Source organism: Schistocerca gregaria, chromosome 5, assembly GCF_023897955.1.
Source record: "Schistocerca gregaria isolate iqSchGreg1 chromosome 5, iqSchGreg1.2, whole genome shotgun sequence".
NCBI lineage: Eukaryota > Metazoa > Arthropoda > Insecta > Orthoptera > Acrididae > Schistocerca > Schistocerca gregaria.
This window is the reverse complement of record NC_064924.1, coordinates 114,445,245-114,589,423: the sequence shown is the minus strand read 5'-3', so window position 1 is coordinate 114,589,423 and position 144,179 is coordinate 114,445,245. Positions and strand designations below refer to the sequence as shown.

The 144,179-nt window shown below is 41.8% G+C and overlaps 1 protein-coding gene across 1 annotated transcript; it reads left to right on the top strand.

Annotated features, from left to right (window-relative positions):
• The first annotated feature begins 55,079 nt into the window (after positions 1–55,079).
• On the top strand, positions 55,080–122,553 carry LOC126272932 (shematrin-like protein 2). The gene is made up of 3 exons (XM_049976229.1): positions 55,080–55,168; positions 96,620–97,223; positions 122,443–122,553. Exons 1-3 carry the CDS (start codon positions 55,127–55,129, stop codon positions 122,526–122,528), a joined length of 732 nt encoding a protein of 243 aa, XP_049832186.1. The 5' UTR covers positions 55,080–55,126; the 3' UTR covers positions 122,529–122,553.
• The last annotated feature ends 21,626 nt before the right edge of the window (positions 122,554–144,179 follow it).

The window sequence follows — 144,179 nt, the reverse complement described above, 5'->3', positions numbered from 1 at the left end:
TTGTTGAATTTATGTAAAATGTGGCTGCAGGCCCGTTTTAGCCCATTCTAGTCTTCTTCTAGAACCAGTGTAATTTCAGTGCAGAGCCATGTACATAGAGTTCAAGCTGCAAAATAGTTTCTTTCCAAATATACAGTAACGCAGATATATTTATATTTGATGCTAACGTTAATTCTACTAAAAGTTATCAAACGTTTATATCCAGTGCTGTCATTGAGAAACAAGAGAACAGTACACACTACGCTCTTGCACAAAATACGCAATAGTTAAAGGGAAAGCTGAAATCTGCCAAGCAGCACACTGGCGAAACATGTAAGGTCCTTGCCTGTTACATAGCAATCATTCAACAGATCTCCTTGTTGACGATCTGCCACCGGACTGGCCATCGACAATAACTTTCCCGAGTCTTGTTTGTCAAAACTCTTCTTTGATATAAAGCTTAAAACTGGTTCGTGACCGTGCCATATCTATGAGGACTATCGTCTTGGCAAGGAATATGTAACAACGATATTGTGGCTGCATCACAATTTTGGATTAAATTATATATTTCACTGCAGTTAATCACTACTGAGTTTGCAGGTAAAAGATAAATGTATTCCTTTGAGGCACAAAAATGAAAGTTACTCCTACATATTAGAAATTACCCCCAGTTAAACGTGTGACAGACTAAAGAGTTTGAAGTTATGGCCGTCACACGCCCCTTTTATGATACACAAATTGTCCAACACAGTGGTACAATCAATTCTGCAGTCCGATCGGGGCCTGTGCAGTTGCTGTGAACTTTGCCATAACATTTCTCTTTCGTATTAACTTCTAGTAAGAAGTACACTTTCCCACCAGTTACCTTGATTATGACCCTATGGTGACGATATGCCCGTGCTGAGCCGCCACACACTCAGCTGCTACTCCCACCACCACCACGGACTTCCACAACAAGATTTCGACGACAGCGCTACAACATTAATGGCGCAGTTCTCTCAGCGCTCCGGCCTATATTATTGATACTTTCTGGCACTCATTTATACGCAATCACAAAATTAGTAACGGTGACTAAGGGATCACCTCTGTATATACTTTCATCGCAATATCGTCCCTTTGTCTTTGATTAGAAGATGTAATCCACTTTCAGCCGCCACTCCCACATTGAGTCCTATACAAATCCCTGGCATCGTTGCATACAAGCTCCAAATATGTCGTTTCATTTTTCAAGTAATGCTATGTAAGGGAATGTCAATGCACATTATGCTTGTTTCATGTACATGAAACACAGAACTTAAAATCTTTCTATCATCCACCAATTGAATATTGCAAAAAGGTTAGAAGCTGACGAATGAAAAATTATAATTCCTTTGACTTACTGCACCACAAATAGAGCTATGAATAACCAGTAGTTTCTAAAAAATTTGGTTTTTCGCTCTGCGGTGTCCAATGAAATATACTTTAATATTTACAAATTTTTTGTAAGATAAGATTAATTCAAAATACATGTGCTCCGTGACTTCCCATAATTTCTTGTTAAAATAATGAGATCCGATTCGGTTCTATGTACATTTGTACACTCCTGGAAATTGAAATAAGAACACCGTGAATTCATTTTCCCCGGAAGGGGAAACTTTATAGACACATTCCTGGGGTCAGATACATCACATGATCACACTGACAGAACCACAGGCACATAGACAAAGGCAACAGATCATGCACAATGCCGGCACTAGTACAGTGTATATCCACCTTTCGCAGCAATGCAGGCTGCTATTCTCCCATGGAGACGATCGTAGAGATGCTGGACGTAGTCGTGTGGAACGGCTTGCCATGCCATTTCCACCTGGCGCCTCAGTTGGACCAGCGTTCGTGCTGGACGTGCAGACCGCGTGAGACGACGCTTCATCCAGTCCCAAACATGCTCAATGGGGGACAGATCCGGAGATATTGCTGGCCAGGGTAGTTGACTTACACCTTCTAGAGCACGTTGGGTGGCACGGGATACATGCGGACGTGCATTGTCCTGTTGGGACAGCAAGTTCCCTTGCCGGTCTAGGAATGGTAGAACGATGGGTTCGATGACGGTTTGGATGTACTGTGCACTATTCAGTGTCCCCTCGACGATCACCAGAGGTGTAGGGCCAGTGTAGGAGATCGCTCCCCACACCATGATGCCGGGTGTTGGCCCTGTGTGCCTCGGTCGTATGCAGTCCTGATTGTGGCGCTCACCTGCACGGCGCCAAACACGCATACGACCATCATTGGCACCAAGACAGAAGCGACTCTCATCGCTGAAGACGACACGTCTCCATTCGTCCCTCCATTCACGCCTGTCGCTACACCACTGGAGGCGGGCTGCACTATGTTGGGACGTGAGCGGAAGACGGCTTAACAGTGTGCGGGACCGTAGCCCAGGTTCATGGAGACGGTTGCGAATGGTCCTCGCTGATACCCCAGGAGCAACAGTGTCCCTAATTTGCTGGGAAGTGGTGGTGCGGTCCCCTACGGCACTGCGTAGGATCCTACGGTCTTGGTATGCATCCGTGCGTCGCTGCTGTCCGGTCCCAGGTCGACGGGCACGTGCACCTTCCGCCGACCACTGGCGACAACATCGATGTACTGTGGACACCTCACGCCCCACGTGATGAGCAATTCGGCGGTACGTCCACCCGGCTTCCCACATGCTCACTATACGCCCTCGCTCAAAGTTCTTCTACTGCACATACGGTTCACGTCCACGCTGTCGCGGCATGCTACCAGTGTTAAACACTGCGATGGAGCTCCGTATGCCACGGCAAATTGGCTGACACTGACGGTGGCGGTGCACAAATGCTGCGCAGCTAGCGCCATTCGACGGCCAACACCGCGGTTCCTGGTGTGTCAGCTGTGCCGTGCGTGTGATCATTGCTTGTACAACCCTCTCGCAGTGTCCGGAGCAATATAGTGGGCTGTACAAACAATGATCATACGCACGGCACAGCGGACACACCAGGAACCGCGGTGTTGGCCGTCGAATGGCGCTAGCTGCGCAGCATTTGTGAACCGCCGCCGTCAGTGTCAGCCAGTTTGCCGTGGCATACGGGGTTCCATCGCAGTCTTTAACACTAGTAGCATGCCGCGACAGCGTGGACGTGAACCGTATGTGCAGTTGACGGACTGAGCGAGGGCGTATAGTGGGCATGCGGGAGGCCGGGTGGACGTACTGCCGAATTGCTCAACACGTGGGGCGTGAGGTGTCCACAGTACATCGATGTTGTCGCCAGTGGTCGGCGGAAGGTGCACGTGCCCGTCGACCTGGGACCGGACCGCAGCGACGCACGGATGCACGCCAAGACCGTAGGATTCTACGCAGTGTCGTAGGGGACCGCACCGCCACTTCCCAGCAAATTAGGGACACTGTTGCTCCTGGGGTATCGGCGAGGACCATTCGCAACCGTCTCCATGAAGCTGGCCTACGGTCCCGCACACCGTTAGGCCGTCTTCCGCTCACGCCCCAACATCGTGCAGCCCGCCTCCAGTGGTTTCGCGACAGGCGTGAATGGAGGGACGAATGGAGACGTGTCGTCTTCAGCGATGAGAGTCGCTTCTGCCTTGGTGCCAATGATGGTCGTATGCGTGTTTGGCGCTGTGCAGGTGAGCGCCACAATGAGGACTGCGTACGACCGAGGCACACAGGGCCAACACCCGGCATCATGGTGTGGGGAGCGATCTCCTACACTGGCCCTACACCTCTGGTGATCGTCGAGGGGACACTGAATAGTGCACGGTACATCCAAACCGTCATCGAACCCATCGTTCTACCATTCCTAGACCGGCAAGGGAACTTGCTGTTCCAACATGACAATGCACGTCCGCATGTATCCCGTGCCACCCAACGTGCTCTAGAAGGTGTAAGTCAACTACCCTGGCCAGCAAGATCTCCGGATCTGTCCCCCATTGTGCATGTTTGGGACTGGATGAAGCGTTGTCTCACGCGGTCTGCACATCCAGCACGAACGCTGGTCCAACTGAGGCGCCAGGTGGAAATGGCATGGCAAGCCGTTCCACAGGACTACATCCAGCATCTCTACGATCGTCTCCATGGGAGAATAGCAGCCTGCATTGCTGCGAAAGGTGGATATACACTGTACTAGTGGCGACATTGTGCATGCTCTGTTGCCTGTGTCTATGTGCATGTGGTTCTGTCAGTGTGATCATGCGATGTATCTGACCCCAAGAAAGTGTCAATAAAGTCTCTCCTTCCTGGGACAATGAATTCACGGTGTTCTTATTTCAATTTCCAGGAGTTGATTTTGAAGAATTAAGCCATTGTCAGACCTACCAGTACACGGAAGACTATAATACAAAAGTTTAATGAGGAAAAATACTTAAGAAAACAAGCGCGAAGCGGTCGTCCAGCATTTCTACTTGAGACTGAAATACGCAGCTTATTAGAGACGTTAAGAAAATTCGTAAACTAAGTTCTCCAAACATGCTATTGCATTTCAGATGCATACAGGAAAGTGTGTTTGAGACTAGGCTGTACGAAATGTGCTTTATGAAGCTCATATGGAGACCGAACAACTTGTAGATAACCATACATAACTGAAATGAACAGAAGAAAAAGAAATTCATTTGCTGGAGAGCATAAATCCGATAAGTTTGATTTATGGAAGAAGGCTGTATTTGCGGTTGCAGCTGTTTAAATCAAATGGACGAATAACGGTGAGGAGGAAATATAACTGTGAACTTGAAAAGAGACGGAGGTTCAGTACTTGTCCAGGGCTGTGGAATTAAGGACCACTGTGTCCTAAAATCCTAAAAATACAATATCCAGATGTGTTAACAATACTGGTCTCTCCATGGATATGTTTTCTCACAAGATAATGTAATAGAATATGGTTTAGGATTACTTTTGACAAAAAAAATTAAACTGATATCTAATGGTAAACTTTAAATAAGTAAACTACACTACCTTCAGTGGTCACAGGTTCCTTTTGCTGTCGTAACACATCACATGTATACTGCCACATTTGTAAACAAATATGACGTCAGAAATCAGCTGGGTGTAAGGATCGTGTAGCAGAAGAGAAGACATAATCGCAAAGTGCAAAGAGTATACATCGTAACAACATTATTACAGAATAATTGCTTTAAGCATTTGGCGGTGTTTGTTTTGAGGTGTCAAATATATGTGTGTGTACTTCAGGTAGTATATAAATCCAATTCTGACAAGTTAAAACCGCTAAACATTCATACTCGTTTATTCAATCAGGTGAAATGTTAAAATAGCTTAAACTTCATACTTGTTGATAACAATTAGGTGAAATGTTACAGACTTAAAGTACATTGATCATATTGGTTACAACAGTAAAGTCATATATACATTAGACTCTCCCTCCCTCTCTCCCACACACTCGCATACTTTTTTTCTCTCTCTCTACCTCTCCTTCTGCCTCCTGCCCCTCACTTCACATCTGTTTATTAATCCCAATCAAAGAGACTAATGTATGTATGACTTTACTGTTGTAACCAATATGATCAATGTAATTTAAGTCTATAACATTTCACCTAATTGTTATCAACAAGTATGAAGTTTAAGCCATTTTAACATTTCACCTGATTGTATAAACGAGTATGAATGTTTAGCGGTTTTAACTTGTCAGAATTGGATTTATATACTACACAATCAAAGAGTCTAATGTATGTATGACTTTACTGTTGTAACCAATATGATCAATGTAACTTAAGTCTCTAACATTTCACCTAACTGTTATCAACAAGTATGAAGTTTAAGCCATTTTAACATTTCACCTGACTGTATAAATGAGTATGAATGTTTAGCGGTTTTAACTTGTCAGAATTGGATTTATATACCATCCGAAGTACACACACATATATTTGACACCTCAAAACAAACACCGCCAAATGCTTAAAGCAATTATTATGTAATAAAGTTGTTGCGATGTATACTCTTTGCACTTTGCGGTTATGTCTTCTCTTCTGCTATACGATCCTTACACCCAGCTGATTTCTGACGCCATATTTGTTTACAAATGTGGCAGTATACATGTGATGTGTTACGACAGCAAAAGAAACTGTAGTTTACTTATTTAATGTTTACCATTAGATATCAGTTTAATTTTTTTTGTCAAAAGTAATCCTAAACCATATTCTGAAATAGTGTCTTGTTTCTCCACTAAGCAGTGTCACAAGTTCCTCCAAAAATCGTAACACAACACACACACAAATGTAATACTCACTAATGTAAATCCACCCGAAGATGGAGGTTTAAACCTTCGAAACGCGTCGTGGAAATAAATAAAATGGTGATTGGTAACAACGAACTTGTTGTTTCATTTAATGTCACTAACAGTCACGGTAAAGCCTACCCGAAAAATGTTCGCATTTAAAGATAGTAATATGTCGTTATACAGTACCCTTAGACTGAGGCAAGGAAATGTTTAAATTTACTTGACGAAATCAAACTCAAAAGTCTTTCACTAATTCAAAATGTCTAAAAATTAATATACATGGTGAGTCACCTAACGTTACCGCTGAATATATTTCGTAAACCACATCAAATACTGACGAACCGATTCCACAAACAGAACGTGAGGTGAGGGGCTAGTGTAATTGTTTAATACAAACCATACAAAAATGCACGGAAGTATGTTTTTTGACATAAACCTACGTTTTTTTTTTAAATGGAACCCCGTTAGTTTTGTTAGCACATCTGAACATATAAACAAATACGTAATCAGTGCCGTTTGTTGTATTGTAAAATGTTAATTATATCCGGAAATATTGTAACCTAAAGTTGACTCTTGAGTACCACCCCTCCTCTGTTCGATCGTGTGTTTAGTAGGGCACTGCAACATACATCGCGTTTCTAAAGAATGATCTGCCAACGTTGCTCGAGTATGTCACACTGGAAACGAGTCGACGTATGTGGTATCAGCATGATGGTGCACCTGCACACTCCGCAAATAACACTAGGCTGACCCTTGACAGGATGTTCGACGGGCGTTTCATAGGACGTGGAGGACGCATAGATTGGCCAGCCCGTTCTCCTGATCTTACAGTTCTTCTTTATTTCTGTGGGGTACGTTAAAGGAGAATGTGTACCGTGATGTGCCTACAACCCCAGAGGATATGAAACAACGTATTGTGGCAGCCTGCGGCGACATTACACCAAATGTACTGCGGCGTGTACGACATTCATTACGCCAGAGATTGCAATTGTGTGCAACAAATGATGGCCACCACATTGGACATCTATTGGCCTGACATGTCGGGACACACTCTATTCCACTCCGTAATTGAAAACGGAAACCACGTGTGTACGTGAACCTCACCCCTCATGGTAATGTAGATGTTCGTCAGTGAAAAAGACCAATAAAAAGGTGTTAGCATGTGGACGTAATGTGCTGTTCCAGTCTCTTCTGTACATAATATCCATCACCGTTCCCTTTGGATCCCTACGTAATTCGGTGCTCTCCGATACACATGATCGAACAGCGGAGGAGTGGTACTCAAGAGTCAACTTTAGGTTACAATATCTCCGGATGTAATTAACATTTTACAATGCAACAAACGGCACTGAGTACGTATTTGTTTATATGTTCAGATGCGCTAACAAAACTAAAGAGATAACATTTAAAAAACTTAGGTTTGTGTTAAAGAACATACTTCTGTGCATTTTTGTATGGTATTAAACCATTACACTAGCCCCTCTCCTCACGTTCGGTCTGTGGAAGCGATTCGTCAGTATTTGATTTGGTTTACAAAATATATCCAGCGGCAATGTTAGGTGATTCACCCTGTATATTATAAAATAAGTGTACAATTTACCTGCCTTTAAAACTCAGAAACGAGTCCCTACACGATTAAGTAGGTTCTCGTTTTTACATGAAGGGCGTTCTCTTGAAGATATAAGGACTGGTGACATTCACCCTCTAAAAATTTCTAGAACATCCAGAACATTCTAGAGTATTCGAGAGCATTCTACAACACCCGAGAACGTTCCGGGATGTTGTGGAATATTCTGGAAAGTTTTTCGGAAAGTTTTCAGAATGTTAGGGAACATTCTAGATCATTATGGAACACTGCTTAACGCCTCCAAAGTTGTGAAATGGTCTGGAAGATTATGAGCCTTTTTGGTATGTTGTGGAATTCATCACTGATGGGGCTACCTATTGGTAGTGAAATATTAAGACCCGCCGAGGGATCGAAATTCAGTTTATCACTGACGAAGAGAGGAACCGAAAAATTAGTGCAATGAGAAGCAGAGAAACTTAAGAATAAGGAAATGAACTAATTTAAGAATCAAGAATTGTGAACTGAATCTAGCCTTGGAAATATCACCCTATCACACTACGAGAATCTAGGACGAGGGCAAATAAAAAGAACAGCCTAACAAATGAAGCATTTCACAACGACTTGACGAAAAAATTTTGCAACGCGAAAGAATTCAGCAGAGTAACACCAGCCTTTCTGTAGCATCAATGGAAAAATTCGATTACCACCACTGGAAGCGTGTAATCTAATATAATCCAATCTAAGCAGGAAATTTCACATTACACGATCGGGGAAACTCGAGGATCAAAAATTTTCATCAAAATATAAAACTGTACGATACCTCCCTCCAAATGGCTCTTTCAGTGTCACTTCCATTAAAACTAAAGAAGAAAGCAATTATGATGTTTCCATCCAATGACAAACCTATCGCAACATGGGACCATTGTTACTACTACCACCTAAAGAGACCATAAATTTCTGCAGCTCTACATAATCGGAAACGAAGACACAGAAACTGATCAACGACGCAGAAATATCAAAGGTTTGAGACGAGAGGTAGTTCAACATATACACAAACGCTATCAACTGATTCACATATTCGAAATAGTATTAGACCGAATGAGTTCTGATAACTATAAAGCCGCGTGGGATTAGCCGAGTAGTCTAAGGCGCTGCAGTCATGGACTATGCGGCTGGTCCCGGTGGAGGTTCGAGTCCTACCTTGGGTAGGCCAAGAGATGAACACACTAAGCAGATTCAGAAGGATGTAGGTTGCACTAGGTACTGCGAGAAGACTAGGCTTGCACAGAATAGGGTGGCATTGATGCTACATCAAACCAGTCTCTGGAATGTAGACCACAACAACACAACACTCATGTTGAGAAAAAACGGAACACCTTGAACGACAACAGGTAGGACGTTCATTTTCATAGGACACGTACATCAGGATGTTCTAATGAAATGATTAGCATTTGAAGCATATTGGCCCCCGGGTTCAATGTCAGCATGGATATCACGGTGCAGGGTCACCTTATGGTGAAATGTTCCTGCAACATACGTTGTCCCTGCAAAAGGAAGGCGTTGGATCATTGTAACTTGAGCAGACGTGCAGGATGCCTCGCAGACGTATGAGCGAACCGTGCCGTCATATCAGTGAGTTTTAAAGGGAGCGCATTATTGGCTTGAGAGAATGTGATCGATATATCCGGGAAACTGCTGCTCCTGTGGGACGGAGTATTTCGGCAGCGCAACGGGCGCGTGCAGAATGGTTCACGGAAGGCTGTAGATCACGACGAGATGGGTCAGGTAGCAACACCCAGACCACCTCCCTGTGAAGATCGACACCTCATCCGATTGGTACCGCAGGACAGTTCTGCGTCCTCCACGGTTCTGGTACGAGAGTGGAACTATCAGGGGTGACAGTCTGTCGCCGTTTATTAAGGTACAGATCCACTTTTTCGCCTATCTTTGACGAATGTGCAGAAACACTACATCGGAATGCTGAATGGAACGACGTCACTGGGGATAGTAATGGCATCAAATAGTGCTTTCGGACGAATCCAAGTTCTGTTTGTTTGAAAATGATATCTGCATTTTGAGTCGCCGTAGGGAGGGGGCATTTCACCACAGTGACTGCATTCGCACAAGACATACAGCGTCAACTAAAGCCCTTATGGTGGGTAGTGCTTTTTGGGTGTAAGAAAGAATCACAGCTGGTTCGTGTCCAGTGCACTGTTACCAATGTGACCCACGTGAATGACATCCTGCGATCCGTAGCCATACCCTTTCTGCACCACACCCCAGACGCCATTCTTCAGCAACATTATGCACGACCACTTGTTGCTGCACGAAACTTGCCTTCTTGCTGTCACCGGAAGTCAGCCTGTTGCTCAGGCCCACCATATCACCAGACTTGTCGCCAATCGGAAATGGACATCGTAAAACGAGGGCTGCAGCGTTGAGACCCAATGCCAACCACTAAAGATGAATTTTGGACAAGGTGAATGCAGCATGCCTGGCTATACCAAAGGACGTCATTTGCGCTTTATACAAGTTGACCCTATGACGCATGGAACAAATTATGGCTGACCCTGTGCCTACTAGGCAACAGGACATGTGCTGAACCAAGATACCTGAAATTCTAATCACTTCTGCGGAACGTACTCGTAATAAGGTACATGTCATGTGAACACGAACGCGCCATTTGAACTCGTTCAAGATGTTCCGTTTCTTTCTGAACATGAGTGTACAATCACATCCTTAGCACTCGCCGTTTATTGAAACAATTGCTGGCATGCAAAAATAGATGCAGAGCAGGTGCTTTACGTAAGACATGCAAAAATAGATCCAGAGCAGGTGCTTTACGTAAGACTGAATCAGAAGAAATTACACTTGGAAAAATACATCTAGTCTTCGAGGCACAAACATGAATGATGGAAACATTGACAACATTGGAACCATGTTAATTTTGTCCCCATCGTACATAGGAAGTCCGAGACACATGCACGAATACGCTGAAGATGCTATGACCTACATATGAAAATATGAATGACCTGACCTCTTAGTGCCGTCCGGGGTGGCCGAGCGGTTCTAGGCGCTACGGTCGCAGGCTCGAATCCTGCTTCGGGCATGGATGTGTGTGATGTCCTTAGGTTAGTTAGGTTTAAGTAGTTCTAAGTTATAGAGGACTGATGACCTGAGATGTTGTCCCATAGTACTCAGAGCCATTTTTTTACTTCTTCGAAACATTCACATGCAAATAGTCGTGGCCAGAATTCAAAGAACAACTAATCTACTGAGAAGACCCTGTGAATCTACAAGACATTAGAGGAAAGTTTTCCGATAAAACCAAATCAGATTTATTGAAGTCTTCACAAAATACCACATCTTTGGAAGCGTTACATGTAGGATGTACACATACGAATTACAAAAGCGAGGACTGCCTCATTCACACAATTTCATACAGCTACGCAGTTCATCCTTCGATATCAACAAAATCATCCATGCGGAATATCCCAGTCCACAAGAAGATCCGGAACTGTATCACATACCAGTGAAAAACGTGATTAACGGACCGCGTGGGCCATTAAACCCAATTCACCATATTTGTCTGATGGAAAGAGAACAGAAAAATACCCGAAATCATACTTGGACGACAGAAAAAGTTGAGTTGTTGGCTGTCCCAAACACAGAAGATGATAAGCAAAAAACTGTGGTTTCACAACAAAATTACGAATACGAGGCATCAACGAAATGTAAATAGATAATCAGTGGGTAGTACCGTATAACACGCTACTTTCCGAAATGTTCCAAACACAAATAAACGTGGAATACTGCAATTGAATAAAATCGGTAAAATATGCCTGTAAGTACGTGAAAAAAGGCAGTGAGTGACATAGTATTATTTAAAATAGCCGAAGGCAGTGAACAACAAATCAGTACCAAATGGGAATACATACCAACAGTAACGTGGCAGCGCAGCGGATTTTCGATTTTCGTGTACGAGAACGAAACATCTAGCAGGACACATAAAAGTTTTCTGGGTATGGTACCGCAACAGATTGTATAAAACCACTGCAAGAGAAAACCACAATTTCGGCCACTGTTGCAGCGGCCTTCTTCTGGACCTACTGGTGCGTTCTGAATACGCAGTGTCCCTGATATTTTGGTATTATTGTTCACTGCGCATGCCATTACGTAATAATTTTAAAAAGACAGTTCATTTCATGTGTCACTTGGTTTTCTCTAGCAGTAGGTTTATATAATATGACGCGGTACCATACCAAGAAGCCTTTTGTCTGTCGACTGACTCTGGCCGTGGAAACCTACCCATTTATGTCTAGCACTACATTTGGAAAATGGACAGAGAGTTCAGTTCACAAAAGACATAGCCAGAACACGACATCAACAGCTTATTATCAATTGTGCCAAAGGGCTTCGTTCGCGAAAACGTTACTATATGTCAAAGTCCTTACCTATTATACTTGGAACACAACAATAAAAATCTTTCAACAACGAAAACAAGGAACTCAAGTAGAAGATCGTCCAGATATAATTGAAACTGGCGCATCAGGTCGAGTATACACTCGAACAATTCAGAATGTTTCTATCTCAGGATGTTGCTACACGGAACAGAAGTTTCACAGATCTCAAGATTGTTGACAGTTATTTATGCCAGACGTACAGAGAAACATGTCAAAGTTTTGATCTGTTGGAAAACAGCTACGATAGTAGGAAATACGTAGAAAGGGTTCTAAGGGTCTTATCATATCCTCCATACACCGAAATAAGTTGGTGAAACAGGTATTTGCGGCTAAGAAGCGCGTTCTGAGAACCCGGAGTAGTTGGTGACTAGAGTACACTCAGAATTACTGTAGGTTTGACATCTGTTACTGAACGGGTGGGGTGAAGTCCAGCTGGTCGGCACGACAAGCGTTCCTTCAATCAGTCAATACTATGAGATCTGTTGACGCAGCAAGCACTCACAATTGCCAAACCATCACCCCCCCCCCCCACCCCCACGACACACACACACACACACACACACACACATCCCTCCTCGACATTTCACCAAAACACTTCCGCTTGCACTATACTTCAGTTTCTACCGACTTTGAGACCAGCCAGCTTTTCTCTGTAATCGTTACACCCTGTGATTATTCTTTGCTGTTTTTACGTTTGCATGAGTTAAGATTTTATTTGACGTTACTGTAATTTGTTGTGTGACAGCCGCGCCATCTCAGGCGCCTTGTCACGGTCCGTGTGGCTTCCCCCGTCGGACGTTCGAGTCCTCCAAAGAGCGTGTGTGCGTGTGTGTGTGTGTGTGTGTGTGTGTGTGTGTGTGTGTGTGTGTGTGTGTGTTGTCCACATCGTAAGTTAATTTAAGTCAGATTAAGCAGTGTGTAGTCAGTTTGGTCCCATAAGACATTACCACAAATTTCCAAAATGTATTTGCTAGAAACAGTTTATCCGTAGTATCGACCAAATGCTGTAGCTTTTGTGGTCAGTTATTCTAGCGATACAACGAAAGAAACGGCAGCCGCCAAGGTGTGCTAGATTAATTTTTCTGTATGCAGGCACCTCTCAAGCTTTTCATCAAGATGCCCTCTTGGTTTTTAAATCGTAAAGACAGGAGATTATCGCGAAGACATGCGGTTTGTAGACTCACGAATTCCCAAACTGTTAAAATCGTCAGCGGTTCCAGGTTGTTCTCATTACCATTCAGTTCTTGTTGATAAGACACCTACTATGGCAAAGCGAAATGGAGGAAAGTATTGCCTAGTGTCATAGCCGCAATGTGGATGTAGGTGATAATCTTAGGAAGGTAGAAGTAATGCAATTAATTTAGTTCCATAAACCACAGTTTCCCCATATAGTAAATCAAAGAGCCAACAAAAAATAAGGATGGGCAATGATTATTCATTAAAGTTACACCCTATCACTGTCTTTTCCATCACTGTCTTTTCCACGCTATAGACTTCATATGGGCTATAATTAAAGATTACGTTCCAGGAATAAGAGTGACTGCGGCTTGCACGCAATCGAAGCTCATGTTACCAATGAAGACTGAAACAAGCCGGCATCATGAAAACAGCAGCACAGAATAAAGATACTTCATTTCCCTGGATCATAAGACTGTTTTATTAAATAACAGTACAGTGACATTTGAAAGATCTATCATAGCGACAAGAGTAATGTCAGTAGGGTTTTTCTTTTGCACGTTAGAACTATAACATAGGGGAATTCATTTGTATGTCTGGAGTGCTCAAGTATGCAATGAAAAGTAGCTACGTAATAAAATTCGAAATCTTACATTTTGGCGTTTTAATAAGAAAGTCCTTAGGAGCAACTAAGTCCTAATTATCTCAAGCTCTCAGCCTATATTACACAAAACATATATCACCCTTTACAAAACAACTGTCGCAATACAAAGGCACTGTTTTTCGTACGCTTTTGTTCTTCCTCCTAATACCGGTAGCCCTATTTAATAAGGTTTCGCAGCTCGACAAACACGTGTAAATCTTGTTTTATTAAGTTAAAAAAATTAGGTGGATCAAAAGAATTTAATTAAAAAAGTAGGTTGACGAAAAAAATTTACCTCCGGTTCCCTTCAAGAATAAACATAGCGATCTGTTTCTCGTAATGACACCGCAATTGTGATCGAGTCTTCCTGAGACACGAGCTGACCATCGTGCATGACATTTAACTGAAATTGTCACATCGAGGAAGTTCTGTAATACATATTTCCGAAAATGCTAGGCAAACAATCGCAGCTTTTCTTGGGGGGGGGGGGGGGGAGGGGGGGGGGACGAAGAGAGAGGGGTATTGGGGTTCGGTTCCTATTTGAGCTAAGAATATGTAGTAAAAAAGTTTTTGGTTTAGCCTGGAGCAGCGGCTATTTGCAACATATGCCTTACGTTAGTAATGCTTTAGTATATTAATAAAGCTTGAACGATGAACCCCGGAAAACTCTTCAAATTTCTTAATTTCTTTTGTAAAATATTTTAATAGGAATGGAATTAATGCTCAGGTAGTAGCACTATTTTTATGCGTACCGTTCGGCCTTTAGGTGCAAAAACAGCGACTATCGTTCGGATTTACCAGGGTATCGGACCTTAGTCTAAAACAAGTTCTAATCTTTCCGAAAAGAATGGTGTTTCCTTTGGATTTTATCTGACAAAACAGGTTTTTCTGAGAGGTTCTCGAAACGCGCCGGTTCTGTAATTTAAAGTCGTAAGAACCAGTTCAGGTTTTGCACGAAAAACGAATTCGAAACTATTTTTTCTCAATAATCTTAACACATTGTTGAGATCCCATGGTTGAAAGTCAAGCTAAATAAATAAAAAGTGCTTGCTTACGATAAAAATGAAAACGCGATTTGAAAAATCAAGCTTCATTTGAATTTTACGTGCAATAAAAAAAACGTTTTTCGTGAGTTTTTCACGCGGCTACTTCTGCATGTCAGACTTGTGCGAATCGTTTCAAATTTTGTGAGAAGGTAGACATATACATGTAACTAATGGTCATTGTGTTGTTTTGCGGAAGTTTTATCCGTTGTCACTATATACGCAGCATGGTTCGAAAGGCAATAACAGAACTTTTAGCGTGTCAGTTGCTGCCCAGTTGTAGCCCACATCGGTTGCCAAGCCATGATGGTATGATGTCAAAATTACGGTAGACTAAAAAGTGAGGAACCAGAATGAAAAATGTTCCCATCGTAGCACATAAAGGCGACTATGTCCTGCGCAGAGTTAGGGATGTATAGAAGGAAGCTAGCTTTTTGAAATATCTGGCAGCTTCAGACATTGAAATCAAAACATCTTGGCGTATTCGCGATTTTTTACGAGTTAAAATTACTTCTCCAGCGCAGGGAGCTCTCTTTGACGTTCCACGGGTTGCATGTGTGCTGAGAGGTGTGATGACAAACCGACAGAAATTTACGAGCTTCTATAGAATGGGATGCATCTATAGTAGGAATTATGCGAGAGTTGGGGTTGTATCTACAATAGGAGGTACTCCCAGAGTGGGGATTCGTGCATCCTAAGCTTTAATTAGACGTTGTGTTGCCTTCACGACATAATAAATGCAATTTAGGACGACAATACGTCATATGTCGTGTTATATGACATGATGTTGTGTATAACGTTACTTTACTTGTCACGATCCGTTAAGTTGCATGGTATAGGTACTAACATTAACAATTAAAAAACGTCAAGATGTTTTGATCTGAATACCAAATGCCTTGAAAGTGCCAGAAAAGACGAAACGCTAGTTGTCTTCTTCCCTAACCCCGCCAAAGTTATATTCTTGTTTTTTGTGCAATGGTAGGAGCATTTTACATTCTGGTTATCTCATGTTAGGGAAGTCTTACAGAATCCTGTTTCAGGGTGGGTGGAAATGTGAGGTATTTTTAAGATTTCTTTTGCGTGAACTGTTCCTCTGACTCCAATAAACAAGAAAGTCCACACTTGTCAAAAACTCGGTAGGATCGACAGGACATGTATTTTATTTAAGTATCCTTACATCATCTCAATAATTTGTAGCCACAAATGAAACAAAGTGAAATCAGCCACGCTCTACCACAAAACAATGAAGGCGAGTCGACCAACATGTCAGCTGTGTTGCGTGCCTCCGCTTGCTATTGCCGAAACTCCTAAAGTAGTTTTGACTGACTGCAGCAGAGACCACAAGAGGCCAAAGTGAAGCGGAAACAGTGGTTCCAGAATGATGTGCGGTCGCTTAGCCAGGGACGGCTGACCACAGCCGTGCACGCAAAGCGCGGCAGGTGGTCACAGCAGCAGAGAGAGCACAACAAAGGGTTGTGCAGGCGCGCAGCAGAGAATTAAGGAGAATTAGGAGCAATCGGAAATGATGATCATGAAGTAGAAGGAATTCTTCAACACAGAAAGCAAGGTGACCCATGACGGACGGACCAAGGAGGACATAAAAAGCATACTCCAACGGGAAAAGAGGGCATTCCCCGCCCAGAGAAGTCTACTAGTATCAACTATATGCCTTAATATGAGGAAGGAATTTCTGGGAAAGTGCATTTGGTACGCAGAGCTGTACGGCAGTGTATCAAGGACAGTGTGAAAACCGGAATATGAGAGTAGAAGGTGCTATAGAGGTGTCATAGATGAAAGTTGAAAAATTGGTGCATTGATAAGATGGGAAGCATCTCCACAGAATCGGTGAAGAAACGATCATAGGGAAAAGGCTGACACGGAGAAGGGACAGGATGGTAGGACATCTGGAAAGACATCAGGCGATGACCTCCTTGGTACCAGAAAGGAGTATACAGGGTAAAAACTTGTATGATGGAAGACAGAGATTGAAATACATCCACCGTATAACTGAGGAAGCAGGGTACAAGTGTTTCTCTGAAAAGAAGAGGTTTTCGCAGGAGAGGAATTCGTGGTGGGTGACACCAAACCAATCAGAAGCCTCTGTCTAAAGAAATAAATAAAAGATATAAGAAAAAGTGGCAGAACCATGAGCGGGAGTGATCCAGTAAGCAGTTAAAATATTGTATTTTCTGACTTGTGCTATTTGAACTTCTTCTTGAGCCGTGTCGGCTCAAGTTAATGCCGTTTTTCCTTTTGGGCACTGTGTCACCATCGAGTAGCGTCTTATTCCTCCCTCAGTTACTATCTCAACGAGTTGCACACTTGCCTGCGTCAGCGGCAGCAGCAGCTTTTATCTATACTGGTACTGCAGTAACGTCTTTGGTGTGACAGTTATATTTCCGTGTCATGGTGTGTGTGGCGATTGATGGGGCACGGAGCAGGAATCGGGGACGGAGCAGCGGTTGGGGTCGAGAGCCCCAGTGAGGTGCGGACAGCCAGTACTTGCCGACCGCTGGCGACACACATGGACTGTCCGACGGAAGGAGACTCTAACTGGAACGAGCGTTGGTTGGTCGTTCTACGATCGGCTCATCGACCGACGTGTATCTGATCTTTTACCGTTTCCGGGTGCGGGGAGTGGTGGGTTACGGCGGAGCAGCGAGGACGTCTCTGCGGCGTGTGATCAGACCGAGGCCGCTGGCGGCATGTACGCGGAGTCAGAGTTGTGTGGCACTAGCTGCGAGAACTGCTTAACACGTCGCCCACCGCACCTGCATATTGGAGATGAGTAATCAGAAAACCTCTCATGAAAGCTCAACCGTTGCGAGGTCTCTTCGTTTTTTTGCTGGTTGTTGCCTCCTGGGCTGTCCCCACAAGCAGCAACGTGACGGTGTGTTTAACCTTTGAAATTATTATAATTTATTAGTGAAGTGCACCAGCGCTATCTTCTGCCTTGTGGCCGTTAACGTTCCGGTTACCTGCCCTGGTCGTTAGCTTAGTTTTGCGGCAGTGTGTTTTCCTCGGCGTGTTGACGCTGTCCGGCACGGCGTGTAGTTCGACAGGTTGATGTTGTTCTCTTTTTCTCTTTTAGTGTTTATTCTGCCTTGACTGTGTTTATACGCCAATCTGTTGTGCACAGCGACGGTATTCTACAAGCGAGGAGAGGCGCGCAGCAGACAGTAGTAATCCCATTAGTTTTTTATTGCATTCACGTATCTAGATATCGATTATCAAAAGCCGTTACTTCAATGCTTATCAGTTACAACGAAACAAACTTGCGGCAATTTCACCATCGTTGTTATGGTGTTTGCCTAAATGCCAGTAAAAGCGTATGGAAAGGTGTACTGCTTTGAGGTTGTTGGATTGTAACTCAAATGCACTGAAGATGGCTTTTTTTTATATACTAGATTGGTTCAAATGACTCTAAGCACTATGGGACTCAACATCTGAGGTCATCAGTCCCCTAGACTTAGAACTAATTAAACCTAACTAACCTTAGATCACACTCTTCCATGCCCGAGGTAGGGTTCGAACCTGCGACCGTAGCAGCAGTGCGGTTCAGGACTGGGACGTCTAGCACCGCTCGGCCACAGCGGCCGGCAGATATGCTAGAGTAATAAAAGCTAAATCTTTTCCCTTGAGCGTTACCTTGTTTAATTTGAATGCATTCCATTACCCTTGTTTTCTTTTTCCCTATATTAGGTTATACGCTGTTTGTGAGACTAATTATTCCGTTGAAATGTCCTTGCAAGTCCTATTTAGTATGTGACAGAATTACGTCATGAGAAAATCTTATAATTTGTGACGAACTTCCTACTGGCTTCTGCCTCCGGTTCTTCGGCCGACGTTCATCTGGTGAACCCGAGACAGAAGCCAATAGGCAGTTCGTCCACAAAAGCCTTAAAAATCGTATAATTTGTGTTCCTTTTTCCTCAACCTTAATCGCATTTGAAAATTTAATTTTGATATCGTTTACTGTTCGCTCATTGATCAAATTGAATAACACCGTGTCAGTGCGGAACAACGCGTCTGCTACGATCGCAGGTTCGAATCCTGCGTCGGGCATGGATGTGTGTGACACCCTTACGTTCGTTAGGTTTAAGTAGCTCTCCGTTTAGAAGATTGATGACCTCAGATGTTAAGTCCCATAGTTCTTAGAGCCATTTGAAACATTTTTGAATAACATCTGCGATAGGCTGCCACTTTATCGTAATCCCTACCCAGTCACTGACTCTCTTGGAAGCCTTTCGACACTTATAGCTTTATTGAAGTCTAGTTTCTGTACAAATTGCAGATAATATTTGGCTCCCTGTATTTTAACCCCTCTATCTTCAGAGTAAAAGGTATGGAACCTATTTTCTGTATATTTTTGGCCTGCAATGTTTGGGACGCACTGTACGTGCCACAATGCTGTGTATGTTTTTATTCGCTCTCGCAGTATATAAGGAGCACTAACACTGATGTTATTATAGCTTATTACCTTTGAGTCCTTTCCTTGCATGCAGCAGCTTACGCAAAAAACGGAAGCGATGCGAGCTATGTGGAAGGAAACATACCTCACTGCTGCAGCGTGACGCATACCACAAATGATTCCGGCCGCGAATACCAGACCCCAATACTATGTTACCATGCAATACTGCAGGATCCTGTCATTACAAAGTCATACCTAAAATAGCAAATGCAGTTCTGTCACACTACAGTTCATTCCACCTGGGCATTTTCTGTGTTCAGTATCTGCCAAAAGTAAATGTGAATACAGTTAGTAAACGAGTATATAACAGTACTTCGCCTATGATAAGTATCTATATGTTATTTCTATTAATGTTTCAGCACCGCAGACATCTGCTTTACCACCTATCCGTGTCGTCATAGTCCGTGTATGGATGTATGCCTATATAACGTTGTCGCGGAAACATGTAAACAATGCCTATGTACAGGCGGGTCACCTCCTCGAAGCGAGGTCATCGAACTTGTAGTGAGACACAAATGTGAGGTATTAACGAGAGCTTCGCCGTCATTGTACAGGATGTAATTAATTTAATGATTTCTTGCAGTAATATCATAGTCTGTGACTAATAGTGGCGAAGCTTTATAAGGTAAAAAACAACCATTTGACAGTTGCAGCAAGGGGTTGGCCTTTAGTAAAAGAAGACTGGTAGGATATAAACTGAGAAATAGCTATTATTGTTTCTATGTTTCCCACTTACCTAATGGAGCGATGATATTTATAATACGAATAGGAAAATATCCCACTTCCTGCCACTGTTAACATACAATAATAAAATCTGAGTGCAACGCAATTTATAAGCCCAGTTGTTTTCATTGTTGTTGTGGTCTTCAGTCCAGAGACTGGTTTGATGCAGCTCTCCATGCTACTCTATCCTGTGCAAGCTTCTTCATCTACCAGTACCTACTGCAACCTACATCCTTTTGAATCTGCTTAGTGTATTCATCTCTTGGTTTCCCTCTACGATTTTTGCCCTCCACACTGCCCTCCAATACTAAATTGGTGATCCCTTGATGCCTTAGAACATGTCCTACCAATCGATCCCTTCTTCTGGTCAAGTTGTGCAACATACTTCTCTTCTTCCCAACCCTGTTCAACACTTCCTCATTAGTTATGTGATCTACCCATCTAATCTTCAGAATTCTTCTGTAGCACCACATTTCGAAAGCTTCTATTCTCGTCCTGTCCAAACTATTTATCATTCACGTTTCACTTCCATACATGGCTACACACCATACAAATACTTTCAGAAATGACTTCTTGACACTTAAGTCTATATTCGATGTTAACAAATTCCTTTCTTCAGAAACGCTTTCCTTGCCATTGAAAGTCTACATTTTATATCCTCTCTACTTCGACCATCATCAGTTATTTTGCTCCCCAAAGAGCAAAACTCCTTTACTACTTTAAGTGTCTCATTTCCTAATGTAATTCCCTCAGCATCACCCGACTTAATTCGACTACATTCCATTATCCTCGTTTTGCTTTTGTTGATGTTCATGTTATATCCTCCTTTCAAGACACTGTCCATTCCATTCAACTGCTCTTTTAAGTCCTTTGCTGTCTCTGACAGAATTACAATGTCATCGGCGAACCTCAAAGTTTTTATTTCTTCTCCATGGATTTTAATACCTATTCCGAATTTTTCTTTTGTTTCCTTTACCGCTTGCTCAATATACAGATTGAATAACATCGGGGAGAGGCTACAACCCTGTCTCACTCCCTTCCCAACCACGGCTTCCCTTTCATGTCCCTCGACTCTTATAACTGCCATCTGGTTTCTGTACAAATTGTAAATAGCCTTTCGCTCCCTGTATTTTACCCCTGCCACCTTTACAATTTGAAAGAGAGTATTCCAGTCAACATTGTCAAAAGCTTTCTCTGAGTCTACAAATGCTAGAAACGTAGGTTTGCCCTTCCTTAATCTAGCTTCTAAGATAAGTCGTAGGGTCAGTATTGCCTCACGTGTTCCAACCTTTCTACGGAATCCAAACTGATGTTCCCTGAGGTCGGCTTCTACTAGTTTTTCCATTCGTCTGTAAAGAATTCGTGTTAGTATTTTGCAGATGCAACTTATTAAACTGAGAGTCCGGTAATTTTCACATCTGTCAACACCTGGTATCTTTGGGATTGGAATTATTATATTCTTCTTGAAGTCTGAGGGTATTTCGCCTGTCTCATACATCTTGCTCACCAGATGGTAGAGTTTTGTTAGGACTGGCAATCCCAAGGCTGTCAGTAGCTCTAATGGAATGTTGTCTACTCCAGGGGCCTTGTTTCGACTTAGGTCTTTCAGTGCTCTGTCAAACTCTTCACCCAATATCGTATCTCCAATTTCATCTTCATCTACATCCTCTTCCATTTCCATAATATTGTCCTCATGTACATCATTCTGTTGTTTTCATATCATCGAGATCATAACATCGAGAATTTTTTAGAACGAGAAATGAATGGTGATCCAATCCCCAATCCGGATGTGAACTTCGACGTGATATCTACCCTTCCTTCCAACTGTAACCTGGCCTTGTTCACCCCTCCTCCCCTCCCTCCATCAATGCCCACAATTTCCCTCTCCCTTCCTTCCCCCCTGAGTCCCTGCTCCCCTTTCTCAGCTCTTTTGCTCTCCCGTCCTTTCCTTCCCCAGCCCCTTCAGCGCGCCTACACTTCATCCCCCTTTATCTCCCCTCCTTCTCGCCTCATTTTCCCTTGTCCCTTGTCCCCTCCCACTGGCAGATCCTCCCAGATTTTTATTCATTATCAAGGGTGCTGAGTTAGTGTTGTGCTTCCGTGGCGTTATACAGTGACATCTAGTGATGTGGTTTTGTGTGCTCTACCTGTTGATCGTCCATGTTTTTTACACGCTATGCCGTCTGTCACGTGGCTGTTTTAATCATTCTGCCACATTTTATGCTCCGGCCATACTTTTACTGGTGCCTTTTAATCCAGTGTGCGTTTCTTTGTGTAAATTCCTTTTTAGATTTTTACTTCCGTTTTACAGTCACCACTTTGTATGATTACTTTTATAATTTTCTGCCTTTTTTATTTCTATATTACACCACGTTTCCTTCTTTATATTCTTTTAAGTGTCTTTCTCTCTACTTGTTATGTCTCTCGGCTGAGGAGCAGCGCTTATGCTGCTGCCAGCCCTCCTCTGATGGGGAATGGAATATACAGTAAAGGAAAAAAGGAAAAAGGTGACCCGACATGTTTAAGTACAAAAGGAACTGATGATGAGTATATCCACGTAATTTCCATGTACGTTCGCATCCTTAGCGTGGATTGTAGTCCGTTAGCTACGTTCAGTACGGATTTGGGACTCATTTAACATATTTCGAACTAAACTGGTATTTACATTCTTGGACATTAGCCATTACTTTTTCTCATTAAAAACCTTTTTATCTTATCTTTGTTTCGATGCCAATTTTTCTTCAAGATCAACATTCACTAGTTCAGCTTGTCGGCCTGTGATGCTTTCTTCTACTCTATGTGCATGTGTTAATCTACAGCAAGCAACTGTTCCATTAAATTTATTACAAACGCAGTCCTCCCTCGGGTATGGTTGTGTGTGTTGTCCTTGGTTAGTTTAACTTAGATTAAGTAGTGTGCAAGCTTAGGGACCGATGACCTCAGTAGTTTGTTCCCATAGTAACTCAACACAAATTTCAAATTTTCAGTTTTCCCTACCATAGCTGCACTATCAGTGCGTCATAGTGTCTGTACTTGACAAAAAACAGCAGTCGTTTAATTCCCACATACCCTTAGCAGTGGAGAAATAAACATCGATGATGAGAATGAACTTACCGCACTACTTTTCAGACTTCGGCATCTTACAAAACTCTGCCTGTACAGACAATTTTAATTCGCAATGAAGAAAGTTATCGACACCACACAGCCTAAAATAGAACATTTTACCTCATCTCACATTATGAAACGAATATTCATGCCTACAGTGCCACAATAAGCTCCTAAAAGCCACGTCATTTGCATTTAGAATGCCGTTTTCAACTATCAGTTCACAAAACCCAGTCGTTTCGCTGTGTTTTTATACATCCCAGCAACGTAGTGGCGAAGGAATACTGATTTTGCTGAAAAATTGTAGGAGTGTGGTGACTTAGTATCTTGCACTGTGTTTAATGTAAAATCACAAAGTGTTTTTTTTTTCTCCTGTTAAACGCACATCAGACGCGGAGAACGCAGCACGGCCTTGCCACGTCGTTTGATTGAATACTAAACAGAACAACACCGCCCACCTCAACACTCCACAGAAAGCATGAAGCTCCACCAAATCTTCTGCGGCGATTGTGACTAAATAGTCAAACAAATTGATCATAATGGACGGAACAAATGTCATTATTACTGTATGAAGTGTCTCTTTGGCCGTGACAGAGTCAAGTAACATCTTTACTGTACGAGTTGGGACTTTTAACATGTGTCATGCTGTTCTAATTGGTATACAAATCAGTCCAGTTGGAGCGAAAGTGAAAATAATGTTTAATCGTAGAGGTTTTGGTCTTAATTGATGTCACAAAGAGGTGTACTTTCAAATGTAATTACTGTGGGAGTTTCAATCAATTGAATCTCTGTGTTGTAAATTTTTTTAAAGAAATGATAGCTTTGAGATTAAAATATTTGGCAAGATGCAGTTGCAAAGCTACATTGTGTCGTTTTGGAGGAAAGAAAGAGCTATTAATTGGATGCCACAGAAGGATGCTTATCATCATTACCTGAGTTGCACCATAAAGTATTTTTATTTAACATATAATTGATAATGCAATAACTGGCGATTCACAGAGTTCAGCTGAATATTTTCGTCGGTTGTCTAAGAAATGAAAAGGCACTTTCAATAAGGATGTTATGGCACTTCTGTTTTAATTATCGAAATGTATTGTCTCTTTCTCACCTTACTCTTCCTCCATTGAGATAAATCTCCGAACATTCACTGAATGAACTACACACAGTTAGATTGAAACAAATATCAGAAGCTGGCATGAGGACAAGATAGGATGGAAACTAGCCACGACTTTGTTATCCTGAGAACCTTAACTTACAAGCAAGTTAAGGGGAGAATGAAAATGTTATGTAAATCATACCCAAGCGGGTTTATGGTTCAAATGGCTCTGAGCACTATGGGACTCAACATCTGTCGTCATCAGTCCCCTAGAACTTAGAACTACTTAAACCTAACTAACCTAAGGACATCACACACATCCATGCCCGAGGCAGGATTCGAACCTGCGACCGTAACAGTTCCGGACTGAGCGACTTAACCGCGAGACCACCGCGGCCGGCCATGTGGGTTTATATTTAATCTGAAGAAGGCCCAGATATAAATCCTACATGGGATGACGAGACTTTCATATAATTTATTCATTTTATTAACTGATCAAAGGTCCTCTCTTAAAATGATGTTCTGAAAGAATCCTGGTAAGTGCGACTGTTATCCAGATAAATACTGTACTAAAAATTTTCAGTTACATTTGGGACACAAAATCGGTTACGAATTTGTACAAAGAAAAATCATGTACATTAACATACATGTAATTTGTCCTCACTTGACAGAGGTGTTGGCAAGTACCTAGTGCAAACGACCCTGCATGAAGTCTAGGCTCCTTCTCTGCTACAAGAAGGGGCAGCAAGAAGAACAGGTGAAACATACCATATCCATAAACAGGATAAATCGATAAGTCGGATGCAATACCTCAGTTGGAATTCTGGGACGCTGAAAAACCAATCGATACCCTGCAGGACGGACATGTGTATATTGCGGACAGTGCTGTCCTAGGCGGGGTGTTGATGATAGCTGCTACTCCGTTGCATGGAGATGGGCTCCGCCTTCGAAAAGATAAACTCTTAGTATTGGCGGATTAGCAGGAGCCCGAAAAAATGTAACTGTGAATGAAATTATTGGGCAGAAAAAGCACCAAAGTGCATGATCGATTCCTGCAACGGGCAGGAACTGTACGCAGGATACTTTCTAGATAAAGACTCGCGCCAACGGAATATGTTGTTTGGGGTATGAAATGTGGCGCCTTTGCCTTTCTGTCAAGCATCCTGTGTAACCGACAATTCTCCCAAAACCTCCCAGAAAAATTTGCAGCCGTGGCGCCAAGCTGGCACATACTTGTTGAGACATGAGGCTTTTATAAGAAAACTGTCCCCAGCCATTGTAAAAATAGCGAGCGTCCACCACTCTGGCCCCTGAGATCCACCAAGGAAGAGAAAGCCGCCAACCAGGGGCCGCGACTCCGTCTACAATCCTATCACTGGATGTCCCCATCTCCTGCTATTGTGAACAGAACGATCCTCGCTGCGTAGAAGTTCCGACTGGTCTGGCATGTGAAATGAATATATAACGATATTTGTTTATGGTTCATTGAAATTTTTTATAATATATTTGGTTTAAACATATTAGAAGAACGATATTAAATTTTCTGCATATGTAAAGTGTGCTATACTGGTGACCGAAGTTCTTTGCATTTTTTGTGTGTAATTTGTGAAAAATACTATGTTAATTGTGTATTACATTAAATAATTTTCTGATTACATTTTGTATTTAAAAAATGTTTTGTGTGCATAAATTGTTCATGTTGATGAAAATTGGCCAATTTAGGAAAGGGTCAGGTTCAGCAACAGTATAAAACGGCACAGCCATTTCGGATGGGAAAAATCAGTTTTGGTGCAACATTTCTGAGCGCGCAAGTTACAGCCAGGTGTGGGCCTGTTTACAGTGAATTACGCTCACCAGCAGATGCACAGTAAAATAGAGGCCACAGGGGCGTAGAACCACAGAAAAAGTACACGCAGCGGTTTGTACGGCGCAAGTCACAGGCAGGAAGTGCCCTTGGAACAGCACGTTAGGAAACCAGAGGCGCACAGCCACATATTAATAAGTGCTGGTTCACAAACAAAGCACTCAAGTGTGGCATCTTTCCTGGATGGCGTGGCGTGCCACACTACCGGCTACACACAGCACCAGATGGGGCGCCAGCTTTCCAGTCCGCAACGGGTCACTGGTTCGACCCTCTGAGGCCGATGTGGGGTCCGTAGCCAGCCAGCGGCGAGCAACTCCACAGCTCCACTTGCAACCACGGACAGTCGTTTCCCTCCCAACACGCACTGGAGACATCCAAGGCAAGGCCCGCAGGTTCAGCAGCCGCATCGTAGGCACTTGTTATCGCCATGAGCCAAGCCATGCCAGTGGGGACGCAAGGCATGGGCCACTGTGGGTGGCACTGAGGCAGTGCAGGGTGATGTCTGTTGAGTCAACTGCTGGCGCAGCCCTAACATCTTCATACCACCGCAGCCGTACGAGGCCAACACATTAGCAGAGCACTTCATCGGTCACTCTGGGGACATCCTCAGCATTGCGGCACCCGGTGATGCACACTGAGGGGAATGTGGCACTGTAGTTGGAAACATTAAATCATTTCAAAGTTCAGACGTGTCTTAATATGGTGCCTGTTAACTCTTCCTGCGACATTTGGTGTTGCTGTTAAATTCGATCTCAGAAGCTGTTACTGCATTTAGTGTCAGAATAGCGGATGTCGTCTGTACAGTGCGACATCTGGGCCAATTGCCTGCATTACAGTCACGAGGTGTGGTGAGGTTTGACCAGTTTCCTTTTGGCTGTTAGTTTTCTTTCATATTTGCGTTTTTGAGTATTGCTCACGGCAGACCATTGTACATATTTTGCGGGGGCACAGTATTTGGGGCTGAAAGATTTATTATACTGTTTAATGGCATTAGATTACTTATGTATTGTTTTGAGTATTATGTTACTACGTATGATGGTACTGAGGGGTAGGGAGTCAGGTTATTTTTGTAGTTAATTGTTTTGTTTCACGATTAACGGGGCACAAAAGCAACACAATTGCAGAGTCAGGAACGCGAGGTGTGTCAGAACCAGATGCTGTACGGATTTTGTTGGATAAGGTAGTACAGTTGACAGCGGACAATGCGCAGTTAAGGAATGAATGAACATCTAGAAGTGAGTGCGAAACCACATCAGATCAGATAATCTTGCCTACTATGCCACAGCAGGAGATTAATCGAGCTGCCGCGAGTTTGATTATTCCGTTTTCTGGCAAGGCATCCGAATATGTGTGTTCGTTTGTAGAGGACTTGGAAACTTCAGCTGTGATGAATGGTTGGTCGGATGAACAGGTGTTACATGCAGACAAGACTAGATAAGCGGGTGAAGGGAAAACATATGTAAAGTGTTCTGAGGCCTTAAGGAGGGCAGGACAGTTTAAGCAGTTGAAGGAGAGGCTTTTACAAAGTTATAAGAGTTTGATAGTTTAGAGAGAGGTTGAGTACAATGAGGAAGAGACATGGGGAAACGGTAGAGAAATTTAAGGACGGAATAAGAGAAATAAATGAGTGTATTTACGAGTTGGGTCAGAGCGATGAGTCGAATGGTGTTCTGTTGCAGGAGGCCGAGCAGAGGGCACTTGAAGTATTTTTGAGGGGGTTGCCGGCGCATATAACGCGCAACGCGCGTGAAGGGACTCCAGAAAATGTGTATTCGGCTTTTAAGTTGGCAATCCACTGTGAGGAAATGGACGTGGCAACAGGGGTACATGGTAGATAAACAGTGTGTGCAGAGGGTATAAAATGTTGTAAGTGTGGTCGTATGGGACAAGTGCAGAGGCAATATATGCAGTCACCAAGGGATATAGGAAGGGGTGGCAAACAGCAGTGGGGCCTCAAGACCCACCTAAGGGAGCTCCCGTTTAACTTCAATGCTACAGATACGTATGCAGAGGTGGAATGTTCAGTAGTAGGATCCATAGGAACTAAAACGTTTAAGATTTTGTTAGACACAGGGGTGCAAGTGTCAGTAGAGTGTAATGGGACCAAGGAAAGGACCATGTTATAGGTTGCATGGATTGGGGGATAAGGAGGTCACGCATTTGGAGTCAGTGAAAGTTGACTTTCGCATAGGGAAAGTTAGATTTGATGCATGCATGGAGGAAGTACCATGGGTAAGCGAGGGCTGCGACATGATCCTAAGAGTAGGTATCTTGCATCAACATTAAGCAAAAATTGAGCTTGGACAATGAGCTGTGGAACTTGGTGAAATGTTATTTCAGCTAGGGGAAACTGTTGTCGATGCAGAGCTGTAGAGAGGTTCGTTCAACGTAATGAACAAACCAATTGACCCGCGCACATTAGCATCAAGGCTTTATAAGCATGAGTGTGTGTCTGGTGGCATCGGAAAGCCGCTTTGGGTAAGTGTGGAGCCGAATCTACCTGTGGGCACAGTATGTGTTATTGAACCATTGGAGGATAGTGAAGTTTCGGGTCCATTACGTAGTCTTGCGAAACGTAGTATTGTACGCGCACAGGAGGGGTACGACGGGCGAGTAGTTCCTGTGAACGCGGATAATTTTAGCGCTGTAGACGTGAATTGGAGAAAAGGTGTTTTAGTAGGTAATTTGGATGTGCCAGATGACGAAGACTGGTGTTCGAGAGGAAGGCGAAGCAATCAACCACTAACTGCCGATAGAACTGCATTGCATGACAAAACAAAGCATTTGAAAGGAGGAGAAAGAGACTGAATGGAAGGATTGTTGTGTGAATTTAAGGATTAGTTTTTTTCCGCAAGGGCCATTGCCAGAAACTCAATTACTTCAACATAGGATACCAAAAGGGAATGAATCACCTGTTTACCATACACCATACAGAATACCGAGGTATTTGAAGCCGATTGTGAAGGATTTCATTGATCAACAGCTTGCGGACGGTATTATAGAGCATAGTAATAATTGCTGGGGAGCGGGCATTGCCGTTGTGCCTAAAACGTCTATGGATGGCACTAAGAAATACAGGTAGTGTTGTGAATACCGGTACCTCAATTATAAGACAGTCCGTCCTACACCATTCGACACATATTGGAGACTTTGGATCACAAGGCAGTGCCAGTACTTGTCTACGATAGATTTCACATGTGGTTATCATCAGTTAGAGGTGGCTCCAGAGGATTGTCCAAAAACTGCGTTCTCTACTCCTGGAGGCCACTACAGTACATTAGAACGGCATTCGGTTTGAAAAACGTTCCGGTAACGTTTCAAAGGTTGCTAGATAGTGTCTTGAGGGGTTTGAAACCACAGGAGTGTCCGTTCTAGTTTGATGACATTATAGTCTTTCGAAGTAGTATGGAGCAACATAGAAAGCAGTTAATGGAAGTCTTTATTAGTTTAAGAGCAGCTAGTTTGACATTGAGCCTGGATAAGTGTTATTTAGCATTATAATAAGTAAAATATTTGGGTCATATTATCAGCAAGGACGGAGTGTGAACAGATCCGAGCTTCAGACCGGCTGTAGGGGATTTTCGGGAATCGAAAACAGTTAAGGAAGTTCCGTCATTCATCGGATTTTGCAATTTCTATCGAAAGTTCGAGAAGGGTTTTTCAGACTTAGCACAGCCTCTGACGCGATTGTTACTGAAGGGTGTGAATTCTGAGGGGGCAGAAGACGGTCAGAAACCGTTTGACAAACTAAAAGAAGTGTTAACATCATGTCCGGTTCTTGTGTTTCCAGATTTAGAAAAGGACTTTGTACTAGGATGCGATGCATCGAATCAAGCATTAGGATGTGTTCTTAGTCAGGACAGTGATGGGAAAGACCATCCTGTAGCCTATGCATCTAGGCGATTGAATGCAGCAGAGCGGACTTACTCAACAACAGAGTGGGAGATGCTTAGCATAATCTATGGAATCACATATTTTAAATGTTACTTATATGGAAGAAGATTTTGGGTAGTGACAGATCATGCTGCGTTGAAATGGTTGTTGGGGTTGAAGGATCCGCCCACTAGACCTACTACATAGGCTCTGAGGCTGCGTAAATTCGACTACGATGTCGTGTACAAGCCTGGGAAGAAGCACGGTATTGCGGATGCACAAAGTAGGCAGGTGGCAAAAGTAGAAGACATAGGTTATGTCGTAGCGGCACGTCAGGAATTAGAGGATGCGGTAAAAGATTGTAAATTGTACCGGAAACAGCCGCAATTTACAGTGTACAATGGTCTTATGCCCAGAGAAACGACGTTAGGACCAAGGGTAGTAGTGCCACCGAATCTGAGGGGTGAGATTTAGAAGGAAGCTCCTCATCACCTGTTATCTGGTCATGGAGGGTGTAGAGCGACGAATAGGAGAGTGGCGGAGAGGTATTGGTGGAGAGATAGGAAAGGAGATATGGATCAGTATGTCAAGAATTGTATACCATGTGAGCAGAGAGAAGATTTGAGTCGGAAACAGATACAGCTACAACGATTGCCGAGAGCAACATGCCCATTGTCTGTGTTCGGGATTGATGTCAGGGCCTTTCAGGCAAACGTCATTGGGGAACAAATTCGTTCTGATAATAATACACAATTTTTGTAGGTATATGGAGATGGTGGCTATGCCAAATTAACATGAAGCAATGGTCGCGCAGGCGTTAGTAAACAACTGGATTTTGAAGTTTGGTGTACCGGAGACAATAATTACTTACCAAGGAACCAACTTCATGCCGGATTTAACTAAGGAACTGTGTACATTGTTAAATGTAAAGAAGTTGAGGACCAGCATGTTGCGTGCATAGGCCAACGGAAGGACAGAACAGGTACACAGAAAAATCGAGAAGATGCTGAGTTTTTGTGTGGATTCTCAGTTGGACGAGTATTTGAAACATATTATATGCGCATATAATGCAAAAATCCATACTAATACCGGTTTGTCTCATATGAGGTAGTGTGCGGGCGAAAAATTCTGTCTCCATTTGATTTGGTGAGGCTACAGAAAGGAAGGACCGGTGAATCTGTGCGTCAATTCACGAGAAAAATTTGGGATGTTTGGAAACGGGTACAAAAAGCGTATACGTAGGCTTTGAAAAGGCAGGGAGACGGAATAAAGCGGAACGGAAGTTTAGCGCAATATAGAGTGGGGAAATGGATAATGCTGTCCAGTCCCTATACGCAAACAGGGAAAACAAATAAATTCGTCACGAGGTATCAAGGGCCATACCAAGTGGTTGAAACCACATCCTCCGTTAATGTTAAGCTTCAGCTGCCAAGTACAACAAAGATATTACACATTGAGCGGTTGAGGTCATTTAATGGTTGTCCCGATTTGATTCCAGGCATGTCACAGGAAGGGAAGAGGAAGAAAGAGAGAGTGGAAAGAGGTGTTAAGCACAGGGAAAACCAGGAAGATAGCGTACAGTATGATGTACCATATGCTTTGAGATCCAGTAAGTAGTGGAGTATTTCTAGTTTCTTGTTATATGTCATTGGGTTTGCGTAGATTAATTAGGCATTGTATTTTCATATGTTGTATGTGTTTTCGAGTTTTGTGAACCTACTGGGGACAACAGTCCTTTTGAAGAGGGAGGGTGTTCCTCAGGACACTGAGATAGGGAGCGTTGAGCAAGTTTGAAGAAGTAAAACTTGAGGAACTATTGCTGATCTCAGTAGTTAACAGCCGCTACGTCGAGAAGACAGGGGAGGACTAACAGAGCTGCCATAATGGTATGACCAGCCAGGGCGATAAGCACCATTCGGACATGTGCACGGTGCACTCATTTTTAGCTAAGACGAAAGAGATCGTGGAGCCAAAATTAAGCTAGCAACGAGCCAGGATGCGTCGGATCTTCTCCACCTACGAGAATTTGGTAGTAGTAGCAAGTTGTTTTGAGCGGAGAGTATTTTCAGAAGGGAAAACGTATAGAATTCGAGGGGAGCGGGATTTTAGTCAATGGAACTGCGTGTAACGTAGTAGGACCAACCTTCCATCTGCCAGCCTCAGTTTCAGGAGTCACGCAATTGAATGCTATGCAGCCACAGCTGTACTGGCCAGAAGCCACTTTAAAGATTTTGCCAAGGCAGAATCTGACCTTGTTAAATCAAATTCTGGAGCCAGGTCTGTTGAGATCCATAAACCAGTACATTTTAGAGCAAGAGGGGCTCATATCAGCCGAACAGCTTATGTAATATGTCGCTCAGTATAGGGAAAGGCAACGGCAAATAACGATCATTTTGAGCACCTCTGTGCCAAGTGTCTTCGCAGCCTTAACGTTGTTATGCCGTGTTTTCATTCTGTACAGGCACAGAGCCTGTAGTCGAAATCCCAGTGGATTTGATACCGAGGGCGTGAGATGAGCAAGTAACGGTTTGATCGAGCAGTGGTCGTGCTGTAAGGAATTATTACGTTTTTTTTTCATGTCACCTTTTTTAAGGGGCACTAGGCTACAATTAAATTTTCTAGAAGTAAGGAAATATGTCGTAGGTGCCGTCCCAGACAAGTTTTGTGTTAGTTAAAGGTCGACCCAGGGACCAGGTCTTTCTGAAGGGGGGAATAATGAAGCAGCATTACCGTAACGAATAGGAAAAGTCAGTTTTGGTGCAATGTCTCTGAACGCGCATGTTACAGTCAGGTGCAGGCCTGTTTACGTTGAGTTATGCTCACCAGCAGTTGCGAAGTAAAGTAGAGGCCACAGGAGCCTAGAACCGCTGGAAAAAGTACACGTGGAGGTTTGTATGGTGCAAGGCAGAAGGGGCCCACAGGCCAACCTCTGCTATGAGTAGGGCCCGGATTTTAATGACGTCATATTTTTTCTGATCTATAGAGTGAATTTTAGCACAATTTATACACAAATCTAGGCATTTTACTGTCGAAAAATGTATTTTGATTGTGCATATAAAATTATATTTCAACAGATTTTAGTAATATCTCATATTCCGGCAAACTCTTAATATAATGGGTCGTATTTCCGTCAACTTTACCGAGCGAGGTGGCGCAGTGGTTAGCACACTGGACTCGCATTCTGTAGGACGACGGTTCAATCCCGTCTCCGGCCATCCTGATTTAGGTTTTCCGTGATTTCCCTAAGACGTTCCAGGCAAATGCCGGGATGGTTCCTTTGAAAGGGCACGTCCGATTTCCTTCCCAATCCTCCCCTAACCCGAGTTTGCGCTCCGTCTCTAATGACCTCGTTGTCGACGGGACGTTTAACACTAACCACCACCACCTCCGTTAACTTTTGCCAAAAATGCATATACCGTTTTTCTCGTATCTTACGGGACACAAGGATTAGAAAATGAATATGTTTCTCACGAGACAATAGTTAACGTACTATTATGAAAGATAAAAACATAAATTAGTGCACAGCTTTATATCTCAGGACAGTAGCAGAAAATCGGTGTACCACAACAGTCGTTTCGCGAACATTAAACCTTGTTGCGCAGAGTCGACAATACGCTCTCAGAACCAACAAAGGCAGCTTCTGCCGTAATAATCATCGCAGTCGCACAGGTGTTCCCAGTAACCAGTTTGAATACAGCCTTTTCCTTGTTCAACATGCCTAAAGCAAAGTGCTCTGACAGCGGGATGTTGCGAGGATATGTTCAAGAATTTGGAGAGAAGTTCTTTAGTGCTTATGGCAAAATATTATTTTGTAAACTGTGTGAAGTTAAAGTTAGTGCAGAAAAGCACTTTAATGTGCAACAACACTGCAATACCGCTAAACACAGCAATTGCGTGAAACGAAGTGCTGAAAATGACAGCAGGCAAAAGCTGTTATTTGAACAGACAGGTCAATCGTCAACCGTGCAACATTGTGGAAGGATTTGTGTGATATCATGGTGTCCTGCAACATCCCATTGGAAAAGCTGAAGAATCCATGCTGCAGACGATTCTTGGAGACGTACAAAAATGGTTCTAATGGCTTTGAGCACTATGGGACTTAACGTCTGAGGTCATCAGTACCCTAGAACATAGAACTACTTAAACCTAACTAACCTAAGGACGTCACACACATCCATGCACGGTACCAGACTGTAGTGCCTAGAACCGCTCGGCCACTTCGGCCGGCAGAGAAGAACACAACACATCCAGTTCCAGATGAACCTCTACTGAGAATGAACTATTTATCCGTATGCTACAATGATGTGCTCAACAATACTATTGCTGAGCAAAAGGTCTGTCGATAGATGAAACTATTGATATTATTTTCTGATATATTCCAAATGTTGTTGGTGGTGTTCTAAAAGTTGATGACCCTGGCCCTGGAGATAGCAGGAACATATCTCCAGGGCCATCAAGGTGTGAAGCTCTCGATAGAGTACACAATTCGACGATTGTTGTTTTGTTTGATAACTCTCTGAAGCTACAGTGGTGGCGTGAAAAGAGGCAACGTTTTGCTGATTTTAACACATGGTGCTTCATATGTGGGTAATGCAGCCAAATGGCTTCAGATTGTCTGCCCCAGTATGGTGTACGCCACTTTGCCTTGCACATGCGTTGCACAGAGTTGCCGAACAGGTGGTGGCAAGAAAATCTATGTGAACGCTCCGCTACAGGTGCAGAGATTCAAGGAACAAGCACTTTCAACGCCTCTCCCATCTAAACCTGTTCTTCCACGATGAGGTTTTTGGCTTAATGCTGCTGAATATTACTGCACCAACTACACCGAAATAAGGAGAATCTTCTGTCAGCTTGACAGCTATGTATCAGGTGCTATGAAAATTGTGAAAGACGTTTTTACAGATACATTGTCTCTAAACTTGGCATACATCAACGCCAATTTTTCAGTGATATCAAAAGCCATCAAACGAATGGAAGCTGTTGGCACTCAGCTATGTGAGGCCCTGAGTATGGTGCAACATGTGCAGAGTGAGTTGGCTCGAGCTAGTGGTCATGTGGCTAACAAAGTGAAAGCAAAACTGCAAAGTGTTATCCAACGGAATCCCGGATATTCTAAGCTATGCTAAATTAGCGACAATCTTTCAGGGAATGCCGCAGCATTTGAAGATACTGAAACAAAGCTGAACTCCAGTGACCTGTCTGCCTTCAGGTACGCTCCAGTGACGTTTTTTGAAGTATAGAGGAGCTTTTCCAGGTACAAAAGTATCCTCAGCGACAACCGTAGATCTTTGACAATGGAAAACCTGAAAATGCACCTTGTGATCCAGTGCAGCTTTGCAGATACTGAAGACTGACATACGGTATTAAATAAAGTGAAATTCTTTAAATACTATGTATAAATATAAAACATTGTTTTACTGATTCGATACATGATCGCTTCACTGTACTTTGTGTTTACAAAATAAAACATTCAGACATTCAAAAAATGGGTACAAATTAGCCACAAACAGTACATAAAGAAAAACCTATGCTTCGAATATTTTGAGAAGTGAATTTTGTAAAATAATAAACAAACAAAAATGCTTTAAATAAACTTCTACACTCCTGGAAATGGAAAAAAGAACACATTGACACCGCTGTGTCCGACCCACCATACTTGCTCCGGACACTGCGAGAGGGCTGTACAAGCAATGATCACACGCACGGCACAGCGGACACACCAGGAACCGCGGTGTTGGCCGTCGAATGGCGCTAGCTGTGCAGCATTTGTGCACCGCCGCCGTCAGTGTCAGCAAGTTTGCCGTGGCATACGGAGATCCATCGCAGTCTTTAACACTGGTAGCATACCGCGACAGCGTGTACGTGAACCGTATGTGCAGTTGACGGACTTTGAGCGAGGGCGTATAGTGGGCATGCGGGAGGCCGGGTGGACGTACCGCCGAATTGCTCAACACGTGGGGCGTGAGGTCTCCACAGTACATCGATGTTGTCGCCAGTGGTCGGCGGAAGGTGCACGTGCCCGTCGACCTGGGACCGGACCGCAGCGACGCACGGATTCACGCCAAGACCGTAGGATCCTACGCAGTGCCGTAGGGGACCGCACCGCCACTTCCCAGCAAATTAGGGACACTGTTGCTCCAGGGGTATCGGCGAGGACCATTCGCAACCGTCTCCATGAAGCTGGCCTACGGTCCCGCACGCCGTTAGGCCGTCTTCCGCTCACGCCCCAACATCGTGCAGCCCGCCTCCAGTGGTGTCGCGACAGGCGTGAATGGAGGGACGAATGGAGACGTGTCGTCTTCAGCGATGAGAGTCGCTTCTGCCTTGGTGCCTATGATGGTCGTATGCGTGTTTGGCGCCGTGCAGATGAGCGCCACAATGAGGACTGCATACGACCGAGGCACACAGGGCCAACACCCGGCATCATGGTGTGGGGAGCGATCTCGTACACTGGCCGTACACCTCTGGTGATCGTCGAGGGGACACTGAATAGTGCACGGTACACCCAAACCGTCATCGAACCCGTCGTTCTACCATTCCTAGACCGGCAAGGGAACATGCTGTTCCAACAGGACAATGCACGTCCGCATGTATTCCGTGCCACCCAACGTGCTCTAGAAGGTGTAAGTCAACTACCCTGGCCAGCAAGATCTCCGGATCTGTCCCCCATTGAGCATGTTTGGGACTGGATGAAGCGTCGTCTCACGCGGTCTGCACGTCCAGCACGAACGATGGTCCAACTGAGGTGCCAGGTGGAAATGGCATGGCAAGCCGTTCCACAGGACTACATCCAGCATCTCTACGATCGTCTCCATGGGAGAATAGCAGCCTGCATTGCTGCGAAAGGTGGATATACACTGTACTAGTGCCGACATTGTGCATGCTCTGTTGCCTGTATCTATGTGCCTGTGGTTCTGTCAGTGTGATCATGTGATGTATCTGACCCCAGGAATGTGTCAATAAAGTTTCCCTTTCCTGGGACAATGAATTCACGGTGTTCTTATTTCAATTTCCAGGAGTGTATTAACTCGTATTTTATTTTTAAGGTCATATTTATGTAAGATTTTGGTCATAAATGCTTGCATAATCACTATTTTTTTGGTAATTAAAATCCGGGCCCTAGTTATGAGTAAGAGACGCGGAGCGGTGCATTTAGCAAAACAGGGGTGCACAGCTGCACGTGCTGGTTCACTAACAAAGCATTCCAGTGTGGCAGCTCTCCTGGAAGGCGAGGCGTATCACACCACCGACTACATACAGCTGCACAGCCAGTGTTGCAGTCCATGGTGGGTCGCTGTGAGGCCGACGTGGGGTCCGTAGCCAGCCAGCTGCAGGCTACTCCACAGCTCGCTACCATGGGCAGACTAGTTGCCTCCCAACACGCACCAGAGACATCCAAGGAGAGGGCCGTAGATTCAGCTGCCAGATCGCTGGTGCTTGTTTTCACCGCGACCCAAGCCATGCCGGCAGGGACAAACGGCGCGGGCCACCTTGCAGTTGTCAGTGGGTGGCGCTGAGGCAGGGCAGGACGAAGGCTGCTGAGTGAGTTGCTGGTGGAGCCTGTGGTGTCACCGCCAGACACCACACTTGCTAGGTGGTAGCCTTTAAATCGGCCGCGGTCCGGTAGTATACGTCGGACCCGCTTGTCGCCACTATCAGTGATTGCAGACCGAGCGCTGCCACACGGCAGGTCTAGAGAGACTTCCTAGCACTCGCCCCAGTTGTACAGCCGACTTTTCTAGCGACGGTTCACTGACTACTTACGCTCTCATTTGCCGAGACGATAGTTAGCATAGCCTTCAGCTCCGTTATTTGCTACGACCTAGCAAGGCGCCAGTATCCGTACTATTGATATTGTGAATCATGTACCATAAAGAGCGATGTTCTCCATTAATTGATTAAAGTTAAGTATTCCACCAGCCACGTCCGTTTTTCTCAATTCTAATTCCCTTGTCATGTTCCAGACCTCACGCCAGCCTGCGTGAGCTGAGACGCGTGCATTTCGGCCACCTTTACTACACGGCTGGCTCTCCTGCCAACTACAACAGAGCCCTGACATCTTCATATCACCGCAACTGTACAAGGCTGGCACATTAGCAGAGTGCTTGACGACTCGCTGCAGTTGGAAATAATAAATCACTTGGGAACCTCGTACAAGTCTTAATACGGTGCCTCCTACCTCTTCTCGCTACATTGGGCGTTGCTGTTACATTCGGTGTCAGACGTCGCTACTACAAATGTAAGAGATATGTGTTATGTAAAAGCCAGTGTGCTTTTTTATAAAACACAAGTGGCTTTGGGGAGTGGAAACAGCCTCAAGGCCGAATTGGCACGCTACCTAGAGCAAACATGGGAGGTGTCACACAGTCTGAAGGCAGCAGTGATTGAGGCAACACCCTCGTGGAGCAGAAGAATTTTTGCACGCAAATTCATGCAAGCAGCCTCGGATGGAAACTGCAGAAGGCATAGCTGCGAAGTGTTGGGCTACTGTATGTAGAATTGAACGACGCCACACGGCAAGAGACGTGAAGGCCATATTGTGGATAGTGTAGCCGCCATACCTGTTCACCAAACCGAAACCTACAGCTACCAGATAAGACTTTTATAGTAAATTTACTAATAATCATTCTTGAACTTTAAAGAAAATGGTTCACCCTGTTATTTCATCTTAATCACACACTTATATAGCATTCCTTCCTGGTGTTTGATGAATCGAAGTGTCCTGTTTTACAAATATATGAAGAGCAAAGTTAATATAAAGAGGCACCATTTATATTGTTTTTGTGTTTTCTTAAGAGCTGCAAAGTGTTACAGTAAAAGTTTGGTTACGTAAAATTCTATGACAGTGTATCCAAGTTACTAAAATCTGGTAAATGACTATAAACAGTTAGTTCCATGAATAATAGTTCTTAAAGTAAGTTCCAATAAGAAAGATGTTATCTTGAAGTGAAATGATTAGTATAAAAAGTGTGTGCTTTAGTATATAAGTATTGTAGTATTCAAGTTGTTTATTACAGAAAACGCCTCTCTGTATGTCCCCCCCTGGACAAATTTTTTTCTTAGCTTCCCTGAAGTTATCTACTGGGCATTTTATCTTTTAAAAACGTAATATACAAGGTTGTAGTAATTAAATTCCAATGTCTACATCAACATTGTTTATGTGGAATAATATCAATTTGAAGAACCAAATTAAACAGTAGGAAGAAAGGAGGCAAATTTCATCCATTCGCTTTTCCAATACTTCACTATTTAATTGCCTGGACAGGCCGGCGACCTTTATTACATGTTTTGATCACCAAATAAACATTTAACTGAGTTGTCCAAGCTTCAGTATAATACACTACTGCCCATTAAAATTGCTACACCAAGAACAAATGCAGATGATAAACGGGTATTCATTGGACAAATATCTTATAGTAGAACTGACATGTGATTACATTTTCACGCAATCTGGGTGCATACATCCTGAGAAATCAGTACCAGAACAACCACCTCTGGCCGTAATAACGGCCTTGGTACGCCTGGGCTATGAGTCAAACCGAGTTTGGATAGCGTGTACAGGTACAGCTGCCCATGCAGCTTCAACACTATACCACAGTTCATCAAGGGTAGTGACTGGCGTATTGTGACGAGCCAGTTGCTCGGCCACCATTGACCACACGTTTTCAATTTGTGAGAGATCTGGAGAATGTGCTGGCCAGGGCAGCGGTCGAAGGTTTTCTGTATCCAGAAAGATCCGTACAAGACCTGCAACAAGCGGTCGTGCATTATCCTGCTGAAATGTAGGGATTCGCAGAGATCGAATGAAGGGTAGAGCCACGGGTCGTAACACATCTGAAATGTAACGTCCACTGTCCAAAGTGCCGTCAATGCAAACAAGAGATGACCGAGGCGTGTAACCAATGGCACCCCATACCATCACGCCGGGTGATGCGCCAGTATGGCGATAACGAATACACGCTTCTAATGTGTGTTCACCGCGATGTCGCCAAACACGGAAGCGACCATCATGATTCTGTAAACAGAACCTGGATTCACCCGAAACAATTACGGTTTGCTATTCGTGCACCCAGGTTCGTCGTTGAGTACACCATCGCAGGCGCTCCTGTCTGTGATGCAGCGTCAAGGGTAACCGCAGCCATGGTCTCCGAGCTGATAGTCCAAGCTGCTGCAAACGTCGTCGAACTGTTCGTGCAGATGGTTCTTGTTTTGCAAACTTCCCCATCTGTTGACTCAGGGATCGAGACGTGGCTGCACGATCCGTAACAGCCATGTGGATAAGACGCCTGTCATCTCGACTGCTAGTGATACGGGGCCGTTGGGATCCAGCACGGCGTTCCGTATTCCCCTCCTGAACCCAAAGATTCCGTATTCTGCTAACAGTCATTGGATCTCGACCAACGAAAGCAGCAATGTCGCGATACGATAAACCGCAATCGCGATAGGTCACAATCCGACCTCCATCAAAGTCGGAAACGTGATGGTACGCATTTCTGCTCCTTACACGAGGCATCACAACAACGTTCCACCAGGCAACGCCGGTCAAATGCTGTTGGTGCATGAGAAATCGGTTGGAAACTTTCCTCATGTCATCACGTTGTAGGTGTCGCCACCGGCGCCCACCGTATATGAATGCTCCGAAAAGCTAATCATTTGCTTATCACAGTATCTTCTTCATGTCGGTTAAATTGCGCGTCTGTAGCAAGTCATCTACGTGGTGTAGAAATTTTAATGTCCAGTAGTGTATTATTCATACTGCTTTTATATTTAAGAACTGGGTAAAATCTTAGTAAAAGAATTGAATAATCTGATTTACTTGTCCACTATACACACCACATGATTAAATCCTGTAAAAAGGTAACTCTATTGATTATCTGTAACTATTAACGGGACTGTCATCCCATAGTATACTTTATTTGGAAAGTAAACTAAATTTTTGTAAGAGGGTTATACGTGGCTTTTCCCATAACATTGTTGTTTGTTCTTTTGGGGTATATTATACGTTACAACATACAAAAAGTGTTTTTCTGTTAAAATTACAAATAAAGTAGAAGGGCTATAAACAGAAATACGATACTCATACATCCTACTCCCTATCATGTTTATGTCCACACATAGCATCCGATTACCTACTTTTCAAGGCACTGTACAAAGGTAGTGAAATGATATTAATCTGCATGTGTCTAAATTCATAGCTTAGAAATGAAAACTAGCCTTTTTGTTGGCTATTACTAAGAGTCTGAAGACTACACAGGGACATCTGTCTTGCACTGAACCCCCCTACCCACTTCACAAAAGATTTTTTTATTCAGCTGACATGCCCCACTTCAGAAATCTATATAGTGTGGCGCAACACCAACAAAAAGTTACACCTAACTCAAACTTTCACACCCTGCATGAAGGAATCAAAGGGTTCAGTAAGGAATCAGGTTAAAAATTTCCAACCCTCGTCATAATTAAAACCACATGCAGTCGTCCTCTGGGGCATCACAATTATTCACTCATTTTATCATACAAGTTTTGGGAACTGCACACCAATCTGTTACCCTAGATATTTGAAATGAGTGTGTCAGATTGTACCAAGGTCCTTACAATTAATGTGCAGAAGTAACAGATTACAATAATCAAAATGTCTACTTTTGTCACTAAGCAGAAGCCACATCCTACCTCGGCCATGGATGTGTGTGATGTCCTTAGGTTAGTTAGGTTTAAGTATTGCTAAGATCTAGAGGACTGATGACATCAGAAGTTACGCACCATAAAGCTCAGAGCCATCATTTAGAAAACAAGTGTAGAGTAGGAATCAAACCTCATATTACTAATCATAAAAGGAGAACATTGTAATATAATAAAATGGATGATGGTGGAAAGCTCAAAGCGAATACAGAATGGTGTACATAGACATGATGATTATCAGAGAAATGAGTGTTAGGTTTGATAGCATTTATATCTATAAGATCATAAAGTAATGATAGCTAAGGCCATCATATTGACAAAAGCTTTGAATATCAGTGTATTTTATGGTGAATGTGCAGAAGGAAAAGGCATTTAAAGATTACATGAATAAAACAATGCAGAGTTTACAGTGTGAAAAAGACCAAAATCCATAACTGGTGCAACCGAGAATAACTGCTGTTATGAGATAGCTATGGATATCGGACTATGAATTGTATTTACCTATCCAAATATTGACGGTGTTTTCAGAAAAATGTAGTGAACTAAATGTATCCTTAACATGTAGACCTTATAAAAATATAAGGTACATACACTCAGAAAGAGATAAAATGCTCTTGAAGAGTGTATCATTACAATGAGAGAAATGCTGATTTGATCAGTGAAAGGCATACTACAAAATATAATACAATAAAAAAGTGCCATTGCAGTTTGTACCAATGTGAGTAAATACATATGAGTTGCAACTGTATTGTTCACATCAATCAAATGCCAACTATAATTATTGTAATGTAAAGTGAGTTCCACAGTTTACTTCAACACAAAACATTTGATACAAACAGTAGAATGTAGTGTGGTGTGCGGAGTCACGTGTCACAGAGTCTCGTCAGACGTTCACCGGGCGGCTCTTTATTGGCAAGATATTGTGGAAAATGGGGCTGGCTTGTGCACTGTTTAATGTCGTCCGTGCCCCATGTGGTGTGATACAGACTATGCACGCAAATTGGCTAGTGAGGCGTATCTTCGAGTGACTCCACTGCATGTGTGTTCACTGTTTCAGTTCAGTCCTTTTTCCGTGAACCAGACGCCAACAGGCGCATGTGTTGTGCCTCGCGCCCTGACCCAGACCCTTGTCAATGGACGGGTGAGATTTGTCAGCTGCTGCAGGTGGCTTACAACCAGGCGTGTCACGTCGATCATTCCCTTGAAACTTTCCTGTGGAGACCAGGAGTCTCATAATGCAGATGTCTGTCATCCCCGCGTCCCGCCTCTCCCCCCATGGTGGGCCATACAGTAACTGCATACGTTGCGACCTGTATTTGTGATTGGGTCTCAAACCCAAGTTCACCATGCCTTCTCACTGACAGCGATACTTGTTGTGGCCAGGGATAACGTCACCTTGGCTCCTTGAGAAATGTGCAGGCCTTGCACTGCACATTAGTCACCCACTCAGCTATTCTCTCCCTAAAGTTCACTGCTCTCCCAACTGCTCAGGTACACGGCTGCTAGAAGTTGCTTCTCGACTTGCACTGTGGACCACCGTACAACACTGACACATTCTGTGTTGTGTTCATTGCCCACAACCCTTACAAATATGTTAAAACGTAGCTGAATGACATGTTACTCCCAATTTCATGAAACAGAAGCACCACTCATTTTATGGACCCCAGTATGCATGAAAACTACATTACACAATTATACCTGGTGTCTGAACTCACAGATACTAACAGAGAACATGATATGTAGCTTAATTTATGTGTGTGCCACAAATACTGCTTCGATTTCTAATTTGTGCAAGTGAAGGACTTGAAAGTGAATGGTTGGGGGGCCTCCACTTAGGACTAACTTTAAGTAGTGCTTATTATTAACGAAATCAAAAACAGAAAGCTAAACAACACTTCCTACTTCGAAAACTACCCTTACGAATTATCATGCATAAGAAATCTACATGCAAGTAATTTAAGTACACATGCTTTTGTAACTATCGTAGTGCAGCTGATATGTAATTTAAATGAACTGTATAATTTTTGTTTATTTTGTTTATAGACATTTTTATACTTTTAGCTAACTATGAAAAATCCTATCTTTTCCTTTTTGTTTGTATGTACAAATTTTAAAACGTAAGGAAATACTATTTTCAACACAAAATTGTGTCTTTTTAAATGGAAACCCGCCCATTATTTCGTATGTAATCAATAGCAAGAAAAATTACAAAAATGATGGTGTTGTTTGCATCGCAATACGCCAATTACATCCCGAGAATTTGCGAAGCGAAGATGAGGCTTGAAATAAATGAAGTGCACAGCTAGCGCATCCGTCCTGAGACTCAAGCGTGCACCTCATGCTGCTTGTGTCATGCGCTCACACAATTGGAAGATGTGCACAATCCACAAAAATAGACAAGTAACACGTCCAACACAAAGTTACGTTTTTCGAACTGTAAACGTATCTTTATTCCAGCAAAAAGACAGCTAGATTTACAATTAGAGATAACACACTTGAAATCACTTTGCTAAACCCATTTACTAGTGCCATCCAGCATAGAAAATACGTCGACATCTTGGATAATAAACTGTGTCGCGTGAACATATGTTCGAAGTGCCCAACGTTTGCATCAATGCACTTTTGCATACGGGTAACGAAAAGGTGTTCCACAGATGGTAGAGTTTCTACACATATTGCCACACATGCCTCAGTAATATGAAGTTTCATATCCTCTACTATCGTTGGGGGTTGTTGATACACGCTGCCTCTCACTGCTCCCCAAAGAAAGAAGTCTAATGGCGTCAAGTCGGGGGACTTTGCTGGCCATTGCACGGTACCTCCCCGCCCTATCCACCTATTGGGAAATGTCACATGTAGAAAGTCTCTGGCAACTTTTGCAGTGTGTACGGGACTCCCATCATGTTGGAACCACATTGATAGACGAGTTTCCTATCGTAAATCCTCCAGGAGGAGCGCTAGTGTGTGTTGTAGAAATGATGCATATTCCTGTCTATTCAATGTTCCATGGTAAAATTAGGGACCTACAATACAGTTAGCAATGATACCTCACCAAACATTGACACTCCACTGTCGTTGATGAGCACCTTGGCAAATTCGGTGGGGATTTTGCACGGACCAGTAGTGCATGTTCCGCAGATTCACATTACCATGATTTGTAAATGAAGCCTCGTCCGCAAACAACGTACTGCTTAGGAATAACGGATTACCTTTCAACTACTGAAGTGCATAACGACAGAATACAATGCGGGATTCAAAGTTATTCCCGTATATTTCTTGGTGCAGTGAGATATAGAACGGATGAAACCGATGCTGATGCAAGATTCCGCACACACTACTGAGGCTTATTTCTACACCTAGTGGAATTTATCGTACACACACCAGAGGATTGTGCGGTGCAGCAGCCAGAACAGCAATTTCGTTGCCATTGCCAGTCGCTGGCTTTGTACATCGACGTTTTGTGGGAGCCCAGCTTCCTGTTTCCGTGAGTGTCTTGCAGATGTTGCCAATGGTTCGACGTGACGGATGCTGCCGATCTGTTAGCATTCAGCATACATTATCACAGCTGCGATTGCATTTCTGTGACATTCGCCATACAGTAAATTAATATCTAGTTTTTCTTCACTACTGAAGGCCGCCATATCGACTAGATGACGGCTAATATAACAAGCAACAAAAAACAGGTTTTAATGTGGCCATATAAGTGAATTATGTTACAGTATGAGAGCAATTCAGCAGACCAGATTAGGAGACACTTGAACACTAAAGGTAGAGCATGCCGGGGTACGTTTACAACAGGATACAAGTGCCACTGTAGGCAGCTCCTGCTTTGAGCACAAAGCTACGTGCGATGTATTTAGTCAGAAAGTGTGACGCTGTTGGTATCCCTTACAAGCTACATTTTTCAAAACGTATGAGGTTTAGTAACGCGAAACCAAGTACGTTACAACTAATTGTAGCTTTAGTTGTCATTTCAAAACAATAAACATTATGTGGAGGACATCCATCATTTTGGTACCGTATTATTTGACACATCATATGAGGAGGACTGGTTCACGTAAGGTACAGCTCAAGAAGGGCTTAAACTATCCCCCTTCAGGAGTACCGGCAATGAAATAAGGGCCCGTGAATTGTTGTCATACAATACCACACCATACATTAACACTCCACTGACGTAGTACGTCAATCCCATCACGATTACGGCAGCGTGAGCTGCACGCTTGAGTCTCACGACGTGCGCTAGCTGAGCGCTTCATTTGTTTCAAGCGTCAACTTCGCTTCGCTGTATCTCGGGATGTAATTGACGTCTTGCGATGCATCCAACGCCATTATTTTTGGGGTTTTTCATGCTATTGAATGCATACGAAATAATACGGTGTGTCCATCTAAAAACAGACAAGTTTGTGTTGAAAATAGTATTGGTCTACGTTTTAAAATTTCGATTAGTATTTGGATTCCTAAACTCCTGCCTTACGTTAGTGCTGATGAGCACCGTTTTTGAATATCAATTGTTCTTCGAGATATTTGAGTTGTCAGAGTTGTGTGTGTGTGTGTGTGTGTGTGTGTGTGTGTGTGTGTGTGTGTGTGTGTGTGTGTGTGTGTGTGTATACATCACGCTTAGGCCACTTTCTGCTTTGTTCTTCACCTACCTTTTGTGAGGATGGCACGTGTGGACATAGTGACAACATATCTCCCAAACACCGTACAGTAAGAAGGTCAAAATGGACATCGGCTGCCATATTCATCGACATGACCGAAATTATAAACGCGTATGCATATTCTGGATGTACGCAAGCTACACTGATCTTCAGAAAGGACAGAATACCTTGAATGACTAGAGATAGGACGTCAATATTCACAGGGCATATACATTAGTAAGTTCTACACAAATAGTTTTTCAGTGTACACTTGGCACACGGTCTGCCATCGGCCGTGATAACTAGTTGTATGTGTTATAGCATCAACGAGTATGACGTGCGAATGGCGTACTGTGGTACAGCCATCCATGCTCCATTCACCTGATTCCACTTTCATCTGTCGTGGTTGGCAATTTGTCACTGTGCTGCACCCGTCATTTCAATACACCTCACACATTTTTGTTTGGCGACGAGTATGGGGATCTAGCGGGCCAGGGAAAAAGGTTGACATCCTGTGTCACCAAGAAGGCACGTGTTTGTTCTGCAACATGTGGTCATGTGTTATCTTTCTGAAAAATAGCGCCAGCAGTGCTGTGCAGAAAGGTTATGGTTACAAGTGGCAGGATGTCATTCACGTAGGTTACACTAGTCACAGTGCCCTAAAATGCACCAGCTACGGTTTATGATCGCACCAACCATTAGGCCTTGAGTTGGCGCTGTATGTCTCATGCGAATGGAGTCACTATGATGTCCCCCCCCCCCCCCCCTTCTCTGCGGTGAAATCATTTTATAGGAAATAGAACCGGGATTCGTCCGAAACCACTGTCTGATTCCGTTCTTGTCCCTCAGTGACGTCGTTCCACACACCACTGCCGTCTATCATGTTTCTGCATTCGCCAGAGATAGATGTAGAAGTGGACAACGCGCGCGTAATCCATGCCGTAGCAGACGACGACGGGCAGTCCCCCCTGATAGTGTACGACGTGTTATACCGTTCTAGTGTTGTGCAAGAGCCGAGAAGGACGCAGATCTCTCCTGGAATGCCATTTGGATGACAAGTCGATCTTCTAAGGGTTGGCCAAGTGGTGTGATCTGATCCATCTCGCCGGATTCTGAGGCCTCCGTGAACCATTCTGAGCACAATCGTCGCACAGCTGAAACATTAAGTCCCACACGAGCAGCAATTTCCCCGAAGCACCCATTTTCCCGATAGATGTATCACATTCTCTCATGCCAATAATGCTCCCTCTTCCAAGGGATGCTGCGTTCTCGGATTGCTGTGCAACAATTCAACAAAATAACATTACAGTTTTATTTCAATAAAGCAGGTTGTATTGTATTGTATTAAACCGGGGACCTAGAAACGACAGAGAGGCTTCGTCCTGCCATATCCCTAAGTCGTTCACAACCCTACAACAGGCCACAGCAGTCCACCCACCGCACCCACACCACGAACCCAGGGTAGGGTCCTGTGCAGTTCAGTTCGCAACCACCCCTCCCTTCGTGAATTCTCATACCAGACTGCGCGGTAGAATAAGTATGGTGTACGTGTATTTAGAAATGGTGTTTGCGCAGCAATCGCCGACCGACATAGTGTAACTAAGGCGGAATAAGGGTCTAGGTAGATGGAAAACCGCCTTAAAATCATCCACAGGCTGGCTGGCGCACTGGACCACGACACTAACCCACCTGGTGGATTCTAGCCGGGCACTGACGCCTTCCCACTCGGGAAGTAGCGCGTTAGACTGCGCGGCTCGGCGGTCTGGCTTGAGGCAGGTTGACAGTACTTAACTTTGTATTTAGAACGAGACTCGCAAGTCATGGGCGAAATGCAAACAGCAATGTTCTTTGCTATACACGAAGTCCCAACAAGCAATAGATATGGTTCACTACTAACTGGTCCTGTAGAACTCTCTGCCGTGCTAATACTCTGCGAATACTGTCCACTTATGTCCAGCCGAGGCTGGCAGGAGTGGCGCTTATATTCGCTTCAGCTAGGTGCCGCTCCTATCGTGGTGCGGTCCTAATTTCTGAGAATATACGTTTGGAGCACAGAATTGTAACTGAAACATCGACTTTTGGGAAGCAGGAACACAAGAGAATCGAAACATTTGAGATGTGCTACAGAGGAATGTTGAAAATTAGGTTGGTTAATAAGATAAGGAACGAGGAGGTACTGCGCAGAATCGGAAACGAACTTACGGAAAACATTAACAAGAAGAAGGGTCGGGATGATCTGTTAAGAAATCTGGGGATAATTCTGTGCTGCTAGAAGGAGCTGTAGAAGATAGAAACTATAGAGGAAGATGGAGATTGGGATACATTTAGAATATAATTGTGGACATAGCTTTGCAACTGCTACTCTGAGATAAAGAGGTGGCCACAAGAGAGGAATCCGTGGCGGGCCGCACCAAACCAGCTAGATAATTGATGACTTAAAAAATAAAAATAAATAAAAAAAGTTCACGGCCCGGGCAAAAGCATCAATGCCCAATCTGGTTCACCCAGGGACTAAGAGGCGCTGTCAGACCAGTCAAACAGAACTTTATGTGACCGGGTAGGTACACAGACTGCAGAACGTTTGTAAAGCGATACGGGGCATGCCAGACGAAAAAAATCACCCTATACGTAACAGCGCCATTAGGTGTATTTCCCTCGCTAAGTCAGTCTTTTGAACATGTACATTCTGTTATCACAGGCTCACTCACAGCACCGGAAGGCTACAGCTATGGCTCGTGGTAGTAGTCGGGTTCACCAGGTAGGCAAGGCCTATGGAATATTACGTTCGAAACAGTAGTGCAAACATTTTTTTTCTTGGCTAGATTGCACGTTTCGGAGTCGCAGTGGAAATTATCGGTAATCAAGGTCGGAAATTTGAAACCTACGTCTTCAGAGCATTGGCCACGTTATTGGGTACGAATCGCGTACGCACCGCGACATACCATCTCGGATGAAATGGAATAGTTGAGCTGCTCCACGGCAGTTATATCCAGCACAGAAACACCCAACATCACAGATATACTACCTGTCGTGCTTTTAGGTCTTCGTACGTCTTTTAACAGTAATCTGAAGAGCACAGAGAAGGAACTACTATCTGGACAACCGTTAATACTACCTGAAAGGTTTTTGTGCAGCATGGCACATGACTCAGTCATCACCTCAGACTTCGCTTTCCGATGGAGAGAACATATACTCAAGCTGAGATTGACAATGCCTAGGAAGCCGTTGGAAGGACGCTCGTTACTTTTAGCCGAGACAGACTATGGCAGGGGTGCGCTTTTATGCCACGATACAGTTCGTAAGCCACTGCAGTCACCGTATGATTGATCGTATCCGGTAGTCAGTAGGAGCAGCAATACTTTCCATATAATGGCCAATGGTACACACACCTCAATCGCCCTGGACTGGATCAAGCAGCGTTTCTAGATGCAACAGACATTACAACGATCACGGATCGGGAACCAGAAAAGACAGATGAATCAGAAACAAGAGATTTTCCCGTACCCCGCGAGCGCCACCGAACACCAGGAACTGAGACGTCTATGCCGGGAGGATCACTTCCTCGCTCCCTATTAAAACCAGTGACTCACGTGTGACACCGTCCGGTTTCAAGAGAGATATAGTTACTAGGACTGGACGAAATGTGAAATTCAATCTGCTCCATCGTTAGCACTAAAGGGGAGTAATGTAGTGTCTGGTTCTCACATGCTGTGCCCGAAAACATACAGTGCCGCATACAGGTTTCGAGAGGTGGCAGTTGCAAGATTTATTAATATACATGTTTACTTTTCTGTTCGTTATTCCATGCTTTTCGTTATGCGGGAATTCACGTTTGTGCCATCGAAAATTTGTGGAAATAAACACCTTCTTTTCTTCGATACCCACAGACAGTTTGATGGGGTAGAGAATTTATAAGAGGAATTAATAGGCTGGGCTGGTGTACGGTATAGTGGAAATTATTTAAGTGAATTGAGGAATAACAATGAAAAATAATATGAGTTTGATGGCAATCTATTACCTAACAGCATAGGGAACGCGACAAAAAGACAACACCAACCAAAGTAGTATAGTTTTATACGTGTTACTCACATATGAGACTGAAGCAATGTGCTGTTCGATGAAAGAAATGTTTCGAGGGATGAAAAATTAATAGTGATGGGAAAAGGGAATTAACCAATAGGAGAATGAAGGAGGTGGTTCATGTTGTGGGTTCCTGTAGTCATGTCCTAGTTCATAAACCACGGGCAACGAATGAGTGGCAAAGTAAGTGGTCCAGACAGTCGGGATACCAGTTACTTTGGAATAAGGCTGGGCATCTCGGACATATTCTGAGTCGTGGTCACCTTTGTGCTCATACGGCAAAGACTACCAAATCCACCGGTTAGTCCCTCAACCGTTAGGGGTAATACCCAATGGGACTCAGGGCAAGTAATGCTAGCAACCTGCTTCCCTGGTACTTTAAATATGATGCTGGCAACAATCAGAGCAAAATGCCTCAGACCTTTGGAGGTGACGGAGTCCCACCTCTAACTGACAAATCAGGGACTCCCAAGACACGGCTTGGCAAACAAATAGTAATGAGATGGGGAGCTATTAATATCAATGGGGGCTACGCTGGGAAGAAGGTAGAGCTGGCAGAGGCTGCAAGTAAGATGGGGCTGGACGTTTTAGCTGTTAGTGACATTCTGGTAAGGGGTGAGAAAGAAGAGGAAGTGGGAGAATACAAGGTCTACCTGTCAGGAGTCAAAGCAGGAATAGCACAATGGGGTGTAGGGCTTTACATCTGGAAAGAAATGGAACCCAGCGTAGTTGGAATAAGGTATGTAAACGAACGACTGATGTGGATAGATTTGACAGTGTCTAGCAAGAAAATTAGGATTGTGTCAGTACATTCGCATTGTGAAGGGACAGATCAAGATAAATGGATAGTTTTTATGAGGCACTCAGTGATATACTTGTTAGAGTAAAGAACAAGGACAGTGTTCTGCTTATGGGTGATTTTAACGCCAGGATTGGAAATCGAACAGAAGGGTACGAAAAAGTTATGGGTAAATTTGGAGAGGATATGGAGGCCAACGGGAAACAACTCTTGTATTTCTGTGCCAGTATGGCCTTAGTAATCACAAACTCCTTTTTTTTAAACATAAGAACATTCACCGGTATACTTGGGAAGGCAGGGGAACCAGATCTGTCATTGACTATATAATAACAGATCAGGAATTCACGAAGGCTGTGAGGGACACACGTGTATTCAGGGGATTCTTTGATGACACTGATCATTATTTAATCTGCAGTGAAATTGGGATTGTGAGACCGAAATTGCAGGTGGTCAGGTCCATATGTAGGAGGATAAGAGAGGAGAAACTTCAGGATAAGGAAATCAGGTAAAAGTACATAACAGAGATCTCAGAAAGGTACCAGGTAGTTGAATGTAGTCAAATACAGTCACTGGAAAAGGAATGGACTAGGTACAGGGACACAATACTAGAAGCGGCTAAAGAATGTCTTGGAACAGTAGTGTGTAAAAGCAGGAAGAAGCAAACAGCTTGGTGGAATGACACAGTCAAGGCAGCTTGTGAAAGGAGAAAGAAGGCGTATCAAAAATGGCTACATACTAGAAAGTTATGTTGAAGAAAGAAACGAAGCCAAACAGATAATTGCAGCATCCAAGAAGAAATCTTGGGAAGACTTTGGAGACTATGGGTCAAGCTGCTGGAAAACCATTCTGAAGTGTAATTAGCAGTCTTGGAAAGGGAGGTAAGAAGGAAATGACAAGTATTTTGGACAGGTCAGGAAAACTGCTGGCGAATCCTGTGGATGCCTTGGGCAGATGGAGGGAATATTTTGAAGAGTTGCTCAATGTAGGTGAAAATACAATCAGTAATGTTTCAGATTTTGAGGCAGAATGGGATAGGAATGATGACGGAAATAGGATCATATTTGAGGAAGTGGAGAAAATGGTCAGTAGATTGCAGTGCTATAAAGCAGCTGGGGTGGATGAAATTATGTCGTAACTCATCAAATACAGTGGAATGTCAGGTCTTAAATGGCTTCACAGGATAATTGAAATGGCCTGGGAGTCGGGACAGGATCCGTCAGACTGGACAAAAGCAGTAATCACACCAATCTTTAAACATGGTAACAGGAAAGATTGTAACAACTACAGAGGTATCTCTTTAATGAGCGTTGTAGGTAAAATCTTCTCTGGTGTTGTTGAAAGGAAAGTGCGAGTATTAGTTGAGAATCAATTGGATGAAAATCAGTGTGGGTTTAGGCCTCTTAGAGGTTGTCAGGACCAGATCTTTAGCTTACGGCAAATAATGGAGAAGTGTTATGAGTGGAACAGGGAACTCTATCTATGATTTATAGATCTAGAAAAGGCATATTACCGGGTTCCTAGGAGGACGTTATTGTCTGTTCTACGAGATTATGGAATAGGAGGCAAACTTTTGCAAGCAATTAAAGATAGTCAGGCAGCAGTTAGAGTTGACGGTAAATTGAGTTCATGGTTCAGAGTAGTTTCAGGGGTAAGACAAGGCTGCAACCTGTCGCCGCTGTTGTTCATATTAGTTATAGATCATATGTTGAAAACAGTAGAGTGGCTGGGTGAGATTAAAATATGTGAACACAAAATAAGCAGTCTTGCATATGCGGATGACTTAGTTGTGATGGTAGATTCGATTGAAAGTTTGCAAAGTAATATTTCAGAGCTAGATCAGAAATGTAAGGACTATGGTATGAAGATTAGCATCTCCAAAACGAAAGAAATGTCTGTGGGAAAGAAATATAAACGGATTGAGTGCCAAATAGGAGGAACAAAGTTAGAACAGGTGGACGGTTTCAAGTACTTAGGATGCATATTCTCACAGGATGGCAACATAGTGAAAGAACTGGAAGCGAGGTTAGCAACGATAATGCAGTGAGCGCTCAGCTACGATCTACTCTCTTCTGCAAGAAGGAAGTCAGTACCAAGACTAAGCTATCTGTGCACCGTTCAATCTTTCGACCAACTTTGTTGTATGGGAGCGAAACCTGGGTGGATTCAGGTTACCTTATCAACAAGGTTGAGGTTACGGATATGAAAGTAGCTAGGATGATTGCAGGTACTAGTAGATGGGAACAATGGCAGGAGGGTGTCCACAATGGGGAAATCAAAGAAAAACTGAGAATGAACTCTATAGATGTAGGAGTCAGGGCGAACAGTCTTAGATGGTGGGGTCGTGTTACACGCATGGGAGAAGGAATGTTACCCAAGAGACTCATAGGTTCAGCAGTAGAGGGTAGGAGGAGTCGGGAAAGACCAAGGAGAAGGTACCTGGATACGGTTAAGAATGATTTTGAAGTAATAGGTTTAACATCAGAAGGGGCACCAATGTTATCACTGAATAGGGGATCATGGAGGAATTTTATAAGGGGGCTATGCTCCAGACTGAACGCTGAAAGGCATAATCAGTCTTAAATGATGATGATGATGATGATGATGATGATAGTGATGATGATGAGAATAAAGGAGATGAAGCATATTAGAACAGCGAATGGGGGAATGAACGAAAGCGGGAGTGACCTAGTAGAATTTCGCACTGAGCATAATTTAATCATTGATAAAGCTTTGTTTAAGAGTCATGGAAGAATGGTGTATACGTGGAATATACCTGGAGACACTACGAGTTTTTTCATAGGTAACATAATGTTAAGACGGAATTTCTAAACTGTATTTGAAACTGCAAAATGTTTTCAGGGGAACATGCAGACTCAGCATGTAATTTCGTGGTTATGTACTACAGATTAAAACCGAAGACATTGAAGAAAGATGGAAAATGAAGGAGACAGGTTTTGGGTAAACAGTAGACGAGTGAGTACATCTGAAAATGGAAACAGCAGCACAACTTTTTCTGCTTTTTTTTTCAGCACCCACAAGACTTTTACAGTGAAGCGAAGTATCCATAAAGAGTGGGCAAAATTAGGCATTGGCACCTTTCACCTTATAGTCAGTTAATAAATTTCTTAGTAGAATCCACTGATGTATCAAGTGCACAGATTCACACACACACACACACACACACACACACACATATATATATATATATATATATATATATATATATATATATATATATATATATAATTTTTGTTAACATGTTTTACTTATTTAGAGGTTTTCTGAATTTCAAGATAGTAGCTATCCACTTTGGCATCCAAGGAAGGAGTAGCGGATAGCTTGCTAGATGCTTTCATTTTAGTAATATTGAATTGAATCAGAGTGCCATTACAAGACAGTGTATAGTATATTCGTCAAAACTGCGCGCTGATAAAGAAATCATGAAATATACAATAAGGAGACATACGGAACCGTGTAAAACACGTCAGTCGGCTATAAGATAGGAATTTTATCCGTACGTTGCAAGTCGCCTCTATCGTTTATCTTTCCCGAATAGCCACTTTCTAGCTTTACTGCTGCTGTAATCGTGAAGTAAAACAAATAAAAGCATAAAACTGACTTATACGAGCTTTGATTCGGTAGTTGCGTCTATATAGGACCCCAGTCAGTGGAAGGAGCTGTGAAACGGCACCGAGATGAAACCAGCCTTCTTTCTGCTATGCGTCTTCGTTGCCATCGTAAGTGAAAACGTTATCTTTTGTCAGAGTTAACCGTCTTTCATTCCAACGTAAAGGACCATTTTCTTACAATTTACTGCACACAGCGACATCTAACATTTAGATATTGATTTTAACTTTTCTGTCAATGAATTTTAATTACTAGCCCGTGACATATTCGAATATATTTTCATTATTTACAGGATACATACCTTAGCTCCATTTCCGCATTACCTTTTGTTTATACGTATGTCCAGGAAGGATGCGATTATACTTTAAATTCATGTAAATTTAAAGGAACAGTCATTATCTCTGTAATATTTCTTTATTAACCAGTGTTGGCTTATGTATAAGCCATCTTCAAAATTTTTGCCCCCCCCCCCCCCCCTACCCACGCAAACAAGGGCTGGTCCTGCTACCATGATCGTACGAGAAAGCCGAGGAGCTGCCAGCACCAGCCATAGTGGGCCAAAATTTCTCAGTATGTCTTACATAACCCAAAACCGGTTAATGAAGAAATACGAGGGTGAGTCAAATGAAAACTTTAAATATTATTTATTGTGCAGAAGTTGTACAAAGCTGTATCACTTTTCAACATAAACTCCCCCACGCGCAATCCAAGTCCTCCAGCGATTACAAAGTGCATAAATTCTTTTAGAAAAAAATTCTTTTGGTAGTCCGCGCAACCACTCATGCACCGCGTGGCGTACCTCTTCATCAGAACGGAACTTCTTTCCCCCCATTGCGTCTTTGAATGGTGCAAAAATATGGAAATCACTTGGGGCAAGGTCTGGTGAGTATGGTGGATGAGGAAGGCGCTCAAAATGCAAGTCTGTGATTGTTGCAACTGACGTACGGGCAGTGTGGTGCCTGGCATTGCCATGTTGCAAAAGGACACCTGCTGACAGCAATCGACGTCGCTTTGATTTCATTTCAGGCCGCAGATGATTTTTAGGAGATCTGTGTACGATGACCTGATGACAGTGGTCCCTCTAGGCATGTAATCCTCCAAAATGACGCGTTTTTCGTCCCAAAAGAGAGTCAGCATAGCCTTCGCTGCTGATAGTTCTGTTCGAAACTCCTTTCATTCGGTGATTAGGTATGGTGCCTTTGCTTGCTCGCTCTCTCCGTTTCCGGTTGGTGTTAGTGAACCCAGGTTTCGTCCACTGTAACGATTCTTGCAAGGAAGCCATCACCTTCTCATTCAAAGCGTCGAAGATGTTCTTCACAAGCATCAACACTAAAATGTAGACACTAAATGGACAAGCATCAACACGTCGTTCTCTCATTTCAGGAGTCAGCTGCCGTCTCACCCATCTTGCAGACACTTTGTGAAACTGGACCACATCATGCACAATGTGATGTGCTGACCCATGAGTAATCTGTAATCAAGCTGCAATGTCATTCAGTGTCACTATACGGTTTTACTTCAGTATGGCTTCAACTGCTGCAGTGTTCTGTGGAGTCACAACTCGTTGTGCCTGACCTGGACGAGGAGCATCTTCCACTGAAGTCACACCATTTGCGAACTTCCTGCTCCATTCGTAGACTTGCTGCTATGACTGACATGCATGGCCGTACTGGACCTTCATTAGTCGATGAATTTCAGTAGGTTTCACACCTTCACTACGCAAAAACCGAATAACAGAACACTGTTCTTCCCTGGTGCAAGTCGCAAGTGGGGCGGCCGTCTATATACTGTGTAGCACGCTTACCAACTTACAGGATAATGGCACGAAATTTCGATTTGTTGTTACAAATTTAAGGTTTTAATTTGACTCACCTTCACATTATTGCGACACCGACTTCATTTTAACTTCAATATAGCATGAAGTCGCTGTTCTCCTTATACTATGATGTCTAAATTTGTATCCTACAAATTTTGGTTAATGTGTAGGGTAAAACTCATATTTGTCGGCGAGAAGCAAGGCCTATGTGAAAGATTGGCAATGACCAGCAGCTTTGTAATGCAGAAGGGTCTAGAACCTCCCTAATTAAAACCTCAACAGTTCATCTCTCCAGAATGAAATGTTCTTAGATAGTTCCCTGGTGATCACTTCCTTTGGTAAAACTATTCGGAGACAGAATAATAACCCCCTCAGGTGACCGACGTAGGAGTGTCTCGATGGGGGTCATCTGGAGAACGAAGAAAGCGGACGTTTTGGGTATAGGACCATCAAATATTTCGAATTACATTCAAATATTTGAAACTATAAAGAGAAAGCTATTAGGGTTAAAGCTGAAATTAACAGGTATTACTGTAGTGAAATGGAAAAAATGTCACATATTTGTGGTCACGTTGATTTACGATACAACGTGCCGGAGTCATTACGAAGAGGGGGTAAAAACCTGCGTTGCTGTGTCCGAACCGTGACAAACATAATGGTCTTGGGTAGCTTGGATGACTCAGTTGGTAGAGCACTTGCCCGCGAAAGGCAAAGGTCCCAAGTTTGAGTCTCGGTCCGGCGCACAGTTTTAATCTGCCAAGAAGTTTTGTGACCAACATAATTCCCACTAGCCCATCACGATCAAATTAAACAGAATATTTTCTTAATACTGTCATACATTTATTCAGCTTCCCACTTTGGTAATTTGTGCGTAAAAAGATCATTTGTTCATCTCTGATGTTTGAAGACTAACTGATCTGAGGAACAGACGTTATGTTGATGTTGTCCAAATTAAAATCGATAAATTAACGTCCCGTAACATAATCGATGTTTCATCACCCGTCTTCAGTCCGTACAATCATCTTTCACATTAGTGACAAATTTCAGACTGCGAAATTGATACTGCTTTTGCATCATATGGTAGTGTGGTCACTGTGGTTGTTTTTATTGGATTTCCGCGCTTCAAATATCCTGAAAATGATGTTGGATGTATAAATGCCGTACATGTGTGGTTAGTGTTCCGTTCCGCTGCATTATAGTCACTTTATTTTAACATATCAAGTGTTTCAAATACACAGTTTTTCAATAAAACGCTTAACTTTTTGCTAAATACAATTGAATTTATGGCTCATGTGAATGTGCTGGTCGTAATTGTTTCGCGTTATTGTTCCTTGAGGAGGTTCTGCTTCCGTAATCTTTAGGTTCGTTAACCATCAAATATCGATTCTGCAGAAATGGTGCGTTCTGCAAATAAACAGTGTTGACAGGTGGACGTAGAAAAACATCTCCATATTTTAAAGACATTTACAGTTACTCTTAGGCGTTAGAACTAAAGTACTTCCCTTACGAGGAGTGAAAACAAATAATACAAAACTAAGTGTCTTCATTTACATGCACTGGGCGCGATGTAATGCTGAAGCAGTAGAGATAATTTTATAGTGAAAGAGGAGAATTAGTGACAGATATGAAAGGAGGTGAAAATACAATACTGAAGTGACGGAATGGCGACAGCAGTGGAGAGATTAGTAGGAGGGATTCCTAGAAAATATAAATAAGGAGAAGTATGAAAACATTCTGGTCCAATTAGATGAGGCAAACATTTTGTCCCTGAATGAAAGGAGGAATTAATATAAGTGGAACAGACTGGGGAAAGAACGATAATACGGAATTCACAGCAGAATTGTAAGATATATATTAGATTATCAGATATTTGATTGCCATGTAAACGTTTGTGCTGACTCTTATCTTAATGTGTTTGGGCTAAAAACTGATAAAACTCAAAAGATTGAAAGAAAAGTAGAATTCTGACAAGCGAAGATGACGAGAGGCATAGTTGAAAGACTTTGAGGCAAATATGAATCGTGTAAGTAAGGCACATGGATACCAGAATGAGACTTTCACACTGCAGCGGAGTGTGCGCTGATATGAAACTTCGTGGCAGATTAAAACTGTGTGCCGGACCGAGACTCGGACTCGGGACCTTTGCCTTTCGCGGGCAAGTGCTCTACCAACTGAGCTAGCCAAGTACAACTGAACCCCGTCCTCACAGATTTACTTCTGCCAGTATCTCGTCTCCTACCTTCCAAACTTTACAGAAGCTCTCCTGCGAACGTTGCAGAATTAGCACTCCTGAAAGAAAGGATACTGCGGAGACGTCGCTTAGCCACAGCCTGGAGTATGTTTCCAGAATGACTTTCACTCTGCAGCGAAGTCTGCACTGATATGAAACTTCCTGGCAGATTAAAACTGTCTGCCGGACCGAGACTCGAACTGGGGACCATTGCCTTTCGCGGGCAAGTGCTCTAGTAACTGAGCTACTCAAGCACGACTCACGCCCCGTCCTCACAACTTGACTGCTGTGAGGAAGTTTCATATCAGAGCACACTCCGCTGCAGAGTGAAAGTCTCATTCTGGAAACATCCCCCAGGCTGTGGCTAAGCAATGTCTCCTCAATATTCTTTCTTTCAGGAGTGCTTGTTCTTCAAGGTACCTAGGAGAGCTTCTGTAAAGTTTGGAAAGTAGGAGGCGAGATACTGGCAGAAGTAAAGCCGTGAGGAAGGGGCGTCAGATGTGCTTGAGTAGGTTAGTTGGTAGAGCACTTGCCGGCGAAAGGCAAAGGTCTCGAGTTCGAGTCTCGGTCCGGCACACAGTTTTAATCTGCCAGGAAGTTTCACATGGGTACCAGTTGAACAGAAGAGAAATGAAATGGAGATAATTCGGGTTTTAGAAGGCTTGACAGTTACTGCGGAACCAGGGACCATAAAGAGTGGGTAATTCAAAATAAGTTTCAACCAGACAACGAAAAATAAAAAGGAGCAAAATAAAGCACAACAATGCCAGAGGTGGAAAAATGCAGCGAGTGGTTTCGGTTAGTCGAAAATTAAATTACCATGAAGTTTGTAGGGGATAAATCAACTTGAACTGGGTAGGAATTGCCACAGAGATCGGCGAACTGTTTTTCATAAAGAGCGTGCAGCCTCCAGTTGTAGGTGACAAAGTCTACTTTGTGGTTTACAGTACACAGGTGATTCATATTCTGTTGTGATTCTGTGTTGTGTTACTATGTTGGCTGACAAAGAATCACGATAGTTAAATAGGTCCTCAGATTCCAAAAACTTCTCCACTGCTAATTTTTCCTTTCGTTTCAAGAGTTTCACTTTCTCTCGTTATCCATTTAAACCCATGAAATTTCAAAATCGGCTTCATCAACCCTGTGGGTAATTTCGTGTCCTCGGCTTCAAAGTCATATATTGACAAGGGCGCTACCAGCTTGTCGTCCACAGTCCTGCATACGAAACAACGTCCCTTGTTTTGATTGTCAGGTATACGTAATACGATCCTGGCAAACCAGTTCCTGTGCTCACTCATAATAGTTTTGATCTGTCGTGCAATGCGGCTTTATCATGAGAATTAATTGTTAGTGGCCTTGAACGCACTGTAATTGAGATGAACCTTGTGTCATTGCGGCACTGACACCAATTTTTCCCAAACAAAATGACGTCCCCTCAGGTTCCACTATACATTACCCAAAGTCAGTTCTAGCGTTATGTTGATAGAGAAAAGCCGATCCTATCATTTGAAGATAATCATCGCCTGCTTGACTTCCTTATACTCCTGGAAATGTTTTGTCTCCATTTGGAAACACAATATTTTCATTCTCTCGTCCAGCAGTACAGAGATACACCAACTTATGCTTTTAATCTTGACAAACACACAAACACACACACACACACACACACACACACACACACACACAAACACACACACACACACACGCACACGCGCACGTGTTGCTTATCACACGATTCTGATGACTTTTCGTAGATACTATGAATTTTACACCAGTATCTGTGATAATGTTATGCTAAGTCCTAACAATGGTAATATCAAATTGTTGTTTAGCCACACTCCTTACTGGGATTAATGTAAACTCATGAAACTGGAAGAGGAATGGATACCCTGGATTGATCGCTGAGACGAATGAATTTAATTATTGGCTGGCACAATACAATAACTTACTAATATAACAACCACATGCAGTTGTACGATCATACTTTCTTTATTTGTAATTATGACCAATTGGTATTCACTGAGAAGAAGGTCCAACTCTGGTAGCAAATGATGGTTTAGATCAATAAATTGAATTGGGAACGTGGTAAGGGTTCGTAAAATAGTAGTGGTAAGTTGCTGATAATCTTCACTTAGGATTGTTGAAAAATATGGGAGAATTCCAGTTGTTGCGCGTGTGTAATCCTATGTTTAATCGTGGGAGAATCAATTGAATAAAGAGGATTATGCAAGCACTATAATTCGCCTGACAAAAAATCCTCAGAGGTGCTAAGAATAATTTAATTCAACACTGTCAAAACTATGCAAGAATTTACAATACATGCATATATTACGGGGACTTAGAGAATTTTCTCACAATGAAACAACATTACAGGCACGTTTGCACAGTATGATCGACATCTGCAAAGACATGAGTCTAGCACAGGTATAACAATTTGAAATTACATAATACTGGAATCTTACTGAGCTCAACGGATAATATGTGTCTGTGGTGTCGACACAATGGCACACGTTTATAAGTTTAGCAGTTCACAAAATATAATGGGTTTTGGTCTTGCATTGTGGGCGTTCACTTACCGTGGTACTATTCTACATGACAGCAGCGAATATATTTAAGAAGCAGTCATACAAAACACGTAAAAAGGGCCTGGTCAGGAAATCAAGCTTTCACGGAAAAATCACAAGATCCTAAAATCAGAGTAATACTCATTTCAAAAACTGAAATTTCCAGTCACATCCTAGCACTGAAAGAGAGAGTGATAGTATATACACGCACTTAAACAACATTGTAATAAATTCATTTTACTCATTGCAGAATAAATATCGATCATGTCCCCGTACCCTAAGTGCATGTTAAATCATTTTTTTCTTATTGTTTTATGTAACTGGTGTATCGCTGTGTTAGAACACTTCATGAGATTTGTCAGCTGGAGTAACACCTGACATATTTAACTTTTGCTTTTAATCCAGTCGCCAAAGTTGATTCTCTTGAAGTAGTCTTACTCCTAATAAGTGTCTCTGATGTCCCGAGTGTGGTTGAGGCAAGGCTTCACTACATCACTTTCTGCAGCTATTATTAGAGCAGAAGAAGATAACTTCCACTCATATCATGAAAAAGCAGGTCCACTACAGCAGTAGTAGCGCAACTTTCAAACTGATATCAAATTGATTTGCAAATTAATTACATTGATCAATTAATTACTGCCAACCCCTCACCCATATCCCCCAATTATGACACGGGGTTTCCCAGCCAGTAATGGGCCCCACGATTCAAAATGCCAGAGACCTTTCCGGGGCTTGAATCCCAGTCCGTCTGGATGGATAGGCCAAGTGCACACCCCAACACAGATAAACTGTCCACATACAGGAGAGGAAGGTTAGGTAAATGTATGTTACTTGTTTTGGTTGGAAAACTGGATTAAACATAGGTCCTAATTACATAATGAATCATAAAGATCGGTCCTAATTGCACATCTATATTTATAGCATTACACCAGGAGTGTCTAAAATCGCAACACAGCCCAAAAAAAACAGTGTCCTACAACTGGTGCTATCTTGCTGGGATAAAGTTTCACAATACCACTCCAACCCTACATAGAATCACCCCTTCACCTACAAATTGGGAGGAAAAGGCTGGAGTGGAAGGTACAATCTTGTTTAGGCAGGAAGTGTGTTCAAATGACGAGTTACAGGCATTGGACAAAGAGCAGTTCAGTCAGTGTATTACCTGTAAGCATACAGCTGAGGACTGAGTCTATCACATCAAAAAAAAAAAACCTATAAGATTCTTACAATGCATCATAGAAGTAAAAACCTTTTGCATATTAAGTTTAATCCTGTGACATATACTTGTATTGGCCTACTCGAGCAGATGGACATGATCAAAGATGTATGCACAGACCTGTTTGTAGTGTTGTCGAGCTGTCTGATGATCTTTACATTTAATCTCATCTTCCACAGTGATGGGTTAACAGATGTACAGTGTTCCACCAAGACTCTCCTAAGCTAGTATCATAAAACACAAGTGTCTAGCACTATATGATATGAACATAGAACAAAACTAGTACTGCATTCCCATTCAAGTGTCTTAAATACCATTCCATAGAAATTAGTTCACAACCAGAGCAGTAAAGCCCCTTTAAATTTCATTTCCAACTGTCTGATGAGACGAATTCGATGGATAAAGAGTGTTGCTCACATGATAGTCAATTATATGTGTAATGATCGATGTGTTTGTATAGGTCGATGGATATCTAAAAAGCATAAAAAAGTACTAAAGTTCTATTTAATAACTTTGACTGAAATGAGCACATACATTTACTATGGCAGTCTGACTCCTTCCTTAGAGCAACAAGACGCTGAACGCCTACTGAAATGCATGTAAGAGTATATTCAGTGTACGGATGGTGTCATCTCCTCAGCTGAAAGGACACCTTCATCTTCAATCTGAAAGGTGCATGAGTCTTTCGAAACAGGTTCCGACTGTTGGTATACTTTCAGCAACCTAGTTTCAGAAACATTTGCGAGGGTAATTACTATTATGGACAAAGGGATGTAAGGCGAAAAGTTAATGCCCATCAACCATGATGTGTCGTTTCCTGTTACTATCTTAATGACATAAATACCTGTGAAACAGGTCGGCTTTGGAAATCATGATTTCAGTTAATTACAACACAGATTGAGTAGGATACCAGATTTCAATAATACAGCAATAAAAACAAGTAGACCTACAAGAGTTAAAGCTAACCCAATAATGAAATGGCTCGTAATTTATTTAAAGGGAGGAGGCAGGCGCTGCGTGGGGTGGTCACGTGGTCTCAGGCGCCTTGTCACGGTCCATGTGGCTTCCCCCGTCTGCGGTTTGAGTCCTCCCTCGGGTATGGGTGTGTGTGTTGTCCTCAGAGTAAGTTGTTTTACGTTAGATCGAGTAGTGCGTAAGCTTAGAGACCGATGACCTCAGTTGTTTGATGGCATAAGACCTTACCACAAAAAAACAGGCAGGCTTTTAATAATAACAGCTTCACCTACATAAAAATACCAATTACAAAACAGTCAGACCTTCTTTAATAACAGCTTCAGCTAATTAAAATTACCAAATACAAAAACAGCAGACCATCAACATTAACAGACACAGTGATGTAAAGTCACCAATTCGAAAACAGCCAGGCTTCCAATTATAACAGCTTCAGTTAAGAGAAATTACTTCAAGAGAAACCAGGCAGGCATTTTCTAATAAAAGCTTCATTTAAGATAAATTACCAAATAGAAAACATATATTCCATCAATGAGAACAGCTTGAGTTAAGGAAAATTACCAAATGCAAAACAGGTAGACCTTCAATGGTAACATATTCAGTTCAGTGAAAGTACCAGGTAGAAAACAAGTAGGCTATCTTTCATAACAGGTTCACTTAGGTAAGACAAACAAATAAAAAAGGGATAGGCATATGTCAATAACTGCTTCGGTTAAGTAACCATAACTGAATTACCTGCTCACAAGGACTGCACCACAAGGCTTATATTAAGGGAGCAAAAGACTGCACCAAATAGGAGGCCAAGAAAGATAACAACGAGAGTACCAACCTTTCAAGGCTCTTTTCGTTGGGTACAGAACGGCAAAAGAAGATGAGGTTAATTCAGTGACAGTGCAAATAGGTAGCCAATCTGTGTACGTGTGCCCCTGCAAGGTACCTCCTCCTAGAAAACTAGGCTGCCAAACCGAGTTACATAGCCCAAGAAATTGCAAATTTTGAGACCCAGGCACTTCCTAAGCCATTATGATTAATAGACCAATGATGTCAGCAACTCCTGCAGGTAACTTGAGACCAGTGTCCAGCAGTATTACAAGAGAAAGGTACTTATCTTGTGTTCGGAGACATCTGGCAGGGAGGTCGTCTAAAACCCAACCATCTAGTTACTACATGATGATGGGGTGGTGGGAGGTCCGGCTCACATAGTTTAAGATATCCTGTTTAGAGACGACAGGGCCAGAATCGACTCAGGGAAACCAAGCAAATCACAATTTAAGGACCCAACAGATGGTGAAATTCATCGTATAAGAAAGCGCAATGATCTCAACAGACCTATAAGTATCAACAAGAAAATAACAGGTAATACGTCAAATACAAAATTTAACCGAAATTCGTGAATCAAAGCTGAAACGTGCCAGTTTCTAAGGCGGTCCAGAATTCAGCAAAGAGCAATTGGCTTCAAGTTTCTCATCAGTGTGCCACACCCCAGAGCTGGATCGCCACCTATCCAGGCTACGCATGTAGATGGCTTTCGAAGTCAGCCACCCGTTCAAATTAGCCCACAAATATGCCGAGCGACCACTCGCCAGACTTTGTGCCCAGGACGCTTTCACAAGTGCTCGCCTTACTCCCCAGGCGGACCTCTCAAACAGTCCCCCTCGCTGCGTTATCACTCCTCGACATACCACTCCCATACTCATTAAACTTCGCGAAAAGCTGTTAGTGGTCTCAAACCAGAGGGATCTCACGCGACAGAGCGGGCTAGTGGCGGCAGCAATTCGAAAGGCGACGCCAGAAACCTCACAACGGCTCAACCTCCCGCCATCCCCCCCCCCCCCCCCCCCCTTAGACTAAATATTAAGGACAAGTGGAAGATTAGATTAACAGGCTAAAGATGATTAGGTGCACCCAGAGCACCTTACCAGTGGTGATATGGCTGCCAATCAATTTCATCGGATCCAAAATTTAGATATAGAGCACGGGCCTATGAAATCAAACTACCACACAACTCGCTGACCAGAGGGACTCTTGCCCATAGGCCACATGACACCTCTGAGGGAAAGGGCGCGTCGAACACAATTTACTCAAGTACCCAAACTCGAAATACAAATTATAATTACTGCGAGTGTTCATTCTATGGATGCCAGATTCCAAGGCAGCCAACTGGATCCAAGCTAGCTCTTTGCAGACAACGGACTAAATTAATACAATGTTTGACAAACACTAAGGGATCCTTAAGAACTAAGGAAATGATCACAGAAAATTACAAATAACCCGGTTAAGGGAAGACAATTCTAGGCCCCCGAGGGCTACTACTGTGTTGGATGACCGCTGCCCGCGGATTATGGCTTGGCGGAACCCTGACAGCAACACCACCATGGTGAATCATGCTTTTCTTGTAGCCACTGGACGTCGTGTTACTACTCAAACTGCGTGCAATAAGCTGCATGATGCGTAAATTCACTCCCGATGTACAAGGCGAGGCCTATCTTTGCAAACACGACAGCATGCAGCGCGGTAAAGATGGTCCCAACAACATGCCGAGTAAGATCGCCCAGGATTGGTATCACTCTTTCTTCACCGGTGAGTGTCGCATATGCTTTCAAACAGACAATCGCCGGAGACGTGTTTGGAGGCAACCTGGTTAGGCTGAACCTCTCAGTCCAGCGACTGCAGCAAGGTGGAGGTTACCTGCTGCTTCGGGGTACCATTATGTGGGTCCGACGTACGCCGCTGGATATCATGGAAGGCGCTGTAAAAGCTGTACAATGCTTGAATGATCCTGGGACCGATAGTGCAACCATATCGCAGCATTTTGTCGAGGCATTCGTCTTCATGAACGACAATCGGTGCCCCAATCCAACACATTGTGAAGAATATCCTTGAGGATAACGGTATCGCTTGACTAGAGTGGCCAGCATCTTCTCCAGGCCTGAACCCTATCGAACATGCCTGGGATAGATTTAAAAAGGCTGTTTATGGACGACGTGACCCACAAAAAACTCTGAGGGTTCTAAGCAGAATTGCCTTTGAGGAGTGGGACAATCGGGACCGACAGTGCCTTGATGATCTTGTGGATACTATGCCACGACGAATACAGGCATGCATCAATGCAAGAGGAAGTGCTCCTGAGTACTAGAGGTACTGATGTGTACAGCAATCTGGACCACCACCTCTGAAGATCTCTCTGTATAGTGGTGCAACATGTGATGTGTGGTTTTCATGAGCAACAAAAAGGGTGGAAATTATATTTATTTTTATCTCTGTTACAGTTTTCTGTACAGGTTCCGGAACGGAGGTGATGCAAAAATTTTTTTGATGTCTGCATAAAGGGATGTAAGACGAAAGGTTAGGGGCCATGTACCATCGTGTATCATTTCCTGTTACCGCATTATTGATATAAATATCTCTGAAACATGCAGGCCTATGGGAATCACAATTGCAGTTAATTACAACCAGATTGAGTAAAGTACCAGCTATGAAACAGCCCTTCAATAATAGGAGCTTCATTTGAGTAAAATTAGCAAATAGAAAACAGGTTGGCCTGTTTTAATAGCAGCTTCAGTTAAGTAAAATCATCAAAAAGAAAACAGGCAGACCTTCAGTTATAACACATTCAGTTAAGCAAAATACCCAAATACAAAACAGGCAGATCTTCAATAATAAGAGCTTCAATCAAATAATATTAGCAACTATAAAACAGGGTAGCCTTCTTCAATAATAGCTTCAGTTAACTAATATTACGAAGTAGGTAACAAGCAGGCCCTCTTTAACAAACAGCGTCTGAATATTAAAGTTACGAAATAGAAAACAGGCGGACCTTAAATCAAACAACTCTACTTCCATTTAAGTATAATTACCAACTGCGAAATAGTCAGGTATTCAGTGATAACAGCTTCAGTTAAGTAAAATTGTTGTTGTTGTTGTTTTTGTGGTCTTCTATCCAGAGACTCGTTTGATGCAACTCTAGATGCTTCTTTTTCCTGTGCGAGCAGTCTTCATCTCAGAGTAACTACTGGAACCTACATACTTCTGAATCTGCTTAGTGTATTCATCCCTTGGTCTCCCTCTACGATTTTTAACCTCCACGCATCCCTCAAGTAGTAAATTGGTGATCCCTTGATGCCTCAGAGTATGTCCTACTAACGTAACCCTTCTTCTCTGAAGTCATGTCCCAAATTCCTCTTCTCCCCAATTCTATCCTCATTAGTTACATGATCTACCCCTCGAATCTTCAGCATTCTTCTGTAGCACCACATTTCGAAAAGTTCTATTCTCTTCTTGTCTAAACTATTTATCATCTATATTTCACTTCCATACATGGCTACACTTCTTACAAATATTTTCGGAAAAGACTTCCTAACACTTAAATCTATCCTCGATGTTAACAAATTTCTTCAGAAGTAATCGTCTTGCCATAGACAATTCTAGATTTAATACCCTCTCTACCTCGACCGTCATCAGTTATTTTTCACACTAAATAGCAAAACACATCTACAACTTTAAGTGCGTCATTTCCAAATCTAATTTCCTCAGCATCACCTTATTATATCGACGACATTCCGTTATCTTCGTTTTGCTTTTGTTGATATTCATCTCATATCCTCCTTTCATGAGACTGTCCATTCCGTTTAACTGCTCTTCCAGGTCCATTACTGTCTTTGACAGAGTTACAGTGTCTTCGGGAAACCACAACATTTTTATTTCTTTTACATGGATTTTATTTCCTACTCCAAATTTTTCTTTTGTTTACGTTACTGCTAGCTCAATATACATATTGAAAAACATCGGGATACACTACAAACTTGTCTCACTCCATTTCAAACAGCCTTTCGCTCCCTATATATTATCCATGCCACCTTGAAAATTTGAGAGGGTCAATATTACAGGCAGGATTGTCAAAAGCCTTCTCTAATATCTACAAATGATAGAAAAGCAGGTTTTCCGTTTCTTAATCTCTCTTCGCAGATAAGTCGTCGGGTCGCTATTGCCTCGCACGTCCCAGCATGTCTATGGAATCCGAATTGATCTCCCCCAAGGTCCTCTTCTACCAGTTTCTCCACAGACGTGATTTATTAAACTGATAATTCGGTACTTTTCACACCTGTTAACCCCTGCTTTCTTTACGATAGGAACTACTATAGTGTTCTTGAAGTCTGACGATATTTCACCCGTATCATACATCTTGTTCAGCATATGGTAGAGTTTTCTCATGGCCGGCTCTCCCAGGGATATCGTTAGTTCTAATACAATATTGTTTTGTCTTAGTTCTTCCATTGGTCTGTCAAATTCATCGCGCGGTGTTATATCTGTCATTTCATTTTCGTCTACGACCTTTTCCATTTCAATAATATTAGTCTGAAGTACATCGCCGTTGTATAGACCCTCTATATATTCCTACCATCCTCTGGCTTCCCGTTCTTTGCTTAGGAGTCTTTTCCCATCTGAGCTCTTGATATTTATGCAGTTGGCTCTGTTATCTCCAAAGAGCTCTTTAATTTTCTGTAGGCGGTATCCACGTTAACCCTTGTCATCCCTGGTTAGTCATTTTGCACTTCCTCTCGATCTCATTTTTGAGTCCTGTGTTCCTTCTCGCCTGCTTCATTTACTGCACTTTTATATTTTCCCCTTTCAATATCTCTACTGTTATTCAAGGATTTCTATTAGCCCTCGTTTTTTTTATGTACTAGATCCTCTGCAGCCTTCGCTGTTTCATGTCTCAAGGCTACCCGTTCTTCTTCTACTGAATTTTACTACTCTGTTCTTGTGAGTCCTTCCGTAACGGTCCCTCTGAAACTCTCTACAACTTCTGGTTCCTTCAGGTAATCCAGGTCCTCTGCCTTTTTGCGGTATCTTCAGTTTTAATCTACAGTTCATACCCAATAAATTGTGGTCAGAGTCCATATCCGACGATGGAAATGCCTTACAATTTAAAACGTGGTTCCTAAATCTCTGTCTTACTATTATATAATCTCTCCGAAACCTTCCAGCGACTCCAGGACTCCCAAATTTACAAACTTCTCTCATAATTCTTAAACCAAGTGTTAATTATAATCAATTGGTGCTTTGTGCAAAATGTAACGAGCCGGGCTCCCGTTTCATTCGCTACCCACAGTTCATATTCACCTGCTACTTTCCTTTCTCTTTCTTTTCGTACAATCGAATTCCAATTCCCCATAACTATTAACTTTTCGTCTCCCTTAACTATCTGAGTAATTTCTTTTACCACATCATACATTTCTTCAATCTCTTCATCATCTGTGGAGTTAGTCTCATATAAACTTCTGCTACTGTGGTATGCGTGGGCTTCATGTCCATCTTAGCTACAATAATGTGTTCACTATGATGTTCGTAATACCATATCCACGGGTCTATCTATTTTTTATTCATTTTTAAAAGTACTCCTGCATTACACTTGCTTGTATTCATAAACCGGTATTGGCCTGACCAGAAGCCTCGTTCCTCCTGCTACCGATGTTCACTAATCCCCAATACATCTAACTGTAAACTATCAATTTTCCTGCCTGATTAAGCGATCTAACATTCCACGCTCCAAAATATAGGATTTTTCCTCCTGATAACGACATTATTCTGAGTAGTATTGCCTGGAGATCGAAATGGGGGCTATTTTACCTCCGGGATATTTATTTAACCGTACAGTAAATCCGCATGCCCTCAGGAGAAATTATGGTTGTTATTCCCCCTTGCTTTCATGAGTTCGCAGTACCAGCACAGCAAGGCCATTTTGGTTAGTTTTACAAGGCCAGATCAGTCAGTCATCTAGACTGTTGCCCCTGCAACTTCTGAAAAGGTTGCTGCCCGTCTTCAGGAACGAAAAGTTTATCTGGCCTCTCATCAGAAACCCCTGTGTTGTGGCTCCACCAACAGTATGGCAATCTGTGTCGCTGAGGCCCTCAAGCCTCCTCACCACGACGAGGTAAATTGTTCATGCATAGAGGGAGTGTGAAATTACCAAAGAGAAAACAGGCAGGCCTTCAATGATAACACCTTCAGCTAGGCAAAATTCCCAAATGCAAAACAGGCATGCCTTAAATAGTAACAGCTACAGTTAAATGAAATAACCTAATACAATGATAACTCCTTCAGTTAAGTAAAATTATCGTATACCAACAGGCAGAACTTCGGTAATAAATGCTTCAGTTACGTAAAATTATCAAATATTAAACTGGCAGACCTTCTTTAATAACAACCTCAGTTAAGTAAAATTACCAAACGCAGAACAGACAGATCTTCAATAATAAGAGTTTCAGTTAAGTAAAATAACCTTATAGAAAACAGGTGGGCCTCCTTTATCAACAGCTTCAGTTAAGTAAAATTATGAAATATTAAACAAGCAGACCTTCTTCAATTGCAGCCTCAGTTTAGTAAAATTATCAACAAGAAACAAGCAGCCCTTCCGTAATAATAGCTTCAGATAAGTAAAAATGTACATGTCGTGTGCCTTGGGCCACCCGTTGGGTAGACAGCCAGATGCAAGTCTTCCGATTTGACTCCACTTCGGCGACTTGGGCGTCGATGGGGATGAAATTATGACGATTATGACAACACCCAGTCCCTGAGCACAGAAAATCTCAGTCACAGCCAGGAATCCAACCCGGCCCCTTTGGTTGACATGCTGTCGCGCCGACCACTCAGCTATCGGGGGCGGACTTCATATAAGTAAAATTACCAAATAGAAAACAAGCAGGCCTTCAACGACAACAGCTTCAGTTAGGTAAAATTACCAGATATCAACAAGCAGGACTTGAATAGTAGCAGCTTCAGTGAAGCAAAATTACCAAATGCAAAACATGGAGGCCTGTAACAATAACAACTTCAGTTAATCAGAATTACCAAATGATAACAGGTAGGCTTTCTTAAATAACATCTTCAGTTAAGTGAAACTACAACCGATGGCAAGCAGACCTCCTTTCATAACAGACTACTAAATGGAAACCAGGTAGGCCTTCATGAATAACTGATTCAGTTAAGTAACCAAGAGTTGAAATTGCCTCCTACAAGTGGTACACCAGAAACGCAAGGATCACAACAAAACACCAAACAGCAAGGCTAAGAAAGACTATAACGAGTAGAATGAAAATTTCTACTCTACAGCGTAGTGTGCGCTGATATGAAACTCCCTTTCAGATTAAAACTGTGTGCCGGACCGAGACTCGAACTGAGGACTTTTGCCTTTCGCGGGCAATTGCTCTATCAGCTGAGCACCCAAGCACGACTCACACTCCGTCCTCACAGCTTTACTTCCGCCAGTACCTCGTCTCCTACTTCATAGAAGCTCTCCTGCGAACGTTGCAGAATTAGCACTCCTGGAAGAAGGGATATTGTGCAGACATGGCTTAGCCACAGCCTGGGGGTTGTTTCTAGAATGAAAATCTCCACTCTTAAACATTCTTAGGTCCACTGTTTCGGATGTGACAGTAAAGTGGAAATGTGAAGGGATATGTACGGCACAAAAGGTGCTGGCCAGCCTCGTATGTTTACTGACAGATAGCCGACGGTTGAAAAGGGCCGCAATGTGTAATAGGCAGACATTTATCCAGATCGTCACACATGAATTCCAAACTGCATCAGGATAGGCTGCAAGTACTTGACAGTTAGGCAGGAGGTGAGAAAACTTTAATTTCACGGTCTAGCGGCTGCTCATAAGCCACACATCACACAAGTAAATACCAAACGACGCTTCGTTTGGTGTAAGAAACGTAAACACTGGACGACTGAACAGTGGAAAAACGTTGTGTGGAGTGACGAATCACGGTACACAATGTGGCGATCCGTTGGCAGCGTGTGGGTACGGCAAATGCCCGGTAATCTTCATCTGTCAGTGTGTGTAGCTCCAACAGTAAAATTCGGAGGCGGTCGTGTTATGTGGTGGTCGTGCTTTTCATGGGGGGGGGGGGCCTTTCACCCCCATGTGGTTTTTCGTGGCACTATCACAGTACAGGCCAACATTGATGTTTTAAATCCTTTCTTGCATCCCAATGTTGAAGAGCAATTGAGGATTGCGACTGCATTTTTCATCACGATCGAGCACCTGTTCATAATGCACTGCCTGTGGCGGAATGGTTACACGACAATAACATACCTGTAATCTACATCTACATCTACATGACTACTCTGCAATTCACATTTAAGTGCTTGGCAGAGGGTTCATCGAACCACAATCATACAATCTCTCTACTATTCCACTCCCGAACAGCGAGCGGGAAAAACGAACACCTAAACCTTTCTGTTCGAGCTCTGATTTCTCTTATTTTATTTTGATGATCATTCCTACCTATGTAGGTTGGGCTCAAGAAAATATTTTCGCATTCGGAAGAGAAAGTTGGTGACTGAAATTTCGTAAAAAGCTCTCGCCGCGACGAAAAACGTCTATGCTGTAATGACTTCCATCCCAACTCGTGTATCATATCTGCCACACTCTCTCCTCTATAACGCGATAATACAAAACGAGCTGCACCCTCTCGATGTCCTCCGTCAATCCCACCTGGTAAGGATCCCACACCGCGCAGCAATATTCTAACAGAGGACGAACGAGTGTAGTGTAAGCTGTCTCTTTAGTGGACTTGTTGCATCTTCTAAGTGTCCTGCCAATGAAACGCAACCTTTGGGTCGCCTTCCCGACAATATTATCTATGTGGTCCTTCCAACTGAAGTTGTTCGTAATTTTAACACCCAGGTACTTAGTTGAATTGACAGCCTTGAAAATTGTACTATTTATCGAGTAATCGAATTCCAACGGAGTTCTTTTGGAGCTCATGTGGATCATCTCACACTTTTCGTTATTTAGCGTCAACTGCCACCTGACACACCATACAACAATCTTTTCTAAATCGCTTTGCAGCTGATACTGGTCTTCGGATGACGTTACTAGACGGTAAATTACAGCATCATCTGCGAACAGTCTAAGAGGTCCCAGGACGCTTCCCTGGGGAACACCTGATATCACTTCAATTTTACTCGATGATTTGCCGTCTATTACTACGAACTGCGACCTTCCTGACAGGAAATCACGAATCCAGTCGCACAACTGAGACGATACCCCATAGCTCCGCAGCTTGATTAGAAGTCGCTTGTGAGGAACGGTGTCAAAAGCTTTCCGGAAATCTAGAAATACGGAATCAACTTGAGATCCCCTGTCGATAGCGGCCATTACTTCGTGCGAATAAAGAGCTAGCTGCGTTGCACAAGAGCGATGTTTTCTGAAGCCATGCTGATTACATGTCAATAGATCGTTCTCTTCGAGGTGATTCATAATGTTTGAATACAGTATATGCTCCAAAACCCTACTGCAAACCGACGTCAATGATATAGGTCTGTAGTTAAATGGATTACTCCTACTACCCTTCTTGAACACTGGTGCGACCTGCGCAATTTTCCAATCTGTAGGTACAGATCTATCGGTGAGCGAGCGGTTGTATATGAGTGCTAAGTAGGGAGCTATAGTATCAGCGTAATCTGAAAGGAACCTAATCGGTATTAATCGGTATACAATCTGGACCTGAAGACTTGCCCGTATCAAGCGATTTGAGTTGCTTAGCAACCCCTAAGGTATCTACTTCTAAGAGACTCATGCTAGCAGATGTTCGTGTTTCAAATTCTGGAATATTCCATTCGTCTTCCCTGGTGAAGGAATTTCGGAAAACTGCGTTCAATAACTCCGCTTTAGCGGCACAGTCGTCGATAAAGCGGCACAGTCGTAATGGAGCGGTCTGCAAATAGTCCTGACCTCAGTCCTATAGATCACCTTTAGGATATTTTTGAACGCCGACTTCGTGCCAGGCCTCACCGACCGCTATCGATAACCCTCCTCATTACAGCACTCCGTGAAGAAAGGGCTGCCATTCCCCAAGAAACCTTCCAGCACCTGACTGAACGTATGCCTGCTAGAGTGGAAGTTGTCATCAAGGTTAAGGGTGAGCCAACACCATATTTAATTCCGGAACTACCGATGAAGGATATCACGAACTTTTAATTCGTTTTCATCCAGTTGCCCGGATACTTTTGATCACATAATGTAAGTAAGCAGACTACATCGCTGGTGTTGATCAACACTATTCTCACTGCTTCTGTAAATTACAGACATTCAGATCGAGCGAATTACCTGCTTATGGAGTGCTCGTCAGTTAAAAGTAGCTTTCACCCTAAGTTAAACAAGAGGTACAGGAGGAGCCTCTAACAATAGATTCTGATTCTATCTGTTGACGTGCGTATGCTGCCACAGCCGCAGGTTTTAGACAAACGACTCGTGGTTGAGGTAGCCGTCATGTACCTCCCTTCGTTTTGTGGCCAGCCAGCATCGCAGTCTGTTGTGTATATCTCCTTTCATCAATTAAATTCAATATTTCTTCTGTTACCCAAGGATTTCTACCATCCCTCGTCTTTTTACCTACTTGATCCTCTGCTGATTTCACTACTTCATCCCTCAAAGGTATCCATTCTTCTTTTACTGTATTTCTCTCCCCCTCCCTGAAACTCTGTACAACCTCTGGTTCTTTCAGTTTATCCAGGTCCCTTCTCCTTAAATTTGCACCTTTTTGCAGTTTCTTTAGTTTTAATCTGCAGGACATAACCCATAGGTTGTGGTCATAGTCAACATCTGCCCCTGGAAATGTCTTACAATTTAAAACCTGGTTCCTAAATCTCTTTCTAACCATTATATAATCTATCTGATACCTTTTAATATCTCCAGGGTTCTTCCATGTATACAACCTTCTTTCATGATTCTTAAACCAAGTGTTAGCTATGATTAAGTTGTGCTCTGTGCAAAATTCTACCAGGCGGCTTCCTCTTTCATTTCTTAGACCCAATCCATATTCACATACTATGTTCCCTTCTCTCCCTTTTCCTACACTTGAATTCCAGTCACCCATGACTATTAAATTTACGTCTCCCTTCACTATCTGAATAATTTTTTTTTATTTCATCATACATTTCTTCAATTTCTTCGTCATCTGCAGAGATAGTTGGCATATAAACTTGTACTACTGTAGTAGGTGTGGGCTTCGTATCTATCTCGGCCACAATAATGCATTCACTATGCTGTTTGTAGTAGCTTAATCGCATTCCTATTTTCCTATTCATTATTAAACCTACTCGTGCATTACCCCTATTTGATTTTGTATTTATAACCCTGTATTCGCCTGACCAAAACTCTTGTTCATCCTGCCACCGAACTTCACTAATTCCCACTATATCTAACTTTAACCTATCCATTTCCCTTTTTAAATTTTCTAATCTACCTACCCGATTAAGGGATCTGACATTCCACGCTCCGATCCGTAGAATGCCAGTTTTCTTTCTCCTGATAACGACATCCTCTTGAGTAGTCCCCGCCCGGAGATCCGAATGGGGGACTACTTTACCTCCGGAATATTTTACCCAAGAGGACGCCATCATCATTTAATCATATAGTAAAGCTGCATGCCCTCGGGAAAAATTACGGCCGTAGTTTCCCCTTGCTTTCAGCCGTTCGCAGTACCAGCACAGCAAGGCCGTTTTGGTTATTGCTACAAGGCCAGATCAGTCAATCATCCAGACTGTTGCCCTTGCAACTACTGAAAAGGCTGCTGCCCCTCTTCAGGAACCACACGTTTGTCTGGCCTCCCAAAAGAGGCTTTGATGTATCAACAACAAAAAGATAGCTCAGAGAGTCTAAATCGTGTCAATAGTGAAAATTCACATGACACACGTCTAAGAGGAGAAGATTCCAAACATGGTTAAAAAATGAATTTGAATCAGTTTAGTCAGCCATAGCGAGAAATCAAGTAAATTTGAGATGAGTCGTTAGTACGCTTGCCGAGAATATAAGTAAATTAACCAGTTTGGAGAGGAGTAGATGTGGCCCATGGCTCATTCTTCTATACCAGACACTGAAGATGTCAAATTCCGGTTAAAATTCAAACAAGATCAATACGAAATTAACTGACGTTACCGTACATCGGCCCATAAGTTATATGAATGGCTTGCACTCGTAGAGCAGCGAGTATCTGATGCAAAAGACAGTGGGGATAATACAAGTAGTAAGAGGTGAAGTGAGGCGTAGCAGGACAATTCAGGACACAAGGACAATAGCACATACAGTCCAAATGATTGTATTGACCTGCTAGGTTTTCAACATAGCAGAAGGAACCAGAACTCTCTCAATGACAAGAAATGGGAGTGTTTGATTAAAATTATTTCTTGACAGTGAAAAAGTCAAGGGGTTTCACAATTGCACCAGTGGCGTCCAATTAAAAGCGTTGATAGAACCGTTCTATTATTATCTATCTGCTACATCGACAGATAGACGTAGAATGGAATTCATATACAGATATTTAGATGGGGAATCCGCCGTAAGAATGAAGTCCATTGCAAGATAATGTACAAATTATGAAGAGATTTCTCAAATTTATTAATCACGTACTTGTCAGCTGTCCTGAAGTACAGGATTATGATGATAACAAATTATAATCATATGTAGTTCTCGAGGTAATATCAAGTTCATTGAACATATTAAGCGACAAAATCAGTGCCTGTAAAACTGCAGAGGCCGGTGGAACTGACACGCTTATGTATAGCTAGTTGCCAGTCCACATCCGACGTACCATCGTACTACGACGCTACAGAGACGAAATCTTTTACAAGAACTGAAGTATGATTCTGGAGAGAGTTCAAATGTTAATCGGAACATACGTCAAGTTAGTATGGCACTCTGTCACGGAACCGATGGTACAGTCCTCATCGATTTAGTGAACACTAAATATCTTGCTAGCTGAGGGTGATTTCGAACAGAACAAAAAAAAAAAAAAAAAAAATTCAAAACAGGAAGCATCCAGTGTCCATAAACAATACAATACACATCGCCGTTGTATAGTTTTATTTCTAGGCAAACAGTTTCGACGTTACACTGTGCCATCTTCAGGCCTAAAGAGCTCCAATCCAGGAACCTTCGTGTTACAAATTTAGCAGTGCCTTTAACTGGTCTCGTAATAGCTATCATGGGCATACGTGCTTGCTGGTTCAGCTGGTCCAGCGAGAACGTATGCCCACGATAGCCGTTACGAGACCGGTTAAAGGCCTAGCTATATTTGTAACACGAAGGTTACTGGATTGGAGCACTTGAGGCCTGACGATGACGTAGTGTAACGTCGAAATTGGTTACCTAGAAATAAACCTATACCATGGCGATAAGTATTGCTTTTATTGAACATTGAAGAGCCGTACTCCCATACTCCACCAGAATATGGAGTTACATTCAATGTGGATAAAGATGAATAAACAAAACAGTGAAAATGAAAGCAAGTGTGGACCAAAATGGAGAAACTATGACTAGCGTTGAACTGTGGCTCTTTCAGGAGTAGAGATTCGTTCAGTTTATCTGCGAAATAATTAACCTGAAAGCAAAACCATCATCGTCACAGTCACTAATATCTGGGGCAGAAGGCTAAACTTCAGGAGTGACATAAGAAGCAGAATGTATGGTTACTGAAGAAGATGTAAGGGATGTTGTGTTAGGGGAAGCACATAGTAAGAGATACAGCTAAGAGTCCAGTGACTAATATTTTTATTGTTTCATTAGTTTTGGGCTCCATGTTCAATACATGGAGCCCCTTAGCAAAAGTACAGTTCATAGGTCCAAGATAGTGGAGAACTGGCCAAATGTTTGGCACACTCTATGTTAATAATGGGAGGGATTTTCGGTAAATTTATAAGAATAGAGAGATAAGCTCAGAAAGTTTTATGTATCAGGGAGTTGAGTTGTAGGTTAATTTGTCAATATTGTGAAGAGAATCTGAAACAATTGATAGTCCTACACACTGTCAAGAATGCTTGCGATATGAGCTGAAATTAAATAAATATTTCAAATGTTATGAAGGAGAATATTTTTTGTGTTTGATGTGTACCCAAAGCTGACCAAGTAGAATATCGTTAAGCGTTCCAGAAGCTTGGTGGAGTATTTAAGAAATTACCTGGTGTGGTCGAAAGCTTTATTTATGAATTGAGGGTGAAAGGAAAATAAAATGTGGACCAGTAAGTTCTTTCTCTGGTGCACAAGGATAAAGCTGAGAGAGGAATCCAAAAAATCTTGAAGATCGAATAATTGAGAAGGCAGTAAGTTCATATAACAGTCCCTTACTCATGGTAGGAAAAATATGGTACATCCTACTGATTTTTGGCTCAAGACTAATCAGTACACAAATGTGCTGGAAATGTGTTGACTGAAGACGTTCGACCAATTTCTGAAATAATTGTATGGAGAGAAGATAATGTCCTCTAATGATTTGTGGACTAGCTGTTAGTAAGCTTTGTTACATCCTACGTGTTAGTTATACAAAGCATTCATATGCCGTGGTACGTGTTACTAGTTGAAGTGTCTCTTTTCACGCTAATTATATCTTCCTCCACATTTATTTTTGATATTAACACTTTCCTCATAGACAAATTGAAACTCAGTGTTATACAGCATGTTGATGACATACTGTATTAAGAGGAACCATTGCAGAATTATTATATAGTTGTGGAACAGTTGTTATATGTCTTTGAGTGATCAAACTGGATACTGGGGAATTACAAGATGGAAGGCAAAATAGCAAATGTTTGGTTAAGGAGTACCTGTTTCCTGATACTAAGAGACAGCTGAGAGCCAATCTAGAGATAGAGAATTTTCATAAGTGTTTGTTTTTTACGCAAGCAACTTGACGACAGTAAGGCTATGCCGTTTCACTTGGAAAGATGTGACTTCACGGTATAGGCGTAATTTGACAATTTTATGGAAGGATTGTTCAATGTACACATTTTAGGACTTCCAGCATGCAGTAATTCCGTTTTCATTATGACTGATCGTTCAGGGACCTCACTCGGCATAGCGTTGTTCCAGGAAACTGAAATAAATGAGCCATCATACTGGAAAATGATTTAATTCATGAGTCTCGTCATCTGCAGGTGTGAACATAATTATTTGGTCAGAATAACTGCAAACATAATCCTTGGCTAATGCTTGGGCTTTCAGGAAGCTTAGGTAAAACTTGTTCACGCAGACAACAAAGATGTAAAAGGATTATCGAGCAATACAAGAATTGTCAACAAAACTAGCAAATGAATGGCTCAATTACGGGGTGCACCGTTTACTAAAATTTTATTTCACTGTCGAATATATCTCTTGTGAACGAAAGGTCATTGCATATGCCTTGTTGGCGACACTGAACGTGTTAAAAGACTATAATGAAGCAGATAGTCAGATCATATCTTTAGTTTGCTGTACCTGAAAAATGTGACTTTTAAAAATTACACGGTGATGTCACTTGAACATCTTGCCCGAAAGCAGGCTATGGCCTACTGCTAAAAAATGTGTAAACGAAGTGGCATGAAGGAAACCAGGCTACAATGCACAAATACTGTTTGGTCAAAGTTAACATTTTATTTAAGCAATAGGGCGGATGTGATTCCCAATGCTTGTTAGTTATCCCCAGTGAGCTGATTAATAGACTGATATGATCTGTTCATTTCAGTCACTCTGGTTTTAGATTATGCAACACCTTTTAAGCGATAAAAGAAGCCTATTGTATTAAGTATATGTTATGAAAGGAATGTTGAGTACTGACGAGGTGTAAAATCTGAGGGAAGTTTAAGTTAACTAGCGTGTTGTATGCTACCACTGTCTGCTCCCCTGTGGAAAATCATCGTAAAACTGCTTAATTTAGGAAGCACATCTCGTGTTAGGTTGGGCATGTCATTAAATAATTCCAGACAGCTGAACACAATTTAAATCAAAAGTTTGGTTACAGATGTTGTGGAGAAATCGTTTCTGACTTACGTTTATATCACTTTACCAACTGGCACCTAATCCAGCTGACAGACCGATGTTGGAGACGAGACGACTTTGTCAGCTGTATTGCCACAGAAAAAACTGTATTCAACATAAGCACCTAAAATCGTTTCCAGTTGTTCATAATGAGCTATCGAATGAATCTACTCAATTGGCTCCAAATTTGGTGTGAAAGAATGTAAAGCCCACAACTTTAATTAGAGAAATGGTAGAGTGGCTAGAACAGCATCGTCTGTGCAGTTCTTGATTTTCGACTAGGCGCTAAAGAATCTGAAAACAGCAGCAGAGCTCATGAAGAATGGTAATCGTGCAAAGAAGAAGGAAATTGTTTGCCATTTGGGACAAATATTCTTCTGCAGGACCATAAATAATCAAATTAATGAAATGCTCTCAATAAGAACATTTTTGGGCTCTTTAATCCATACTGGAAACGTTGCATGCCACAACGTATGTAATAGACGTAGAAACATTGACATGGGTAAAGCAAGTGTATTGATAACACACTGCATCAGACACTATGGATAGAGTAGTATGATGTGTGGACGAAAAGGAAGGATGGTGATTTGGGCTACATTGAATGTATTATGAAGTTTGTGGGTCGCTTTTTTCTTTCTTTTGCATATTTTTTCTAGTTTCTGATTCTGTTGGATATGTTGTTGTTGATTGTCTTCCGCTGTTACAAAAGACATATAGTGTGATGCACTATATGTTGTGAATACAGGGATTCGAAGCAGTAACTGTCTTGAAAAAATATCTAATGTTGTGAATTTTATGAGAACTGTTGTTAAAGAAAACATAAGTAATTGATGATAGAGAACTGTCAGGAGCAGTCTCCAATGAGGAACTTAGTGAAGATATAGGAATAACTGATAAAAGCCAGAAAAGGAGAGAGATTACCTCATAAATTATTGATGCAGGATGAGGAGAGACACAAAAGAGGATAATGTTGCGAGTATTGATGTTCGAAAAAAGTGTTGGAGTGACAGAAATTATCAGGTGCTGTTTGTAAGCATAGAAGTTATTTTGAATGCTTATTAAGGGTACATATTGTTTTACATCATAGTGTTTCATTGTAATGTCTAAATAATGACATGTGTGCACTTTCAGCTGCGGTCAATAGTTACTCTTTGATTAGTTTAGATACTGAGTATTTTGTGTCGAATAATGGGAGATGATGTGAATAGGTGCTATTTGTAAGCGTAGAAGTTATTGTGAATATTTATTAAGGGTGCATACTGCAATACATCATGCAGTTTCAGTGTAATGTCTTAATAATGACATGTGTACAATATTGAGTTACGGTCGATAGCTACTCTTTGATTAATTTAGATACTTAGTATTTCACGTCGAGCAATGGGAGATGATGTGTATAGGGGATATATTTGAATAGGTGCATTGGCAACTGCAGTAGTGGTAGGAGGTAAAACAAGAGCAATTCTGGAGAATCTGGATGTAGAAGTTTTGCATACAGAAATGTCATTCAGGGAATATGCAGTAAGCTAATGGTTTTAGCAGGTGGTTTGGTTGGTATGCAGTGCCCTAGTACTGATTTGTGCCCTTATACCCTACGCTCAAGCAAATAGAGGGCTACTTCGTATTTCATTTTTGTATAAAGATGCAGATAAAGTTAAAGTAAGGGTAACTACACATGGCAGTTACTTTTGTATCGAAGGAACTTTATGCATTACTTCAGAAAGTAAATATAGGAAACCAAAGCATTGGTAGGTTGTACAAGATTATGATAACGTTGTAACTTAAAAGAGTAAATATGGTTCTATCCTGAATTAAAAGGTCCACAGTTTTGCAAGTGGAATAAGTATACGATACATTGTAATTGTATTTATCCTAATGTATGGTGAATATTATTGAAGGAGCCGGTAGCAACGTAAAGGAGGTTAAGAGTTTATAGAGCGAACATTTCCTCACCTTCCATCTTGGTCACAAGCTTGTAGGGCTCTGGTATAACAAAATGGGGCTGTCTTCCACACAAGGCCAGCTTACAAGACCTTTAAACGCGCGACGACAATAGTGGCTACCAAATGACCTTGACGAACCCTCACTGTGCTGACACCTCTTATCTCAGCCTTTACCTGTGGGAGACCGCCATTCAGTTCACTCAGCTATGTTGGCCTATCTGGTCGATTGGCATGAGGTCATGCTGCATTCCCACCCAATGAGGCAGACTAGCAGGTGAACAAACTCCCGCACTATTGTGGAAAATTCGTTGGAAGATGTCCTTGTGACACACCCAAGTGGATGCATGTTGACATTTGCACCTCTGTAGTGATAAAACAACATTAAGAAAAAGAGGATGAAATGCCTCACCTGAGACTCTATTCTAAAGTGTCATAACGGTTATTAAATGTGTTACAATAGGAATCTGAAAGTCCACCGTTGTTTCCCAGGTGCCATCTAATATTCACTCTAGAAGAATATACGCATATCCTACGCTTGTGTACTAGTGAACATTGTTAAAAACCTGAATGGTCAATTCGATGTTGATTTTAAGAAAACACAAATGGTGCCACGATAACTCTCTACACAGCACGATGATACCGGTAACTGATACGGAGAACTTGGCAGTATGAAGCTATTTACTGTTTTAGGTACGGAAATAATGTAACCACTGAAGGCGGAATACTCACACATACATAGCACTGGTTCATGTATTAGATCGGAAAGTGATCGAACTAATGTTTACAATGAAGAGTGAAGACAACATTCAAGCATTTTGGCTAATGACAACTGTTCTCTAGGGCAGGGAAGGTGCGCTTCTTGTCAATTTTCTTGAGAGTGGCACAACAATAAACTCTTTGATATATTGTCTAACTTTGGAAAACTTAAGAAGATTTTAGGTAAAAAAATTTTGTTCTTGTGCAACAATGCCTTAGTACGCATGGCAAATCGCATTTGAGAAGTGCTCTGTACTTAAAAGTGGGAAGTGTTTTACATCCACTGTACATTTCGGTTTTGGCTCCCAGTGACCACCATCTATTTCGAACAATGAAGACTGGGCTCGCAATGCAGCTCTTAGCCGCCGTCAATGGTTGAAGTCAGGTGGCAGGTTTGTTTGACAATAGAATTTGAAAGCTTATTCGCTTCTATGATACGTGCCTAAATTTTTGTGAAGATTGCGCTGGAATGTAGTACTTGTTTCGCTTCTATATGAATAAAAGACTATTTTTTGTATACTTTTATATACCAAAACATAATCTACTCTCAGGATAGTATAAGCGTTTTCTTTTGGTAGGGAACCTAATATATGAGAATAAGCTAATAAGTCTCTCAATTTTGCCTTTAATAAAATAACATTTTGTGTCTTTCGCTGTTAGTTAATGTAATTAACAAACATTTATTGTTCTCGTGTAGTTAATCATTTTACCATACTAATGACGTGAGTTTGGAAACTTCATGAACCTTATTAGTTTATTCTTTGTGTGTTGTAATTGCACTTATCTGTCATTGAATCCCTGAACATTTTAACACCATGTTCTTGAACAGAAAACTACAGTTTATTCATAATACTTTCAACATTATTGTCATTCAGTAATGATGAGATATTTTTTATTCTTAATTCATTTTTGCAAGATGACTACTGATTGGAGAGTATGTCTTAACTTAGTTACACATTAATTACTGAAGTCGCTAACTATTATAATGTTTCATTCAGTGTGCTTGTTACTGCATTTCTCTAATGTATATTTATCGTCCTCCTTGCTGAAGTGTATTTTTGTGTTATGTATTCATTTATGATTTTATGAAAGGAGATGTCCCCCATTTATGTATGCATGTCAATCCATTCATTACAATGAGTTGTACATAACTAATTATTATGTCATCGACTGAGTGCAAGGGTCTCCTCTGCTTACTTGTTATGATGGCTTGAAACTCAATAATCCTGCTTTCCCACATGTGCAAACATGTATATGGTCTTACGTTAGAACAGTTAAGTAAAGATTATGTTTATGTTCCTGAGTACACCGAATGGTACGATTATTAGGAAAATACATTTTATAGAATATGTTTTGAAATAAGCCTGCCATTGAATGGCAACTTCCGACTCATTTTCCTTTTCAATGGAAGCGGATAAAGAAACGGATCTGTTAGATCTTCTTCATTGTTGTTATATTGTCTCTACCTCTCAGTAAATGTTTGTAATAGTAGCTAGTCTTAAGGTACAAAAGCGGTTTTCTTTCCCTTACTTTCACCTGTGTCTAAAGCATACAACGTTATTCCTTTTTTCCCAGTCCCTTATATGCATTAGGACGCGTAGCACCTACTTTCTTATGGGTAGTAGTTTACGTAATCTGCTAAGGTTTGCTAATCTTTGGGGTATTAGTGCATACATAGAGGTTTTGGCGGCAGTTTTACTACTGACGCCTTGATCAGAGTAGGTTCGCAGTCGGAGACGGCTTTTTATGACAAACTTCGAGTGGATTTTGGGTAAGGCAGACGTAGTTACAAATTACACTGAAATGAATGCGACAGAGTTATTACAGTATTGATTAAGTGGATTACTAACGTTCCTCTTATCTATGAACTATAGTGTCCGATCCCTTTTTGTGCGAGAAGGTTTACATTAATCTGATGTATAGTACTACTAAATTACTGTATGATATTTACGTTTTCTGGACTCAGCCTGACAGACTGGACGTTTTACCGTACGCCCACAGTGAGTCGCTACGACGCTGTTTGAAGTAGCGTTGATGCCTCCATGTAATTAATCAGCAATGCTAATGAAGCATCTTAGTTATCCCCCAGCTGGAAAGAAAGCCAGAGCGGGAGAATTTATCAGCCTAACGTTCTAACACCTGCTCACATACACATATACATAGCACTGGTTCTTGTTTATTTACCATTCAAACCCAGTTTTTTCCTCTCTTGCGATTCATCCTTTATCTTAATATGAAAAAAAAATTTGCGCGTTGTCCCCTCTAAAATTTATTGTTTGCTATTGCGTAAGGTATTTTGTTATGCATACCGTGTCCTCTTACGTGGTATCTCACTTAATATACAGTTTTATTGATTCATTATTTGTCTGTTCGTTATTAAATAACATATATTTTGATACATACGATATCCTTTTATGGTACATCTTACTTAAAATAAAATTTTATAATGCTCACACACTGTCCAGTCACATTAATGTAGCCTCCGCCCAAGTTCGACGTCAACGTACGACAACAACTCACAGACGGCCGGTGGCGACAGCAGTCATGGTAAACAGCCTATCAGGAACGTGCTAAGCAGCGCAGTCATCGTGGTAATGCGGAAAATAGAGTGGATCATCTGCGTTAAGAAGGACATGATCAGTGGCTTTCGCTTAGAGGATGGAAGCATTTCCGGAAAGGCAAAGTGTGTAAGCTGTTAGCCCGGCACGTGGTTAAAGCCTAACGTGCAAGGCAAAATACCGCTTTTCAGAATAGATACCAAGGGAGCTGTGGCGCACCAGAGGCCGTAAATGAAAGAGGTAAACGACAGCTGCAGTGATGTCCACGGGCCAATAGATGTGCAACTAACGATCAACTAACCATCCAGGTGAGAGAAGTGTCTCCTCTTCAACGATTAAGCGAACGTTGCAACGTATGAACCTCTGTCATCAGGCGCCTGGTTCATACACCCACGCTGACTGCCGTTTATTGGCGACAGGTGGCCTTTTCAGGTGAATCAGATTATATGCCTCCTTGGCGTGTACTGCGTGAAAAGTCTGAAGGCAAATACTCTGCAGCAAACTTCATATGGGTCCAGGTCAGGGGTCATTCCTATGGTGAACTCTTCCTCCACGCATCGCAGCGGTCCGAACGGTAAAACATGGTTACTGAGGCAATCGAAAGGTGGTGACATCAATGTGACGCCACTGTATCTCCCAATTGGCAATAATGTCTCTGATATGCAGAATTTTCCAGGTGTATTGCCATGTATTATTCTCGCACCACTGCAAAGACGGGTGGTACAGATATTAATGCCAGAGTGTCGGGAAACAACTCGAATCACTGACATCGGATAAGGCTCCAGGTCCCGATGGAACCTCTGTCAGATTCTATACCGAATTTGGGGATGAAGTAGTCTTTCAGGGTACAATAATAAATCCTTAGATCCTTCGAACATAAAACCACGTCCTCTGGTGGGAAGAATGCACAGATCACACCCATCTACAAAAACGATAACACAAAACTACCAAACAATCGCAAAACATGTTCAGATATCAAACGTAGTAAGGAATCTGGAACAGAAATACCTCCTCCATTTCTAACGACACTGATTACGAAAACATCGACCATGTACAACGACCTCGTACTTTTATCAGACGATATCCTAAGATTCGTGGATCAGCACAGACATACATAAAATCGGTACAATAAGGAGGAGTTGTGCAACATGAACGAAAGATGATGTATGTCCAAATTTCGAACCAAACGTGTAAGAATGGTGATAGTACCGTCACTATAGGGATGAAAATCAAGTTTGCTTTAAATATACACTGTAACTGCCGTGACCTTTAGTTACCTTTGAGATTCGACTTGGTGAGTTAATGTTACTCAAGAATTGCTTTAATAAGAGAAACATACCTTTGTAAACACCTCACTGAGGTTAAACTAGGCCTTGTAAGAGGGCTACGAGAAAATAGATGCTCCTTCTGTGACACTGCAGAAAAACTTCCAGTTCCAAGCCAGATGCCCTGCAGCGTGCATTCCCCTGAGCCCATCTGTGAATTCAGTGGCGTCAAGCGAGACCTCGGTCCGGGGCAGAATGGCGGTCTGTTGTGTTTCCTGTTGAAAACTGGTTCCACCTTGCTGCCAGTTACCGCCATGTATTGTTCGGAAGGAGGCTGTTTGGGAGGGCCTGCACTCAACCTCTTTACGTTCTAGACACACTGGACCTACGTATGGAGTTGTTGTCTAGAATGCGATTTCGTACAACAGAGGGAGCACATTTGTTGTTATCCAACTTACTCTGAATGTAAATTTGTACATCAGTCTGGTAATTCGACTGCTGTGCTACCATTTATGAACTGCATTCCAAGGATTGTTTTCCAAGAAGATGACGCTCGACCACTCACTCTTGTTGTACCCCAACAAGCTATACTGAGTGTTGACAGATTTTCTTGGTCTCCTTGGTCCCAGATCTGCTTTCAGTCGAGTAAATATCAAATATCATCGGACGACAACTCCAGCTTAATCAAGAAACAGCATTAACCGGCCCTATACTTACGGACCAAGAGCAACATGCATGGAACTCCATCCGAGAAAATGTACAAATAGTGTAATTGTACAACGCAATGCACGTATGCATGCTTGCATTCATCATTCTGGTGGCTACACCGGTTATTTATATACCAGCGTTTCACATTTGCATGGCTTATCTCGCTTTTACATCACCCTGTGATCTTGCAATGATAATCACTTAAGTATGTTACCTAGGTAAATGCATTATCGCAATTTAATTACTCTACATTAATAATTTTTTTGGTGTTGCGTTTTTTTCAGTCAGTGTATTAGTTTCGGAAAAGCGTTTTACTCAGTACTACATCTGCGCATACTGCAGAAAGTATAATATTATTGCATATCAAGCAACATTTGTAACTCGACTGCTTCTTTTTGGTAAACATGACGCAGCGTGTTATCTGAGATGGCGAGTCATCAATGGCTGTAGCGATAACTTGAGGCATGTCCAGGACCAGTGTGTTGGCACTCTTCCTGTTGATGTTATACATCAATGACCTTTGAGACAATATTAACAGTATAGATTTGCTGATGATGCAGTTGGTTATAGTAAAATACTGTCTGCAAAAAGCAGCACAAAAATTCAGGCGGATCATTAAAAGATTTCAGAGCGGTGCAGCATAGCGACTTGCTTCATTGTTGCAGAATGTAAAACTGTGCACTTCACAAACCGAATAAACCTAGTATTCTTTGAGTGCAATGCCAGCGAGCCATTGCTGTAATCGGTCAACTGACACGAACACCTGGTTGTAACAGTCTGTAGGAATATGATGTGGAACGATGACAGATAGCCTAATTACGAGGGTCATTCAATAACTAATTCCCCAATTTTTTTAAAGCCATTAATGTACATTGACAAACGTCCTTGTTGGTGTTTCATATTTGATGTTTGTTCTATGCTCCGGTAAGGTTTCGAACCGTTCTGGCAGATAGTAGAGCCGTAGTAAAGCGTCAAAGTGGAGTCTACATACGATTCACGTAACAATCAGGTGCTGTTATTGAATTCTTGTGTGCAGAAAAATAAACGTTGGTGAACATTCATTAACGTTTGTGGGTAGTGTATGGCGAAGCTGCAGTTGATAGAGCGATGAGTAAAGCAAGTTACAGCCTCACGAAATGCAGAAACAGAGCTCCATTCTGAGCCACGCTCGGGACGTCCTGTCACAGCTACTCCTCCAGACATGCTGAATAGTGTGGATGCCATTATTCGTGCAGATCGGCATATCAAAACTCGGCAGTGATCTCTACAGTTGTCAATAAGCATTGTAAGTGCGTCTGCAATGACCGAGACTCGAATAATCAATGAGGTGCTCACGATGGGATCGACGAATGCTCACAGTGGCTCATAAGATTCAAAGAAAGGCAATTTCATCTGAATTGTAAGAGCACTTTGAGACCGAGGAGGAGGTCTTTCTGTCACGGATCGTTACGGGGGACGAACGTCGGTTGCAACACTTTGCGCTGGAAACCAAAATGCAGTCCTTGGGGTGACAGCATCCTCATTACCAACAAAAGAAGAAATTCAAGGCAACCCCCTCTGCTGGAAAATTCATGGTGAGAATCCTCTGGGATGGTGATGGCGTCATTCTCGTTGATGTGATGCCAAGAAGGTCAACCATCAATTCAGACAAATACTTGAAGACACTGAATGAACTCAATAACCGTTTCCGATGTTTTCCATCGGACAAGAATCCAGCGCAAATCTTGCTCCAACACGATAACGCACGCCCACACACAGGGCGGAGAACCCGGAAACACATCGCCAAACTGGGTGGACATCATTGCCTCATCCGTCTTACAGTCCAGACCTATCACTTAAGGACTTCCATGTCTCTGGGCCACATAAAGATTCTCTACAGGGAATACTCTTAGAAAATGACGAGAGTGTCAGTCATGCAATGAAAACATGGCTACGTCAATAGAACAAGAGCTTTTACCAGCAGGGAATACATGCTCCACCACACCTTTGGCGTACGGCCGTAGATCGTGATGGAGACTACATAGAAAAATAGGACATGGACAAGACATGTTGATGTATATTTTCACCAAATTCTGACTCTTAAAAATAAATATGTTCTGTAAAGAAAGTGGGGCACTATTTATTGAACGACCCTCGTATATGATGACGCTATCCATTTATATACACACATTAAAAAAATTTGTGCCCCACGCCGGTTTCCAGTACTGCTGAAGACAGGCGTTGACTGTAGACTGTATCACGGACACAGTCACTTTCACTGTTCAGTGATGTCACTATAAAAGCTCAAAAATGTAAATAACCGTCCATGAGCAGCGCCTATTACAAAGAGGGGGTCCGACAGCCGGTCACTTCCAGTCATTCCATCAGGAAGGAAATAAATACCGCTGTTCGACCGCCTACGCATTGTTACTTTGTGCCAAAAAGGGCTCTCAACAAGGGAAGGGCCCAGGCGTTTCGGAGTGAACCAAAGCGATGTTTTTCGGACATGGAGGAGATACAGACCGACAGGAACTGTCGATGTCATGCCTCGCTCAGACAGCTCAATGGCTACTAATGCAGTGGATTGCCGCTAAACAATGGTTATGGCTCGGAGGAACACTGACAGCAACGCCAACATGTTGAAGAATGCTTTTCGTGCAGCCACAGGACATCGCGTTACGACTCAAACTGTGGCCAGTAGGCTGCATCATGCACAACTTCATGGAGAGGTCCGCCTTTGCAACCACGACACCATGCAGCGTGGTATAGTTGGGCCCAACAACATGCCGAATGGACCGCTAAGGATTGGCTTCACGTTCTCTTCACCGATGAGTGTCGAATATGCGTTCAACCACATAATCGTCAGAGACGTGTTTGGAGACACCCCGGTCAGGATGGACGCCTCAGACACAATGTTCAGCGAGTGTAGAAAGAAGGAGGTTCCCTGCTGTTTTGGGGTAGCATTATGTGCGGCCGACGTATGCCGCTGGTGGTCATGGAAGGCGCCGTAACGCCTGTTCTTCTTTTAGTGTTCAACCCTGAGGTAGGTTTGAAGCAGAGCGCCATTCCTCTGTTCTGTCTGCCTTTCTTTTTCACTTCCACGTATGTGTTACATACAACGTCATTCATGACCTGTTGCATGGATGATACTCTTGGTCGCTCACGCCGATTCCGTCCCTCAGTAGCTCCTTCTACTATTGTTCCAATGATGTTGTTGTGTCTTGGGATGTGCCCAAGAAGTTTGTCTCTTCTTGTTTAGATGTGCCTCCACAATATGGTTTCCTGTACTCTCATAAGCACCTCTTCATTTGTTACTTTGTATCTCCAACTGATCTTCATCATCCTTGTATAGCACCAAATCTCCAGGGCCTCTAGCCGCTTTCTCTCTTCTCTTCCTATTGTCCAAATTTCACATCAGTATAGGGCCACACTCAAAACAAACCTTTCATGGATCAAATGGTTCAAATGGCTCTGAGCACTATGGGACTCAACTGCTGTGGTCATTAGTCCCCTAGAACTTAGAACTACTTAAACCTAACTAACCTAAGGACATCACACACATCCATGCCCAAGGCAGGATTCGAACCTGCGACCGTAGCAGTCGCACGGTTCCGGACTGCGTGCCTAGAACCGCGAGATCACCGCGGCCGACAAACCTTTCATGATACGTTTTCTTATTTGCAGACTGATGTTGTAGCTGGTAAGTTCCTTTTCCCATGAAATGCAATTTTGGCCTTTTGTATTGTGCTCGCAATTTCTTTCGGGCCTCTACCATCCCTTCTGATTTTGCTTCCCAGGTAAGTAAATTCCACTATCACTTTCAGCTCCTCTCTTCCAATTCGCATCCTCAGAGTTTCATATTCTGCTCCTGTACTACATACCATCCCATTATTCTTTTTCTTGTTTATTCACATTCCATACTGATTGCAATAGAATTCTTTTCCATTGTTCTGAGGACTTCGTTTAGAACTTCTCTTGTCTCCGTGACTATAGCAATATCGCCTGCATAAGTAGCATGTCTATATTCTGCCCATTAATTTTGCTCCCCATCTCGGTAGTTTCTCGAACTTGGTCTATTGCTTCCTGGATTACATATAAGAGGAGAAAGATCACATCCTTGTCTTACCCCTTTCCTAACATTTGCTTCTTGTTCCTGGAGACAGTTCCTAATCACTGCCACCTCATTATTATAGAAACACGGATGTACTTTTATTTTATTCCACTTTTCCTCAGCACTCTGAACATCTCTTGCCAGATAACGTTATCAAATGTCTTTTTCATGTCTACAAAGACAATATCAGTTGGTTTATTTTTCTGTAATTGCTTTTCGATAACGTGTCTCAGTGACAGAATCGCCTCTCTTGTTCCCAATCCCCTTCTAAAACCAAACTGATCTTCACTCAGCATATCCTCCACCTTCTCTTCAATTCTCTTCAGAACTATCTTTATAAGGATTTTTGATGCATGTGATAGTAGGCATAGAGTTTGGTACTCTTCACATTTTGTATCTGCTGCCTTTCTTTGCTATAGGAAAAATGATACATTTCTGGAAGTCTGTCTACATCTCTCCTGTGTTATAGATGGACCTAATAAGTTTAAGCAACATCATGTTCGTGCTGTCACCAGCATTCTTTATTAGTTCTGCGGGTATTAAAGGTAGCGATGTTTCCAGCAATCTGGACCACCATCTCTGAAGGTCTCGCTGCATGGCAGTACAACAAGCAATGTTATGTTGATCTCTGTTCCATTTTTCTGTACGGTTTCCGGAACTTTCAGAAACGAGGTGATGAAAAACTTTTTTGATGTGTGTAATTTGATACGCCCACCTGGGGGATGGATCACCTTCTTCACTGTGGTGGCACAAATACGTTCAGTCTTCTGTGGGAATCTCAGAGTAGCGAACAGTCAGTCAATGGACAGGGACTGCGCATAGATGGCGACCGGTAGGAATGTGGATCAGCTGTGAGGCATACCGATATAGATCTTGCAATTTCGATAACGCCGAATGGCGCAGTGCTTAACGCACCTGCATAGTAAGCAGGAAATCTCGCGTCCGAAGCCCAGTCTGGAACACATTTTCTCACGATACCGCCGATTCAGTGTAATGTTCTGCTCCAGCTGACAGCAGTTATCCCCTTCAATTTACATATGACGTAGCTTCGGTTTATTGTTAGAATAATAAAATGCAATCAGTCTACAGAGGAGATTGCTTAGAAAATACTCGTTCAAGCAATCCCAGACTATAGATCAAATTGGTGGGTCCACCACCAAACTGCACTCACAGAGGACACTAAACGTATACAGTTATGAGTAGCACTGGTGGTCACAGATTTGTTTGACCAGTGGAATGGTGTCACGGAGACGCTAGAGAACCCGAACGGATAGGCACTTGAAGATAGACGCAGAGTATTGTGAGAAACCGTACCTCGGTTGAAGAAGCAGTTTCATGTGATGCAGCTAGGCTTCATGTGATGAAGCTAACAATACGCTAGACTAATATTATAGTGCGCACACGGACGTTCGGCGCTTCATACGTGCGTTGAACTGGGATATAGACGCAATAAATTTCTCCGTGGGGTTCACCCCCCTGCGACGTACTTCTGAACGATTTGCGAACTATGGATGCAGACGCAGCTGTAGAGTTATAATTGTAATCAACATTGCTTTTAAGGCCTTAGGTCAGTTATAGAGGACTTTCTCATGTAGCTGTGTGACTGGTAGGACACTTTTTGTACAGCTCTTGTCATTTATTCACGTTTGTAACTGTCTTTCGGTTGGTACGCTGCGGCATCTTATGTGTATTCACCACATGTGCCATTTGCTGATCGACAGATATGGATCACAATTTCATTCATATTTATATTAAAGTGTGCTTGTCGTGTACAAAGTATACGAAAGTTAAAATATGAGTTTCGTAATTCGGTTTTTATGTTTTCTATTTTAGTTTCTGGTGATGGTGTCGTAAGTAAAGCAAATTGTTACATCATCTGAAAAAAAGTAAAATTAATTTCGATCACATTTGATTCTAAAATTTTTGGCATTATAAATCTTGTCCGAGTGCCTCCAATTTTCTTCATTAGTACATCATGCAAGACCATCGTCTCTTTTAGCTGGCGAGAAAGTTGCAGAGATCGAATGACGGGATTAGTGCACTTTTCGTGGTCCTTTCCTGGTGGCAAATTTCACTGGATACATTTTTCGGAATACCGTCTACACCTATTGTTCGATAAGGAGTTGCATAGGATTATCTGTTCCCTGATTTTTTTTTTAAATTCTCAAGATTTTGCTGGCATTTAAGTGCAACAGAAAGTCATATAAGACAGTTATGTTTGATACATGTGCACGTGTAATTCCTAAACGTTGTTGTGTGCGAAATATTTTAATGGTTGAAATATGTTATTACAAAAGATTTGCTTTAGGCTTCGTGAACAGTTCATATGTTTAGCAGTCGTGAGCATAGCACCTGAAGTATTACTACTTCATGTTGATGACTGTGAAGAGCTGATGTGAGAATGTTTTGAGTGTACTGTCGTAAGTAAAGATATAGATTCCATGCTTGGAATTATATATGTTTAGCTTGGTGACTTATGACGTTGATGAATAATCTTAGGACCCCTTTACTGTTGATTAAAACTACTCTCATCAAGTGCAGAGCACCACCACATTATGAGAATTCTCTCCAAACACTCGTCAATGAATGTGAGGTTGGTTTAGCCGTCTTTAACTACAGTATTATATACTGTAGAAAACTTGAACAAAAAACTGTACCCAATTGGAGGAAATCACTGGTCACATACGACTACAATAGAGACGGCTGAAGTAGCCCACAAAATTACCATCTGTTATATTTTACTTCCATCTCTTGAGAAATTTTAGAACGTATTCTGAGCTGATAATGAGGTATCACGGAGAGAACGGCCTCATCCATGACAATCGACATCTTGCAGCTCCCCATAGAGAAATATTTTACATAATAGGCTGCACGTCAATCCAAAATAGATTGGCATCTTGCTGTAAAAGAAGAGAAGTGTAATATTATGTACTTTTCTAATCCTAAAAGATAGCGTCGTACGAGTATTATAACATAAAGTCAAGTATGGAATCTGTCATATAATTACATAAGTTTCCATTTCTTTAACAATCACACAAGCAGAACTCTAGACAAAACTTGTTTGAGACTTCGTTTCTTTGATAAGGTACAGAGAAAATAAAATCAGTCTACAAAGCAGTAAGTTAACATACCATTCAGTTGAAACAACCTACAACATTGTTCATACCAAATAGACTGACACGCCTTTTTAAAAGTACACTATGAACTCCTGACGGTGGCAGATTTATTATCATTAACATTGAAACAATGACTATTTGGGAATGGAAAACGTCTTAAGTTTGACGCCAAGTAGCCTGCAAAAGCCCGTTCATGTAATTTGAAGAAAAAACTAAGTAACTAATTTATGGGTGTACTACTGCTACTTACGCATTCGATCGTGCAGGCATTTAAAAGATAAGATTATAAACTATTTGCGGAAAGCACTGAGCCATTTCAGCATTTTTCGCATTCTCTATACGCAGCTGGAATGGCAAGAACGAGAAGCAACCCTAATGTTAATATCACAGAATGTACTTATTTCCATGAACCTCAATGTGGTTTCGTGGAGTATAGACACATAAATTGCTTTCTTTATACTTTGGCCGAATAACAGCAACATTTGCAAAATAACTGAGGTGCTGTATGCCACTATGGATGTAGTGGAGGATATAAAATGTGAATAACCCAAGATGTCCTACAGCATGCTAACGGAAAAAAATAAAAAGGTATTCAGGAGGGTAAATGAAATGAGTGTACAGTATACAACTCATTATGGACTGGAACTAAAACGCTGCAGAAACTGAGGTAGAGATCGTCATAAGGTAAACTGACGAAATGTAGTTGAATGTATTATGCTTCTAGGAGACGAAACTATCTACAAGAAGGGTAGCCAAAACGACCCATAAAACTGCTGTCCATTATATTTGACCTCCATACGCTGAACAGTCTTCCAGCATACCTCATATGTTAATGGAACAGGATGATGATGATGATGTTTGGTTTGTGTGGCACTCAACTTCGTGGCCATCAGCTCCTGTACAAAGTCCCAATCATTACACAGTCCAATTTTTTACTCAATCTAATCCAGCCACTGTCACGAATGGTGATGATGATGATGAAATGAAGAGGACAACAAAAACAACCAGTTCCCAGGCAGAGAAAATCCCCAACCCGGCTGGGAATCGAACCTGGGACCCTGTTATCCAGTGGCAGCAAATGTAGCCACTAGACCAAGATCTGCAGGCAATGGAACACGAAGAAATCTTGTTGTGGGATAGGACGTATCCTCGGCTATGCACTTCATTGTCGTTTTGCAACGTACAGAAATAAATGTAGATGTATAATTTGTATTGCTTCATTATTACAATGGATAGCAAAAAGAGTAGCCTAATTTACACTGGGAACAAAACGATTACTATTAAACTAAATCCTTGTTCAGGTTGAAAACGTTATTTTTAAGGTGATTGGCACTGTTAACATCCCTGATTCGATGTGGTGTCCTCGTGGGCTCACAGGCACTGATCGGCAGCAGTTAAGTAGGCATGTATGAACACATCTGCTGCCCTTAAAAATAACGATGGCCTAGCTGTCATAAGAGCATGGCATTACATTAAATATAATTATCAGTTGCAGAATAGTAAGCCAAAATTTTGTGATGATTGTGTTTCAGGTGGATGGTTACGTGCCTGGTGCTTTCGGATATAGTGGCTTGGGTCAGCAATATGGTGGTCTGGGATTTCGTGGTCAGGAATCTTTTAACCTGGGATACAGTTCTTTGGGGTACAGAGGCCAGGACTATGTTAGACCGGTATATGATAGCCTGGGATATGGTCAACAGCAGTTTGGTGGCGTAGGATATCTTAGTCCAGGATATGGCTCTCCAGGTTATGGTGGTCAGAACTATGTTAGTCCACTATATGATGGCCTGGGATATGGTCAACATCAGTTTGGTGGTCCAGGATATCTTAGTCCTCGATATGGTCCTCCAAGTTATGGTGGCAAGGGCCTTTCTTATGATGTCGAGATCAAAATTCCAGCATATGAGCCATATGGGACTTTGCCTCTGCAGTATCCCCAGTTTGGTGATATCGGATTTGGTGGGGTAGGATATGGCGGCACGGGCCTTCCTGCTGTTAACATCGAGATTAGCGATCCAGCGTATGACTCATATGGGCAGTTGTTAACAGTGAAGGAAGATGCAGTTCCTCTGGAGTATGGCCAATATAACATACCTTCCACATACGCTGCAGCTCTTCCCACCTCATATCAAGGAGGTAAGAAAATACATCAGTTTTTAATGTTAAAACTGTAAGAGAGTAGCCATTAGAAAGTCCAACCCCTCCTTTAAAACATTTTAAAGTCAAAATTGATTAGTAGTTTTATAAGTGTGATAAGGAACAACGCAAAGACAGGTAAATCTTATAGGACACTATTTCTTGGACAGACTTTTCACTGTTGTTAACTATATTTCTAATTTCCAAAAATTTGCTGAAACACTTTAAAACTAGTATTTCTATAAATAACCACCTCTTCATTTCGTTTACTTACGTTTCTTTCGAACTAAACACTCATTTGAAAATTGGGGAGATATCAGTTTGTACTCCATGTGGAAGAATATGAATGACAGCAACTAAATTGTGCAACACACCAGTGTGTTTATTTTTATTTTTCATGTGTATCACACTGTGACCATCCTAAAGCCATAAAATATGTGTTTGGCTGTGCACTCCACAATAACTAATCATTCCTCAAATAAATATCTTGTCCAGTCATATATCGGCATACACATGACAGAGAACGCGTAACAGAAATACTGACTTGAATGCAGTTTATTTACTGTGCAGTTTGACTACAGGGTCATGTTCACGGTACTTTAAAAAAACAAAACCAAAGAAACATTAAATTACTGTGAACAACATGACCTGTAAAGTCACTACGATTACAACATTCATAAGACGATACGTGAAATTTGCAGCTATGAAACCGACACTGCATGCCATCGGTTTCTCGAAATTCTAGGTGCATAATTGCAATCAAGCAGAACAATTCTGAAAACAATAACTGTGTGAAATGCAGGTGCTAATTACTACAAATGAAGACATTAAACTGGCTAAGGATAGTCAACAAAGAATAACATATGATCACAGTGCCATGGACAAGATGCTTGGAGTACGAAGGTAACACATCGTGAAACACACACGGAAAAATCACTGATTACAACATCAAAATGTAAAACACATATGCATAAAACACTATACAAAATATTATAATGTATCTTTTGTAAAACACGTAAAAGATTAAAACAGCCTCCAGGGTTTTTAGGAGTGACAAGAGAGTGAGGTTGTGGTTTGGGCAGTATACTGATAACTAAGAACATGGGTCTTACAAACATAAAGTAAGCTCAAAAGAGAACAGCGCGTGTGACGTTCATCCCCATATACGGCGAGACACTAGAAAATATGGTATGAAAAGTGTTAAGTAAGGAAGAAAATGAGCTGTAAGGCCAGCAACAATTTTTATAGCAGTATATAAAGAGTGTGACATGGTTGTCATTATTACATCAAAAATCAAACACAGTATGTCATGGCACCATATGGCAAGTAGAAAATAGAAGCTGTAATTTTCTAGACATAAGGAAAGAAGGTATGCCAGTGAAACGCACTGCCAAACCCGCAGGACAGGACAAGTAGTAGGAACTGTGGAAGGGAGCCAGGAAGAGTGGCTGTTAGTTACACTTCAAACATAAAACTTTACTTAGTTGTCCAAACATTACAGCGCAACTTCTAAGCTGGACTATGGACAGAAAATCTCTTTAGTTCTAAAGCAGTTGAAGGCCCTTTTGAGACAGAAGGCTCCTTGATTTTCTGGGGAGTCTTAAAGTCCGTAAATGGCCACCCACCAACGAATCATGGAAATAGCAAAAGAACAGACGTACCAACGTTACAGGCAAACAGATCTTAGACTGCTTAGCATTGCCGACCTTCCTGCAAAGAATACCCCTCTTGACCTCATACTAGACCGAGAGCTCTCCTGCTAACACACGTTGCTTAATAGCTGCCCCAACAGGGTCCTGATTCTGATGCTCAACAGTGACTTGGAACAAAAGGGGAATTTCACCCAACACAATGCAATTAAGATTGTCGCGCTCCACCTGCTCCCTACTCTCACTAACCGTAGCTTCGGTAAACATCCAGGTGAGAACATCCGTAAGAACATTTTCAGCGCCTTTCACATGTTCGACTTCAAATTGAAATGCTGAAATACGCACTGCCCACCTGGAAATTCGGCCAGTTTTAAGCGGCCTGGCCAATACTCAGCTCAACGCTTGATTGTCGGTTTCCAATTGGAAAACCCGGTGTTCAAGGTAAAAGCGGTACTTCTCTAAGGCAACTTAAACGCCCAAGGCCTCGCTCCCATAGACAGAGTAATAAAGCTCGGCATCAGATAACCGACAAGACACGTAAGCTAATGGCTGTCTCTGGCCCTCAAACTCCTGGAGGAGAAAATCTGAAATCCTCGCATTAGAGGCGTCAGTATGCACAATAAACCTTTTATTAAAATTGCGTACCCGAATAGCCGACGGGTTAGCTATCAATGCCTTAATGTTCTCAAAGACAGCCTCCTGGGTAGGTCCCCATTCAAAATGCACACCCTTTCAGCGTAACTTATTTAAAGGTGCCACCAACTGAGCAAAATGAGGAACAAAGCGCCTAAATTAATTTGCCATGCCTATAAATTTAGCAATTCCTAGCTTATAAGTAGGAGGAGGCAATGCCTGCAGGGTTTCCGTTCACTCATGGTCAATGCGAATACTCTGACCAGACACTACATGGCCTAAGAAAGAGACCTCAGGCTTAGCTAGTATGATTTTACCAGGCTTAACAGTTACACCGTCTCCCTAAGCCTCAAGAGAACTTGCCGGATTTTCTCCAAATGATCCTCAAACGAACAACCAGGCCGTCCAAATAATTATAGACACAGACTAACTTCAAATCACCAAGGATATTATTCAACAAACGAGTGAGCACCACCGCTCCACTGGCTAGTCAAAAAGGAACTCTCTTAAATTCGAACAAGTTCCAAGCAGTACAAGAGGCAGTAACATGCTTACATTCCTCAGCCGAAGGAATTTGATAATAGGCCTCACTGAAATCAAGGACTGTACACGGTTAGCGCCGGCAAACCAAGTAAAAGAATTATGCAGATCTGGCAGGGGTACTGATTCAGATACAAGCTTAGCTTTCAAACGGTATTAGTCAATCACAGTCTGTGTTCTCGTGTAGGTGGAAAGCCTGTTCCTGCACTCTTGGATTCTGGACGTTTCTTTTCGTTATTGAGCTTCTAGTGGTTTTTGGAATTTGAGCATCTTACCAAATCTCCTTCGGTCTGCCACAAACCAGGTTTAGCGCACTCGCAAAGGCCAAACTTCTCGATAGGAGAAAACAAAGTAAAAGGTTTGTCTGGAATAATCCAAGATCAACCCAGTTTTATGGATGAAATCACACTCCCTGATCTTTAGGTACCAAAAATATTGGAGAAGCACAAGCCAAAGCAGAGGGTCTAATCACTTCTTGTTGGAGCAAGAGAGATCTTAGCCCTGACTATCTTCACCTTCTGGGGTGAGAGGCTATATGGAGATTACCTAATCGGAATATCACCAGAGAGACGGATATGATATTCAAGAACGCTAGTGACTACAAGGTTATCACTAAGGAGGTGGGGGAAACTGTGCAACAGCTCCCACAACTTGGAGGTCTGATTGGGCAAGAGATGGACCAAATCAAATTAATTAGCTGAAACCTCCACAGAGAAGGCCCCGACAGTCTTCCATACACTAGGTTTAGCGCATTCGCAAAGGCGAAACTTCTCGCTAGGACAAAACAAAGTAGAATTTGTGTCTGGAATAATCCAAGATCAACTCGGTTTTATGGATGAAATCTCACCCCAATATTAGATTAACAGGCAGTTCTCCAACGAAGGCTAAGGATATAGGCCACAGATATACTCCCTGGACCCAAACCTTCTGAGATACCCCTGGCCGTTAGCCACCTGACAACTCTGCGCCGGTGAAGGGACCGAACGAGATTTGTTAAGATGCCCAAATTCCAAAAAACCACTCAAAACTCAATAACGAAAAGAAACTACCAGAATCCAAGAGTACAGAAACAGGCTTGTCACCTACACGAGAACAAACATAAGGTAAAAGGGGTGATGAGGGAGCGACCATCCGCGTACGCCAAGGCCTAAAGGTTCGAACCCGAGCTCGCGAGCGAACCCGGCGTCATTTATTGGCTCTAGGAGCATGAGGCCGAACACTAGCGCGTACCAAATGAGCTGCACTTCCGCATCTGAAACAACCCCGCGGTTCCCTTTTGATAACTTGAACGGTTGCAGATAATCCGCAATCTGGGCCAACGTCGCGTTCGTTACTCTTCTGAGGTACGTGTCTGTCAAGTGCTAATGCGGACGCTGCTATAACCGCATCACGCGCCGTCCCCAGGTTTCGGGCTGTTTGCGGAAAATAAAGTACGACTTATCCACCACACGCATTCCCTTAAGAACGATAGAGACTAATTTTTGTCAGGTAAATCAATCAATAAGGCCAAAGAGGCTGTCTGGACTCCATTGACATATTGATATAACTACTCCTCACCCCGTTGCCATTCCCAAATATAACGACACTCGAGTGGTTTCTGAACTCCGGTAGTCAATCTTTGGCAAATTACGAGCTCCCTTAATTGCTGCAACGGAAGCTCACCTCTAGCTAGAGGGTACAACAATGACAACATTACTTGGTGCCAATGGCGAAAGGCGGCCGCGTGTTGCTGTAGACGAACCAGCAACCACAACAATTTCTCCACATGATCAAGTCGTTCTACAACCAATTCTGTAATATCCCGAAAGCAATAATCCAGAGGGTTAGGCAACTTAGCAAACCGAGTATCTAACTTAACAGATAACGGATCAGTGCCACCGACGGACTGGCTATCATACTCTCACTGATAGCGCACATCGCTATCTTCAAACTTCCTCTCATCCAACTCTAAACATGTAAGCTTACACTGTAATGCGCTTGGGGTTCCCCAACTCATCGGTAAATTTATTGTGTTGATCCCCTGCAGCTAACGTACTTAATACGGCTATCCTATTAGATAATGCATCAACTACGCCCGCCCCCGATCCATCTGACTGCCACTAGTATGGGTTCCCTCTAGGAGACAAATAGTGTCCTCAAGGCTCTTGATAGCCTCAAAGAGATATTTAATCGCCGCTCCTGCCACAGCTACCACCGCCGACGTGACGACAACTGGTTGCAGCATGGCAGCGTGAAAACGGCCACCAATTCTAGAACACTTCCCTCAGTCGGTTCGAGATAGATTAAGTTTCTTCAAAGTGGCTGATGGCCGATAAATTTAAAACAACATAAATACAGTAACGTTTCAATAGGCAGAAGGCCCAAGGTTTATGCCAATAAGAAACCTTACTCCAAACCGGCTGAATGCCTTTGTTAAAAAAAATAAAAAAAAATAAAAAAAATAAAAAAAGTCACCTGCAATCAATTTTCCAAATCAGGAGGCCCAAAGCTTTTAATATTAAATAGAATTTAAGGCCAAGTGATGTAAGCCTTGATAAGTAAGAATACAAAATTTTAAAGTGGTTGAAGGCCCATCATTTTAAGAACAATACCATCACAGTACATTTTCAACAGGCAAAAGGCCAGCAGTTTTATCTTGAAAGAATGTAATACTTGGTAAGTAAGAACATTAACTCTTAAAGCAGCTGAAGGCTCATGCTTTTAAAAAACAATACAGTTACAATAAATTTTCAGTCAGCAGAGAGCCTACAGGTTTATCTTCCAAAAGCATACAAATTCCAACTATGGGCTATGAGCCATTACAAATACGCAATTAAGTGCCAACAAAAAAGGCAGTATGGGCAACGGCGCTCAGAAGTTTCCCGGTGGCTTGGTCTGCCCTTAGGTGAGACAAGAAATCTGCCCAACTATACTCGATCCTCTGGCAACACAACCAAGAGACACGGATTCACCGACAAGACGACTTGCTACCCACCGACCAGTATACGAGAATTCCAAATCCAAAACTTTACAGACATAACCGCCCACAACCAAAAATACATTAGGCTGTCGAAATCTACAGACCATGTTGGACAGCCACAACAGGTGATGAAAGGACGCTGCCTCAATTTACGTCAGCGACCAGGGCAGGTGACCACAACACTAACGGCCAAAAGGCACATGAATTTCAAACCGACAAATATAGTTAATTACACCACTTGGCGGCTAAATCTTAACCAACTTGAACACTCGCTGTTGCTCCCTGGAATACCACCAACACCGAACCACCTACCAACGGGACAACGTGAACAGATGTGTCTTCGTTAATTAAATCACCACTCAATTTTCATGTCCTGGTTCGGTGAGCCACGAACTTCACAGCACCCGGAACAGTCCCCACACGCTCTCACACTGCGCTACTGTGCTACTAGGAGACTTGCTTGCTTATCCTCTCCAACCCAACGGCTCGCTGCACTGGAACTATAAAGACCAGACCAGAGATGGTACACAGTGCTAATATTGATACACACCACTGCTGCCACATGTAGAAAGAGGAAGAAACACGGCATAACGGCAACAACTGCGGGAAGCCAAATGCAGAGTAACAGCCAAGTTTGAAAGCAAGGACGGCGCAGCCAACAAGGCTCAATCATCATTCTACGTCAGGAGCAACAAAAGACAATAAAAGTACAGCGACATTTGTATTAAACATTTACAGCTGTGTGTCATTGCAAGAGCAAAGACAAGAAAGGGATACAGGTGGCAGAATACAAGACCCTATGGTAGCATGAAAATACCATTTAAATCTGGCATCCTATATTTCTAACGGGATGACGAAGTTACTGTAATTATTCACATTGCATTAGAATCACTTTGTACTTAATATCCCTTTTGGGGGTACAATCATCCTTGCGAATAATACATGTTCTACCAATACATCTGTGGTAAAATGAGATATACAAAGGCTACAACTTGCCAGTATTACTAGAGTCTGATTATGAATTTTCACATAAATGTGAGTGAAGGTAAATGTTATAAAAGGATAAAATATTAAGGAGGAAAAATCAGCTGTGAAATTCCGCAACATTTAGATAAAAAAGCCAAGACCTAATTTTCAAATTACCAATTAGCAAGATATACCCACATAGTTAACATTATTAATCTCACTCAGCATGAAACAACAGCAATAAAGAGTTTAACAAATGGTGGAACTTACCAATATCACTAGTCTCACATATTAAAACCTACAAAAATGTTAGGATGATTGTAAATCCAGAAATTATACCAGTTTTAATTAATTACCGTAATTGTAATGACTTTGAAAAATTAGGATTCTAGGGATTTATCTTAATAAATGTGCTTACAACTTCATTGTTTTTTCTTACTTCTGACGTAGACTGCTGGTGTTACTTATATGTGCATACCTTTATATTAGTCATAAACTTACATTTTCAACTTACCATATGATGCAGTAACATATTGTGCCTGATATTTGCCATAATAAATACATATGTCAGACATTTGGTTTATTGCTAGGGAAGTTATCGTTGGTTTTGTAGCTTATCCTCCCTCACTTACCACTTTACTTACCATATTTTCCAGACACTCGGCAGTCACGAGAATAAACTGGCAGGCAAGCTATACCCTTTTTTGACTTTTATTTTAATCTTTTACATGTTTCACATAAGGTGCATTATATTATTTTGTACAGTATTTTATGAACATGTGTTTTGACCCTGTAATCTTCAATGTTTCCGTCTACGTTCCATGTTGTGTCGTCTTTCTACACCATGGTCCTGGAACGTGATACTGTGTCCATATACAATTCTGTTGTTGACTGTCTTGAACCAGCTTAATGTCTTTATTTTTTGCTGTGACTAGTGTCTGTATTTCATAAAGTTATATTGTTCATAATTGTTCTGTTTGAGTTTAGTTATGTACTTTGTACTTCGAAAAATGCGTGATATGTAGTGATGATTTCATAATCGGTATTTGACGAAAGAATTTTCTTCTGAATATTGTTATCAGAATTTCTGACCTTGCACGTAATGTTGACCACAACAGTTTACTGCAACTCTTGTTTCGTTTTTGTGAAGTATCGTGAAAATGGTCCTGGACTGAAACTAGTCGGTAAATACATCCCAGTAAAGGCAGCTTTTACGTTATGCGATTCCTGCTTCATGAAAGAAATTCCTCACGTTGGTATAACATGTTTTCATATCACATGGTGCAACTTCGAAGCCTTCTGAAAGGTCTTTTTGCACTGTCTACACTACACAGTCTTACAAATAAGAAGTTTGAAACTGAATCACAAAGCCAATAGAGAATCTTGTGACTACAATTCCGACGATGGACCACATTCTAGTGTATCAGACATTATTACAAAAAATATTGCTTCAAATCATTCGACGGCTATGCTGAGTTAACGAAATCCTCTGCGTTTGCTCCTCGGAACCACATTAACCGTTTGTTTCAGCTTTTCAGCATTAGGAGGGATCTTCGTATGGTTTGGTATAATCTCACCAGTCACTGTCTACTTGGTTACTGGGATACCTGAACGTGAGGACAGATCAACGTTTCATTCAGCGTCAAGTCTGTGTACACAAAGTAGATGTAATTTATTGTGTTTATTCATTATTACATTCTGCAACGATACGTAACGTTTTCCGATGTGAATGTGCTATTCTCACTGATTCGACTTACACGTGGAACCGAATGACGTGAATGTCACCACGTAGAGCCTCAGATGCATGAGACCCTATTCTATATGGAAATGGAAATCAAGCTTTCAAGTAAATTGTTTGCTAATAGAGATTTACCATCAGAAGGCAGGTGAACAAGAAGCAACATCCGATAACCAGAACGCCCGAGAAGAGGCATAGCCTGAGACCTTCGCTTTGTACGCGAGAACTAAATTCATTCGCCTTTACTGTGTTATTGTTACGCATTACAGTATCAAGCGACTCCTCAGAAGGAAGTGAGTACCGATGTTCCTGTATTCTCTAGTGAAGTACTCAGATGGCAGTTGTCATTTATGGACAATGAATTCAACCAAGCACATGTAGTGCGGCACCTTAATACAGTGCAGGTTCAAGGGCGGTCTGTTTGATCCAAAAAGAATGGATTTTCGCTCGTCTTGCTGGAGATGCCAATGTCTCTCCATCTGTCATCCATAGGTCTGGGATACACTAGAGGCTGACACAAGACCAGTTGACCAGCGTGGCCGACGGGTTACAGCTTCACACGAAGACTGATACATCGCGACTTCGTACGGCTACCGCTAGAGTAGTGTGATACGGCCTCTGAAGGGCCACTGGATCAGCTGTGTCCCGTCATTTTGTAAGGAGCAGTTTTTTTTTATTTATTTGGCCTCCGAAAAGCAACCCGATGTAGCCATCAATGTTACAATGTACATAGAATTTAATAAAAGAATACAGAAATGCATATTTACAAGTAGAGAAAGCTCAAACCATCACAGTTGTGTCCACTACATTTTTGCTATAATTAGAATAAAAAAACAGTTAAAATTGTGTTGAGTTACAGTTCACACCGTTCCTGAAATATCTTCAGAAGCAAGACAGAAAAATAGAATATGTACACCATCAAGAACTGCAGATTGGGCCAGTAGTCGTAAGGAACATAACAATGAATTTATAAAGACGAATGTCTTTGGTAAATGAAAGAGAACCTGCTCATTGAGAAAAGCGGTATTCCACACTTAGAAATGTCTTCAGAAAGTCTAACTGTTAACAGTCAAATTTGGGACCAATACACATGATGTGGTTGACATCATCTTGCGACTCATTGTCACACGTACATGCCGGCGAAGCGTTAACATTGATCCGATGTTGATGCTAAGGGAAGGAGACGTGATTGAAACGAAATTCTATGATAATGTAAATCGTGGATCGGTCCGAATGTGTCCTCATGAAGCAGGCTGTGAAGGAATCCGAGATTGGAGGATAGCATAACAACTGCCTTTCGTCTGCTGTGAAATGTTCCACATCTTTTGCCATTGTTAGTTAGCGTCTGTGTAAGGTAATTTCAGATCCAGGAGAGCGACTAAAAATGTCGCTTGTTTGTCTGATGCATCAGATCCCTCGTTATACTGGATTGTCCTCCCTAACCGTGCGTTACGAATATACAGGGTGATTCAAAAAGAATACCACAACTTTAGGAATTTAAAACGACAGAAGGCAGAGCTAAGCACTATCTGTCGGCGAATTAAGGGAGCTATAAAGTTTCATTTAGTTGTACATTTGTCGCTTGAGGCGCTGTTAACTAGGCGTCAGTGTCAGTTGATGCTAAGATGGCGACCGCTCAAAAGAAAGCTTTTTGTTATTGAGTACGGCAGAAGTGAATCGACAACAGTTGTTCAGCGTGCATTTCGAACGAAGTATGGTGTTAAACCTCCTGATAGGTGGTGTATTAAACGTTGGTATAAACAGTTTACAGAGAATGGGTGTTTGTGCAAAGGGAAAAGTTCTTGACGGTCGAGAACGAGTGATGAAAATGTAGCACGCATCCAGCAAGCATTTGTTCGCAGCCCAGGAAAATCGACTCGCACAGCTAGCAGAGAGCTGCAAATTCCACAATCAACTGTATGGAGAGTCCTACGAAAAAGGTTAGTTATGAAACCTTATCGTCTGAAATTGGTTCAAGCACTGTCTGCAGCTGATAACATTAAAAGAATCGATTTCTGTGATTTTATCCTTGCTCAAATGGAAACAGACGAATCTTTCGTTTCAAAGATTGTGTTTAGTGATGAAGCAACTCTCAACACTAACGGGGAAGTCAACCGTCACAATGTCTGTATATGGGGCACTGAGAATCCGCGGGAAGCAACTCAGTATGAACGTGACTCGCCTATAATGAACGTTTTCTGTGCCATTTCAGCCAATAAAGTTTATGGTCCCTTTTTCTTCGAAGGTGCTACTGTAACTGGACTACAGTATCTGGAGATGTTAGAGAATTGGCTGTTCCCTCAGCTCGAACAAGAAGCACAACAATTCATATTTCAGCAGGATGGAGCGCCACCACATTGGCACTTATCTGTCCGTAACTACCTGAACGTCAACTACCCGAGGCGATGGTTCGGCCGCCAGGCAGCCCGTAACAGAGCACTTCATCACTGGCCTCCAAGAAGCCCTGATCTTACCCCGTGCGATTTTTTCTTATGGGGGTATGTTAAGGATATGGTGTTTCGGCCACCTCTCCCAGCCATCATTGATGATTTGAAACGAGAAATAACAGCAGCTATCCAAACTGTTACGCCTGATATGCTACAGAGAGTGTGGAACGAATTGGAGTATCGGGTTGACATTGCTCGAGTGTCTGGAGGGGGCCATACTGAACATCTATGAACTTGTGTTTGAGTGAAAAAAAACCTTTTTAAATACTCTTTGTAATGATGTATAACAGAAGGTTATATTATGTTTCTTTCATTAAATACACATTTTTAAAGTTGTGGAATTCTTTTTGAATCACCCTGTATTGCGAAACTACATCCAAGGTATAGAGATTAGGTGTTCTGTTCCATCTCAGGTGTTGAATATTTTGAAGAACGCTTTGAGAGTCAGAGACAATTAAGATTTCGGGGAAGGAAGTGGAACAGACAAGCTTTAGAGCTTCCAGAAGTGCCATTGTATTCGCCATAAATATAAAAGTGCTTGGGGACAGTTTGAAGTTTTTCTGAACCTGAATCTCGGAGCTCAGAAATAAACCAGTATACTCTTACAGTGTAATTTTGGTTCCATCCGTATATACACAGAGAAAACCAGGCCACTGAGCTGCACAAATTTGCTTAATCTGCTACTGACAATAACGCTTTCCCAACAGCTTACATTAAAATAATGGACTTGAATATGAGAGCTGAGTATATGAAGATCGTAGTCAAAAAGAAGCAAATGCGATGAACATAGTATAGAACGTATGAGAGGTGACCAAGTATGAAGCTGGTACAAACGGCAGGAGCTGTGTTCCTCTTATGGGAGGCAATCCAAAGTAGGTAAACGTAGTCTTTCCTTTGGTAGACAGAAATGTCCATGTAGGCCATACCTTGAATGTAGAATTTATCCGATAACATTTGGCATCCAATGCTCAAGGGCATTTCCCCTGTTTCCATTAAAAGAGCCTTGGTGGTGGACTCTTGCTCCAAGATAGGTACGACTGGCTCGGAAGTATTTAGTTTGATGAGATGAACTTCTGCCGGGTTGTGGTACAGTTACAGCTACAGTCTGGCCGAGATCGAATAATCCCAGGGTAAAGGAAGAAGTGGTTACGAGTCGTCCTGCTTGACTACCCCGTTTTGGTACGACAGCGTCTCAGAGCCGCCTTCAATTCTGACATTCCCACGTGAACTGGCAACTTCATCACAGGAGAAATGTGTTATTCGCAGACGAGTCGCGATTTCGACTGACGCAAAGTGAGGACCATGTTGTAGATGCCGTGCTGAGTGGTACCTGACGAATGTTGCCCTGTGAACTGACAGATTCGGTGAAGGTTTTGCGACGTGTGGGGAGGCATCAGTTTTAACAGTCTCACAGATCTTCTCGTGGTCCATGGCCGCCTTACCGCCAGGCAGTACACCTAACATACACTGTTGGACAATGTGGTGGATGCTGAGTACGTTGTCGGCCCTGAATACCTTCTCATGCTCCATAATGCAAGGAGCCATAGGGCATCAGTAGTGAAGTACTGTAAAGGCCAAACGCCATCGAGCATGTGTGGGAGGCACTTGACAGACGGGTTCACGGCCGTGCTGTTCCACCAAAGACTGTCCCAGAACTCTCAAGGGCTCTCACTGGAATATGGGAACTGAAAACACTGGCTGACGCCTGTAGACTTTTACAGAGCATGCCAAGTAGATGTCTAGTGGTGAGAAACGCCCACGGAAGGCATAAACATTACTGATACTCTCAGTGTCCTATGAAAAGCATAGAGGATGAGGGGATGAATCATTTCTCCTCTTTCTTTACAGTACCCCATTTTAGTATTGTTTATGTGAGGAAACGATGATACTTTGACGTTTACTTAATTTCTGGAAGGTAAAGGTATAATTCGGCAACATACCCTGTCCTCCATTATTAGTCAGTGGTGTGAGGAAGACATCCAAAGTCATGTTCGTCTAATTCTGTTGAACAATATACATTGCCTGACAAATAAAGTGAAGCACTCGGAAAACACAGTCAAATGTCAATGCGACGTCGTACATGTACACATGATCTGCGGGTATGTGATTAGACTGCCAATTCTCTGAGACTGGTTTCACCTCCAGAGTGAATTATTGATGTTGGTGTCCATTGCCAGGTCTTGCAGGCTATATAAGAGGGGTGAAAATCGTAAAATGTCGAGTGATTGTTGTAAAGGACATAGAGGTGAAGCATTCTTGTGACAGAAAGCGCTATCAGCACGTGAGAGAGCTTGAAAGGTGCCCCACTAGTAGGATAGCCGGGTTTCTATAGGGCAATATAGACACTGAGTATCAGATTACACCGATAAAGATATCCAGTGTCAGGTTACCCACTTGCATTCTTTGGTACCCCCACTGCCTCTCCCCTGGGGAACCACTGGGACTTGATCAAGGTCACCCAGGAGAATCGCCAGCTCCTCCCTTCCTTCCACTATGCCCTTTTCCACATCTTTGCAGTCGACCAATGAGGATCATGCATCTCATCTTCACCTACCGCATCATCATCTTGTGTAACTAGAACACTTGTGTGGCTGGAGTTCACTCAGGAGATCGACAGCATAGGGACATATTGTGGACTGTATCTACTTGCTAATAACAAATGACTTTAAATCACGTCACTTGAGTTTTAGGCCAAGGATATTAGTTAGTAACAGTGTAATATAGCGTCATTCAAAGCACCAAAAGAGACTACACCCAGGCAGATATGTAAGTACACTCATTCTTACACAGCAGAACGTATTTTTCGTCAATATTATTTATTTTTTACCCATTTCGCATGTTTATCAGAGATTCCGTAGTTATACATATTATCCCAAATTTTTCGCATTTTACGAATTTACGTGACATCAACACTACAGCTCCGACGACGTGTCGACATCATGATGCTGTCAAGCAATCACAGTGCAGTGTGTGTCTGAAATAGCTATCATTGCTACTGAGCATCCCACTCACAATTTTCATCTTTTATAACTGAGACACTTGCGTGGGCGCCATAGAGAGAGAGAGAGAGAGTTTTAAGCTGCGTCTGTCACGTCACCTGGGGCCTATGTGTTAATAGTAATAAAATCTTTCATCATTCAGGCAACACCAGACACCTCACTAGAGTAAATACGTAAGTTCTCTCATTTTTTTTAGATTTACCACTATTTTACGCATTTTAACCAATTACTTGAAAAGGGTCTGGACGTCATGTCTACAGCACATCGTTCTGTGTTGCGTCACACCCTGTCACAATGTCACTTCAACGTTGCATGATGTCACGCCGACATCACTGATGTTCTCACCTAATGAGAGAGGAGCACGCTCGCGATTTATGTTTCATCGCTAAAAACACCACTCCATTACTGTATTATATATTTTAATATGAACTGTTTGAAAATTGTTATTGTGAGTAGCGGATTCCGAAATTTGTTGCAGCTCATTGGCCTGGTTTTCCCTTTGTATATTCCAATAGATCCAAAATTTCACCGTAAGGAAATAATGGATATGCATTTCTCTGCCTCAGATTCAGATCCGGAAAACCTTCAAACTATCCCTAATAGCTTCTATATTTAAGACGGAGACATTGGCCCTTTTGGAAGTTCCTACGTTTGTCTGTTCCCCTCTCTTCTGCGAGGTCTTAATTGTGTCTGACTCTCAAAGCTTCATTCCGAAATATTCAAAACCCAAGATGGAACCAAACACCTAACCGCTACATCTTGGATGTGGTTTCGGAATACATCACTGTGTATGTGTTAGCAACGAAGACATTGGTAGAAATAATGGCGTCACCAGATATAAATGACATTAGCAAATTCTATAAACAAAAATGATGTATGCATAAGAAATACCACACCATGATAGACAAACCCACTACAACACTACATCGTGTGACTGTGTGACAACATAGCAAAAATTGTGATGATTATCAATTTCTAGCTAAAGATGCTGTGTTTATAACAAATAAGACACGGGGATATCAATAGAAAGCCATCTGCTAAATTACCACAACACTACTAGATTATGTGACATCGTAGTGAATTTCTGATTATTCCAACCAAAGATACAATGTGTGTAACATAGCGCTAAGTCCTACACAACAAGAGAAAGAACTGATCAATACGAGCAAATAACCCATCTGAAGCATGGCGTCTGGTGGACAACCCATCCCTCGTACCGTGAAACGTGGTGTATAGCAGCGCCCATTGTCCACTAAAATCTCCAATCGCAAAGAAAGTTGCGATGTAATCCTGTACGGCCTGGTGGCTGATGCAACTGACACTGCTGCAGTATCATTTCTTCCTGAGGGATCTCCCACTTGCAGTAATAACAGCAAATATATCCAAACGCGTCGATGGATCTATCAAAGACGACTACAATATACATCTAGATTATGAGGAACTCTCTCCAGCATCCGCAGCTTGAATAAAATAAGGAGAGACTAGTACCATAACAAATTCTAAGTGTGGGAGTGGACGCCATCAAATTTATGACCACGAAAGAGAGCCTCAACCTGTCTCCTCAACACTAGTCAGATGATTTCCCAAGGCACGGTAGAGAAGACCTCTACATGCTCACCAGAGTAGTTCAAGCTCACAACAGTCTCCTCTCCGCCGCCCTCTCTCTACACCAATCGAAGGAAGCTCTTCGGAGTATCCATTATAATTTAAAAATTGCGTTGGTTCATTAAAGAACACATTTTCGGGCAGGGAGCATTACCTGGTACAGTGTATAAACATAATTATAGTCTGGTTGTTAGGGCCTCCCGTCGGTTAGACCGTTCGCCTGGTGAAAGTCTTTCGATTTGGCGCCACTTCGGCGACTTGCACGTCCATCGGGATGAAATGATGATGATTAGGACAACACAACACCCAGTCCCTGAGCGGATTAAACCTCCGACCCAGCCGAGAATCGAACCCGGGCCCTTAGTTTTGGCATTCTGTCACGCTGACCACTCAGCTACCAGAGGTGGGCATAATTACAGTTAATATACATAAAAAAGTGGACCTTAGTTTGTGGCGATGCTGTAAGAGTCGTAAATACAGACCTCCAAGGAAGCTGACTATGGATGAAAAGTGGCAGAGCTCTCAGTCATAATAAAATGTCTTGCAATATTAGTGATGTGACGTCATCATAAATCGTATAGACAGAAGTGGCAATAATCGGAAGTATGTACGTCCTCGTCACGCACAAATGAGGCTGAGCAATGGCCATAGTGCCGCAAAAAATAGCTTTTTCTACACAAATAAAACAATGGAAAATCCAGGTTGGAATGTAACAATACGAGAGAAGAAATGTTGCCACTCACCATGTAGCGCAGATGCTGATCCGCGATAGGCACAATAAAAGGCAGTGTAGTTTCAGCTCTCTGAGACTGTGGATATGTGTGCAAGTTGCGCTTGCGTGTGTGTGTGTGTGTGTGTGTGTGTGTGTGTGTGTGTGTGTGTGTGTGTGTGTGTGTCTACGGCTGACAAAGGCCTTAATGACCGAAGCTATGAATGTGTCAATCTTTTTATTGCGCCCATTGCGGCTCAGCATCTCCGCTGTATGGTGAGTAGCAACAAAAGGTCAACGACCTACAGAGGCCACAGAGCTTCGGGGCACCGTATCACGAAATGCTAAGTATATATATGACGTATCGCCTGCTGATAAACCGATTCTCTAGAGCGTATTTACAACAATCCTACTGCCTTGTAGTTTGAAATTGCAACCAACACGAGCACACACACACACATACACACGCGCACACATACTCACACTCAGTGACTGCTATGAGAGAACGGACTGCACATACCTGAATACCTCGTAACATTATAAACGCCTCCCCATTTGTGACGAGTAGTCGAGAAAATATGTCTGAGCTCTCACAGCAGCGGACTTGCATTGCCATGGCACCGACGTAATGCCGTGAGCCCCGTGAACATAAAGACAACGGTCGTCCATCCCCTATCCGTATAGGCAGCCGCCTGTCCCAGCAAGATCTACGTCGTTAGCTCTGAGTAACTGGGAAACGGCTTACACCAAGAGGCAAATGGAGGGGGATCCCTGGCCTGTGTGTGTTGTTAGCGGTAATGGCCCGCAACAAGTGCAAACGCATCCTCCTGATAACTCGTGTCACCTCTTAAAGTGGTTAAACTAAGCCGATTAAAAAGAATTAAGCACCGATAAGTAACCACGCACTGGCGGTACCCGACAGTGCCACTGTTGACAGTGTTGACAGTGAGAAAAAGAGGAATTTGTCTGAATAAAAATCTTTCCAATATTATTTTAATTACACGTCTATGAGCTACTGGGTTTACACATACTATTTTAGTAACAAAATGTTATATTTGCAAGGTAGGGTCGGACTCATGAGTTACTAAATTTCGTCAGGTTTTACAATTACATTCTAAAATTAAAGAAAAAATAGCCACGTGTTTCGGGTTTTGCTGCACACGCCTTAGTTTCCACTTTAAAAGTATATTTATACGCATATAAGTCGAAACAATGTGACCTCTGCACACCACGACGTTGGATGCGGCCTGGTTACGTTGCGACCACACGACGCGCCAACAAAAGTATGTAAACAATGGCGAGAGGTAGAAGGACAGTGAAACCACCACTAGGTGCTTAGTGGTTGTATGTCCGTGGCTCTTCACAGAACGTGGAGTTCGGAAACCTTGTCTGTTATGGAGATGGTCATAATGTTTTGGCTCGTTAGTGTACAGAACATGTTTCTACAATCTCTGACGATATAGAACAATGCCGATGCACGACAAGTGTTTCGGAGCACACTGCTCATCTTACGTTGTTGAACATGGAGCCCACCAGCGGACCACCCCTACGACTTCATACGCTGAGCAGTCGACACAGTAAATTACGATTGCAGTGGTCACGGACTATCGGCTTCCCACCATCGATCATTGTAAGCCTGTCGGAACTTCGGGTGAATCTCACCATTGAAGTGAATGGCGGCTCGAAATGAGCAGCGTGCCACAGGCTGGTGGGAGCAATATTGTGGTTTGGGAGACACTCTCCTGCACTGCCATGAGACCTATAGTAGTAATCGACACGATGACATCTGCGAACCACCTGCACCCCTTCAATCTTGATGTCTTCCGCGACAGCGACGTCATATTTGAGTAGTACAATTGTCCGTGCCTCTAAGCCAGAAATGTGTTACAATGGTTTTAGGAGCATTATAGTGAACTCAAGCTGGTGTCTCCTCGATAAAATTCGCCTGCTGTAAATCCTGTAGAAACCACGTGGACCGCTGTCGGGCGCCATAACCGCTTGCTCAAATTGGCTCTGAGCACTATGGGACTTAACTTCCAAGGTCATTAGTCCCCTAGAATTTAGAACTAATTAAACCAAGGTAACCTAAGGACATCACAAACATCCATGCCCGAGGCAGGATACGGACCTGCGACTGTAGCGGTCGCGCGGTTCCAGACTGTAGCGCCTAGAACCGCTCGGCCACTCTGGCCGGCGTTCGCAAATTAGCGGCTCTGTTATTTACTCGAAGTACACGATGTGTGTGTAGGCCTTTCCTGCCACATACCTCCTAAAACCTACCAACAATCTGACGGATCTGTGATACGGAGAATCAGTGATATACACTCCTGGAAATAGAAATAAGAACACCGTGAATTCATTGTCCCAGGAAGGGGAAACTTTATTGACACATTCCGGGGGTCAGATACATCACATGATCACACTGACAGAACCACAGGCACATAGACACAGGCAACAGAGCATGCACAATGTCGGCACTAGTACAGTGTATATCCACCTTTCGCAGCAATGCAAGCTGCTACTCTCCCATGGAGACCATCGTAGAGATGCTGAATGTAGTCCTGTGGAACGGCTTGCCATGCCATTTCCACCTGGCGCCTCAGTTGGACCAGCGTTCGTGCTGGAGGTGCAGACCGCGTGAGACGACGCTTCATCCAGTCCCAAACATGCTCAATGGGGGACAGATCCGGAGATCTTGCTGGCCAGGGTAGTTGACTTACACCTTCTAGAGCACGTTGGGTGGCACGGGATACATGCGGACGTGCATTGTCCTGTTGGAACAGCAAGTTCCCTTGCCGGTCTAGGAATGGTAGAACGATGGGTTCGATGACGGTTTGGATGTACCGTGCACTATTCAGTGTCCCCTCGACGATCACCAGAGGTGTACGGCCAGTGTAGGAGATCGCTCCCCACACCATGATGCCGGGTGTTGGCCCTGTGTACCTCGGTCGTATGCAGTCCTGACTGTGGCGCTCACCTGCACGGCGCCAAACACGCATACGACCATCATTGGCACCAAGGCAGAAGCTACTCTCATCGCTGAAGACGACACGTCTCCATTCGTCCCTCCATTCACACCTGTCGCGGCACCACTGGAGGCGGGCTGCACGATGTTGGGGCGTGAGCGGAAGACGGCCTAACGGTGTGCGGGACCGTAGCCCAGCTTCATGGAGACGGTTGCGAATGGTCCTCGCCGATACCCCAGGAGCAACAGTGTCCCTAATTTGCTGGGAAGTGGCGGTGCGGTCCCCTACGGCACTGCGTAGGATCCTACGGTCTTGGCGTGCATCCGTGCGTCGCTGCGGTCCGGCCCCAGGTCGACTGGCACGTGCACCTTCCGCCGACCACTGGCGACAACATCGATGTACTGTGGAGACCTCACGCCCCACGTGTTGAGCAATTCGGCGGTACGTCCACCCGGCCTCCCTTATGCCCACTATACGCCCTCGCTCAAAGTCCATCAACTGCACATACGGTTCACGTCCACGCTGTCGCGGCATGCTACTAGTGTTAAAGACTGCGATGGAGCTCCGTATGCCACGGCAAACTGGCTGACACTGACGGCGGCGGTGCACAAATGCTGCGCAGCTAGCGCCATTCGACGGCCAACACCGCGGTTCCTGGTGTGTCCGCTGTGCCGTGCGTGTGATCATTGCTTGTACAGCGCTCTCACAGTGTCCGGAGCAAGTATGGTGGGTCTGACACACCGGTGTCAATGCGTTCTTTTTTCCATTTCCAGGAGTGTATTTCGTTTCAAAGACGGACAAAGAAATCTGTTATGGAGATGGTCATAATGTTTTGGCTCGTTAGTGTACAGAACATGTTTCTACAATCGATTATAGATCCGAATTGTCTATTTTTTTCTTTTTTACAGTAGATTGTCGACGTATTGCATCCTGTCATTGTCGAATAATCATCTAAAGCTGCAGTTGTCCGCCACATACAAACATGTAGCCAAAAATATAAAACTTATGTTTCTAATTTTGGCAGTCAGAGCTAGGAAACATGTCATGATCAGCAACACGTAATCTAGTATTACCTCCCCAGGAGACAAGCTGCTAGAAGATCTCAGAGCCATACATCAAAAACTGTAATTGGTAATTGTCCAACTCTGCTTGAAATACATTTCTTCTTTAAGCATCAGTAAGGCATACTTTGCTCTACATCGTTACCAGCAATTCAGCCAGGATTCATTGTGTTATCCGAATTCTGATTACCATCACTACATTGGTTCTAATGGCTCTGAGCACTATGGGTCTTAACCTCTGAGGTCATCAGTCCCCTTGAAGTTAGAACTACTTAAACCTAACTAACCTAAGGACATCACACACATCCATTCCCGACGCAGGATTCGAACCTGCGACCGTAGCGATCACTAGATTGTTTCAAATTCCTAACAACACTAACGAAAATCTCAAGAGGATGCTGTGCGTTTGATAGCCTTAGTAACTGCAAATAACTAACTGATGAAACGATTAGATGGACACATAGTCACATTTTCCTGCCATTAGCAAATCGTTATAGGTCCTGATCGTCTTTTTTTTTTTTTAAGTAATCGATGTATGGTACTGCATCCTTCATGTATACATGTTCTGTGCACTCTGATATTAAGGTTTATCACAATTTTCCAATTTTCCAATTTTCTAATTAACCTAAACCCTGTGGGAAGTATTGTATGCCATACTGGTGTGCTTACGATCAATAGACAGTCATCCAATGTTCGTGTAGTCCAGAGCAGAACAGTCAGAATCGCTGTTCGGTGGCTCATGTAAAACGATTTTAAGGTCAAATAATTAAAACTATAGGCACACAGCCTGTTAATGAATTTTCGGACCTGATTATATAGAACATATGTTTGGACACACAAGACATTTAATTAGCTAGCTGATTCCCGTTATGCCTCAAATCGTCGACATTAGCATTTGTAAAAGTGCAGGAGAAATAATATCATACATACGTAACTTGCTCCTTTCAAAACCAACAGCAAATGCTTTTTACTAATGTTTTTTGTTCACTGTAGTAGCAGAAAACCATCGGATAAACACCATGATGACAATACTTCCAGTCACATGATATAAATGTGGTTCAACTTGCACTATGTTTTTTGTGCCACAACCATTGGGGTGAGATGCGTAGTCCACCAACGATGAGCAGCATGCGTAGTTTACTCTGCGCACCGAACACACATACTTAGCGATGTAAATTTATTAGATTATCAGCCTCGACCAATACAAAGAAATGTGAGAGGTAGCTCCAAAACACTACACCTATATGAAAGAACGTGATGATTCACCCCTGCTGTCCCCGTAATGTATGCATTACTTTGATATCGTTTCAAGTACAATTAACTGTGTATTTTGATAAAATAACTTGAGTTGTCTAGTTTTAAGGTGGAAATCGATTACATTGAAACATTGATACTGGCAATTGGTTTGTAGCCGATTCGGTGGTGGAATCCAAAATTACTTCACTGGATGTACGACTGAGTAGTCACCTAAACTGGAAACTCCAGAGAATTAAAGTAAACACTGTCTACTTGTATGGCTGGACATATAATCAGGCCTGATAATTGGATATAATTCTTTGCTAAGTATGTCTATAGTTTAATTATTAAACGTTATTATTTAAATAACGTCTGGCCACATTACTTATTATAGAACCGAGACTGGAGTCTTCCTTGATTTTGACATCAATGCTACGAATGGTAGAAACATAATCTTCCCAGATGTGTTACGCTTCCACCACACAGTGCTAGAACAAGTATGGTGTTCTAAATGAATAACTATCATTGAACTTCAAATATACAATTATTTACGACGTTATAACGCGTTAAGAATATTCGTTGCACGTTATGAGAAAATACGGAAAGTGATCAACAGTTTGATATACTTACCAAATACGATTAACAGATGTGAGCTACAATTATCTCGAGAAATACTTCAATAAAAGTCTTTTTTACTGACAGTCCAGTGCTTAGATAAGCACACACATCAAAAAAAGTTTTGCATCACCACGGTTTACAGAACTCCTGAAGACAGTCGTTGACAGTGGATATTATATCAGAGACACAGTCCCTTTGACTGTTCAGAGATGTCATTAAAACAGATGAAAGTTGTAAAGAACCATGCATGAGCAGCGCAGACGAAGGAGGTCCTACAGCCAATCATTTCTAGTCATTCCACCAGGAAGGAGGTACACGGCTCATGTTGTCTATAGCGCTGCTATGCCAGTAAGGCCTCTCAACAATGGATGTGTCCAGGCGTCTCAGAGTGAACCAAAGCGATGTTGTTCTGATATGGAGAAGATACAGAGGGACGGGAATTGTCGATGACATGCCTCGCTCAGGCCGCACAAGGGCTACTACTACAGTCGATGACTTCTACCTACGGATTATGGCTCGGAGGAACACTGACAGCAACGCCACCCTGTTGAATAATGATTTTTGTGCAGCCACAGGACGTCGTGTTACGACTCAAACTGTGCGCAATAGGCAGCATGATGCGCAGCTTCATTCCCGGCGCCCATGGCGAGGTCTATCTTTGTACCCATGACACCGTGCAACGCGGTAAGGATGGGCCCAACATGTCGAATGGACCGCTCACAATTGGCATCACGTTCTCTTCACCGATAAGTGTAGCAAGTGGCTTGAACCAGGGAATCGTCGGACACTTGTTTGGAGGCAACCTGGTCAGACTCAACGCTATACACACACCGTCCAGCTAGTGGAGCAAAGGGCAGTTTCCGTGACGTTTTGGGCTGGCATTATGTGGGCCCGACGTGCGCCTCTGGTGGTCACGGAAGGCGCCGTAACGGCTGTACGATACGTGAATGCCATCCTTCGACCGATAGTGCAACTATATCGACAGCATATTGGGGAGGCATTCGTCTTCATGGACGACAACTCGCTCCCTTATGGAGCATGTCTGGGATAGATTGAAAAGGGCTGTTTACAAACGACGGATCTACGCCGAGTCGCCGTTGAGGAGTGGAACAATCTTGATCAACAGCGCCTTGATGAACTTGTGGATAGTATGCCATGACCCATATCGGTATGCATCAATGCAAGATGATGTGCTAATGGGCATTATAGGTACTGGTGTGTAGAGCTATCTGGACCACCACATCTGAAGGTTTCGTTGTATGGTGGTACAACATGCAATGTAGAGATTTCATGAGCAATAAAAAGTGCCGGAATTATGTTTATGTTTATCTCTATTCCGATTTTATTTACGGGTTCCTGTACTCTCGGAATTGAGTTGATGCAAGGCTTTTTTCGATGTGTGTATATTGTCGAAGAAATATTAGACATAGGTTCACTGTGTTGATTCAAATGCTTGTCCGAAGGGCGCTTATTGCTTACAAGGAGACCACTCAAACATTGTAATCCTCTTCGTAACACACACTGTGCACACACTATGCACGCACACACACACACAAACACACACAAACACACACAAACACACACAAACACACACAAACACACACAAACACACACAAACACACACAAACACACACAAACACACACAAACACACACAAACACACACAAACACACACAAACACACACAAACACACACAAACACACACAAACACACACAAACACACACAAACACACACAAACACACACAAACACACACAAACACACACAAACACACACAAACACACACAAACACACACAAACACACACAAACACACACAAACACACACAAACACACACAAACACACACAAACACACACAAACACACACAAACACACACAAACACACACAAACACACACAAACACACACAAACACACACAAACACACACAAACACACACAAACACACACAAACACACACAAACACACACAAACACACACAAACACACACAAACACACACACCCTGTATGGAGCTTTCTGTCATTCACAAAAGTCATGGTAGAAACGAACATGTTTACCGATCCATAATTTCATTTATTTGACGCGAAAATGTACGTTGTCTCCGTCTGTCACTCCTTAATAGTGTTTATACGAAAAAATACTTGTCTGATTTGAGTTCATCTGATACTGTCTTGTTGATTGAACCTGCTGGTACGAAAGTCTAGCTTTACATTCTTGTTCTTTGGGCAAGGTGAGTGTTACAGTAATGAAATATTCACTGGTGTAAAGTGTGGGCAGGAAGCTTATGAAATCACACTACAGGATATGAGACATACAAGATTTTCGGTTAATAGAAGTATAATGTAATTATTGTTTAACCTATTTTAAACACACAGTGCCTAAACAGACTGTCCAGCAGCAGAGTGCTATTAGAGGCTAACATCACATTCAGTGATTAGGGGTATTTTTTCATCTAAGAACAAAATGATAAAATGATTTATTCACATCCTTTCTATAGGCTTCCCTTCCCAAGTGTATCAGGCTGATTTATGTCGTAGATGACACGTCGTTGGAGTTCTAACCTATGTCTGAATCAGGGAAGAGGCGCATTCGTATATAAAAACATCTACGTATCTGATGGTATTACTGCAACGAGTGTGAGTATTTCTTGTCACTAAACACTGCTTTCTTGTTAGTAATGCCGTATGGGTAAACGCAGTAGCTCACAGAAATTTAATAGAAACAACATTAGAACGTTTTTCATACTGACTCTACTCGTTGTCACTGGTCTTGGCTTGGCGGCACATATCGTCAGTGTCATCGAGCACCAGTTTCCTCTGATAATGACAGCGTGTGAGCTCAACTCGGCTCTTCTTCCTTTTGAGTGGTCTTGGTTTAACCATCTTAATAGGGGGTACGAGTTATCGGGAGAAGCCGTCTGCACTTGCTGCTAACCATTACTGCTAGCGACACACACAGGTGAGGGATCCCCTCCGTTTATCACTTCATGTATGCCGTTTCCTCCGGTACTTGGAACCAATGAGAAAACTCTTCCATGTGACTGGCGGCTGCATATACGGATAGGTGATGGACGGCTACCTTCTGGTCTTTGTTTCCAGGGTCCAATGAACGTTCATCATTGCCGTGGATCGTCAGTTCCTCCGGTGTGAAAGCGCTGAGAGGAATGTGCAGCAGCTCGTCATAAATATGGCGGTGTTTGTGCTGTTGTCAGGTATGTGCAGCTAGTTACTTTTCCAGCAGTCACTACGTGGGTTGGTGTGTATTTAATTGTAATTTGAAACCACAAGGTGGTAGGTTAGTTGTTAGTAAGTCTTCGGAGAATAGGTTCCGCGACCTCTACACTTCCCTAACTTCGCATTTTATCATAGAGTCAGCGACACTCTGTGGCCTCTGTGAGTCGTTGACCTTCGTGTAGGAGCAGTTTATTTTTACTGGACTGTGGCCATGGTTCAATCTCATAAGTGCGTGGGGAAGCCGTACGAGTATATACTTCCCGTTATTTCCACATCTGTTTACAAGTTTTGTAGTGTCTTCACATCACCAATACTACAAGATCTTTTATTCTACCTGGGAGCTCTGCCAGATCTCATTTACAGTCATATTTCTTGCACGATTGTATTTAAGGATCTTATAACATTGCCACATACTAAAATCGTTGCAGTCCTTAGATATCCCAATTATCATTCCTTGTACCCACGACGCCAGCGAGTGCTGCCGTGTTGGATACGGGTTCGCTCACGTATAAACGCAAACTTTAAAAGCATCATGGTAGGGTAGGATAATCTGCTAAGCCATCCACACATTTCCTCTGGTGAGTTAGGAGTGGTTTTCGTGAATGGCCTTTTCTGCGAAGATCCGAGCTAGAGTTCCTTGCACATAAAATTATGCAACTTCCTCCGCCATGCACAGGAAGATGGCCTGACTTGTGCTGGGCAAACAAGTGGTGCTCTGTCTTTCACGATTATGGATTCGGAGATGGTTATAGATGCTGGAGCAGATCCTTGCCTTATCAGCATCTCAGTTGTTTTGTTTGACCTGCGAATGATGTGGATAGTTCCTCATAATCTATGATGTGTATTTGTAATGATCTTTGATATAACAACCGTCGTTTAGGGATATATTTGTAGCTATAACCACAGATTGGAGTTCCATCTGCCAGAACTGATATAATAGCAGTGGTTTTGGGTTAGCAACCATGTTACAGAGGATTACACCGCAACGTTCTGACTCATTGGTGGTTTATTGGAGTTGTGTTCATTGTAACAATCCTGTCATAGCTTTTATATTTTTAGTAATCCCAATGCAAAGAAAACCTCCCTCTGGAATTCCATGCAAAAACCACAGAGTGTCATTAGAAATCTAAATATTTTTTCTCCTCAGGTAAAGTAAGGCGAAAATTATAATGAAATTCAGCTGTACTCATACTAAATATTCAAGGTCCTAAAATTCATGATTATTATTTTTCATTTGTTCAGTCCGTTATATTTCAGTTTAACCTGTAGATGTTCAAAAACTGAAAATCCAGATAGTTATTAAATTCCAATATCGGTCTAGTAAAATAATCCTAAGTTCGTTATTAAGTTCCATACAAATTTTCTTCCTGAGACAAATTCTGGGCCTAATGCTGATGGTTTGACATTTTCTTCCATGCCATTGATGCTGTCCCATTCTCTTCTGCTTGTACATTGATGAGGTGCCAATGAACTGTCATAGCTCTGAAGCCCTAAGAGAATGCACGACAGCAAACGATTTAGTACTGGCCAGCCAAACCATTAACTAAAACTCAAGATTAGCCTTTATGGGCTACAAAAACTACTTATAAACTGAAATGTCCTGGCAGATTAAAACTGTGTACCGGACCAATGCTTGAGCTCGGGACCTTTGCATTTCGTGTGCAAGTGCTCTACCAACTGAGCTACCCAAGCGTGACTCATCAGCCGTCCCCAAAGCTGTACTTCCGCCATTACCTAGTCTCCTACATTCCAAGCTTCACAGAAGGTCTCCTGCGAAACTTGTAGAACTAGCAGTCTTGGAAGAAATTATATATATAGTTTGTATTGTGAGGGATAAAGTTGATTCATGAACAAAAAATGAGATATTTGTTAGCATTTTCCTTGAACCAGTTCAGCACAAGTTTATCCTTTGTGGAACAGAGAAAGAGGAAGTTGTGATCCGAATGCCTAGAGGCACCACACAGCAGTATATGTCACACCCACTTCCTGAATGAGCCAATCGAATCAGTGTTATCACGCAGGCGAGACCACTTCTGACCTCGAAAAAACAGAGCTATCCTTATTTATTTCTCAACCAAATATTAACCGATTTGCAAAATTCAAGAAGCTAGTGCTGTGTAGATGAAAAAGGCTATCGATGGGAATAATAGTAAATAAAACTGGATATTATCCTGCAATTGACATACTAAAGTTTTCCTCTATCTTTCTTAACATGAAGTTAACAAATCTATAATGTTTCGTTTACTTGTATAATGAAATTTTTCATCCAAAAATTAAACTCTGAGAAAGATATTTTAAATTTTTCTTAGCATACGTGAGTATGTAAGCAACTGAATAATTCGAATTTTTATCACTGAATGTGGTTCAAAAAATGGCTCTGAGCACTATAGGACTCAACGGCTGTGGTCATTAGTCCCCTAGAACTTAGAACTACTTAAACCTAACTAACCTAAGGACATCACACACATCCATGCCCGAGGCAGGATTCGAACCTGCGACCGTAGCAGTCGCACGGTTCCGGACTGCGCGCCTAGAACCGCGAGACCACCGCGGCCGGCACTGAATGTGGTACACAGTTTCATTGTCGTGTGGACAATACATTAATGTTTCTTGACATATTCATGAGACAGATGGAATAATTTGTTTTTAAATAGTATGGATTTACATTAACATCATCATTCAACTGGTACTTCCCTTAAAATCTCTGAAAGCATCATGTCCCTTGAGATAGCTGTTTGGTGGACCTAGATTCCACATCTCTTGCGGAAAAACTTAATTTCTTCCATTCTTTATCTAGATAATCTGTAGATTTATGTCATCAGATAAGGATGAGTTGTTTATTTTTCTATTACTTTAAAACATGACGGAAATAAGGCTTACCAGAATCTGCAGAATAATAGTAATTAGTGGTATCTAATTCAAAGTTGCTTTTCGCATTCACTCTAGCAATCTCTATGGTTTGTAGTTCGAAGGAAGATAGGGTACTGTACAAATTATTTGGTCTTTCTTGTTTATAACTATCTACAGTGATGTGGTTTTCATTGATACTAATCAATTTTGTCTTCCTTAAGAAGTATGTTCACATCTTCTACACCAGCCTGATTACGTTCAGCCCTTCGAAGAAGGGCACTGGTTGCACTAGAATGCCAAATAAAATTTACAGTAATATCCCCTTCTAAATTACTTCAGTATGATCTTTAAATAAATTGATGGGACTAATCTAGTGGAAAAATGTACTTCATTTTTCTTCCTTTTTTTCTTTCCATTATTGTGGATATGACCTTCCATGGTTAACTCATTGGCTACAGATGAGGTCAATCAGACAAGGGCAGACGAAGAAATAAATGGGTGAGATACTTGTTGCATCTTTCATCATATGTTGCATAATCTGCACCATCAGTTGCAATAACACTTAATCTCATGTACAATCGAGTATGATTGGGATAAAACCAACCATCTCCAATGTTTATAGTAATGTTTGTATCCTTGTTGGGATGATTTAGGTTACTTTTAGTCTTCTCATTCACAGGGATCAAGTAAAATTTATAGCTGTCTTGTTCTTGTATAAATGATAAAAATGTATTAGTTGTTTTCTAAAGTGGCTATTATAGTACTGTCCAATATTCATGCTCAGTTTGAAGTCATTCAGGAACAAATTCCATCCTTCAGACTCCACAACGCACTCAAACGATCCAATGTGCCGTTTGCGCTAAAGAGAAACTGACCGAGATGACGAAGTGGTTAGCACAATGGACTGGCATTTGGGAACACGACACTTCAAATCGGTATCCGTCCAAACTAATTTACGTTTTTTGTGATTTCCTTAAATCGCTTAAGGCAATTGGTGGGATGATTCCTTTTAGGGGACATGACAAACTTCCCATCCTTCCCTAATCCGATGGTACCGATGAAGTCGCTATTTAGTCTCCTCAATCCTAAGTAATACATGTTGTGCTGTTGTGCCCTAAAGAGACACTGAGCGAGATGGTGAAGTGGTTAGCACACTGGACTTGCATTTGAGAACAAGACACTTCAAACCTGTAACAGTGCAAACAGGTTTATGTTTTCTGTGATTTCCTTAAATTTCTTAAAGCAAGTAAGGGGATGATTCCTTTTAGTGGTCCTGACCAACTACCCATCCTTCCCTAATCTGATGGGACCGATGAAGTCGCTATTTGGTCTCCTCAACCCTAAGTAATACATACTGTTTGGGGATCTTACATGCGCGCACTTTGGAACAGAAACGATTATTCCAAATGAAATCGACAGATAGCTGCACATGCATAAGATGTGTGTGTGTGGGGGGGGGGGTACAGTATGGCAGATTGCAAGCTACTCATTCAAAATGAAGGCAAGAATTCAAGGCTACTGTTCATAACAACAGGGTACCAGAAGTACATCAAGATACCTGACTTATCTGTTTCACTTTTGAAACACAGGATCTCATCACACAACTTCTGTCACGTGTTTCTGATACAAGCTTGAACACATCTATGTCAGTGGCGAGCTGATCAGTTTAGTTTACTGTCATGAACACAAGCTGTGATCTCTGTGCAGCCATTGGTACATTTACCCTACTCCTCAGAAGAAATCATAAATAAAAATGGCAAGCTCCTGTCCCATTCTATTTGATATGTAATAACAGGACCAAGTAGACATGGAAAAACAACATTAATGGTTGATAATTACATTTTAGCTCCAGGCTTGTTAAATCAGATTGATGTTAATTATTAGTATGTTTCCTCTAAAAGTATGGATTAGCCAAAACACCAAGAATTCAAAAAAATTTGCAAGAGATTTGGAAACAAAAATCATAAGGAAGTTGTAACATTTATTGATAATCACGAAGAATCATTAGATTAATGACAAGATAAATTGTTTGTTGTATTAGGAGATTTCATTCTCACACACCAGGAGCAGTTTAGAGCTATTTAGAGGCAGACAAAGAGAGATAGTTCCTTTTTATTTTGCTTAGACGTACTGAAAAATATCTATCACTGAGAGATAGTCTTAATTTTTTAATATCTAACAAGATGATACAAATTTCACAGATATTTACCATGTGTTTGTTGCTAGTTGAAATTTGATGATTTTCAGAAGGTTTAGTAAATGGTGGAATGAAGATCAGTCTGAGTTTTCTATGATAGATTCAATGGGAAACCCATTGAGGATAAAGAAGATAACAATGCAGTGAAGTTAATAACAAAAACTATAAGCTATCTATTGTTATATCTAATTATGAACTAAAGTTTAAAATAGACCATAAAGTTGTAAATAATAAAGTTACAGAAATGTTTGACAAAGGATAGACATCTAAATCGTCAAGACAAATTTCCGAAATTAGGAGAGACGTTCTTGCTAATCCAGTCGCATACAAGCTGAACCCATTTGACAGAGAGAAGATAAACGTAAATTTCTATGAGTAAGAACAGCAGAAAACAAGGTATCCTGGTACATACCCTGCTGAGAAAGTTTTGAGAATGAAAGTTGGTTATGTATGCATTAAATGCATAAATCTTATCAATGTTATATAAAAGTTAATTATTAAAAAAGTAACAGAATTTTCGTTGGTATTGTGAAATTATCTAGCTTTTATATTGGCTGAATATGATGAAGATTAATTGTCATTAATTACGTGCATACCCATCAAAATATGGTAAAAATGGTAGTATCTAACTTTGGATAAATTTTTCTTATTATTTGGTACAAATTTGTTGAGCTAGGATCATAATTAATTCTTAACAGATCCTTAAAATCTGAATGTAGACATGTAATATTGTTCAGTTCTTTAAATACCCTTCTTCATTGTCCTTGGGTGACATAATAACAGTATTCATTGTCATGATTAAAAATCTCAAAAGAACGAAGGGTAGACTAATAATTGACATTAATTGTTTGAAAAACAAGTGGAGCAATACCTTCAAGTATATTATTTCTTTATGCCAACAATTTTATAGCTTAATCAAATCTTCCATCTGATTGTTATATAAATTATCTTATTTATGTCTCATAAATGATTTACTGGAATTTCACTCTTTTCTTCCATATGACATATTACACCATCATAGAGCTTCTTTACAGCATATTTTATTTAGTATTCATTATGTTTAGAAACTAAAACCAAAACTTTATATCTAACTCATTTTTGTAATTGTTTAGCTTGTCCCTTTCATGATTTATGCCTGGTTGATTGATAACTATTCATGATTTATCATTACCTCTTTATGCTGAGATATTCTTGAGGATTAAACTATGAAATAATTTCTTACCATCTATATCAATATGTTTCCTTGTCATAGTCACTTCCTTTATATTCTAGTATTTCTGAAATGTTCCTAGCTTTAAGTCATGGAATTCTTCTAATTAATTATCACTGAAAGTTGTTTACCATCAAATATGAGCTTCATGTTGCTGAGGTCTATGATTCCTTCCTTTTAATGAAACACTTTTATTTAGAATATTTTTTATTTTAATTAAATTTTAAATATAATAAATGAGTGGATATTCTTCGGTTGATTCATGTATTGATAAAATTATTGGATTTTTTATGTATGTTATCGCCACTATCCATTATTCGCTTATTTTGTATCTGTACTGAAATCTATTGTGATGAACAAATGAAGGGAAATGAAACAGGTATATTGTTAAGAAATTCTTAGTGAATTGAAATTTCCAGAAGCTAATGCATAGCAACACTCTCTGCTGACATCTAATATTTAACCTTTAATACCCCAGAAGCTAATGCATAACAATACTCTCTCCTGACATGTAATGTTTAACCTTCAATATCTATTGATATCCATTTTCTAAATTTTTAATTCAGACAATTTTGGCTCAGATACAAAATGTCCTGCTGATTCAAAAACAGATTAACGACGATAAAGGTTGATATTATCCTTTCCCCAAAATTCCATATGGTTTTTTATATTGCTTAGTGTTGACTTAGTAACTAATTAATGTAAATACATTTTCAATTTTTCAAAATATATTTCTGATAATATTTCATGGTATTTCTTCCTGCAATAACAATTTGAAATTGTTTTAACTTTTTTAATTTCTCTGTGTTTCATGAATAGTTACACATGGTTTGTGGTGCCATTGTATTTATTACCTAATCAAAACTGTTTCTGGGAAATGGACATGATCAAGTCCAAATAGTGTGAAATTGTGAAATGGAGAATTTAATTGACAATTTTCCCTGAAATAAAAATGCAAAGTATAACCATTCACATATATGTAAAGCTCATATTAGCAAATATCAAAAAAGTTGGTATAATAAACACACTTTTGTACGTCAGAAACATATTATACCTAAATATTAAAAATCATTTAATGTGATTTTCAATTGTAGGTGACTCTAAATTATTATTTTCGAATAAAAATGATGATAAACACCAAAGGGGAAATAAAACTGTATTCATTATCAAGAAGATAGAAGAGATAGAAAAGATCCAATGGAGAGCAGCGCACTTCGTTACAGGATCATTTAGTAATCACGAAAGCATTACGGAGATGATAGATAAACTCCAGTGGAAGACTCTGCAGGAGAGATGCTCAGTAGCTCGGTACGGGCTCCTGTTAAAGTTTCGAGAACATACCTTCACTGAAGAGTCAAGCAGTATATTGCTCCCTCCTACGTATATCTCGCGAAGAGACCATGAAGATAAAATCAGAGAGATTAGAGCCCACACAGGAGCATACCGACAATCCTTCTTTCCATGAACAATACGAGACTGGAATAGAAGGGAGAACTGATAGAAGTACTCAAGGTACCCTCCGCCCCACACCGTGAGGTGGCTTGCAGAGTATGGATGAAGATGTAGTTGTAGAAATTAAGGAATTAAGGAATTTAATTGTTTCAAATTAAATCCTGCATATAGGAACAAGCTCTCATGAAGATGCAAGATTTGTCAACAAGATGACAAATGCAAATTAGAGTTTAATATGGACAAGAAACGACTATTAAAGATCTCAACAACATGTTGTATAGAATTCCTTTAATTTACCCTTTTTTATTTTTCGTTTTGACAAATCTAATAATAATTTTTCTATATTAAATGGAGAGCAAAGTGAGAGATTACACAGACACTTAACTTCGTGATGTTTGCAGAAGAAATAATATAAGTTACAGCAGCAGGATAAGAAATAATGGTTTATTTAATTTAATTACATCAAATTATTTGTCAAAATCGTGGCATTAGTTGATACAGAATATTGAGGACACAAGATTAGTTATATTACATGAGTTTACGTTTCTTGCTGAATTATACTGAAACACTAAATAAAGGCCCAATTGTGTATTGAATATAAATTATTTTTAGAAATTTGAAGACTATATTTCTGAGAAATCAGTGAGACTAGATCAGATATTACATTCATTGGTAAGTTTCTGGAACAAGGAAAAGAGTATAACCATTGCAAAAAGAGTTATTTGATATGAAACAAGCAAGACCAAGATTTAGTGAAAAGTTGTAGTCTATTGACTTCAGAATGGGTTGCAATGATGCAAATATTACTACTTATGATAACATCAATGGAAAAACGATTATGGAATTAAAGCACTTAATTTTGTGGTAGAAGTAACTAAAAAGAGAACTAATTCCACAAAAGGTGAACAGTAAAATGTGACAAACACAAATTCAAAATTTTTTATGATGTTTCTACAGGATATAAGGCATTACGTAATACTAAATAATTTGTTAACGTTTTGTGAAACAAAATCAGATATATATTACCATCTGATGATGTGATATAGTAGATACCACATTTAATATTCAGATGTTAGCAATTCCTAGAGGCAATATAGGTGAAAAAGTAATAAATTTATATGCTGACAAAAGACTGAAAGATGTATTACAAAAATTAATAATAAATGTAATCTGTTATTCTATTTCATTTTAACTATCAGTTATGGAATTCGATTATGCCATCTTCAGGCTCCATATGCATCTCTCAAAAACAGCAGGTATTGAATACAGAACCAAATGTTCCTGGATGTGGTGAATTCTAAATTGTGTATCAAGTGCTTCTTTCAAAGATTTGATTGCAATCAAGTCTTCGAAGTAAGCAGTTTTAGTACAATTCAGAATTGATGAAATCCTGGAACATATGGCCACAGTATGCCAATAACGTCTACTGTTTGAAAGATGCATTTGTTGCCTGGGGATGGCATAGAGGAATGCCAAAATTGGTAGTTAAAATAAAGTAGTATAATATCTCAATTGCAAACCTGTTGGCAAATTTCATGGTAAAATTGAGCAATTATAACTGATCTAACTTATCACACAAACTATGTCCTGGATAGAGAACGAACTACAGCTGTAATTAAGAAACTTAGAGTAGGCGATAAATGAATAAATTACAAATAGTGTTAAGTAACATACTACATAAATAGTTAGTAGAATATAACGAAGAGGGTTTACTCTTTATCATAATAAAAGTGCTGAGCAATTGCCTGATACCGAGATAAATGTTTTATGGCCTATAATTTAAATTCAGCTATCTATAGTTGTCCTGAGGAAGGAACAAAAATATGTCTGCCATTTTTTAGGATTCAACAGTACATCAGCTTTCTTAGGATCATAATATTTCTGTTATAAATGTAACAAGGCATACAACAATAAGAACAAACATACATGTTAAGTAGAAAACTCAGTAAATTATGCAAAAGGGAAGAACATGATACTATGGGAAACAAAATATGTTATGAACACTGCAATAGTATTATTAAAATGAAGTAACTGTAAACAATCACCAAGAAGTTAGTAAACAGTCTGTAAATGTGTAGAATGTAAGTGTATTTCTTTGAATCTGGATGACATAAATGTGCTTTTGGGAAATGTAAAAACTCTGACCCAATAGTAAAAATCAAAGTCATCAGTATTACATAAAATTTTCATATGTGTGGAAAACAGTTTGGTGAGAAAATTACCATAAAAGGATGACAAAATTTTACTAAAATTCGTTATCCTAGTGGGGAATACCAAGATTATTATGTTTCCCAATCCTAGAAATATTAAAAAAATTGTTAGAGGAAAAGAGTTCGGATTCTTAAGAAAAGGGGATGGGAATACCCATGACAACTAGTTGTAATTATAATCAGAGATTCATGTGGTCTCATTATGAACCTTAACTAGGGACTGGTATACATTTAAGATTACCCTTATTTTTTAATTTTCGTTGATCTGTGCATAGATCACCGAATCTTTACACATTGACAGATTTGCTCTAGGTATTTAGGCACATTGTGTACCACTGCTATGAACTGATCTTTAAACATTTCAGTTAACATGTGTGATGATTTATTTACAACCTCGGTCAGTGTGAACCATTAAGAAACCTTTACAAATTGAGTAATGTATCAAAATATAGCAATTGATAACATAAAAGAAAGATCGACTGACAATGGCACAAGACGTATTGTGTAAGAGTGAGCAACTCTTCCTTTTACTGAACTTGCTATCACAAGACTTTAATAGCATTTTCTCCTCGATTATTTCAACAGCATTAGGAAATATCAACTGTAATCTCAATAACTGGATAAAATTATTTTTCCTTACACTAGTTGAACTGGAATTGCAATGAAAAAGGTATCTGCTTTAGATTTTTATTTATTTTCAGTTTTTCAAAGCAAGAAGAGCACTAAATTCACACACTGACAGTATCTACCAGTGGGTGGAAGCCCAGGTAACAGTTATCAGTATGGTCTCCATATGACTATCTGTTGTCACACATGAGTCCTTGCTAGGAGAATGGGCCTGAATTTGAAGATATCATCAGCAAACATAGCACTTTGCACACCTACCCTGTGTACCACAAACACATGCAAGAAAGGCGGTCAAAAGAGTATGTTACTTCAGTACGCCATGTTTATAACAGTATTTTGCAAGATCGGAGAAAAACTGGTTCGCTTCGGAATGTCGGGACAGGAAGGTCCATAACAGTGACAGTTCCGATATATTGGGATGCATGGCCACTGTAGATGCGATCCAAACGTTGTGTACCGTTTACAGTTCAGCTGCAGTCCAAAAAGCGAGCAATGACATCTGTGTTTGACTCCTAACGAAGTAAAGACAAATATACCTCCTCCAGGCAAAAATGGTAACAAAAAATGATAATTGAGTGGTTTTAATGCTTCAGGTGTTGTACATGTTCTCCCTCCATTTGATTGCTAACAATAGAACGTCTATACAGCTATGTGAAACTGTCAGAAAAGACGTTGCCTTGTGATGTTCACTTCGCTTGCCACATTGGCTTGAACTTACCTACGCCGTCAAAATCGTTGGCCTTTCATGTAATTTCTTCAGTTCCTCGTATTGTATTTTCATAGCTGATGAATTTTATTTAAAAGAAAGATCTATCAACGATTTGCTAATAAGCCGCGATAGCCGTCGTCGTGTCGTTATTTCTGTTTGGAAGTCAAGGTTTCTATGAATACTTTGTGCATACTTCCTCAACTTCAAAAAATTGTGGAAACTGTACTTCGATTTAGATATGTTGCTCCATTGCGATTTGTGACACAAAAACGTTGACGTGCTATAGCTGCACTTCCATAACTTGAAAATGCAACTGACTGGCCGCATGCACATCCATTATTTCCTGTTGTTAGTTCAGGTTCCTGCAACTGTTAGCACACTAACGTCGGTTATAAGCCAGGAACAATATCAGTCTTGGAAAATTTACCACACATGATAGACAGATTACGCAGGCGGATGCGTATAGAACCCATGTATGGTGCGCTGATCATCATACATTTATTTTGAATCATTGGAGTCCTTACTCTTGATTGATATAAACATTACTTTTGAATGATATAATAAGTTTCACTTTTGTTATGTTTCTGCTTCTATATTTGCTGAGTTATCTCAGACTACTCTCCTACAAGAGTTCTAGATAGTTATCTGTAGCAATGAAGTTTTGTAGTTGTGTTTTAGTTTGCCGATTACTGAAAGAGAAGTTTTGAGGAAAGCCAAGCTATCTCTTAGGCTAAATTATAAAAATCCCATCTTTAAGAATAATACTGTAATGTAAGCATACCTATTAGGCTGAAGGTTAATAACTGTCTCATTCTCCACCTTGCCAGCTTGAATGAAGCTTTTGCTTTGCAACATTATACAAGTGGTTCACTTTGCCCATTCAGAAGACATAAATCCCAGTTATTTCATGCACATTCCCCCTTCTATGCTCTTCATCTTTTCTGCGTTCGTTCCTCTTGTGACAATAGTATTGAAACATAGTCCTTCGAAGATGTAAAAATCACTTTTATTCCAGTAATTAAGTTTAATTTTGATGCTTAAAAATACCTGTTGCCCAAAGAAGGTAAAGTTGTGGGCGTTGCTTGTCTGTAGGCTTCATAAATCCTGATACAAAGAAAGTTTGTATATTAACCACTATAGTATGCAAGGTGGAGTGAGAAAATGAGCTCTGAATTTGCTGTAGACACTATACAGTCAGCCACTTGATACCTTGAAAAATTTCGTAACGTATCTGCCACCAGTCCACGAAAGTACAGTTACGTTTGTATCAGAAATGTTTTGTCCTACATACTCGTCAAATATGGGGTGCTTAGGAAATCAACTTCCTTGAATCGCTAGACAAAAATTCAGACAAACTGCATTAATGATTTTTATTATTGTAACATAAATAACAATACTTAACTTTGAGAATTTACAGTGGTGTGTCGCAAGCAATGAGCGACAGATAATATAAGAAAATCTCGTAATACATGTGAAACAATACAGTTCTTAAGGTGCTACTGTGGAGCTCGTAGAACGGCTAGCCTTCAACTGGGCCGCTGGCAGGCAGCGCGGCGCTTATGTTCTCTTCGCCCAGAGGCCGCTGCTGTCTCGGTGTCGTTCTAGAGGGGAGTTGGTCAGCGTACTATTGGCTGATGCTTTCTCCACAGCCCTCTCTGCTCTTCCGTTCCTGATCCTCGTGCCAGGGGTTGACGCTTACCCCGAAACAATAACATTCAACGAATTACTATTTTCGTGATGTAACCAACCTTGGTTTAAGAATTGTTATTAAACTAGGAAAATACGTCACCTGTAACAATGCTGACTACTTACGACCATTCGTAAGCCTGTACGCAACTGCTTATTAAAGGAAATCCTCTGTTTAATTCCATATCGTAAGATTCAGATTCGGTCAATTTGCCTACCGCTCACATTTGAATAGGAGAGCTTTTCACTGTGTACCTTCAACATCATTGTGATACTTAACGATAGGCTGAGAACCAACAGCGAGTGATCATCGACGGGATAACAGATGAAGCTATCTTACGCTTAGCATACCCTCCTGAAACAGCTACTAAATTAAAACTGTCCCCACACCTGATGGGACTCATTCTGAATATTCTTTCGGTGTGACTTTAATTTATTTCGTGCTTTTATGGCTACCTGGTTCAATTCACTCTAATTTTATAAGTTACTATACTGAGCAAGCAATAAAAGAAACAAAAGAAAAATTCAGAGTAGGAATTAAAATCCATGTGAAAGAAATAAAATCTTTGAGGTTCGACGATGACATTGTAATTCTGTCAGAGAAAGCAGAGGCCTTGGAAGAGCAGTTGAACGGAATGGACAGTCTCAGTAAACATCAACAAAAGCAAAACAAGGATAATGGAATGCAGTCGAACTATTTTGGGTGATGCTGAGGGAATTAGATTAGGAAACGAGACGATTAAAGTAGTTTGGGAAGAAAAATAACTTATGATGGTCAAAGTAGAGAGGATATAAGATGAAGACTGGCAATGGCAAGGAAAGCGTTTCTGAAGAAGAGAATTTTGTTAACATCGAGTATAGATTTAAGTGTCAGGAAGTCATTTCTGAAAGTATTTGTACAGTGTGTAGCCATGTATGGAAGTGAAACGTGGACGATAAATAGTTTATACAAGAAGACAATAAAAGGTTTCGGAATGTGGTGCTACAAAAGAATGCTGAAGATTAGATGGGTAGATCACATAACTAATGAGGAGGTACTGAACAGAATTGGGGAGAAGAGAAAATTGTGGCACAACTTGACTAGAAAAAGGAATCGATTGGTAGGTCATATTCTGAGGCATCAAGGGATCGCCAATTTAGTATTAGAGGGCAGCGCAGAGGGCAAAAATCGTAGAGGGAGACCAAGAGATGACTACACTAAGTAGATTCAGAAGGATGTATGTTGCAGTAAGTACTGGGAGATGAAGAAGCTTGCACAGGATAGAGTAGCATGGAAAGTTGCATCAAACCAGTCTCAGGACTGAAGACCGCAACAACAACAATTTTATAATTTAAAATAACTGATGCTTAATATTACTATGACCACAAGTGGTTTTAAGTAAAGTAAGTTAAAACAGAAGGCGACAAGTTCTATAGCAATGTTTTAATTAGTTGCGGTTATCAAATATGACTACAATTTGACACAGCTGTTCCGTATTAATACGGTTTCTGAATACGTATTTTAGACACACATTAATTATTTTCTTAGTGACAAAAGTAAGAGGCAGTATGAATGTTCTTAAGGAACATTAAAATATAACTTTGATAAATGAAGTAGCCCCACTGTTTGAATGTCAATGCGGAGAACCACAACAGGGTAGTGAAGCATGTGAATGTTCTTGCCTTGAAACAGATAAGCAGACATTGTTCCTGGTGGCTAATTCGTCATCCTGTTTCTTCATATACCGAATATAGCGGTTTAATAATGCTTGCCATGTTGCCAAACAAAGCCATTTTTCTCAAAGTTATTGTACTGTAATTATTAGACCACCACACAAGACTGCAAATTTATGCGTCCGTAGCTATTAAATTCTTGAGACGACTTACATTTGGGTAAAATGTTACCATCCCATTTTGTAAATGATTTGTTTTAGATCTCGTTGTACGTAATTTCACATTTCGCTAAACGCTCGAGAGCGTCATTGACACAGCTCCACTTTCTAATAAATAGCCTCGCTCAAAGTATAAAAAACCTTAAAAATATTTTCCGTCATTTTAACTTGTTACGAAATGATATTGCAGCACTGTTGTAAATGTTTAATATAAAGTTCACTTTTGTTTCCAATATCAAATAATACTTTTCCTAGCGACGTGGCGTGCATACTTGCTCACTCGAATCCGTTCCGCCGTTGTCGCTAAAAGCGCACAAAGGTCGTCTGAACAAAAAGGCAGTGTTTTTTTTTCAGCTTAGTCAGTTTACTGTTACAAAACGTAATTAAACTTAATAAACTTCATCAGAGTGATGCATAGGCATTTCCTAGTGGTAAATTGGTTATGTAAAGATTAACTACTATTATTTTTATACATATTCATAAAACTTTCAGATATTTAAAAGCTAAAATTGTAATACATCCTCTACAGCTTCATATACTAGCCAGTGTCGATAATCATATAATCAGTATTTTAAAAGTACAATGCTTTCAAGAAAATGTTTCAATTTTGATTTTATAAATAGGTAATTTAATTTTTTACATCATATCACGTGGGAAAAAAAGGACAAACAAGACTTAACGACGATGAGTATCAGATACTGAGACAAGTAACAGCATATCAGAAAAATCTGTCGGCAGTCTACACCAACGAAGATATTCCGCAAGCCACGGTGGCGGAGGGTTGTCGCGTGCTGACATAAGTGGGAGAGGGAAAAAGGGGTTGCTGGTCAGTCTGCGTCCCCGAGAGAAGCAGAGGAAAAGGCAGAAGGACAATTCACAGTGAAGGCATTTGATTGTTTTCTTCTATCTGAGCCAACACTGGTACAGGCATTTACTAGAAATGCAGGTGGTGAGACACGGTAGGGAACTCGTTTTGGAGACTCCTGGACAAACAGGGTTTTGAAATAGTTGTGTATTGCAGGACTAACTAATACACTGGAGGCTAGTTGTAGGGTTAGAAGAAGCATGAATAACACTTTTACAACATAAGCCAGTGCAGAAGTCCCAGAAGTGGATGCTAACCACAGTAGCAAACACTGGCAGCATCTTAAGGCTATAACTTAGTTGGAAAAAGAAACATACAGAATGTGACACTGTTCACTGAGGCACTCCAAGAGAGGGAGCAAACTTACACGGAGCTGGACAGAGGCTGGTGTCGACGCACGTGGATTCGGCGCCCAGAACGTCTGACCGAGAACTCCGCCAAAATGCGGAATCTATAGGTTTTAAATCGTCGCGTGAGGGCACTGTTTTTCCCATTTAAAGCCACCCAGCCAATCCTGTAGCTCTCTTGCAGGTACCAGCCAATCATGGTTTAGTTGGGTCCCCTGTACTGCTCTTAAGGCGGGGATGTTAATGCAGTTGCACTTTGTGCGTATTTGGCATCAACCTTGTTCACCCATTAGCTAAACTGTTCTGCCAAATAAGGCTTGCACCATTATTGTTATACGTCACTTGACACGCCCATCGGGCTCCCCGGAGTAGGGACTCCTAGGTCAACAGTTTTTGGCGTTTTCGCTCTCTTTCTAACCCTTCTGAGTCTACTGACGTTGCTGTTTTGGTATCAAGCTGGCCTTATACACTAGTACGTGCCTGTTGGTTACAAAGTTCTACGGCAAAAATTAAATAAATGTCGTGTGACTGGGGCCTCCCGTTGGGTATACCGTTCGCCGGGTGCAAGTCTTTCAATTTGACGCCACTTCGGCGACTTGCGCGGCGATGGGGATGAAATGATGATGATCAGGATAACACAACACCCAGTCCCTGAGCGGAGGAAATCTCCGACCCAGCCGGGAATCGAACACGGGCCCTTAGGATTGACATTCTCTCGCGCTGGCCACTCAGTTACCGGAGACGGAAAGGTCTACGGTGGCAACCTATTACAGCGTCTAGACGACATATGAAGTTACATGTTAATTTCTTGAAGAGTAAGTAACGCCCTGGGACCGCGTGTGGGGGCGTCTGCATTTTCGCAAGGCTCTCCCCTTACTGTTTACCTCATGCAACCTTATCTCTCCTAGTTTCGTCTGCCCTCAGCATCGTCTCAGCTTCCACTCCTTGGAATGCCTGTCCTCCTCCCTCTCAGCTTCAAGGTAACACTACAGTAGCAAGGAATAATCACTATGTTACAGGGTACCCTGTACCACTACTTGTCATTTCCATTTCTTTTGCAGTCGCGTATAGACTAAGGGAAAAGCACTCTCTATATGCCTCCATATGAGCCCTAATTTCACGAATGTTGTCTTCGTGATCCTTAGCCACAACGAATGTTGGCGGCAGTAGAGCCGTTTGGCAGTCAGTTTCCAACTGCGGTTGTCTAAATCTTCGCAGTAGTGTTTCTCGAGAAGAAAATCGCCTTCCCTCTAGGGATTCCCATTTGAGTTCCCGAAGCGCCTCTGTAACATTTACGTGTTGTTCAAACCTACCGGTAACTAATTGAGTAACACCTATTTGAATTCCTTCCATAGCTTCCATCAGTCCGATCTGGTACGGATCCCAAGCACTCGAGCTGTACCCAAGAATAGGTTACACCATCGTCTTACATGCGGTCTCCTTTACAGGTGAACCACTCTTTCCTAAAATACTTTCAGTACCCTGAAGTCGGCCATTCAGCTGCCCTACTACAGTTCTCACACTCTTGTCCCATCTCATATCGCTTTCCAGTGTTACGCCCAGATATTTAAATGACTTGACTGTATCAATCAGGACATTACTAATACTGTATCCGAGCACTACAGGTCTGATGTTTCTATTAATCCGCATCAACTTAAATTTTTCCACATTTAGAGCTAGCTGCCATTTGTCACACCAACTGGAAATTTTGTTTCAGTCGTGTTGTATCTGCCTATAGTCATTCAACTTCGACACCTTATCGTACATCACACCATCATCATCAAACAAACACAGATTGCTGCCCACCGTGTCCGCCGTATCATTTATTTATACAGAGAACAACAGCGTTCCTATCACACTTCCCTGGGGCTCTCCCCACGGTACCCTTGTCTCTGATGAACAATCACCGCGTCGACGACGATCTACTACGATAAGTTAAGTAAGAAGTCTCTCAGCCATTCACTTATCTGTGAACTTATTTTATATATTCGCACCTTCGTTAACAGCATGCAGTGGGACATGGTGTCAAATGGTTTCTTGAAATGTAGATTATATGTGGATCCGTTGAGGTATTTGTAAGCGTATGTGTACTTTGCTACGCAGATTATTCGGAAGATCAGTGGCGCCTCGTGAGTAGACATTTTGAGGTTCAGAAATTTTTTGACTCACATAAACTTGGAAATGTGAAATAGCATCTTCTGCGTAACAGTTACGATTCTCCAGGAATTTACACAACTGCAGCGTGAGGGTTAACGATCACTTCGCTCTCTTTTAAGCAAATGGCCTAAAGAGTCAGCCTTCAGGAATTGTGAAACAAACCCTGTCGTTGAGGACTGTATGGCACAAAGAGCACTGATTAGTCACAAGATAGGGAAATCTTCTATTGTGCTGAACGAGGCCTAAGTGCTGTAGTGTGCGAGTGAGACAGATGAAAACCTACGTCATAGGGAAACCCAGTGAAACTAATCCTTTCGTCCAGGGCCATATGCCTCAAAGAGCGCAGATTCGCCACGAGATGGGGAAACCGTCTATTGTGCTGAACGAGGCCTAAGCGCTGTAGTGTGCTAGTGAGACAGATGCGAACCTACGTCGTAGGGGAACCCAGTAGAAGGCTTTTGTGGCCAAGGTTACGAAGGAGTGTTAAATATGGCGGATCTAAGATCGGCCGTAAAGGAAGCTATTTAATTCTGTAGCAATGGAGGGAATGAAGCCACAGTAGTTTTAATCTGCCATCCTTCATAAATTTTCATGGTAAAAAATAAATAAATGTCGTGTGACTAGGGCCTCCCGTCGGGTAGACCGTTCGTAGGGTGCACGTCTTTCAATTTGACGCCATTTCATCGATATGGATGAAATGATTATGATTAGGACAGCACAAAACCCAGTCAATGAGGGGAGAAAATCTCAGAGCCAGCCTGGAATCGAAACAGTATTGACATTCCGTCGCGCTGACCACTCAGCATGGTGATCCCAATAAAACTTTAATAATCATCATATCTGTAATAGTTTAGCAATTACTGTTAAAGTGAGATTAACAAGTTTTGTAACAAAGACCTGAATGCTAAAATATGAATGCTTTGGTCGATCTTAACGACCGACATGTCATATAGAAACATACAATTAAAATGACAAATATTGTAAACATCAACTCTGTAACCTTATTAGTTTAATAGATATAGCAAAATTAAATTATCAGTTTTTTCAGTTAAGCATCAGATCATCGCTTCCTCCAAACAAAACACATTGAACGATGACAGCATGACACCTCATTGAATCATTAAGTAATTGAATATTTGTTGCAAAGTTTAGTCCGTAATAGCTAATTTTGTTCTTTATTTATTTACCAGAAAGCGCACTGGTGCAAGGATACTGGTCGTGATATTCAAAGTTAAGAAGGACATTGTATTGGCTTCATGTAAAAGAATTTAACGTTTATTATGGATATTAGGGATATAATTGTTACTTTATTTAGAACGTGAAAGTCGTCAAACTTTGATTATTTCAATATGTTAACATGTAATGTCATGTAGAATAAGCTGTAGCCAATCAGATGGACGACTGGAGGAAAGGGAACTGCCCTAGTCAGTTAGCGAAGATGTTCGGCGTGCGGGAAACGCGGTCGGAGACGGGCAGGGGTCAATGCTGGTCGAGACACGAAAGGAGACAGTTTGGATGCAGACACGATAACGGACAATTGCGTTCTAGACACCCGGGAGTTCAGTTTGGCTGTAGACACGAAAGGTATAATTCGGATGCAGACGCGAAAGAGGACGGTCGGTCCTAAGGCAGCTGGGAAGTGAAGCGACTTAGAAAATTTCGCGTTGTATGGTATCGCGGGACTTGGTCTCTGAGCGGTCAGCAGGCGCGCGCCTGGTGTGAACTCTAACGATTCGCCTAGTTAACGAGATGGACTTGTAATTCGCGATGAGATTGTGAATGATCTAACTGTGTCAAATGGACATGCGCTCGAGTGTAACAGTAACACTAAATACGATCACTTTCACTACTAGTTTGCTCTCTGAATAAAAATTATTCTTACCAGATAGCAACTGTGTGGCCTATATTATTTATGGGTCGTTAATTTAGCTCCCGAAATTATTATTACTGTTATTATATGTTATACTAACTTTGTATTTCTCAAACTTGCCATCAGCCAGACAATGTACCCAAAGGGTCACAAGTGTCGAATTTAGGGCGTGTGATGCGACACGTGCGGTTCAGCCTTGACGAGTATGAGCCAAAACATTTCGACGAAGAGGTACCGCTTGTGAGTCTGAATATCTTTGATGCTACCTCGCAAGCCGCTCCCACAATAATCATAATAATAACAATAATAATGACGCAAAAACGGCATCTGACTACATTTTCCTCTACAGTGAGTGAATTAGTGTATCTTGAGAGTGTGCTATCATCCAAAGGGATCCATGCCGATTGCGAAGTGAACAAAAATAACGTCTACGCTAGTGTGCTACCAATCAGTAGTTTAGCAGTAAGGCCTAGCTGCACACGCCACAAACTGTGCAAGTTGCTTATCAAATCCGTATTTAGATGACCCACAAGGTAATTACTTAATACCAGCTGCGCATGCGCCTGTTTGGAATGTGCACAACAGAAGACCTGCTTGCGACCCAGATGCCGAGTATCGCAGAGTCTAGAGGAGCAACAGTGTATCACATCACGGTAGATTTAAGTACCGCGTGTTTCAGATTGCCGCATCTATGTTACGTTTAACAGCAGTCAGAGAAAAATGAGGAATAAATCCACAAAGTGTTAAAATTGAGGGTGTTCAGGTACTCTTGTGCTGTTACACAGCAGCCGCCTCAGCGGAGGATCTTGCTCTTCCACTAACATCAGTTTATCATAGGTCGCTGGACAATGAGAAGTATCAAGCGTAGATCATTTTCGTTAGCAAGAAAGTTGGGCTTATACGTAAACATAACTAGAGACAGATATCGATGACGTCAATCAGTTGTTGATTAATGAAAAACAGTTATTCTTCACGAAGTATGACCTTTGTGCAAAATCTCGTCTATAAATACCAACATGAGAGCCAGAAGGTCCCGAGGCTCAAGGAGCCAGCACAACCGCTGGCTCACCATACATGCAAACACCTTGCACAGAATGTTGGTGAAGCTGATGGGACAGTAGTTGTCAACATCTAGTAGGTTATTCCCAGGCTTTAGCATTCAACTGATGACACTTTCCCGCCGTTGCGATAGCAATTTGTCATCGCTCCAAATGAGATCGAAGACAGCCAGGAAGCGCTGTTGTGAATCCGCTGACAGATTTGCGAATGGATGCGATCTGGGCCAGGGAATGTGTGAAGACACATAGGATAGGGTACTGAGAAATTCTCACTCACTTAAGGGAGCATTATAAGACTCAGAGTGGCGTGGAACAAAAGAGAAGTGTTATCGCTCAACCCTCTGAGGAGACGAAAGGTTGGGTTGTAATTCTCTGATGCAGAGATGTGAGTATAATCCTTAGCAAGATGCTCTGCAATTACGTCTGGATGTACAGATACAGCTCCATTTTTGGAAATTCCAGGTACACCTGCTTAGTTATAATAGCCGTAAAG

Coding starts and splice junctions, on each gene's coding strand:
- LOC126272932 (XM_049976229.1), top strand. CDS start 55,127: ATGAAACCAGCCTTCTTTCTGCTATGCGTCTTCGTTGCCATC. Junction 55,169..96,619: donor TATGCGTCTTCGTTGCCATC/GTAAGTGAAAAC, acceptor ATTGTGTTTCAG/GTGGATGGTTACGTGCCTGG. Junction 97,224..122,442: donor TCCCACCTCATATCAAGGAG/GTAAGAAAATAC, acceptor CTTTGTTTCCAG/GGTCCAATGAACGTTCATCA.